The sequence below is a fragment of the Euprymna scolopes genome, chromosome 4, assembly GCF_053919585.1.
Source record: "Euprymna scolopes isolate OS-2025 chromosome 4, ASM5391958v1, whole genome shotgun sequence".
NCBI classification, from domain to species: Eukaryota; Metazoa; Mollusca; class Cephalopoda; order Sepiida; family Sepiolidae; genus Euprymna; species Euprymna scolopes.
In genome coordinates this window covers 69,797,237-69,941,415 of record NC_136485.1, presented here as the reverse complement: position 1 = coordinate 69,941,415, position 144,179 = coordinate 69,797,237, and the positions used below count along the sequence as shown (strand labels likewise).

At 35.2% G+C, this 144,179-nt stretch overlaps 1 protein-coding gene across 2 annotated transcripts; it reads left to right on the top strand.

Moving 5' to 3' along the window:
• The first annotated feature begins 63,911 nt into the window (after positions 1–63,911).
• Positions 63,912–126,157, top strand: LOC145268291 (eukaryotic translation initiation factor 5A-1-like). Of its 2 annotated transcripts, none has more exons than XM_080123702.1 (5): positions 63,912–64,050; positions 98,017–98,195; positions 120,284–120,388; positions 122,248–122,382; positions 125,041–126,157. In XM_080123702.1, exons 2-5 carry the CDS (start codon positions 98,034–98,036, stop codon positions 125,101–125,103), a joined length of 465 nt encoding a protein of 154 aa, XP_079979828.1. In that variant the 5' UTR covers positions 63,912–64,050; positions 98,017–98,033; the 3' UTR covers positions 125,104–126,157. The 2 variants fall into 2 exon arrangements, with proteins under 2 accessions (XP_079979828.1, XP_079979838.1); XM_080123712.1 differs by having other exon boundaries at positions 64,041–64,187.
• The last annotated feature ends 18,022 nt before the right edge of the window (positions 126,158–144,179 follow it).

Here is a 144,179-nt window from a genome sequence, read left to right as displayed (position 1 = left end):
TGCTTATTTTTATAAAAAAATAAAGAAAAATGCACGCATTCGGAAGCATTAGAGTTTTTGTTTCGAAAGTCTACTTGATAAATGAATAATAAAAAAGATATATAGGTTTTTCTCCATATTTACAAATTCAAAACCACGAGTAAAATTTACATATTATTTCATGTTCTTTATTAACACAAAGACATACAAAAAATGAGTTGGTGTCATCAGCTAGAATTGAAATCAAAACATCTAGCGTTCCAGCCTGATGTTGTTTTCTAAATAACTTGAAGGAATGAAGCAAATATTTTCATGCACATAAAAACAGAAATGTCGGCTAGTGGGAATGGAAATTTTGCATGTAAATTTGCCGATGTCTGTACGCGATATACATGTATGTAAACAAAGATATTACTCGCTATAAGCCATCCTTGGTGCATGAACATTATTTCCTACGAATATTATTTCCTAAAAATTTCAGAGTTATGTGATCAGTAGTTTAAGAGTTCAACTGTTATTTACACAGACATTCAATATTGGTTAGTTGTACTAGTTAACATGAATGTTAAATAATAAAGGGTAAATTCGCGAGTATTTGCCTGATGATTTGATCTCACAGGAAGTTCACATGTATACAGGAAACTGGGTCATGGAATCAGCAATTATGCACTCAAATGTCAGCTCAATCTGTTGTAGCTGGAAGCGGATGGTATGTCACATGGATCAAAAAGGGGAACAAGACAGGCAGAACAGTCATTTGGAGAGCTTTGAAATGAACAGCATGTGTAAAGAATAACTTTATTTTATTTATTGCAAAGGGTTGCAGATATCCATAGCCTAGAATGTCCTCTGCTGCTAGCAGAAAAGAAGGTGAAATGAACAGCTCAATAAATGGGCCTTTCACCAAAACTCAAAATATTCTCTTTTTGTTTTTTTGTTTTTTTTTTGGGGGGGGGGGTGAGATTAATTCCAGATGAGAATACTCCCATTCTCTGGAGATAATCATGGATGAAATGCCTCAGTCAAGGGAGGAGCAGTTCACATGAAATCGGATTCTGTTGCTATGATTTCTGATTTGTATTCAATAACAAGCTATGTTTATGAACTTCCATGTATTTCATTCAATTAACTTATACCTAACAGCAGTATTCAAAATTCATAATGATTAGGTGATTAGTTTATATTTATTATATATGTTAAGATATATTATATATTTTATATATTATATATATTAGATATTACATATATTAGAACACTTATATATAAAATAGTTATTCATGGACACATGTTAAACTGTATCTGCAGCTCATCAGTATGGTTGGCCGTACTGAGTCTCAAACCCAGTGCCATGGGGTTTATGATCATGTGCACATACTACGAGCTATTTTTATTAGCAATTTATTAGATTTATTAGAAATTCACTATATTTTATCTCCCTCTGGGAGTTAGGAAGAGTAAACTCTTAGAACTGAAAGGTCACCTCATATTTTTGGATGTGTACAAAGATATATATATTTGGACAACGGCAAAACATTGTTAATTCACTGCCCGCATAGCAGCAGCCAAATAGCGTAACGGTTAAAACCTCCGACCGTCGTATGAGCGGTTGGGTTCTGATCCTGGCTTAAAGTAGTTGCTTGTCTAGCCGCACTGATAAGCTGTGAAACAGTACTGTGTATATATATATATATATATATATATATATATATATATATATATATATATATATATATATATATATTATACAAGTGACCTTGTCCATCTATGAAGCAGTCTCTATCAAACTACTCTGCCAATTTTCGGTCAACAAAATTCAAAATTGATATATGGGACATTCGAACCTATAGAACAAAATCGATTTGGTTTTTAGCTGGAAAAATAGCAGCTAAGGGGTCAAAATTAAAACCTGGAACATGGTAGACATACTTTGGCATAATGTGTATGCTCTATATATGTGCAAATATATATTTATATGTTTAACTGGGTTAATTTGTCAAGTTTCGATATGCATCTGTTGGTAGCTAAGATGGTAGCAAATATCACTAGAGAACTAAACGTTTTGCTTTTGATTCTAGCTGATGGCAACCAAGTCTAATTTTTTAAACTTTGGAAATCACAACTGTATATTAGGTACAATATAATGATCAACAGAGAATTGGCTCTCTAATAATAAATACGAAAAAAATGCATAAATTAAAATATATTTAAGCATATTTCAAAACCGAGCAACACCATATAGACTGCTATGATATACATATATATAAATATTTAGAGTTACAAAATTTATACAAACATTTAAACATAATGAGCAGAAAGAGCAATCGGAGAATTTTTTCTTAATTTAAAGTGCCAAAAAGACCATTAAAATAAAAATTCAAGTTATACACGTATATTGAATTAAATTGTTTATTTCAATCCTCTTCTGGCACCTAAAATTTAAAAAAATTCTCCCATTGCTTTTTATTTCTGACAATAATATCATTTTTCATTGCTATCAATTTTCTTCTGATGAGATTATAGCTGAAAGAGCTCTAGAGAAGTTTCCGTTTATCATATTTAAATGCTTATATATATGTTCATATATATATGTTCATATATATATGTTCATATATATATATATATATATATATATATATATATATATATATATATATATATATCATTAGCTGCTCAAGTATGCCAGTTAAAAGACAACGAAACACCATTCAGCATCAAATGGAAGATCATAGAGAGAAGACCGGCATACTCACCAGCCTCAAAATTGTGCCCCCTTTATGATGCAGAGAAATACCACATTATAAAGACTATAAATGACCCCCAAAAGATCTGTTTAAACGTCCGCAGTGAAACCCTTAAGGCCTGCATACATAGGAAACAAGCGCTCCTAATACATTGGGAGGACCGAACAACAAAGGAAGACCCTTCCTAAAGGAAATTCTTCAAGAGTATTCTAAATGCAGTCAATTTAACACATAAAATAATTTAGAAAAAGTGAAAATAGATATTTAGGCAATTTTATGTATAAAAATATTAGGATTTTTATGCCTATATTAAAGAATACCATAAACCCAAATGTATATATATATATATATATATATATATATATATATATATATATATATATATATATATATATGATTAAATGAAAATAAAAGACCTAGATATTACAAGTCAGTAAATGAAATTAAAATAGCTTATATAAGATTACTTAGAACCTGATACCAGATACATAGTAACCAAAGATAAAATAAAATAACAGCATATGGCATACTGATTGATTAATCAAAATATAAGAGTATAACATATATATAATAAATAAAATTTTATATATATATATATATATATATATATATATATAAAGACATATAAAAAATAAATAAAAAATAAAATATAATTGAAAAGCAACGAAACACGAGTTACCCCCTTTTAACTTATATAAAGAAAGACAAAAGGTTAAAGAATTAATTAGATTGATTACCTCCCTTGGACCAACCAAGACAAACCGATTAAACCGGAAACCATGCCAATTAGAAACAGAATAGGAAAACATAAATTGACTAAAAATACATTCAATTAAAATATTAAACAATTAGAAAATTGATATTAAAATAAATTAAAATATACAGAAATAAGGATAAGTTATAGTTAAATAAAAATGAACATAAATATATGTAGTCCTGCTTTTTCCTCAATACAGAAATCAACATGGCTGACGAGAGCCTAACATTATTTACGATTTACCATTAATTGGTCCCCCTTATGTTAGGCTTGAAACCGACGGTACCAATGTTTTTCTGACCTTCTGTACAATTTTAAATAAATAAATATTAATCTCTCATATTGAAAAGGTTTTTCTTTGTAATCGAGCACTTTGTTGGAATTCTTTCCCAAAAACAGTAAACAAATATATATATAAGTAGATTGTAGTTTGCTTGAAGCATTGTTGAAGAAAATTATAAGGTAAAATTAAAAGCCAAGAACAATGCGAGATTTTTTTTTTATATAGAGTAAAATTAAATGAAAACAAAAGAAATAAATTTCTTTTTTTGTTTTTTGTTTTTTCTTTTTCACACAAATTTTAACTCTAAACAACAGTCATTTTTTTTTTTCTGTTGTATTCAATGGTGTTATAAATCTCAATATATTTCAGACCTATTAGTCCTTTTTCAAGAGAAGACAGCGGAAGAGTGTTCAAAATTGGAAAAGCAGCCGCAGAGTTTGTCATGTGATACCGCAAAATATAGAACAAAAAATGACGTTAGGAGAACGTTAAAATAAATCAGTTGGTGTTTGAAATACTTGTTGCGTTTGTGAATCAAGGGAGATGACTATTCAAGCAAGGGTTTTTTTTTGTTTGTTTTTTTTTATTATTATTTTAATTATTGTTTTTCTTATGTTTTAAACTTATATTATAAAAGCGGAGCTCAATTCCAGTCTATTGTTTAGTTTGGGAGTATTTTTTGAAATAATTAAAGATTCGAGGATACGAAGTTGACCTACGTTTCTTGAAGAAGCAAGAATGTTGATGTGAAAATCTGGTTCTGAATTAATGCAAGTGCGAATATGTTTATAGAACGACGAAGCAGTAGTGTTTAAGTGCTCTTTAATGCGGTGGTGAAGCAATCTGGTAGTGCTTCCGATGTAAGATGCACTGCATTTAGCGCATTGTAGGTCGTAAACAACGTGGTTCTTAAAGCATAAACCTGTGTGTGATATTGGGCAATTAGAGAGTGAACAAGGGGAAGGTGTATGCGATGGATGTTTTCGGTTGAGCTGTTGTCTTAAAGTAGATCCAGTGTGGATGAGTTGAATGTTGAGTCCCTCGCTGCGGATGGCTTTTCGGATTGAAGATGAGATTTTGTCACTGAGGAAGGGTAGTTTTAGAAAACAATTGTTAGAGAAGGGTCGGGTGTTGCATTTTTCTTTTTAAGTGAGGATAGGATCGTATTAGGGTAGCCGTTTAGTGAGAGGGTCTGTAGGAAATTGTTAGTGTGTGTATGTTTGTCGGAGATGTTAGTGCATTTGTCTTGTATGCATGAGATTTCGGCATGTGCGTAGTTTAGTTTGTCCTTGAGAGGTAGTGCAGATTTGAAATGTACGAAGAGGCGTTTGCTGGCGGGTTTTCTGTAGAATTCAGTGCATATGGCACCATTTTTTTTATTTGTATTTTAAAATCAAGTAGAGAAAGAGATTCAGAAGAGTCTGGGTGTTCTATAGTAAATTTTAAGTTTGGGTCGGCGTTATTGAATTTGTGGAAAATGTTAATAGCTTCTTCGCGGGAGTATGTGATAATTAAAATGTCATCGATATATCTAGTAAAAAGGAGATAAGAGTAGCAGGTACTAAGGGTGTGTCTTTCGAGTTTGTCCATATAAGCAATGGCAAGAATACCGGATAGACTGGAGCCCATGGGTAGTCCAGATACTTGTTTGAACGTGTTTTGTAAGAAAGTAAAGTAAGTGTTGTCTACTATAATACGGAGGAGTTGTAAGAGATCTCCTGGAGTAATTCCGAAGCATTGTGGGTTTTTAGATGCTATAATGTCTGCCATGAGATTGATGGCTGGATGTGCAGGAATGGAGGTGTATAAAGAAACGACGTCTAGGCTAAATGGGTATCTGTATAGTTTGAGTAGATGGTGTGGTAGATCGTTGAGTCTGTTAATTACTTGGTTGGAACTACTAACATGGGCTGGGAAGGTTTAATTAGGCAGGATATTAACCAAGAGATTTTATAAAGGGGACCGTTAACGCTTGAAACAATGGGTCTGATCTCTGTGTGTGTGCTATTTTTGTGGGTTTTAATAAGGTGATAAAAGGTAGGTAATTCGCTGTATTTAGTAATAAAATTTAGTCTGTGTTGTTTTGGGAGATTTCTTTTAAAACAAATTTGAGACCATATCTTGTTAATGTTGTTCTCAATACGAGCAGCAGTGATATTATGTGCTGGGGTGTAAAGGTCGGTATTGGAAAGATGCTCTATAGCAAGGTTGTTATAAGATTCCTGTGATATAACGCAAAATTCTCTGCCCTTATCAGAGGGTAAGTAAACTAAATCTTTGTCTTTAAGGGATTTAAGGGTGAGGTATTGGTTCCTGGTAAGATTGGGGGTAATATGGTGTTGTTCGCGTTGAAGTATTCTGAAGATTTTATGCTTTAACCTTGAAAGTTTTAGATCTAGTGGAATATTATTAGGAGGTGGGTATAAAGGGTGATCAAGCTGAAAAACAGGAAAAGAGGTGTTGTGATTACCTGAGAGGTTGAGGGGGGTGTCATTGTTATCGTGCGGGGCGAAAGCGTGCAGCCATTTAGCTTTATCCATCAGTTTCATTGAGGTGATAAACTTAGGGCCAAGTGAAAGGAGATCCGTTTCAGTTGTGGAAAGAGAGTTAGTGAGGTCAGTTACGAGAAGATGATCTTTGAGGGACTTGTCGGTGGAAGAATCCTGTGAATTATGTATGTGTCTGTTGTAGACCGGTTTATTAGTTTTCTGTTTAAGCCAAGTAAATTTGCGTATGAGACGTTTCTGTTCATTGTTGAAGCTGGAATGGTATGCGCGGTCGATCAGAGATTGGATGTTGTTTAGCGAATGACCGTTAGGGGTAGATGAAGTGAGGGAATTCCGGAGGTTCTTGACTGAATTAATATGTCCATGTAGAGTCCGGTGGTGTTGCTTAATGATTATTTTGAAGCAATAGTCATATATAAATTGTCGTGAAGTGTGTAGAAAACGGAAACATGTTGGCAGATTTATGTTCCTGATTGTGTTAGGAATAATTTTGTTTTTACGGCATTTTTTCAAAAAGTAGATTTGGCAGTTGACTCTAGCGCGTTTTTCCATAGTTTTGAAGATGCTCTTCATAAGTGCAAATTCTGTCTGGCTGAGACTGAGGGATATAAGTAGATTGTAGTTTGCTTGAAGCATTGTTGAAGAAAATTATAAAGTAAAATTAAAAGCCAAGAACAATGCAAGATTTTTTTTTATATAGAGTAAAATTAAATGAAAACAAAAGAAATAAATTTCTTTTTTTGTTGTTTGTTTTTTCTTTTTCACACAAATTTTAACTCTAAACAACAGTCATTTTTTTTTTTTTTTTCTGTTGTATTCAATGGTGTTATAAATCTCAATATATTTCAGACCTATTAGTCCTTTTTCAAGAGAAGACAGCGGAAGAGTGTTCAAAATTGGAAAAGCAGCCGCAGAGTTTGCCACCTAACGTCATTTTTTGTTCTATATTTCGCGGTATCACATGGCAAACTCTGCGGCTGCTTTTCCAATTTTGAACACTCTTCCGCTGTCTTCTCTTGAAAAAGGACTAATAGGTCTGAAATATATTGAGATTTATAACACCATTGAATACAACAGAAAAAAAAAAAAAATGACTGTTGTTTAGAGTTAAAATTTGTGTGAAAAAGAAAAAACAAACAACAAAAAAGAAATTTATTTCTTTTGTTTTCATTTAATTTTACTCTATATAAAAAAAAAATCTCGCATTGTTCTTGGCTTTTAATTTTACCTTATAAATATATATATATATATTTATATATATATATATATATATATATATATTTATATATATATATATATATATATATATATATATATATATATATATACTTATAATAGTAAGTTATAAAATATATATGGTGATTAAGCTACTATGAATATTCCGCGTTTAATCGCAATATATATTTTATAACTTACTTACTAGCTCTACCTATGTATTGAGCACTGTTGAAGTAAATACTTAAAATTTACACATAAATTTATACTTTCGTATATTAATTTATGTGAGTAAATGAAGTAGTTATATATATATATATATATATATATATATATATATATTATTATTATTATTATCATCATTATTATTATTATTATTATTATTATTATTATTATTTTATTTATACACACATATATTATAACATTATAAAATAATATATAAGTAAGAATAAAAATATATTCCATATATATTTTCAGCATTTACTTCAATGGTACGCTATATGTAAGTAAAGTTTTTAGTAAAAATTAACCTGATGATTTCCCTCAGAAATGTAACACAAACATATACTTGATTTATATATATATATACTTGATATATATATATACTTGATTTACTAGTATATATAAAATAGCTATCAATGGACACGTGTTTCACTGTACTTACAGCTCATCAACCTATCTAACAATACCAAAGCACAAATCCAGAACCATAGTCTATGATCGTATACGTATACCACTATGCTATGGAATCCCAGTTGAAATTATGTGCTATTTTATTGCTTTAAATTTATGTCTATGTTAATTGTTATTATTAACGATAATCAAATTCGGTTTTTATGTATCTACCCCTGGGAGTTAGGAAGAGTAGTCTTCCTTAAAACTGAAATGTTTCCACATAAGTAGCGATAATATACATCTAAAAACTAGATTAGCTTTAAAGTTGTCAACGGATCCGTGGTACAACGGATAGTGGTGTTGATTAACAATCTATTGGAAGTTGAAAGTACAATCGTTATTATGAACAAGTATGACCAAGAATTGCAATTAACTAACATTTCTATGCAATTTAGCTCTACAGATTAATAGAAGATTTGAAGAGCGGACAGCTTCCAGGCACCCCCAAAGAAAGACAACACTCTTCTGCTCCTGTTGGTTAGACACTGGGAAAAGCTATCTTTACTTGAAGATATACTCCTCCAAAGAAAAAACATTCAGCAGCCGACACTTATTACTGTTTCTTTTTTCACTGTTTTAACTTTAAGCAACCTGAATCCAACGGTGTAGGCCACTTAAATAAATATATATAATTGGTTATTTATAGAAGGGCCTTGTGTTCCTTTCATGTGACGAAGCTTTTGTTAGAGATTATTAAAGGAGTTGGTCCGACAATTTAGACCAAGATTAGCTCCTATATATGCTCCTGAAGTCAATATAAAGATTCCTAAGTTTAAAAAGATGCACCTGAGAAAGGTTACACCAACCGGAACATTGTGAAAATAACAATGAAGATGAGAATAGTAGTCCGAATAATCTAAATAATAAAAATTATCAATCCATATCTCAAAAATTTCAAACATGCAGGAATCAATTTCTTACGAGGAATGCATTTTGAAGCATTTTAATAGAGTTTTGTTGCGTTGGACAACTGAAAACGTTTTATGCCATCAAAGATAGTTTTTATGGCTCTTTAGGCGCCATAGTTGATTCGATTGTTAATGTTGATAAAAATTGTGTGTTTTTTTTCATCAACGTTCCATGTCTTTAAATTGATTAGTATACTTTTAATACTTTATTTAAACACCACGATAATTAAACTTTTAAAATAAAGTATGTTTTACATTTTTTTTTATTTTATAGAAACAATACAAATTAAATAATTAGATAAAAAATATAAAAGTGATTATTTTATGACTGATAAAAATAATGGTCTCTTAGAAACGACGGTGCCAGAATTAAAATTTTATATTATTTCATTCTATTGTTATAGAGTCATAAGGTGACTGGAAAATGGCTGGACCATTTTACCGCTCAAATAGTGCCTAACTTCTAATGCAATCCTTTTCCTGTACAAGAGTCAAATGCGTCCTAAGATGTACTGCTGTCACGTCTAAGGAGATGTTGCAGAGTTCAAAATAGACTCTGAAATTTTCTGTTTTTTACAGTTCCTTCTCACAGAATAGACATTGCTAGTCTCTTTATACTCTATCGTTATTTTCATGAACGGTACTCGACTGAGCTCCAATCCTCGGTTCATCATCTTTGTCAGACATTCGCAGCAAGAACTCGTCTTATTACAACAACAAAAACAACAATGAAATAGAGCTCTTCTTTCTACCGCCATGTGGCTAATGTTAGTCTGATTTTTCATGGACAAAGCTACTTTACAATTACTTCCTATTTGTGCAGCACATCATGTGATTGCTTAACTGTTGACTACAACTCGATCATTTTCAAATCCAATGTCAATGAATTCTTGGTCCCATCTATAATATAAATCTCACCTGTCTGTTTAAATGTATGTATGCATGTATGAATGTGTGTACGTATGTCTGCCTAAAACTTTCGACAGAGGCAACGGATTTTCACAAGATCGGTATTGTTTTGAAGCTCGACATCTCGGATGACAAACACCAAAAAATTGGCTAAAAACATGGATTCCTTCACCCTCAACTGGGAAGTTTTCTACAAGGAGGGGGTCGATTTTTTGCAAACTATTTTTGCAAGTCATCATATCTGTTGGATTGACTTTGCCTAATTCACGTCATAGAGTAGGGGTAAGACATCAGATTTTTTTTTTTTTCACTTTCTTTTCCGCCTTCACGTCATGGGTTCAAGCCTGCCTAGTACCATTTTTTTTTTTTTTTTTGCTCAACACAGACCTCCAAACACCCAGGCAATGCCGGGCACCGAGGCTAGTAAGTAATGAAACTCAATTCATACCATTGATCAACGTTAGTGTTCCTATAGCATTGCTCAACTTTGGCTGAAAATCATTTCAGTCTAATTGACACCAGCTGGAATTTCTATGACCGAAGCTTTTTTTGGCAATGGCATAATATCGTAATATGAAAAGAATAAACAAGTTTTGTCATCAGGAATTATTTGTTTTTCGGGTGTTTATATTAGCAGTGAAAATAACATTTTAATTATAAAAATTATTGCTATGTTTTTATAATACATATGGCGGATATATAAATAATATAATATCTAATATTCATTTTGATCATTTATTTTATCTATTTATTTAATTTATTTCATTCTTCTTTCTTACCTCAACGTATATGCTAGATGCAATCATTAAACTTTAAATACGACACATGAAATGATAGTCGTTAGCCAAAACAGAGCCACTACATTATTTTTATTGATTTGAACATTCAGATAATAGGGCCTCACATCAGTGTGAGGGGGGGAGACGATCTGCATAAAAAGCTGTCAAAAAGGTTGGCCCTGAAACGATGTTTATTCTCTCCTGATGACATGATTTATCTGGAAACCGAAGTGTAATACCTTACAATTTAAAACATCCTACAAACTAATTTACGAATTAAATAAATACAAAAAGAAAGTGACAAAACGATCCATATTTCTATCCTTATTTTCCGATACTAACTGGAAATCGAAAAGAAATACTTCACATTTAAAAACGGGTAAAAAAAAAAAAAAAACATAATTATATTCAACCGACAATTTCTTGAATAAAACCCATGAAACAGACAAATCGTTGAGCATTTTGGTTCTTCCTTTTCATTTTAAATTCATATATAATATTAAGAGTAGGAGGGCAGACCACAAAATACTTAAAAAAAGAATCAAACATATCTGTACTTGTCAAAAGCTTTGGGGAAATTACCAACGTATATGCACTGCTTAGACATATCTGGCTGGATCCTAGAGTTACAATTATTACAAAGCTGGGAAGAGTCTTTGTAGCAGAGGTACAAGCAGTAGCAACAGCAGCCACAGGAAGGTGACGATGGACCAGTGGTTAACGGCAATAAACTGACAATCTGCCAAGTTTGAATCCAAGTCATTCCGCAAAAACACTTTCACTTTAGGACATTAACAACTTTCATATGGTCCCTTTCCGCAAGTACCCAATATCCTTTTAGAAAGAATTCTTCACTGAAAGATATCAGAGAAACGAATGCCAACAAAATCACCATGAATGATACTCAACAACAACAATAGCAGGAGCAACACAAACTGCAATTATGATATGATGAAAGGTGTGGGACAATAGAGCTTGCAACACTAAAATTATGAATCTTACTAGACGTCAGTGGCCATCTTTTTTTCTTCATTCTCCTTGCCTGATGCGAACACTGCATGCTGTACAAAAAATCAAGTTTGTACTAATTTTTAATCACACACACAAATTTTAAAATCCAAGGCTTATACAGATCAGCTATCCATGAAAAACTATTTTTCATCTCCCGGACTTGCAAAGATTAACTACCCATCTGAAACTCTTCTGAAATTAAACATGACGTTCAATTCAAAGCTACAACTAGTTGCAAATATACGTGGCACAAGGTGTGGGAGATATCGAGTGTCTTCGACTGAACTATTTGCTTAGTCACGACAACGTTGCATTAAAACAAATACTTTTAAGCCATGCACCATGAAACTATGCTTTCTCGATGAATCCTGCTTCAACTCAATATGAAATATATACACAGATATGCAAGAAGTGAATATTATTATCATTAATACTGAAATAATACTAATTAATACTGATGAAACAGTGCGAGATAATATTGATTATTTAACAATTGCCAGCTTAATAGTGGAAAGTGAAATTCTGAGGTTTGAAGTGATTTGATGCGCTATGCTGATCCATGTTTATGATGGATAGAATAGCATTATTCTCTATAACACAGCAGCAGTCAATTGCAGCAGAGAGGTCACAGTGGACCAGTGGTTAACAACATGAACTGACAACCATGGTATGCTAAGTTCGAACCCAGTTCGTTCCACAGAAACATTGTCACTGAAGGACGTTAGCAACCTTCATGTGGTCCCTCCCGTAAGTTCCCGATATTCATCTAAAAAGAATTCTTAATAAAAAGATATCGGAGAAACGAATATGAACAAAAATCATTATCAAGAATGATGATAAACAACAACAACAACAATCAGCAGCAGCAACTCTGATCTTCCTTTCTACAGCAAGTTAACAATGACTGCCTTTATAATCACTATCATCACATTAATATGTGCATATCATCATCATATCATCATCAACGACAACAACAACAACATCTGCAGTCTGTTCTCTGTCCAGGATAACTATGATCATTTTATCCTACAGTAATGATCCATGTTTTCCTGTCGAATCGTTGAAGCATCAACTTTTTTCCTAACGATCGTATATTTATTTCTTTGAAATAAATGCCATTCTTATATTTTATATTAAAAACTGACCTTGTGCCTAACTCTGCCTTCATAAAGAAGCAAGTATTCATTAGTTTTCAATTAATAATGAAACTGAAATCTACAGCTACATTCCCAGATCGGGTTCGGGTTAGGGTTAGAGTTAGGATTAATAATAGAACCCCCCCACACACACACACCCAGCTCTATTACTAAATATACGGAGGCTTTAAAAGAATTGGAATCAGTAATTTAACGAGAGTAGAAAGTGGAACTTAGATTTACTTTCGACAGCTTCGTAACTCTTGATTCCCTTATTTTGTCTTTTAGTCCTCACATTCCATGAGCGATGTTTCTGGTAAAGGGGAAGAATTTCTTTTTTCCTGAGTCAAAATCTATCTCACACTTATCGTTGGTAGATTTTTTACCTTGAAGTAGTATTTTTTTTTTTTTTTAGCTCCTTGAATCAAGTGGCTTCATGCCTTGTCTGGGGCGATTTCCATTAAAAAAAAAGTAAATAGGAAATAGCCGGACCTCACGAAAATTTCACAGTTGCTTTTTTCAACTATCTGTACAATTTATTGTTAACGATAATATTCCTCTTGAAATTATGTGTGTGAAGTTTAGTAAAATGAAGAAATCATGCTCCTGTCAAAATAATTATGATAGTCGGCTGAATATGTTTCTTCTTCTTCTTCTTCATCATCATGATCATCATGCTGCTGCTGCTGCTGCTGCTGCTGCTCCTGCTTTAACGATCCCTTCTATTTTGTTGACTTACTGAATCATGAACTCTTTTCCTAATGATCACATGTTTATTTCTTTGAAATAAATGGCACCTTTATATCTTGCTACATACACAAATTTGTTTTTTTCCTCTTTACACATTGCTGTATTTTTGTCTGCGTCTCATTCTTAGTTGTGAGCTCAATCATCAGTGACTGGCCCCTGCAATAAAAGTACAAAATTCCCTTTGAGTTGTTTTTGTTTTTTTTTTTTCCTTCTGTTGACAATAGTGAAGCAATGTCTTAGTTGATATCCTGTTTGTAAATAAATCGTGTGGATGCTTGAAACAAAGCAACAGCACAAAGACAGTATTTTTTAAATAACATTTATTTACCACGAAACAAAAATCGATTTATATAGAAAGCACTTTAGAATGTCCATCGAGTCTCCACTTGGCCATTATAATTCTAGGATATATTTTTGGGCGATATAAATTACAATTGATATAATAGACGTTGCTTCTTTTTCTTTTTTTATTTTTTATGAAAATCGCTCGGGACAAGGCATCTGAAGCCACTTAACAAGAGTGAAAGCTAATTATTGCAAAAACAAGAGATGCCTATTGACCTTAGTCTTGAAAAGACCGAGGCCGTAGATAAAAGGAAAACAATGAGCAGGAAGAAGGTTCCACAACTTTGCAATTCTTGCAAAAAAGCTACTGGAATAGGAAGCTGTATTACAATTAAAACTGCAAATTGGTTTCAAACGAGCTGGAACAAAGGAAGCAGGAAATAGATCAGACAATTCTGACAAACACATGCCATGGTAGTATTTTTAGAAAAGAGTGAGTCTAGCAACATCACGTCTGTGAGAGAGAGGTTGCAGTGAAGAAAAAAGTGTGGGACCAATCAAATTACAAACACGTTTCTGCAATTTATCAAGAATGTTCAAACCTTCTTTTCTTTCTCATTTAATGCATCATAACATTGGCTGGTGAATATTAAAAAAAAAAAAAAAAATGAATAACTGCTATAGACGCTGATTAAGTTCACCTTTAATAAATATTAATATGTAATATGAATCCTCTGAAACTCTGGCAATTCTAATGCTTCTTTGACCGGTGTCATACTTAAATGGTGATACATGATAAGTATATTGATATCCGAAACACAAAAAAAAAAAAAAAAATGGCACTGTCGGTGGGGCATTAGAATATGCCGATTGCCCCCCCCCCCTGCAGAGGGTAAAAGTCCCTCAATGGGGGTCCTGGATATGACCTTAAACTATATCCAGTGGTGAGGCCCCAGCTTGTGGGCTTTGGAGAGTGTGGAGCCACCCTTTAATTACCATTGCTCCCAGGTCCACTCTGACCCGGAGTGGTAGTACCTGTTAGGGTCCTAACTATGGGTTAAATAGAAACCGACGTGAAAACAACAAATATATTCCATTAAAAAAATTTTTCTTCAAAATCTTTGGATTCGCCATTAAATAATCCGAAAAGGGTTGATATGCCGTAAAACAAAAACAACCAACCAACCAACAAAAAAAAAATATGTTAATTTATTATAAAATGTTGATGTTTCAAATTTTTACTGCTGCTTTGTATGGCTCAGAGTGCTAACTGTCGGTGAACGAAGCAGAAACTTTAAAAATATGTACGAATTTGAAGGATATCTATTTTCAGAAATAAATAGACATCCCACAAAAAATAATTGATGCATATCAATGACATTAATGTCTGTGTAATAAAGAATAGCAAATTAAATCCATCATAAATGTTATCAGTTGAGTTACCTGAAGGATATTTTTGAACAGATCAATTCAAAAGAATATGTTTTAAATAAAAATAAATGGACTTTGAATCGTTGAAGTTCCCAATATTTCCTCCTGTATCAGAAAACACGCTATGTGATATACATACATCTGTACGTGATGTTGCCAAGCTAATCAAAAACCTTGATTTCAGTAAAGCAACCGGCCCTGACGGTATTCCAATTATAGTACTCAAAAAACTTCAACCAGAACTAGCGCCCATACTTACAAAACTGTTTAAACGTTGTCTTAAGGAGAATAGCTTCCCATCACCCTGGAAAATCTCATCAGTATGCCCTGTATTTAAGAATTCAGGTGATCGCTCATCCCCCTCTCAGTACAGGCCAATAAGTCTCCTGTGCGTCATGAGTAAGTTGCTGGAATCTGTATTAAATACAGAAGTAATCAACCATCTCAACAAAAATAACTTTCTTAGTGACTCTCAATATAGTTTCCGTTCTGTTAGATCTACAGCAGATGTGCTTACAGTTATATCTCATAGGATTAGCAAATCTCTCGATGGAGGCTACCTTTCTAGGGCAATTGCTCTTGATATATATAAGGCCTTTTATAGGGTATGGCATAAAGGTTTATTTCACAAGATCTCTAGTTATGGTATAGCTGGAAATGTCTTCTCAATTATTAAATCATTTCTTTCTGATAGGTTCATAAGAGTAGTAGTTGAGGGGCAAAAATCAGAAGCTCACAGTATTAATGCTGGAGTCCCTCAGGGGGTCCATCCTGGGCCTAACTCTTTTCCTGATCTACATTAATGATCTTACAAATCACATCCTTGCATCATTTGTAGACATTTATGGTAGTACATCTAAGACAGTAAACGACCAAGTTCTTTCCGATTCTCTCTCCTCTGATCTTGAGCACGTGGTACAATAGGGAAAGGAGTGGCTGGTTACTTTTAATGCATCTAAAACCAAGCTTCTCTCTTTACATCATCAACATTCTGATCCACATCTGGCATCAATTGAAATGAATGGCTTTCGTCTTCAGGCCTCAAGTTTTGACAAGCTTCTGGGCTTGACCGTTACTCCTGATCTTAAATGGAACACGTGCATCAAATCTGTTGCCAAGGCCACTGGAAAAATGGTGGGATTTTTCTATCGAACCAGTAGATATCTCACTGCTGATGCAATTCTCTATATAAGAGCAGGAGCTGCTAGAAAGGACTTATCCTGCCTTGATAGAGTTCAAAATAGACTTTGTAGCCTCGTAGATGTCCTTTTCTCTTCGCTGCAACCTCTATCTCACAGAAGAGATGTTGTGAGTTTGTCTCTGATGTATCATTATTTGCATGGAAAGTGTTCGACTGAGCTTCAGTCTATGGTCCCCCCTCGCCAAACTTTCACAAGAAACGCTCTAACTGAAAACACTATCAATAATTCCCCCCACTCTTTATCTGTGCCTAAACCTAAACGTAGATTCCATGAACAAAGCTTCTTTCTTAGAACTGCACGCCTGTGGAATTGTCTTCCGTTTTCCTGCTTTCCGGTTGACTACAATATGGTTGTCTTCAAGTCTAACGTAAGCAAGTTCTTCATGAGCCGTTCCATATAAGTTAACAAATTTACCGAATTTCCATTACTAATGATTACTATATTGTCTAATTTCTACTGTACACTCTTTAACCCTTATCCTTGAGTGGCCTCTTGGCCTTGATAATGTGGTGATGCCTGTGTAAAAAAAAAAAAAAAAAATCTTTTTAATTAAAATGGGCTTCCAATCCTTGGAGTTAAGACATCATATGAGCAGTGACATTACAGAAATAAACAGACATCCTGTAAAAAATAATACATATATATGACATTAATGTCTGTGTAATAAAGTATACCAAATGGAATCCGTCATAAACTTTATCAGTTGAGTTACCTGAATGATATTTTGAACAGATCAATTCAAAAGAATGTTTTTTAAGTTAAAATAAATGGGCTTTGAATCGTTGGAGTTAAGATATCATATAAGCAGTGACATATTATGTACTATTTTTTTTTTGCTGTAAATATACAGCTTTACCGGTGAGTGATTGGCCCGCCAGCCAATAATAAGTTTTGGCATCAGAATACAGGAATTTGTTGGACTACTTACTGTACCCATACATTCTAGTTTTTCCTGTCTAACCAGTTTATATGGAGACGTCACGTGAGCAACACATACGTCGTTAGCTTTCTCAAAATATGAACGACAGGATAAATCTATCAAGGTGCGTGATGCCCTTTGTAAAGATTGACTCTTTGATGTACTCAAAATAAAAGGTATTTCTGTGTAACTTTGAATGTCGTCAATTTATTTATCTATGAATTTTCTATCATAGCTAACCTTAATTGTAGTAGAAAACAGATACTATTCACTCGTCCATTACCCACGGACATATAATAGCTTGTATGCAGCGACTATTTCTCTTTCTTGCACACACGGACGTTTTATCATGAGAAAGGGATTGTCACAAAAATTGTTGAGATGATCAGATTTCCTCTAATAAACGGATTTTTTTTGTACTGATCTGGATAGAGAACTCACTGACCTTATGTAGCCTCATATGCACTCTGAGAGAACTAATCCAATGGTGAAGAGGTGACTGACCATACAGTACACAGACAATGGTCAACCAACTAACACATCTTCATTAAACAATGTACTTTACACACACGCGCGCGCGCGCGCGCGCAAACACACACTTATCGAGGACATGCATCTGAAAACACTGTACTTTTGTGTAAAATTTCATAAAAATCGGCCAAGCTGTTTTCGAGTCCATAGTAAACGAACTTATACACACAAAGTTCCTTTTACTTGAAAGTATATATATATATATATATATATATATATATATATATATATATATATTACAATAGAAAAATGCGAGCATGAAAGTAATATGGTTCAGCTCAAACATGGTAAAGGACTAGTTGTTAAAACTGGAAAAGAAAAGGAAAAGATATTTTAGTAAAAAATATAATAAATATATAACTTAAAATATTGCAGCATTAAGAATTGATTATATAATGTTATAAATTGAATTTAAAGAAAAAATTCTTAATGCTGCAATATTTAAAGTTATAAATTTATTATATTTTTTACTAGAATATCTTGTCTTTTTCTTTTCCAGTTTTAACAACTAGTCTTTTACTTTTCCATGTTTAAGCTTAGCCATATTAGTTTTCGTGCTCGCATTTTGCTATTGTAATCCATGATTTTTCCAGGTTTCCAGTAAATTCACTTCTTCTTTGTTTAATTTCAGTGTTATTTTTTGCCCCCATAAATATAACATACACATATATAATAACAATGTACAGCACTCGTCTGCTTTCAATAAAATTCCCGAATTATCTCCATTTCATTCTTTCATTCTCTCTGTTTCAATTGTTACTTCTTTTTTCGCAAGAGCGGTGAATTGGTAGCAACAGTAGTCACTAAAGCGACATGGTTGCTATGAAAACCAGTCATAAAAAACGCCACTCACCTCCTTACGTTTTTTTTACAATTTTGAACACCAGTAAATTCATTATAACTTTTGTTTTACTGAAAAACTGAAAAATGTTTTCATAATATAGCTGAGAAGGTGATCTATAAACTGTAATAATTGTTTGAAATTTGGTTGAAAAATGAGTGTGCGGTGAAGCTTTAAAGCAGTTCTTAATGACTAAAACTGAATATCAACCCTTTTCAGATTACTTGATGCCGTATCTGGTCATTTTAGTAAAAAACATTTATGCTTCAAGTTCTTTATATCTTCAAATATTTATTGATGGTGTTTGGTTTGGTTGTTTTATAATGAAAAAATTGTTTTTCATATTTTTGGCTTTGCATAACATGATTGAGTTTTGCAAAGTGAAAGAAAAAAAACACTAACATCAATGTTTGATGCATTTCGGTCAGGAAGCCAGTATCTTCGGACAACCTGATCTGGTAGCACCAAACATTTAAACTTCAGCCTATCAGTTGAGAGTCTAATACTAAGCAGCGATGTTGACAGAAAATTTTTCAGTTCTTTCATCATGGATTCGAAGAAAATTTTGAAAAGGGCAATAGATATAATAGAACCTTAACATAACCTATCATTTGCTTCAAACCAACTTTGAATATATCCATTAATAAAATTTGAAAACGATGAATGAGATGGATAAATGTGATTACTTAAAGCTTGACAAGTATTTGTTGACATTGGATTTTGAAGACGACCATGTTGCAGTCAGCAGGTAAACATTCCCATAACAATGGGAAGTTTAAACCAATTATGTCTGTTGATAACCATTGTGACATTTACACACTAATACTGTTTATCATCATTGGATGAATCCAAAGATTCTATTGTTGGCATTGGTTTCCCGGATATTTTTCTAGTCAGAACTCTTTCTAGAAAGACATCAGAGATTATCAAACCACAAGAAGGTTGTCAACATCCTAAATGAAAGTGATTTTCTGGAATGAACTGAATACAAACTTGGGACACTCAGGTCGTCAGTCCTTATCAGTAACCACTAGACCACTGTCACCTCTTACTAATACTCTTGAGAAAGATAAACTCTTTATTCGCTCCAATGAAGTGTTTGTAATAAGTATTATGTTTCGGCATTAAATGATCCCCAATATGACTGACAAAGAAGGAGAAAAGCTTATCAAGAAACATGAAGAACTAAAGCAGAAAACACTGTGTGGTAAAATAAAATTACTGCATTTTAAATTTGCATCCAATAATTGAATATTTACGTTTTGTAATATCAGCATGGTATTTGAACATTTTAAATATTCAAATCGACAAGCAATTATTTAAAATTTAATTTTAATCATTTTGTAAGGATGGTTTGAAATGACAGCTTCTTATGCGAAGATCATCCATTTTGAAATGGTAAAGAAATTTGATATGTATTACAATACATGGTGAGAGCTGCCGACTGTCAATGTGACGGTTGTAGGTTCAATCCACGGTTGGGGAAAGGTGTATGTCTAGCCGCACTGATGAGTTGTGATACATCGAAACAGTACTGTATGTGGATGACAAATATATATAGAAGACCTTGAGTGCCTACAATACACTATCCTCGAGCGTCTAAGGTCTCTCTGTACAGGAGTTTGTCAGAACAACCTGGCATGAGGATACTTTTTCCATAGAAGTAAACCCTGACCAAATATTCAAAATCACATTTTGTATTCGCTGCCCAAATAAGATCTCCTCACTATGGCTAACTTACATTAGATTTTACGAGGAATGATGCACCTTCTCCAAGTGATGTTACTTCAAGTAATAGCACAAAGCTGGATATTCCACCAGACTAGATAAATTCTTGTCCTGGATCCCGGTGAGACCAAGAGACCAAAACAAAAGATATACTACAACATATGAAAATGGTTAATTGGGGCGAGGAAAATTATGTTCTCAACTTTTTTACTAACTCATTGTTTGAGAGATAAAGAACTTTAATGGAATATTCGAATATCTATGTATCTCATATAGAGTTCAAGTGTTAGCCCCAGGTTGTGGGCCCCTTGATTTCTGAGAACTTTGACTGAAGTAAAATAAAAAAAAACTATATATATATATATATATATATATATATATATATATATATATATATATATATATATATTCATTTATTCATTTATTGTTTAATTTTTTATTTTTCTTTTATAAATATTTTTTCATAATATTTTGTATTCTTGCATGTCACCAATAGAAAACAAATAAAGAAAAGTTATAAACTTTTATACTTTTCGTATTATTTTTTTATACATTTTTACAGATGTATATATGTTCCAAACTTTATCAAGTCATGGCTGACGGAACAAGAACATGCTACCCCCGTGAAGTAAATAAAGGATTCCGCTTGAAATTCAATTCAAATTCCTGAGTTCGACAGAAACATTCCCAAGTTCGACAAGATACACCTGAAGAAGGTCGGAGGTTACATCCGAAAGATTTCCAGCAAATTGAAGGCTGGTCAGAAATCAAAATGAAGGAAGAAACACGAGCAGCAATCATATACAAGGAAGCATTATATTTTTGGCATTAGATGACCCTCAGTCAGATCGAACTGCTTTACCAGAAGAGAAACAAATGTTGTAAATATATATATTTCTTTTAATATTAATAATGACTCGCAGTGGGTGTGAAGGAAAGGAACATATTGTTAACTGTTAAAAGCGTCTCTCTATATATATTTTCGCAACAGCATTTTTAATGGGAACAAAAAATAACACCAAAAATTTCCAGAGCACTACTGCTGAAACAATTCGTACGAGGCCTTCCAGCAAGATTGGGTCACCTCTTGTCAGGATAAGGGGGATGTAGGGGGTGTTTATGTATTCATAGTAAAATGGGGACAAGTTAATACATGTCTTGTATACCAGCAGTATTCCACTGACGATTTAAGTCGTTTATGGAACGAAAAGAGAAGAAGAAAAAGAGAAGAAGAAAAGAGAAGAAAAGGAGCCCCAGTTGTCCATTGAAGCATGTTAGTAAAATTTAGAACTTGATTCAATTATGAATGAATAAGACAAGATTACAACCATAGAAACACACGGGAATAGAAATTATTTCTTAAATGGCATTGAAACAAACAGTTATTTCAACGAATTCAGCAACAAATGTATTTGATATTAGTTCTACGTGACTAGCAGCGTGCAAATACTTTCAATATAATATCATATCCCTCTTCTTTTTTCATATTAATAAATCTTTTACTAAACACCAAATCCAATCGAAGATAAGGGCTTACGAAATTGTCCATTGAATGATGGCCAATACTATGAGAGGACAAACCAATAAATTGAAGGGACAAAATTTTTGGATTTTGAAGACGTCAATGTTGTAGCCATCAGGGAAGCAGTTTCATGACAACGCGTTCCAATTATGGGAAGTTCTTCGAAATAAACACTGTTCTTGAAAATTCTGTTTGCTTTTACAAAAATACAGAGGAAAAAAAGGAAAGTTCTTTGCATTGGTGGTAGGAAGACGAGTAATTACTGTGTTTGCTTTACAGGGAGGAACCAGAGATTGAAGTTGAGTTGAGAACCTTTCACGGAAGTAATGATAGAGTAAAGAAAGACTAAAAAACCTCTTTTCTGTGATAAAGTCACTCTAGAGAAGAGACTAGATCATCCGCCATTCGATTGCAAAGCTAATTTGGTACTTTGTCAAGATCAAAAAGAGTGGTTTAAGCAGCACCTCCCCAGATATGGCAGCAGTACTCCTGTAACAGAGCCGGTGACGTGTATGTAGGAGCAGTAGCATGGCACATATGCAAATAACCAAGCCTGTGTATGACGTGACGTCACAGTGGAGGAAAAGAAAATAAAGAAAATCAAAGAGGAAAAAAAGGAACCATGCGGGCTGCGAGAGCAACTTGGAAGTATATGTGAGCGTGAGAGGAAATTTTAAAACAAGATGCAACTTTGAACAAACAATAAAAATGGACAGACGACCATGTGCCGAGCTGCAGACATAGCATTGGAAAGAAAAGTAGAGATTTAAAAAAAAAAACACTTGGTGGCAACATGTCGATGCCGGAAGGGAAAAGTATGTGTTCAACACGACAGAGTTTTGTTAACCACCTGGCGAAACAAGAGACTTGTAAAACCAAAATGAATGTGTAGTTGGAAAAGTACCATGAGTAAATGCCTTTTGTTAAAACTTTCTATAGTGGTAGAAAGATCCAACCTATTTACAAAATTATCTATCATGTATATGTGTGTGCAAAAACGAATAAGTGTCATTTGTAAAATTAAAAGAAAACATTAAAAATCAATGAATAATTTATTTATTCAAAATAATTAATGCGAAAATGGAATGAATTTAAGTTTCAAAATACTATTAAAAATATATATTACATAGAAAAATACGAGCATGAAAAGAAATATAGTTAAGATTAAGCTTTGAAAAGTAAAAGGACTAGTTGTTAAAATTAGAAAAGAAAAAGGCAAGATATTCTAATAAAAAATATAATAAATTTATAATTTAAAATATTGCAGCATTAAGAATTTTTTTTTTAAATTCAATTGAACATTATATATAAATTCTTAATGCTGTAATATTTTAAGTTATAAATTTATTATATTTTTTACTAGAATATCTTGTCTTTTTCTTTTCTAATTTTAACAACTTTTTTTTTATTGTAATCCATGATTTTTCTAGGCTTTGCTTTGAAATAATATTTTCTTTTTGTGTTCAATATCATACACACCAGTCCATAGAAAAAATTATTACCAACTTCTTAAATTGACTAAATAAAAATATCAAATAAAAGATGTAATTCAGTAAATAAACAGAAAGAAGAGACAAAAAGAGAGAGAAACAGAATTAACGGGCGATGTCGTAAGCGAAATATTATCAGGCCTAGCACATCACTTTTGTTAACTCTCTCTATATAACCCAAATAAGATGGAATGCAAGCAACATTCCCACTATGATTTATAAAGGTGATGACGACGAAAAAGTTGCTATAGTAACCAACAACCAATCAGAAGAAACCGTCTCTCATGTTCCTTTCAAATTCTGGGGACTTTTGAACACCAGTGATTTTATTATAACTTTTGTTTTAATGAACGAAAATTGAAAATTTTTATTTCACAATATAGCTGAGAAGATGACCTATGAACTGTGAAAATTGTTTGAAATTTGGTTGCAAAATCAGTGATAACACATGATTTATTAAAATGATCTTTTTAAACTATTATGCAAATGAAAATTCTATTTACGCTGTCAAGTGCCATTTCTTTGTGTATACAATAGACATTGCGAGTTTTAATATGAATGCAAGAACAAATATTGTTAACTTAAAAATTCAACTCAGCTTGAAAAAAAACATATATATATATATATATCATATTTCTCTTAATCTGTCTGCCTGCCTGCCTGCCTGCTCATTCCACTTTTTCTCAAAACCTACTAGACCTGTCTGTCAGAAATTTTTGTGAACTTTTGTTATGAATAGGTGTAACATACTAAGTATTATGGTATCCGTTCGATGCACAGTTAAAAATTAATAAGGCTTAATATGGATTAGGATTTAATGCATAAATGAGCACAAATTTAACCATATTCAACCATCAATTTGGCATAAATCATTCAAATTCAGCGGACTATAATTTTTTGTCCGTTTGTAACACGCTATAAAGTCTAGTAGGTAATTATAGTAATGTTAGCAGCAGCAGCAACAGGAAGGTGACGGTGACTAAGTGGTTAATGGCACAGACTAAGAATTTGGGTGTGCCGAGTTCAAATCCAATTCATTCCATATATATACTTTCACTTAGGGATATTGGCAACCGTCACGCGATCCATCCCGTAAATACCAAATGTCTTTCTAGAAAGAATTCTGAGTAGAAAGATATGAGGGAATCGTCAGCTCACAATTCGCTTTTAATTTTGCAGGTGCCACTATCCTCCCACATACAGCATCAGGAAGTGGGGGTGGCTATGTAGTTAACTACATGGACTACCAACCTGAATGCATCAGGTTCAGATCCAGTTTATACAACAGAAATATTTTCACTTAGGGATCTTGATAACTTCATGTGGTCACTTGTAAGTACTTGATGTCTTTCTAATAAAGAACTCACACTAGAAAGATATTGGAGCAACGAATGCCAACAATAATTATCTGATTCATACAAAACGAATGAATCATGTTCAACAACAACAATCATCATCAGCAACAACAACAACAACAACAACAACAACAATAGCAGCAACAAATGTCGTTTTTAAGTATCTACTTTTGATTGAACAAAATCTCCACTCAGCAATTTTTCAACTAATTACAATACAAGAAATATTTTCTTCCAAATATTTGCACATAATATAAAAACCCAAACACAGCATTTGTCTTCCTGTTTTCTGTTTTCCTTCCTGATTCGACACCTATGCACACGTCACATGCAGCCTAGACTTTTTGAGGTCAAATTCCCTTAACAGATGCAACAATAACTACTAAGCAAGCAAAAAGAGGAAGGAAGAAAGTCTAACTTTTGGGTCTCACGATGAGGAGAGACACGGTCACGTTCTCATGAGATTTAAGATGTCTCGGATCTCTTTCTCCCAAAAGCACAACTCTGAGCTCTGAGCTCAAAAGCATTTTCTCAAAAGAAAACTTTGTCGTCCCTACAGTACTATTCCAATAAGGAAATAATTATCAATCGTTATGATTAAAAATGTGATATAATATTTTTAATAGAATCGTGATGTAGATTCGATTATAGATGTCTACATTGTAATAAGATTTCTTGAATATATAGAAATTATTAAATTTTAATCCTAGTTCTTCCACTCACAGATCACACTCCCAGCGCTACTGTGCTAGAAGCGGTTAAATCTGAGGGAGATAACTCCTATTGACTAAAAACAAAAAGGGTATTTTGCAATAAATAATTTGTGGCGCTAAAGTAATTGCCGAAACAGTTTACGAAAATGAAACACGTTAATTCACGAACTTCAACAAAAATGAATACAAGAATTTCCTTAATAATAATAACAAAAATGAATACAAAGGAAAATATTAATACACGAATACTATACCTGAATAATTATAATTAGTTAATTAATCGAAAAATGAAACAAGTTGCAAACAAGTTAATTAACAAACTAAAAATAATATAATGTTAAGTAATAAAATAATAATAAAAAAAATTATATCACATATTGATCCCTTATCGCAAGAATTATACAAGGGAATACTTCTCCCTTTTTCCTTTTCCACCAAAGGAACTTCATGAGATGAAGGTGGAACATCTTAGTATTGGTCCCCAACAATTTCCGGACATGTCTTTTGGCATGAGACCAAAACCTTTATTTTAAAATAAGAAAATTTGTTTTAACATTTCTGAATTTTTGAGATGAGGATTGGTTATTCGTATCATTTGGATTAATGGACTACTGTTTTTGTCTTGAGTGTGATTTTCACAACACTTCTGTCGATGTAACCTCCGACCTTCTTCAGGTATAACTCTGGAATGTTTCTGTCGAACTCGGGAATTTGGACGGAATTTCGAGCAGAACCCTTTCTTTACTTCACGGGGGTAGCATGCTTTTGTTATGTCAGCCATAACTGGATAAAGGTCCTAAGTAATTCTCGATTGTATTTTTTCGGTCGCCCACACCCACGCCCACGCTGAGAATTGAACCTTGAATCTTGAGGAGAATATCACTTTTTAAAATTGATTTTTTTTCAAGTGCTCTAACCACTGCACCACTTTAACTTTTATCCAGTCATGGCTTACGGAACAAGAACATGCTTTCCCCGTAAAGTAAATAAAGGATTCCGCTCAAAATTCTGTCCAAATTCCCAAATTTGACAGAAACATTCCCGAGTTCGACCAGATACACCTGAAGAAGGTCGGAGGTTACATCAACCGAAATGGTGTGAAAATCACACTCAAGATGAGAGCAGTAGTCCGATGAATCCAAATAATACGAAATTTTTTATTTTTTTTATTTTAGTTAATCATAATTATTAATCAAAATATTGTGAGAAATTCCATATACAACTGCCATCTTTCTTGCTTAGGCCGGCCACACAGTTCTAGTAGCCGGTCCATGATTGGTTAATTTTGAATGAGTCAAGCAAATTGCTTGGCGCCCTTTTTTGTATCATGCTTTTATTTTTCAGTCTAATAGAAACTCGGCATTGGGATAAACTCAACACAGCAGTTCTCTCTCGATGGAGCCAAGACAATTCCTTCATGAACACCAAACAGTTGGTGAACGAAGGACACATCTGCACAAGCAGAGACAACTTATATTGCTGTATTTATCCTAATCGAGGATGACATTCAAGAATTGTTTTGCATGTGTATTTTCCAAATATTGGATCTTATTTCATCTTCAGTCCCAAGGGGCTCACATTATGCCTAATTATAGGTGCCATCATTCCCACCAAGTTTACCATAAACATTCATGGATCCTTCCAAAGGATCAATGAGGGATATGCAATATAACAAATAGGAATCCGAACTAAAGGCTCCATGCATATGGAAGCAAATCGGGACACCGTTTTGCAAAAGGACTATACCAGAACCAAAGAACTTTCATTGCTGTTACTTTGTGAATAAATTTTGAATTTAAAGGTATGGCTTTTGTTTGTGGAATTCATTTGCTTCTGTAGGGAGGAAATTGATTGTGTAGGAAAGAAATTTCTCACAATATGTAAATTTCAACATTAATTCTTTTGTAACGGATCTTATTTTTAATAATTCAAAACAGAAATTTTAATGTTGATAAATATTTTAGCATATCTTTATCTTACCTTCAATGGTTTGCATGTATATACTGTCTTCATCAAGATTGACGGAATTGGTCTCATGGATTACTGTGGCATGTTCGTATATGCCATTTTAATATTCATTTAAACTTTCATAGGTAGCTCAACCGTCTGATATTATGTGTGTCTTTAGTAAAATCTATGACCGAATTATTTGGAACAATGTTTCTCTATCCCTCCATTCTATGATAGTTAAGTTACATTTATTGGAGTGTCTCTCCTCTGCCTCGAAGACCCAGATCTAAATCTACCTCTGTTATATTTCCTCTTGAAAAAATGCGAACCATCTATTTCTACTTCCTTGGGAGTATTGTCTATATCTACAGTGTAGATATAGACAATAGATAATCTACACCACCAAGCAACATTGGCTTGTCTAAAAATATCCTGTTCACACACTTATCTAATGAACTATTTCCAATCTACGACAGCGTGCGATCCAACGCCAACTTCCTTCCTAATATCATGATGCTTCATTTCCATACTACAACAAAAAACTATCAGAATTTTCTGCCTTATTTGCAAACAACTTTTCTTTTTTTTTCTTTTTCGAAAAAGATCCTTTCCATTCGCCATTTCTTGACCAACAGCTACGACATAACCACTCCCATCTGTCTGTGCGTTTTCTTTAGCCTAAAATCTTAGGTACTTCACAGACTGGAACACATACTAGAATTCCCTATTAATCCTAGGGAAGCTGCGAAGTACAACTCATCTTCAGTAATTTTCGGCAAAGTTGAACTTAATGTCCAATTTAAATCTTTGATTTCTAGTGGAGTTAAGACATGGTCTACTCTACGCTCTTTACACAATCGAGGACATCTTTAATTTGCCATGTTAGCCATCCTTACGAAATCGTAGTAATGATTAGATATATAGCTGATAGCAACAAAATATTAAATTCAATTATCCAATCAAAAAGTTGTTAATCTTTTGAATAATCAACAACGAACGGGTTGCTTTCGATAGCCAATGAAAAATGTTTACCTTCTTAAAAAACAAAATTTTTGCGTACAGATTTTTTTAAAATCTAATAATAAAAAAAAGATTTTATTTACAAGAAAATATGGAAATGTATTTTAGTAAAATAAAAAATTCAATTAGCCAAAAGTTGTTGATCTTTCGAATAACCCACAATGAACAAGTTGTTTTCAATTAGCCAATGAAAGAAAATATATAAAATTAAAAATCAATAGTTTTTATTATCATTTTTACACGGAAATTTACTTAATTAGAATTGTTTTAATTTTACTAAATAATTTATTTATAAAGAAACTTGTTAATTGACGTACACAAAACTGATAAGTAAATAAACTTGTTCAGCAATTCCTAGGACTAATTTCATTCAGCACTTTTTTATTTTAATTAAGTACATTTTCATATAAAAATGATAATAAAAACTATTGTTTTTACATATCTGGAAATTGCATAATTCTTGCGATAAAGGATCAATATGTGATTTTTAAAAATTATTTTATTACTTAACATTGCTTCATTTTTAGTTTATTAATCAACTTGTTTCCCCAACTTCTTTCTTTTTTCGATTGATTAACGGATTATAATTGTTCAGGTATAGTATTCGTGTATTAATATTTTTCATTTGTATTCATTTTTGTTATTATTAAAAAAAAATTCGTGTGTTCATTTTTGTTAAAGTTTGTTAATTAACGTGTTTCATTTCCGTAAACTGTTTCGACAATTACTAACGGTTTAGCGTCCCAAATTATTTATTGCAAAATACTCTTTTTTTTTTAGTCAATAGGAGTTATCTCCCTCAGATTTATCCGCCTCTAGCACAGTAGCATCATGCTTCCTACCTATAAACATAAGCAAAAAGCAACCTACAATAAAGTAGACAAATTAGAAATACCAAGCATTCAAACTAAACCACACACTATCAAATATATCATCAACAACACAAAATATACAACATGCAACTTACATATAATACTGATATATTTTTAATTTTTTACAAATATTTCGGGCAAACCTAAATTGATGAAACATAACAAAATTATATAATAGAATGTACGAGCACAATAAGCCGTGCAGCAAGGACTAAAACCGCTTTTCCCCTACATGTTAAAACAGAACAATATATTTAATTTCATTGAATTTAGACAAATAAAACCTATCCATGATAAATGACTATCAGCTGAAACCGTTATAATTATCCAATTTGAATACACAAACAAACAGTAAACAGGTCTTTTACCTTATCGCATCTATTTCAATAAAAAATTAAGAAATAACATAAATATAAGCACTGATTAAAAATAGTCTCATAGTCTCTGCCTACACATCTAAAAAAATGATTTGACATACCTGGTCGACAGGAAAGTTCTTGCGGTTGTAAACTTTTAAATTCAGATGAAAATATCTCGACTTAAACAAAAAATTTGTTGATCGAAATAAGCACCATCAGAATCCACATACTTCTGCCAATGCAAAATAAGTGTATTTATGCTAGTAACATAAAAATCTTGCGTTCTGGTGATGCTGAAGTCGCTGAAGGCGTTTTTGATATTGCTAAGGTTTTTTAAGCATTTTTGGTGCAGGAAGTTGTTGAGATACTTGAAAAAGTCGTAGTCGGTAGGTGAGAGGTCTGAAGAGAATGGCAGATGAGGCAGAGTTTCGTAGCCCCATTTGTTCAACTTCTGCAGGGTCGGTTTAGTAATGTGTGTTTGGGCATTGTCATGGAGGAGAATTGGGCCTTTTCTGTTATCTAATGCTGAATGTTGTTGTCGAAGTTTCTAGAGCATTTCATCCATTTGTTGACAGTACTTTTCTGCTGAAATGGTTTCGCCTGCATTCAAAAAACTGTAATGGATGAGATCGGTCGCAGACCACTAAACATGATCTTCTTTTGGTGCAACTCTGGCTTCGTGAAGTGTGGTGGAGCTTCATCAGCATCTAATCACTGAGCTGAACATCACCAGTTGTTATAAAGAACCCACTTTTTATCACAAGTCACAACCCGGTATAGAAACAGGTCGTTCTTGTTGCGTAAAAGAAGGGAAGATGACACTTCATAACAGCGTTTCATTTTGGTTGTCGTTCAATTTGTCATACACCCATTTATGAAGTATTTTTGTCGTTCCAATATCTCTCAAGCAGTTGGAAATCTTCATATGCATTACGTCTAATTCAAAAGCAAGTTCTTGAACAGTTGTGCGTGGATTGGCTTCGACTATGGGATTCTTGACAGTACAATGAAGAGAAGCTTGTTCACCAGGGTAGACAAAAGAAAGCTGAAGAGAATTATTAGTCAGGGTGTGGCGAACAAAAAACTGGTAGATATATTTAGAGTTAGTTATGGGCAGTTTTAGGTGTGACCGTGAATTTTGTGACGGTCTTTACAACAGTTAGGATCAGTTGGGAACAGTCTTGGAGCTATAACGGTTTACAACAGTCCAGTTGAGGACAGTTGCTAGTTGGACAGATTTAAAGAGAGTTTTGACTCTGTAGAATGCAGGTTGTAACTCAGAGGCAATGGAGAAATATGATTTGATCAACTGACTAACGAATACAGCCTTGACAGTAGATGTAGACCTTATCATGTTGAGAGTCGATGGTGTCATGCATACACCCGGAGTGCAGTTGATGTTTACAGAAGGTGTTGTTGGAGTCTGTGTTTTCTTTTGTTTATTTTGTTTTATTTTACTTTTTTATACTGGTCAGCCAGCACACCCCCTCAGCAGTCACCAATGTGGGAGAGATGACTATGCAGCCAGAATAAGAAGAGAATAAATCCTTGACACACTGGGTTGAAGTCAACAGGAATGTTGCTGAGCAAGAACCACATGATTTTGTCACACACTGATTGGTCAGCTAAATGAGTTATTTGCATAACTGGACATGGCTTACTTCATTATCCAAAATGTCTATCTACCACTGCCTGTGCAAAGTTAATCATTTGATGAAGATGTGCGTCTCTTCATTATCCCAGATGTCCATTTATACAAGTCACATAATTGTAAAGCCATGAGTTCAATCACTGTACAGGCATTGCACGTTTATTATTTCACTAGCATGGAGACTTGATTTTGCCATAATTTTTTATTGCCATCAAAATTGGTGAAATCGACCATTGTTTTAATCAATCAATTAATTGCCTTCTCTAGTTGGGGACCCATCGCGGTGCACCAAGAGGAAGTTTCATATGCCTTCCCACAGTGACTTAGTCCACAATACATTGTAATCTAGAGAACCTACTGTTGATTTTATAAAATTATTTTTATATATAGTGGCTTGAAATAAAGTTTAAAATGCAAAAGTCAAGTATCATGCCTCCATTGTCTTCTAAACAGAAATATTCACTTCGAACGCAAGCCTGTCATATCCAAGAACCTACTATTGAGTTTATATGCCTCGCCTTACTGCTTATGCAGTGATAATGGCTTGAATTTAAGTTTTAAATGAAAAATCAAGTATCATGCTTCAATTGTGCTTTAAACAGAAACATTCATTTCGAACGGGCACCTGTCAAAAAAATCTACTGTTGATTTAATATGTGGGGCCTTTTGAGTTGTGTAATAATTAAACTTCTCAAATGCACTTGTGATGTTAGGCTGTGTAAGGTGTTAACTTTGGCCAAAACCGTCTGTTCCTTCTTTCATCGGATTATTTCGACTTTCAATTATCAATACTTATTGAAGACATTCTAATATAAACCTATCTAAGAACACTGCCAGACACATAAAGTGCTGTTGCATGACATTTCAGGAAAATCGGCCCAGCCGTTTTCGAGTCTATAGGGAACGAGCGCACACACCCACACACACCCACACACACACACACACACAAAATTCCTTTTATATAATAATAGAAATAGAGATATCAGCTCCACTGCATAATTAAAAGAAAGCATTTTTTTTTCTACTTCTTCTGGCTTGCTTTTATGCTGCAGTCATAAATAAAGACTTTTTTTTTTATCTCACAGAGAAATGCTTCTGCTAGGCATTTTGGTCACACACTGACCAATCATCTTATATGGATTATGATTTAGTAATGCTAGGCGATGTATGTAAAATGCAGTCCTAATGGCTTCAAAAGCAAAGAGCTGGTACGAATCGGAAAATACAACAAACATATCAGCTGCTAGTTGTGATCTGCGCCCACCAGATACTGATCAGTGATGACATATCGAATTCAGAATTCTCTGACATGACCCTCTTTCACTCTGGACTTCTTCATCTTTTCCACCATGTGTGCCATTCACTTCATTTTTGTCATGTGTAACATCTGGAGTAGGAAAATAAATATAAAGTTTAAATCAAAACGATAATTTATGGATACAATAAAACGGTTTGATTCGATTATTTTAAACACTTATTCTGTCAACCAAGATAAGTGGTGGAGAGTGCCGTGTACGAGTTGATGAAAATTATTTGAGAAAGTATTTACAAATATGCTGATGGCAGAAATCATTTCGAAATGTAAAGTATACTGTATGTCATCTTAGTCAAGATGACATTTAACAGATGCAACAGATTTTCTACCACAACCTCACTTATCAAAACAAAACTTACAATTCACACTGACTGTTGAAACTAAAGGACGCTTACACAACAAAGTCAACATAGAAAAATTCCAATTTTCAAAGATTTAATTTTATTTCATCCTTTCATACTATACACACACACACACACACACATATATATAGTAAATTATAAAAATATATATGGCAATTAAACGACTCAGAATATTGTGCGTTTCATCCACACTAGGATTCGTCAGTCATTCAACTTCAAAAGATCATAATTCCTTTCAGAATAAACTTTATTAATCGAAATATTCGTCAGGCGCCTGACGAATCCACACTAGGATTCGTCAGGCTTATGCCTGACGAATCCTAGTGTGGATGAAATGCGGAATATTCTGTGTAGCTTAATTGCCATATATATTTTTATAACTTACTACCGAGCTCTACCTATGCATTGAGCACTGTTAAAGTAAATACTTAGTTTACGCATAAAATTATACTTTCGTATATTAATTTATGTAATTAAATGAAGTAGTCATATATGTGTGTGTGTGTGTGTGTGCGTGCGTGCGTGCGTGTGTGTGTGTGTGTGTGTGTGTGTGTGTGTGTGTGTGTGTGTGTGTGTGTGTGTGTGTGTGTGTGATAATCATAATGGCTGTGACTAAAATTGAGTATATGGGTTTTAAGAGGCTTCATTCATATGAGAAGACAGTTCAATTGGAGATCCACACATTGGGCATACATTATCGTTTGGCAATTGTGTGCGTGACCAATTTTCACTGTGCACTAATGTTACTGCTCTCAGTGCTTCAGCGTGGTGACACCATTCACTTTCAAATCTTATTCTATTCCGCCACTCCGCTACCCCGAGTGCACTCGTCTGTGATCCATTCTGCGCCTTTTTATATCCTCCTACAAACAATTCTTATATCGCTTCTTGTGTCTTCCAAACTTCTTTAATTCAACATTTAGTTCAGAATAAAATATTTTCTTAGAATAGTACTGGTCGCTCATCCTTACAACGTATTAACTAAATGTTATAATGGAACAAGAATTTGCTTTCAAAGTTTTATGACTTATAAATCTCTTCTGGGTTATCCGATACCGAATTCTACAACAAAACGAATGTAGAATAAGCAACCTTGTCGACGAAATAATCATAATCTTGTGTAACTAATGACTAAATAATTATGGAGAAAATTATTTAATTGCATAATTAGCTTTGCCTAATCAGGGAGAGCCAAGCTGCCCGAAAAAAATGTGTAATAATGCTTTATTTCTTCAGTAACTTATTGCAGATGCAATTAAGCAGAAACAATTGACATAAGCTGGCAATAAAAAAAAAAAAATGATACTTATGCACTTATGTTACCGTGATGATATAATAACGTTATTAATTAGAAAGCCATTCTTAACATGGGGAGGGGGTGTTTTATAAATATTCTGTACTTTCACCTAACAATTTAATAAAAAAAAAAAGATATCGTAAAACTTTAATTTAACTTGAAAATACTATTAAAAACATAGCACAGTAAGATAAGTGCATAAGCACCAAAAGAATTAATCAACCATAGTTAACCGCGACCAAAAAGTTCCTTTTTCATTGGCTATTACACCAAAATCTATGGGAGGGCGCCATTCTTTTCTCTGGATTGCTCCACTTACACTTGATCCTCATCTTATAATACTAGGTGTTTAGCAATGAGAGATCAAGTGTCATTTTTTTTTTTTTTTGAGGCTTAAGTATTACTCCAACAAAAATTGAACCCGGATCTCCTAGCCCATTAGTTAGCATTAAAACCATTATGCCACTTGGACTGGTTATAAAAATTTACCAAAGACAAAATATTGCAAATAGAAAGGAACATTTGATGGGCGTTATCGAGTAGAGTAAGGTAAGACCTTCTCCCAGGTAAGCCAAAGTTGACAAGCCCCAATTGCCCAAAGTGGCTAGTTTTAAGGTGCCTGTGGACCCCCTTTACTTCTCCCAGTTAGTAGAAACAGTTTTGCCGGGCTTAGTAGTGAAGCCACACGAAAAGGCTGGGAGCTGAACTGGGTTGTTAGAGTCTATTTGAAATGCACACCATGAGCGCAATTTTAGAGAAAGGGAGCTTATTCCCGCTACCATCCCCAACTGTGACAGTCATTGAAAGGTCAAATTTGGATTATTCAGACAACAGTTCTGAACTTGGGTATTATTCTCATAACCTTTCTGCCGATTTAACCTCTAGCCTTCTTCAGGTGAGTCTTGTGAAACCTGGAAATCTTGAAAATGAACTCGAGAATTTGAATGGAATCCTTGAGTGGCCTATCGGCCTTGATAAGTGGTGACGTTTATGTAAAAAAAAAAAAAAAAAATAGAATTCATGTTGATATCTTGTTTTCGTCCTGTCAGCCACGACTGGGTCTTAAGTAATTAGTTATTATATTTTAAGGTTGAGTTATCATCTGTTTCCCTACAGCTTTATATATATATATATATATATATATATATATATATATATATATATATATATATATATATATATATATATATATTAGATTGGTGCAAAAATAATGTCGTTTTTTTTTTACATTCAACTTCAAAAGATCATAATTCCTTTCAGAATAAACTTTATTAATCGAAATTAGAACCATTAGAATCGATATATTTTTGGCGAGAAACAAGTTTATTTATTCCATTAGCATAGAAATCCGGACTTCTGGAAGCAATGAAGTCATTTAAGGCCGATTCAGCATCATCTCGGCTTTTAAGCATTTTGCAGTCAGAAAATTGTCAAGACGCTTGAAAAAGTGATAATCGATGGGTAAAAAGTCTAGTGAATATGGTGGATGAGGCAGAGTCTCATAGCCCAATTCGTTCAGCTTCTGCAGTGTCAATTGAGCAACAAGCGGGCGAGCATTGTCATTGAAGAGAATTGGTCCCTTAATATTAACCAATTTTGGACACACACATTGGAGCTTCAGGTGCATTTTGTCAATTTGTCGGCAGTACTTCTCTACCATAATCGTTTCGCTGGGGTTCAAGAAGCTGTGGCGGATGAGACCGGCCACAGACCACCAAACACTCAGCATAACATTTTTTGGTGCAATTTTAGCTTTGGGAAGTGTTGTAGAGCTTCTCCAGCATCCAACCACTGTGCCGAACATCGCCGGTTGTCAATCTGTTTGAGAAATGGTTCGTTTTTGTTGCATAGAAGGAGCGTAGAAGACATCTTAAAATGACGACTTTTTTGATTATCGTTCAGTTCATGCATGCGGCACCCATTTATCCAACTTTTTTGACTTCCCTATTTGCTTTAAATGGCAAAAGACTGTTGAGTGATTGATCTCGAGTTCAACAGCAACTTCTCATGTAGTTTTACGAGGATCAGCTTCAATTAAGTCTTTCAAATACCCGTTATCAACTGTAGACGGCCGACCACAGCCGTCTTCATCTTTAAGGCTCTCGTCACCATTGCAAAATTTCTTGAACCATTGTTGTGCCACACATTCGTTAGTGGTTCCTGGGCCAAATGCATTATTGTCTCAGTAGCTTTTCAGCCAAGTTTGAACTGGAACAAGAAAGTCATGCAGATTTGAATGCAGATTTGAATTTTGTCCATGCTGTCGAAAAGCCTGCAAAAAAAATGAATGAAGAGATTGAGAACGGTAACCAATAACATGATTCAATAGAGCGAAAAACGCACTTTAAAATGATATATAGCATGGCTATATATATCAATGAATTAATTCAGAAATCATATATAAAAGTAATCTGGTTCGAGGTAGTTGCCTGTCTAGCCGCACTGATGAGCTATGAAACAGCAAAACAGTACTGTATGTGGATGACTACAATGCTCCTCATCTTGAGCTAAGCATATTGAGAAGTGATACACAAATTACCATTAGCGTATAAGGCGATGTTCTTTGTGTAAACAAATTGAGCTTAGGTATTTTGGACGATGTCAAAACATCATTAATTCACGACTCACACAGCGGGCGCCGATTAGCGTAATGGTTAGGAGCCTTGACTATCGTACAGGCGGTCAAGTTTCAATCCTGGCTTGAGGTAGTTGCCTGTCTAGCTGCACTGATGAGCTGTGAAACAGCGAAACAGTACTTTATGTGGATGATTATATGTATAGTTTTTGTTGTTGATTTTTTAAACGATATTAAGGTTAATGTCTCCACCTTGGAGATCCGTTGTTTTCTTAGAAAGTCACCCGTTTTTTATTTGGGCATATTTTTTATTTATTTGTTTATTATTTTTTAAAAACAGTAATCTACGTACATACGTGTTTCGGCGTGTTTTTAAAAAATAATGAATAAATAAATAAAAAATATGTCCAAATAAAAAATGGACGACTTTCTAAGAAAACAACGGATCTCCAAGGTGGAGACATTAACCTTAATGTCATTTAAAAAATCAACAACGAAAACTACGTAAATAGATAAACGATAAAAACTAAACAGTAAATTGTCTATGGCAGCATAGCAGCATAGCGTAATGGATTAAGATGCTGGACTGAAATACATAAGGTCTGGGGTTCGAATCCTAACAACAGTCAAGCTACACTGAAGAGAGGTAGGGCCCCGAAACGTGTGTATGTAGATTACTGTTTTAAATAAATATATATATATCAATTTAAATGTTTATATATATATATCAATTTAAATGTTTATATAATGAATATTTACAATACTTTTTCTAGTATTGAGCACTTTTTGAAATATATTGGTTTTAAATCCATTTTATCCATAATATATATATATATATATATATATATATATATATATAGGGTGAACAGAAAGTCCTTGGACCATTTTTAGTTTTAAAATTAAATATTGTTAAAATCACTTTTTCTCTTTTCGAATGAAGTAAGTATTTAGTCTAACTATTGATCTAATTATTTTCAACAAAAATATTAAAATAATTTTGTTTAAACTTTCAGAAAAATGAGCAAACGAGAGGCCATAATTCAGCTTCATTGCGCGGGAAGGACAAACTCAGAGATTATTAAGCTCTTGAAAGTGGCTAAATCCACCGTCTACCATGTTGTGAACAGATTTAAGGAACTTGGTACATCTGAAGACCGTCCTAGGAGTGGAAGACCTCGCACTGCTCGAACAAAGAAGGTGATTAAAGTCCGAGAGAGGGTAAGGAGGAACCCGAAGAGATCTGCAAAACAAATGGCTAAAGACATGAATGTGAGCGTGACCTCGATGAGAACCATCGTAAAAAACGATCTCCAGTTGTCCCCCTACAAGATGAGAAAGAGACAGTACCTCACACCTGCCTAAAAGCACAAGAAACTTGAAAGAGCAAAGCTTTTTCTTGGAGAACTGAAGGCTGGCACGGCAGAGCGAGAGATCGTTTTTTCTGATGAAAAACTCTTCACAATTGAAGCAACTGTTAACAATCAGAACGACAGAGTTTACGCAAAATCTTCAGCAGACATTGATGACTCCGTGAGAATAGTTTTCCGCCAACAAAAGCCGTCTTCCCTCATGGTGTGGGCTGCAGTCTCCAAATCTTGGAAGTCGCCTCTGATTTTCGTGGAGCAGGGGGTTAAGATCAACACAGATCGCTATATTAACGATATTTTGGTTCCAGCATTTGAAGAGATGAAGAAACACTTCAAAGATCAGCCTTTCACCTTCCAACAAGATGGAGCACCATCCCACACCTCCAGAAAAACTCAGGACTGGTGCCAACGTCATTTTCCATGATTTTGGAGTAAGGAGATGTGGCCTCCTGCATCGCCTGATTTGAATCCCATGGATTTTTCGGTGTGGTCTTTGTTGGAGGCAAAGGTCTGTTCTGTTGCTCATCCAAGTGTTGATGCTTTGAAGACATTTCTTCTGAGTGAATGGGCTCAAATACCTCAGGAAACGCTGCGTGCCTCGGTTGGTAACTTCAGACAGAGAATTGAACGTCTAATCGAAAGGAAGGGAAATCACATTGAAAATAAATAATTTGAATTTATTCTTGGTTTCCTAACTTATAATTTTCATTCATGTTTAATTCATATTTTTCTAATTTTCTATTAATAAACCACTTTTGAATTGGTCCAAGGACTTTCTGTTCACCTTGTATATATATATATATTATGGATAAAATGAATTTAAAACCAATATATTTCAAAAAGTGCTCAATACTAGGAAAAGTATTGTAAATATTCATTATATAAACATTTAAATTGATCTACGCAAATGCTATTATATTTCTGCACCCTTTGTATTCAGTCAAGGCTGAAAACTGATTATGAAAAAGAAATTTTTTTCAGAGCATGTAGAAAAAAATCAGTAAGGTGTTCGATAGTAAGATTTGTGAGAAAAAATATTTATTTAAAAAAACTATATATCACAGTTGATACTAACGAGTTGAGGGATAAATGAGGGCATTTTCAGAACAGTAGTGGCCTGTCCACATCAATAAAACACTGTTTAACAAGTTGTAACGTATACTTCGAAAATATAACTCTCACCTGTCTGTTTAAATGTATGTTTGTATGTCTGCCTAAAACTTTTGACAGTGGCGACAGATTTTTACGAGATCAGTATCGTTTTGAAGCTCGACCCTTCAGACAACAAATATAAAAAAATTGGCTAAAAGCATTAATTCCTTCACACTCAACTGGCTACTTTTCTACAGGGAGCAGTCGCTTTTTTTGCCGATATTTTCGAAAGTCATCGCCTCTTTTCGATTGACTAGCCTTAATTTAAACCTTTGTCACTTCTGGTTTGATGATGGATGCAACAGCAAAGATGTCAGGGTTTTTTTTTTTTCTTTTTTCACGTTCTTTTCCTCCTTCGCAGTATGGATTTGAGCCTGCCTGCCTGCCTGCCTGCCTGCCTGCCTGCTACCACTTTTTTTTTTTTTTTGCTCAACACACACCGCCAAACACCCGGGCAACACCGAGCTCCCAGGCTAGTTTAAAATAAATAATTCGTGCATGCACACACACACACACACACACACACACACACACACACACACACACACACACACAGATAAAAGGTAAGGAATGAGAGAGAAATTTTTAGATAACAATTTAACATACTCATTTGAATTAATTATAAAGCAATCAATAACAATTACTAAATTTATCTTCTAAAACTTAAAAAATATTTCTCTTTATAAATCGTTAAAAAAAAAAAAATACATGAAGTATAAATATTATTGTCATTAATGGGTGGAAACTGTAAACATTATAAGAACCTAATTAGGAAGAAAACATTACTGCGGAACAATTAAACAATGCAAGGGAGAGAACTCTTATCGTCCCTGTCAATTATTGCTTGACTCATGGTGAAACAGGAAAAAATACTCATTTTTTTTTTTTCAGACAAGAATGTTAAATTTTACTTTTTTTTGCGAGCAAATATTTTATGCAATTCAGTGTCTATATTATTTAATATTGGAATTCTTTTCGAGATGAGTAATTTGTATATTTTATTTATTTATTTGCGGACTATTATCCTCATTTTTTATAGTTGTTGTTTTAACAATGTTTTAGCCAACAATTCTTCTGGCCTTCGTTAGGTTGTTAACCCCGATGGGATAGGAATGCTGACTCTTTGGAGCCCCTAACGCAGTGGATGGAGACGTTGAATCTCTATGTTTCCAGGTGAGCCTTGTCTGAAGATAGCGGTTTCAATCCTACCCAGAGCCAGTCAGAGGATTAGTTGGCCAAAACGTGGTGAGATGACAAATATTATGGAAGGGAGTAATCACTGAAGATACAGTTGAAGGTTCAGTATTCCTGTCCCGTCGTGGTTAACAACCTGACAAAGGCTAGAGTAATAGTTGGCCAAAACGTTGTTAAAACAACTATAAAAGATGAGGATAAGAGTCCGGAATAAATAAATAAAATTCAGTCTGTGTGTGTGATTGAAATAGTATCACATTCTCAATGATTTTGTTTATTTTGAAATGGTGAGAATTATTATTAGATATTTCATTTAAAACGGATCCTGTTTGCAATATCCATCATTAACATGTAATCTTGCATCTCTCGCTCTCTCTCTCTCTCTCTTTCTTTCTTTCTTTCTCTCTCTTTCAATATATACTCATATAATATACCACGTCACCAGGAACAGACATAGATTTTAATGTTTTTTTTTTTTTTTTTACACAGTGATCACCACTTATCAAGGCCCGGAAGCCACTCAGGGATAAAGGTTATTGCAAGTACATTACGTTAGTGTGGAGATTTGATGAAGTGTTTACTTAAGGGGGCAGTTCATTAGGAATTTGTTAATATTGGACTTGAAGACATCCAAGTTGTAGTCCGGTGGGAAGCAGGCAGACGGAACAGAGTTCCACAGGCGTGCAGTTCTAAGAAAGAAGCTTTGTTAATGGAATCCGCGTTTTGATTTAGGCACAGATATAGAGTGGGGGAAATTTTTCACAGTGGATTCAGCTAGACGGGTGTTTTTCGTAAATGATTGGTGAGGGGGGACCAGAGATTGGAGTTCAGATGAGCACTTGCTATGGAAATAACGATAAAACAAGGATAGGCTCGCAATGTCTCTTCTGTGGGAGAGAGGTTGCAGGGTAGAGAAAAGGGCATCCCCCACTAAGCCACAAAGTCTATTTTGTACTCTGTCAAGGCAGGATAGGCTGTTTTTACCAGCTCCTGCCCAGATATGGCAACAGTATTCCATCCTTGGATGTACTTGACTTTTATATAGACAGAGAATTGCATCAGTAGTGAGATATCTTCTGGAGCGGTAGAAGGATCCCACCATCTTTCCAGCGACCTTGGCAACAGACTTGATGTACGTGTTCCATTTCAGATCAGGAGTAAAGTTCAAACCCAGAAGCTTGTCAAAACACGGGGCCTCACCCAGACGAGAGCCATCCATCACAATTGATGTCAGATGGAGATCAGAGGGTTGATGATGTAAGGATAGGAGTTTGGTTTTGGATGCATTAAAGGTAACCAGCCACATCTTCCCCCACTGAACCACGCGCTCGAGATCAGAGGAGAGAGAATCAGAGAGAACTTTGTCATTTACAGCCTTTGATGTGTTGCCGTAGATGGTCGTGTGATCAGCATAGATGTCAACGAATGATTTAAGTATGTGTTTAGGGAGGTCATTGATGTAGATCAGGAAGAGAGTTGGGCCTAGGATTGACCCCTGAGGGACTCCAGCATTTATACTGCAGGCCTCCGATTTTTGTCCATCTACCACTACTCTTATGAGCCGATCGGAGAGAAATGATTTAATGATTAAGAAAACATTTCCAGTTATACCGTAGCTGGAAATCTTGTGAAGTAGACCTTTATGCCATACCTTTTCGAAGGCCTTTGATATGTCAAGAGCAATTGCCCTAGAAAGGAAGCCTTTGTCAAGAGATTCACTAATCCTGTGGGATATAACATCTGCGGTAGATCTTGCAGAGCGGAAACCATATTGTGTGTCACTAAGAAGGTTATTCCTGCTGAGGTGGTTTACTATTTCTCTATTTAATATGGATTCCAGCAACTTACTCATAACACACAGGAGACTTATTGGCCTGTACTGAGAGGGAGATGACTTATCACCTGAATTCTTAAATACAGGGCAAACTGATGAGGTCTTCCAGAGAGTCGGAAAGCACTTCTCCTTAAGGCAGCGCTTAAACAGTTTCGTAAGTATGGGAGCAAGTTCTGGTTGAAGCTTTTTTAACACTATAATTGGGATGCCATCAGGGCCAGTTGCTTTACTGGAATCTAGGTTCTTGATTAGCTTGGCGACCTCATGCACGGATATTTGTATGTTACCTAGCTTGTTCTGTGTTATAGGAGGAAATACGGGGAGTTGATGGCCTTCGTCGCATAGGGTAGAATTAGCTGCAAAGTTCTTTGCAAATAGTTTGGCCTTGTCTGACGCTGACGAGATGACCTTTGGTCCATTGATAATGGTTGGGATAGAACGCACACTTCTGTTCAGGATCCTATTTGTTATTTGCCAAAACTGGTGGGAACCAAGCCGCTGATCAGCTACCTTGGATTTAACAGACTGGGCATATAGCTCTCTTGCGTTCTTTATTACTTTTTACAGTGGTTGCTGGCAGTCCTGAAAGCAGCTTTAGTCTCAGTGCAACTATTACGTTGGTAGCTATGGAAAAAGTGATTTCTGTGCGCGATAGCAACAGCACATTCTGGGGAGAACCATGGCTGGCTGTTAGGTTTTTGTTGGAATTTTTTTAGATGGTATGAATTGGTCTATGCCTACAATTAACCATTCGGTCAGATCTGATACTATAGAGGACACTTCCTTTTTAAACATGGAGTGCAGAGGTAAATCAGATATGAATGTACGGAAGCTATCCCAGTCAGCCATAGAATATCGGTATACAGTACGGTGGAGGGGTACGTCTGGGGGCTTCTTACATTTCGTTTTTATCTTAACTGATACGACGGAGTGGTCGGAGGATCCTAGAGGAGAATGAACGGAACATGAACATAGCTCAGGGGAAGTTGAGAGAAAAAGGTCTAGGAGGCTTGCATATTGACCAGGTGTATCGGGCACACGGGTGGGTTCACGAACAATCTGAGTGAGGTCATAAGCAATGGCAAAATCATGACAAAACCTCCCCTCATCATCTGTCTTATTTGAATGGGTCAGCCATTTCACGTTATGGACGTTGAAGTCACCACAGATGTGGATGTTAGCCGAGGGATGTGAAGACAGTATGTGGTCTATTTTCTCAGATATGCTCTTAAAGATAGTAACTCCGCTGTTGTGGGGCCTATAGAGGGCAAATATAAATGCAGTGGTGTTAGCAAGTGCAACCCTGAAGCACATATAGGGTAAATTAGGATCTTCTCTAGAGATATCCCTGCCACACGGGAAGCCATCCTTAATGTAGGCACATATTCCATACCCTTGGGTGTCAGATTTAGCTGTTAAATTAGAGTATCCGTTAATTATGAACTCATCTAGGGAAGTGGTCGGCCCTATTCCAGTTTCACTTAGAAAGAATATGTCCGGTTTCGTCTCCTGTAATTGGGTTTCAACCTCTAGAAGGTTGGAACGTAGACCCCTGATGTTGGAGAAGGAGACCTGGTAGTAGGGGTCTACATTGGAGGATGGGGTTCTAGGTTTAATCGAATTTTTATTCTGGAGATATTTCATGTTGAGGTTTTGTTTATTAAAATGAACATAAAAAAGTTTAGGCTTTATTAACTATACATGCATACAATTTTTTTGACAAATTACTGACATTTTTATACATAGTAGTTCTCAGGATCTATGTTTTTTTTATTATCCATATTCCAGTATAGGCATTCCTGAGCACAAAATATGCATAAAAAAAAAAAAAATAACAAGAGTCATATTGACCCATAGATAGTCCTTCTAACCAACCGTTTGACACATTCATAATTTTGGAGTTTTCTTTTTTACTACTACTAAAAACATCAGTAATGGGTTGAAACAATTGTATGTATGTACAGTTAATAAAGCTGAAACTTTTCTTTAAATAATTTAAGAGCATATCTGAAAAAATTGACCACATACTGTCTGCTCATCCTTCGACTAACATTCAGGTCTGTGGAGATTTCAATGTTTACAATGTGGAATGGTTAACCCATTCAAAGAAGACAGATGATGAGGGGAGGTTCTGTCACGATTTCTCTATTGCTTCTTCACAAACCCACCCATGTACCCAACATTGACGGTCAGTATGCAAGTCTTCTAGGCCTTTTTCTCACACTTGTCCTGAGCTATGTTCATCTTCCATTGTGTCTCCACTGGGATCTTCTGACCACTTGGTTGTATCAGTTAAGATAAAAACGAAATGTAATAAGTCCTCAGATGTACCTCTCCATCGTGCAGTATATTAATACTCTATTGCTGACTGGGACAGCTTCTGTACATTTATATCAGATCTTCCTCTGCGTTCCATCTTTAAAAAGAATGTATCCTCTATAGAATCAGACCTGATGGAATGGTTAAGTGTAGGCATAGACTACTTCATACCCTCCAAAAAATTCCAGCAAAAACCTAAGAGTCAGCTGTGGTTCTCTCCAGAATGTGTTGCTACCATTGCGCACAGAAATCATTTTTTTCCATAGCTTCCAATGTAATAGATGTACTGAGACTGAAGCTGCTTTTAGGACTGCCAGCAACTACTGTAAAAGATTAATAAAGAATGTGAAAAAGTTGTAGGCTGAGTCTGTTAAGTCCAAAGTAGCTAAGCAGCAGCTTGGTTCCCACCAGTTTTGGCAAATAGCAAAGAGGGTCCTGAACAGAAGCGTGTGCTCTATCCCAACTATCATCAATGAACCCGAGGTAATCTCATCAGCATCGGACAAAGCCAAACTCTTTGCCGAGAACTTTGCAGCTAATTCTACCCTATGCGACCAAGGCCATCAACCCCCTGTATTTTCTCCTATATCAGAAAACATGCTATGTGATATACAAATATCTATGCATGATGTTGCCAAGCTAATCAAAAACCTTTATTTCAATAAAGCAACTGACCCTGATGACATTCCAATTATAGTGCTAAAAAAGCTTAAACCAGAAGTATCTCCCATACTTAAAAAGGTGTTTAAGTGTTGTCTTAAGGAGAATTGCTTCCCAACACCCTGGAAAACCTCATCAGTATGCTCTGTATTTAAGAATTCAAGTGATCGGTCATCTTCCTCTCAGTACAAACCAATAAGTCTCCAGTGCATCATGAGTAAGTTGCTGGAATCTGTGTTAAATAGAGAAGTAGTCAACCACCTCAGCAAAAATAACCTTCTTAGTTACATGCAATATGGTTTCCATTCTGTTAGATCTACAGCAGATGTGCTAACAGTTATATCTCATAGGATTAACGAATCTCTTGACGGAGGCTTCCTTTCTAGGACAATTACTCTTGACATATTAAAGGCCTTTGATAGAGTATAGCATAAAGTCTTATTTCGCAAGATCTCCAGTTTCAGTATAGCTGGAAATATCTTCTCAATTATTAAATCATTTCTCTCTGATAGGTTCATAAGAGTAGTGGTCGATGAGCAGAAATCAGAAACTCAGAGTATTAATGCTGGAGTCCCTCAGGGGTCCATTCTGGGCCCAACTCTCTTCCTGTGATCTTCCAAATCAAATCCTTAGATCATTCGTAGATATTTATGCTGATGACACTACCATCTATGGTAACACTTCAAACGCCGTTAACAACCAAGTTCTCTCTGACTCTCTCTCCTCTGATGTTGAGCTTGTGGTAGAATGAGTAAAGAAGTGGCTGGTTACTTTTAATGCATCTAAAACCAAGCTTCTATCTTTACATCATCAACACTCTGATCTCCATCTGGCATCAATTGAAATAAATGGCTCTCATCTTGGGGAGGCCCTATGTTTTGACAAGCTTCTGTATCTGACCTTTACTCCTGATCTGAAATGGAACATGTATATCAAATCTCCAAAGTCGCTGGAAAAATGCTGGGATCCTTCTACCGCTCCAGCATATATCTCACTGATGATGCAATTTTCTAGCTATCTAAAAGCCAGGTATGTCTATAGATGGAGTACTGTTGCCACATCTGGGCAGGAGCTGCTAGAAAGACCTTATCCTGCCTTAACAGAGTTCAAAATAGACTTCGTAGCCTAGTGGGGGATGCCCTTTTCTCTTCCATGCAACCTCTTTCCCACAGAAGAGATGTTGTGAGCCTGTCTGTTTTGTTATTTTCATCGCAAGTACTCGTCTGAGCTCCAATCTATGATCCTCCTCGCCAAACTTTCATGAAAAACATAGTCTAGTTGAAACCAATAGTTTCCTTACCTGTTTACTTGTGCCTTAACCTAAACATAGATTCCATGAACAAAATATTTTCTTAAAACTGCATGCCTGTGGAAGTCTCTTCCATTTGCCTGCTTTCCAGCTGACTACAATTTAGTAGTCTTTAAGTTCAATGTAAATAAATTCTTGATGAACCATTCATTTAAGTAATCCAATTTACTAAATTTCCTCTACTATCGATTACTACGATATTGTCCCATGTACACTGATTAACCCTTATCCTCGAGTGGCCGCCAGACCTTGATAAGTGGTAACTCCTATGTAAAAAATAAAAAATAAAAAAATGAGCATAAGAATGTGTGTCTATTCTTGATAAAAATATTTGTATCTCTAATATTGCACTATCAAGCTTTCTTAAAGTACTTTGTGCTATTAATATCTATATTTGAATACAAATTTGGAAAAAATTTTATTTCAATGATGAAAAGCTCTTGCCTAAATGGGAGGGTAGACTAAAACTTGCTATGGTTTCAAATGATCTGAAATGACAGCTAGGGGTGATTTGATTCCAAATATTTCTTAAGCAGCAAGTTTTAGTCTCCCCTCCATTAAGGCCAGAGGTTTTGAGGAAATATCAAATATTTTGTAATTCATATGCAAAACTAAGAAAACAAATGACCATGATTGAAACATTGGTAAATGTGCCGTATCTTTCCACCCTCAATAAAATCCTTTAAAATTATTACTAATGTGGGTTTTCGAGGGTGCTGAAAATGAAAATAAAAGTTAAAAGTTCAAGGAAACTAGTAGTTTTCAAGATATAAAGAAATTATAGTTTTAAAAAGTGGGGGATGACTTTCCATATTAATTTAACGTAAAATGATAACCCACTTTATAGCCACCTTTTTAGAAGTGTGTGTAGGGGGGTGCGTCTATTATTTTTTTTTTAGGGATGGTGTTTATTTGATAATTGTGGCCTGGTAGACCAACACAAAACCTACCTTAAAAAAACTTATTTTCTATACGTTTTTGGGTGTGTGGAAAAAGAATATCACATTTAAATTTTCTGCATATAAGTATTTTTCAAGATAATAAGCAATGTAATTCTTTATGTTATAAGTGATGGCCATTGTTGTACATGCAAGCACACACACACACACATGCACACACACACATATATATATATATAAATACACGCATATGAACATATATATGTATATATATATATTTATATATATATAAGCATATACATATATATGCACATATATATATATGCATATATATATGTATATATATATTTATATATTTACATATTCATATATATGCATATATATATATATACATACATACATATATATATATACATACACATATATATGCGCATATATATGCACACACACATGCACATATATATGTGTATGCAAAACTATATTAGCAATGTATAAAATGTATTTATAATTACATATAATAAATTTATATATATAAAAAAAAAAATGTATATATATAAAAATAAAATATTTTTAACCTTTATATATCTAATTTTAAATAAATAAGAATGTAAATATAAAAACTACTAATTATAGTGGGGGTGATAAGTAGTTAAATGGATTAATCCAAATCTTATAAATACAAGACTGATAAATTAAAAAATGTATCCATTTCAAATGGATAGTACCAGTCAAGGATCCGTCACTTGACACTCAGCTCAACAGGTGAGGGGCCGGAGACCGGCCCAGCACCTGTTGGACTGAGGTACACCGCCTGGGTAATACCTAGGAGGTCCACCCTCCCAGGCCTTGCCACCGGGCTTTCCGGTGGGGCAAGTTTATTGCTTGTTGCCTGAGGCGCCCCGACCGGGGAATGCCGACGGGGTTACTCAGGCAATTTTTAAAATTGCAGGAGTGCCCCTACTTTAGGGGAGCCTGCTAGGTTACCACTTTCCGGCCTTGTGCCACATTTTGCTGAGTGGACAGCAAATAAATATAATCCATTTCAAATGGATAGTACCAGTCAAGGATCCGTCACTTGACACTCAGCCCAACAGGTGAGGGGCCGGAGACCGGCCCAGCACCTGTTTGACTGAGGTACACCGCCTGGGTAATACCTAGGAGGTCCACCCTCCCAGGCCTTGCCACTGGGCTTTCCGGTGGGGCAAGTTTATTGCTTGCTGCCTGAGGCGCCCCGACCGGGGAATGCCGACGGGGTTACTCAGGCAATTTTTAAAATTGCAGGAGTGCCCCTCCTTTAGGGGAGCCTGCTGGGTTACCACTTTCCGGCCTTGTGCCACATTTTGCTGAGTGGACAGCAAATAAATATAATCCATTTCAAATGGATAGTACCAGTCAAGGATCCGTCACTTGACACTCAGCCCAACAGGTGAGGGGCCGGAGACCGATCCAGCACCTGTTGGACTGAGGTACACCGCCTGGGTAATACCTAGGAGGTCCACCTTCCCAGGCCTTGCCACTGGGCTTTCCGGTGGGGCAAGTTTATTGCTTGCTGCCTGAGGCGCCCCGACCGGGGAATGCCGACGGGGTTACTCAGGCAATTTTTAAAATTGCAGGAGTGCCCCTCCTTTAGGGGAGCCTGCTGGGTTACCACTTTCCGGCCTTGTGCCACATTTTGCTGAGTGGACAGCAAATAAATATAATCCATTTCAAATGGATAGTACCAGTCAAGGATCCGTCACTTGACACTCAGCCCAACAGGTGAGGGGCCGGAGACCGGCCCAGCACCTGTTTGACTGAGGTACACCGCCTGGGTAATACCTAGGAGGTCCACCCTCCCAGGCCTTGCCACTGGGCTTTCCGGTGGGGCAAGTTTATTGCTTGCTGCCTGAGGCGCCCCGACCGGGGAATGCCGACGGGGTTACTCAGGCAATTTTTAAAATTGCAGGAGTGCCCCTCCTTTAGGGGAGCCTGCTGGGTTACCACTTTCTGGCCTTGTGCCACATTTTGCTGAGTGGACAGCAAATAAATATAATCCATTTCAAATGGATAGTACCAGTCAAGGATCCGTCACTTGACACTCAGCCCAGCAGGTGAGGGGCCGGAGACCGGCCCAGCACCTGTTGGACTGAGGTACACCGCCTGGGTAATACCTAGGAGGTCCACCCTCCCAGGCCTTGCCACCGGGCTTTCCGGTGGGGCAAGTTTATTGCTTGCTGCCTTAGGCGCCCCGACCGGGGAATGCCGACAGGGTTACTCAGGCAATTTTTAAAATTGCAGGAGTGCCCCTCCTTTAGGGGAGCCTGCTGGGTTACCACTTTCCGGCCTTGTGCCACATTTTGCTGAGTGGACAGCAAATAAATATAATCCATTTTAAATGTGGAAATTGATGAATCGCACAGGTAATAAATTCATTTTTATACTATGAAAAAGTTAGTAATTGCAATCTATCTATTTCAACGCACTTTATCGTAATGAACTTACTTCTTCATTATTACCATAAAATATTTTACTGAACTCCTTTCTCTTCACACAAAGTCAGTTGAGTTCAGTTTCGACAATATGATGTACAAACACATTGATGGGGTTTTCATGGGTAGCTCCTTGGGCCCTAATCTTGCCGACATTTTTGTTGGATTTTATGAAGTAAAACTTTTTAAATCACTACATAGCACTCCTTATTTATATTTCCGCTATTATTACATGATAAGGGCTGTCCCCTTTTCATGTAAGTATAAAAATGGAGAGATTTAGTTAAAATGAAAATGAAATAGAATAGACGAAATTTCAACCTCGTAATTTAGGTTTAGAAATAGATTACGAGAGAGAATTAGCAAATGGAATGTGAAAACAAACCATTGTTTAGCTTAGAGATAAAATAGTTTTAAGAAAAGAATGTGCATTGTCAATTCTGTTATGAAAATTCAATTGAAGGAATGCAACTATAGGATAATTTAATAAACATGTTTTTAACATATTGGAAGTATAGGTTACTGGGAATATAGGTTAAAATTTATTTTGTAAACAAAGGAAAAAGTTTTGGACACGCATTTCCAGAACACGTGAAAGAAGACACATGTTTTAACATGTGTATGACGTCATGGAAAATGGGAAGTTCTCGATATAGTTAGAAACTTTAGAGTTAAGCGAAGAGAGTCTGAGAGAGAGTCAGAGAGAGTCTGAGGACGACAGACGACAGTCCAGACATGCGATTCGAACGTCTAGAAGCGAGACGGTCACCTTTGAAAATTAGAATGTGAAGCTTTGAATTCTTGATGATGAAAACCACGACCGGTCGTAGAGGAAATAAACCCATCATGTGTTTTTATAAACGTCGTCTTTGTGTTGCAATTCTACCAAAAGGTAAAGTGAAAATTGTCATTATATGTCTTGTATATCATGTGTTTTAAAATGTCTTTACATACACAATGTCTCAACACTCAAAGAGCTTCTACACTTCTAAGTATGAACATTTAATATATATGAATCTCATCATAACACGAACACACAACAACATCACTTGTAATAAGACTCTCTCTTAATAAGACTCACACTTTTAAAAAGTCCTAACAACAAGAATAATAATAAGATCTCTATATAACACTATGTTGATGATAGCTTGGTGAGTTTCCTTTCTGGGGACCTCGTTTTGGAATTTTTTGATCATCTGAATTCCTTACATCACACTTTGTCTTTCACTATGGAGGTTGAAATGGATGATTTCCTCCCGTTCTTCGATGCTTTGGTCGAAAGGTCTAGAGGTGATTTTCTTACTTCTATATATAGAAAACTAACCTTCACAGGTTTATATACTAGATGGTGTTCATTTACACCCAAAACTACCAAGTTGACGCTGATCCAAACATTAGTACATAGGGCTTTGGTTATCTGTTCAACTAGATGCTGAAATTACAAAAATTAAAGAAATTCTTGTTGATAACGACTACCCTGAATTTATTATTGACAAATGTATTAAATTTAAAATTAACCAATTTAACACGGATATAACCCTGTATGTCTCAAGTTGCCGTGAGTTGAAGAAAAATGTGTCCCTCGTATTAATCAACTTAAACGGACTATTAATAATTACTTTCTATCTGTTCTACCCGTATCATTTTTAATACGAAACCTGAATTTTCTTCTTTTAAAAAGAACAGTTTGCCTCGCACAAAACTTAATAATATACAAATTCCAATGTGTGATGCTGACTATGTGGGGCGAACCAGTGTCCACTTTGAAACAAGCATCGGGCAATATGTACCCTCAGGTTTTCATAATACAAACAAATATAAAAATAAAAATAAAATCAAAAAATAAAATTCTCCTCAACACTAACCACAATAATCTATATTCTGGGATTGGCAAACATTTATGCGATTATCCAGAATGTGGTTCGGCATATAAGGACGATTTTATTTTTCAATTTTGTTCCGAGGTCGATTAAGTTATCATTTGAAAATTCTAGAGTCTGTCTCTATCGCACGTCTCAGGCCCTCTTTCTGCCGGCAGAAGATGGTCATTAATATATTGGAGTTTTTAGGTGACTTATGAGAAGAGACCATAATTATATATGTATATATGTATGCTTTTATAAATAATTAAATATATATATATATATATATATATATATATATATATATATATATATATATATATATATATAAAATTTTAGTCATTTAATAAATTTAAAAATTTATGACGTGAAATGGTCAAATTTCAAATCAAAAGATTTTTATTATTCTATGTAAGACAAAGAATACATTTGAAATAGTATAACTCCTTATCCTATAGGATTTCGGTGTCTACCATCTCTTCAGGAGAAAATATTTCCCTTGCTCTATAATATTTAAATACTTAAAAAAAACTTGTGATTTTCCATGTCTCACTAACTTTAGCAAATAAGGTGTAAAATATTTGCTAATATTTTCTCCTCTGAAGAGATGGTAGACATCGAAATCCTATAGGATAAGGAGTTATAATATTTCAAATGTATTCTTTTAAATTCATTGAATGACTGAAATTTATATATATATATATATATATATATATATATATATATATATATATATATATATATATATATGTTAGTGACCTGACAAGTTCATATGGGAGACAATTGAAGCAGTAAAACTGTAGTTGACCTTAAGGACACTATATATATATATATATATATATATATATATATATATATATATATATATATATATATATATATATATATATATATATAGGCAAATTTGGGCATATTTTATTGGTTTATTGGTTTGAAAAATATAGGTTCTTCTTTACTAATTGTCATAAAATTTTAAGCATAGAATAGTATTATAATCATCTAAAGATTTTCATGTAATTTTGTCCTGTTCGAAACCATACCAGCAAGTTTTAGTTTCCCTTCCATCAAGGTCAGAAGTTTAGAAGTATATATATATATATATATATATATATATATATATATATATATATATATATATATAGAGAGAGAGAGAGAGAGAGAGAGAGAGAGAGAGAGAGAGAGTGATAGAAGCCGGTTAAACCTGCACGAGGGTTAGTGCTGCATTTTTTTTTTTTCTAATGACTATGGCTCAAATTTAATTGAAATCTGAAATATTAGAATTTTCAAAATGGGAGGTTGTTCCCAGATTATGCTCCCTAAAATTATTTTAAAGTACTCAAAAAAAAAAAAAAAAAAATAACCACAAATTTGGGTTAGATTTTTTTAATTCATGTCTAATATCCACTGTTAAAATTTCACAAATTCGGAGGGATCTGAATTTTCACAGAGGACTTCCTGCATTTCTTTGTCCTCTTTACATGAAACTAAATTAAATTAAATATAGCCCACATTATCCAACCTTATACCCAGCAGCGCTGTTCCAAATTTCATAATTATCGGTTAATTAGTTTGGGAGTAAATCTTGTACAAACAAACATACAGACATATGATCATACCTAACTTTATATATAAATGAAGACATCTGTTTTTCCAAAGGAAGTTTTTGGTATTCATTCTTGATAAGGTGCATATATTTCTGGTATTTTTCTGTCCACAACATATTTGCTAATACTATCATTAAACAGGATTCAAGCACACAGGAAAATACCAATCAAGTTTAGTTTGGGAGTGTAAATCTTTTTTTTTATTATTATGTGATTATTGCATTTGAAATGAAAATATGCTTGCATTAATTTGATTTTTTTCCAACTTTAGGAAAGTAAATATTTAAGAACATAATACAATTTGGGTTTAGAATGAATATAAAATTTAGTTGATCCACGTTTGTTTCCTTAAGTTTTTTTGCTCACATTAAAAGCCGACTTATGTCTCACTCTGCTCTTGGGGAGAGGCAATTAAGTAGAAATACAGAGTAAGAGCAGACGAGAAAAAAATGTAGATTGTTAAGAGTGTAAATGGGTAACTTGTTCAGTTAATTAAAAATTACAGCAAATTAAAAGAACATAGACTGTTCTTCAAATATAAATCAATCTGAGAATTGAGGAATATGTTAGCATGCATTTTGTGCGCATAAAATATTTTTTGACATAACACTCGTTAAATACACTAAATAAAATTCTAATTTTAGAAATGTCACTCTCAAACGCTATTTTTGCTACTGAACTTTCTTCTATCGTCTCAAAATAATTCAATTTCTATCAAAATTAGGTTTCCCTTCTTGTTGGAAGGAGTCTTCAGTCGCTCCTAGCATTAAAAATTCTGATAATCGGTCTGACTCAACTAAATATCTTACTTATTATTAGCAAAGCTTTTGAAAGGTTGGTCCATGGCAAGCTGGTTCATTTTCTGGAATGTCTGGGACTCTTCAGCAATATTCAGTATGTCTTTTGTGGTTTTCATTTAACTGCTGATCTTTTAACAGTTGTAAATGAGCAAATCTGTCGGTTTATGGATAATTCAGGAGAAGGTAAGGCCATTGTGTTAAACATTCCAAAGGAATTTGACAGAGTTTGGCATACTATTCTTCTACATAAACTTCAGGGTTATGGTATTGGTGGTGGCATTATTAGATTTTTTTCTTTTTTTATCAAAGACTAGCAGTTCAGCCCGGCTTTGCTAGTACTGTTAATAATTTATATGCATATTAAAAAAGTGTGCATATGTATGGTAATGCCTTTCTATATAATAGGCTTTTTACAATTGATTTTTCCAAGTACTCTAACCACTGCGCCACGGGTTGTTTTTAGATATACAATTTTACTACAGGGTGGAACGATAAAATTGTCGCCCTAAAGAAAACAACATTACAGCTTTATTTTAAAACTTTTATTGAAAAAATCAATTCAGGTAACTTGATTATGTCATAGAGCTGACACCTATTCATCGTAGCCACCTTCAGCCTCAATTACCGCTTTGATACGGGTCTGGAACTGGGAGCATGCCTTTTTCACAAGTGCTGGCAGGAACTCAGCAAATACTCGGTGGATAGCGGCGATCAATATGGCTTTGGTTTTGTGAGAGGTCATGTTGGTGATGTTCTCAACGTATGACCAAACGAAGTAGTCCAGTGGGTTCAGATCTGAGGCAGTGGGAGGAAGGTATAAAGTAACACTCCTTCTAAAGCCAAACCTGAGTCTCTTTGAACTTGTGGGCTGGCACTGAGTCCTGCTGCCATACTCAGGGTTTGCTAGCGACCACTTGATTGCACTAGGGGATCACCACACTCTTCAACCTATCGAGGTACACTTTGGTATTAACTTTCAAGCCAACTTTGAAAATGTGAGGTGGCATTTTGTTGTCCTCACTTGAAACCACATCAAAGACCATAACTGTGGCCAGACACTTTGTTGAGCTGTGCCCTCAAGTGTTAAACTGTCCTGACTTCCACTTTGAGGGTGCTAGCAATGGTCCTGTTGTCATAACTTGGATCAGTAGAGAACATGAGTTGTAAAGTGGCGCATCTCCGCTCTCGCTTGTTGAACATTGTGCCACTTTCAGAAAGAGACTTGATAGAAGGCTCCTATCGTTCTTTGAATTTGTACACAACTGGCCAACTAGTAGATGGTCTGCAACAACAAAAAAAGACAAAATAAACATCACCGCTGCTGAATTAATGTTTCTTAATCACATAAATAAATGTTATTTCATTCCAATACAGCGATCTCGAGTTCTTTTTCAAGTGCCGTTATTTTTCTAAAATTATTCACGTCTTTTTATTTTATATGAGTGACTTGGTGAAAGCCTTTTGCAAATCGGAAATCGCATTAAATTTACCTTTAACGGTCCCGGTGATACTCTACTACTTTTGACTTCTAGAGATTCTTGCACCTGCAACCTCAGTCTTAAAAATCGATAGATCCCGATTGCAATTCAGTTATCCTGCCTAGTCACATTTCTTAACTATGTAACGATGTTGCCTACCCGGGTAACACCGGTTCACCTTACTTACAGGCTAAGAGTTGGGTGGGGTTTTTGACATGAGGTTTAAGAAACTTATCTTTTCTCCAAAGTTTAGAATATGTCTTTATTGTCGATATGATAAACAGAAAAGAACAGTAAAGTTGACATGGCGACAAAAAGTCTACTTTGGTATCTAAGAAATATTGTCATTTGGTTCACCTGTTATATTTAAGTGCCAGACCACCAAGTAAGTGATGAGAATTGAACCCTGAAAGATAATACAGTTTCTTTGAGAAAAAAATAATTTGAGTTGAAGAGAAAAGGAGAAAAAGGAAAAAAGAGAATTAAAGAGAGATATGGTGTTGAAATTTTTAATTGAGAAATAATTTTTATTTATTTTTTTATTTACACACGTTCAACATCTCGTCATTTGGGGAAAGGAACGCACTCATTGACCGGCCGTTTGCAGGTCACTTTATCATCATCATCGTTAAAATTGTCTTCCAGCAGTCCGCTACTCTCTCCTACCCTCTGGAGGGGGGAGGGAGAAGGAGGAAGAGGAAAGGGCTTTTGCCCATTTTCACCAGTTCGAACCTAGCCGGCCAAGAAGAAGGACGCTATATTCGGCTCCATCAAAAAAGGATTTTTGATGTTAAATTCTTACGTTTTTTTCCTCTCCTCCTTTGGAGAAAGACGTTTGTTTAGAACTCCATTGGAAAGTACTAAACTGTTAACGTTATTTTATTTGCAGTCATTAAAAGACAACAAGGTCTTACGGCTGGAAAATTAATACCAGTTATTAAAAGGCAAACAAGAGTCTGCACGAGCCTTTTCTAGTCTCACACAAAAACATGCGTTCACATCTCAAGCTATACTACTTGTCATATACATACGCGCACATAAACATACGCACGCACGTCCACACACGTACATATATTCACGTTCATGTATTCACATTCACTCACATTCACGTGTATACTCACACGCTAACGTACACACATGTACGCGCACACATACACACACATGGACAACGTCACTTCCCCTTTCAAAGGAAATCCACACATACCCAAAAGACCACCGGAAACACCTATAAAAGCAAGAGCAATAAGCAGCTTCTTTCTTTTCAGACCAGCTTGCGAGCTAGGCGGTCTACGGACCGACAGCGTACCTTTTCGGCAGGCGCGCGCACGTGCGTGCCTCATACCACTTGCTACTATGTGGGACAAAAAGCTAACAGACCGTACGTACACTTTATACGCTTTCTCTCTTCATGAACTGGATTGACATTCTCACTCTTTCTCTTTCTATATATACAACTTGTCCCTGAGAATACCTTCACTTAGCTGACTGCTAACATGGCGCGCAGTTTAACTGATGTCAACCCTCTATCCTTTTCTTTGTCTACACGCTCGACTATCATTCCCATTTTACACTACATTACTCACTGCTCTTCCCACGCGCGAACAAACGATAGTGACCCGAACGTGAGATGAACACACATTTCCTTTTCTTTCTATACTACCAGTCCCGCAACAAACGATAGTTACACCCACGCGGACATGAACACGTGTTATACCTAAAACATTCATTCTTCAACAGTAAATAAATGACACATTTATCTCTTCCAGCAATTGAGTTTTTGTTTCCTTCATTCCATTCGTTTCATTATTTTCTTTTGTAACGGGATTAGGATATATATATCCTAGTCCTCTACAAGTCTTACAACTGGTAAATTATTATTCTCAAAGGATTAACGAAGGAAACCGACGTGTGTTGAGGAGTTCTTTCTGTAAAGAACAAAAGTTAATTTTGTCGACGAGACGAGCAGAATATTGGCCCTAGAAAGAAAATTCTCTCTTTGTTCTAGGAACTTGAAAGATTATTCAACCGAAGTTTCCTTCAGAAAGGAAATCTTCCATAATACAAGAATTTACCCCATATTTGTACACATAAAGCCTACCAAAGCGGCTTTATGGTCTTCTGTTTCCCCCTTTGAATTAAAACGTACCTGAGCCTTCACAAAGGGAAAATATTTTACTTCTTTCTCCCATTTTAGGTCAAAGAAACTTTTTGTTTGTGATTCCTTTCGGAAAAGAAAAAAAACATTTTGTCAAAGAAAGACTGAACATTTTGTTAAAAGGACTGAGTTCAAAACAAGAACTGTTTTCCATTTTTTTATATGTTCTTTTCTTTCAGCCTTTCTTGCAAGTAAGGATTGACGTCTTTTTTATTATTTTTATATGTATTTTAAATGTTTCTTAAGGGTTTTTTAAACCCCAGCCTTGGGAAATAAAGGCAATTGATAACTTTTTGTTTAATAAACTTGGATCATTTTAAACATATTCGGGTCTGTATTTCTTTTGTTCATTTGTATTAGTTCCCCATTTCCGATAAATTTGCTTTATATGCTTTTTTTTCCTTTTTTTCTTTCATTTTTGTTACCATGAAAAACGGATTTTGGTGATGAACTCAAAATTCCGTTAATGGTTATGAAAGAGAAAGGAGGGATTCACAAGAAAAGAGAAAAGAAAAAGATTACAAAATAATGGGATGGAGACAAGAAAGAGTAATCTCTAGAGAGGAAAACAAAATGATAGTAAAAGGTAGGTGGCTGGAAATTACGTTTGATAAAAACCATTGTGTTTTTAGAAATAAAGGGGATTTGGCTGACTGGTGTTGAAGAGAACGCATCGCCCTGGGCTCTGGTCCAAGGGCCAAAAACCCCCAGAAAAGCTAAGTTGAAAAGCCCTTCTTCCTGGCTGGGAGATTGTCTAAACGAACCTAATTGTAACAACCTGCATCAGAAAACTGTTAAGAACCTTAAGAACTCAACTTTACACAAGTATACCCTGTATATATTAAGAATATTTTATGAATAATTATTTTATTTGTTTATAAGAAAATGAACCCGAGTTTTTTTTACTTATCAAATGCCAGCCTAAATGAAGATGCAGTTCATTTCAGATATACCTTGCTGCTAGATGATGAAAGACACAGACCAGATTCAGCACAAAGTCAAAGCAATGGCCGAAGTAAACAGTGTTGCCATACAGACTTAGGGTCATGCACGTTTTGCATGCCCTGAGCATTAGAACGGTATTTTCCAGTGACCAGTGAGAGTCTGGTCACCCTTGGAGGGTCCACCACTAGACAGTTAAGAGTGTAGTCCTGCTGGGTTGCATCTATGGATCTGTGAGCCGGGATCAACGAATACGGCCTGTGAACCAGGATTGTGACAAATGCAGCTCAGAGGACATAGGATTATACCTACAGTGTCTTCACTGTATTTCTTGGAAGTAGGAAAATTATTCCAGTTGCCATCAAAATCTTCTTTTAAAAATCATTTTCGGTGTTTATTTAGAACTAGCCTGGGTGCCCAGCACTGCCCTGGTGTTTGGAGGTGTGTGTTGAGTTAAAAAAATAAGTGCTAGTAGGCAGGCAGGCTCGAGCCCGTACCGGAAAGGAGGAAAAGAATGTGAAAAAGAAATGACGTCTCTGCTGTTGCGCCCATTGCCAAACCGGAAGTGTTAAAGGTTAAGGCTAGTCAATCAAAAAGAGGGGATGACTTTCGAAAATATCAGCAAAAAAAGTGACCCCTCCCTCTAGAAAAGTGCCCAGTTGAGGGTGAAGGAATTAATGTTTTTAGCCAAATTTTTCGATATTTGTTGTCCGAAGGGGCAAGCTTTAAAACGATACTAATCTCATGAAAATCCGTCGCCTCTGTCGAAAGTTTTTGTGAGACATACAAATAGTAGTCACCTTTGCTTGCCCTGTCAGGAGCGAGGGGAGGTGAGGGAGGATGGCTGTTGCCTGTTTTCCTCAGTTTGTGAAGGTCATGCTGACCGTAACTCCGCCAAGAAAAAAGTTTTTGACGTTAAATATTATATTCTGGATTCTTCTCCTTTAGGGTAAAACGTTTACAATTTCATTCTCAATTAATTAGTGCAACAATGTTTATTAACTGAGAAATTATTAGTCTCAAAAGACTAACAGAGGAACCGTTTGGTTTTTGAGATATTTTTCTGTAAGAAACAGAAATTTAAATTGTTGGCCAGTGAGACAGGCAGTTTATCGGCACACATGTTCTTAAAGAAAGAGACCGTTTTGAAAGATATTTCTACCAAAATTCCCTTCTCATCATGACATTTTTATTTTAAAAGAAAAAGAAAAGAAAAACATTAGAAACAGAAGGTTCTAGAAGATTGTGAGAGTGTATATATTATTTAATTAATTGGAAATCATTATTGAGATGAGTATTATTTATTAATTTATTTATTGCGGACTGTTATCTTTTTTAGTTGTTGTTTCACAACATTTTGGCCAACTACTCATCTGGCCTTCATCAGGTGGTAACCGCAACGGGATAGAAACTCCGAATCTCCTAACTGCATCCTCAACAATTACTACTTTCCATAGTTGTTGTTGTTCCTATTTACAATGCCTCCCCAGAGTTAGACACCAGGGTCGTTTTTTAACATGGAGAAAAGGTACAAAAATAAAAATTGTCTCAGTCGTGAAGGATTTCTCCTCCACTGAAAGAGAATGAGAAATGGAAGTGCCGCATCTGAAGATCAGATACTACACTTTGATCTTGGCCAAAAGTCCAATAGTCCATAGTTGTTGTTGTCTCACCACATTTTGGCCAAGTAAGCCTCTGGCTGGCTTTGGATAGGATTGCGACCGCTATCTTCAGAAACTGCTCACCTGGAACCGCAGAGATTGAATGTTTTTATCCACTGTGCCACAGGCCCCGAAGGGCGATCAAGGTTGGATTTTTATATTATTTTATTAATTAGTATTCATTATTGAGATGAGTATTATTTCTTAATTAATTTATTGCAGACTATTATCCTCATCTTTTTTAGTTGTTGTTTCATACGTTTCAGCCAAATATTCCTTTGGTGGTAACCGCGAAGGAACAGGAACTCTGAATCTCCTTGCAATTAATGCCTTCCAGACAGATGAGGATAACGTTTGTTGGTATATAACAAATTTAATTTGAAAACGAAATGTATTATTTTATTTTATTTATACTCAGTATATAGAAATTACCTTTTTACCCTGTGAGTTATAAGAGAATTTAATAAGATATATGCTTCCCGATAGTTTAGTCCTAAACTGTAGGTTTATTGAGAGATATTTTGCTCTCCTACAATTTTTTTTCATTTATGATAAATTTATTTATCAACGATTAATTTATTAGTGGGCTTATAATTTGAAAGAATAGGTCTAAAAAACAAAAATAGGTTTCCTGAGAGATATAAATATTTTTAAATAAAAATGAACGATAAATATTTTTTAATGGGTCTATCCTTTTCAATACTATTTTTGGTATTTGTACAATTTAGTCAAGACATTCAAAAATGAAAATATTGAAAAAAGGTTATATTGCATGTGTCCGTTATGGAACGAAGCTCTCCGAAAAAAAATTTCACTTAATTTCATCTAGTAGTTTTGTTTTTCTTTTACAGCAAAAAAAAAAACAATTTGTAATGATACCGAGCAAAAGGTTCGATTTTTAGAAAGAAAAGCTAGAATTAAAGATGGGGAGGGGGTATCGGCGCTTTACATGGAGTTATCTCCCCGTGGCGTGTTCAGCAAATTTCAAAATGGCTGACTTCAACGCGCTCTCATAAGAACATCTTTTTCCGCTGTAAAAAAAAAAACTACTCGATCAAATTAAATTAAATTTTTTGGGGGAGATGATCAGTCCAAAACAGATATGTACAATATAACCTTCTTTTTTTTTTTTTCGATATTTTCATTTTTGAATGTCTTGACTAAATTGTACAAATACCCTATTTTTAAGTAAATAATAAACAAAATTTTAGTTTTTTACATCCATGAAACAACAAAATGCTTATTTACATTTAACACAGAAACACCACACTTTTCCTTTTGCATTATTCTTGTTTATATTTTTTAATTTTTTATTTCAATTTTAGTATAAATTGTGTTCCTTATTTTCTCTTTTACAATAAAAAAATTAATTGATAAAAAAAGTTTACGTATTTTTATATATTTTTATTATAAATGGTAAAAAAAAACTAACATAAAATATATTTGAAAATTGTACCCATTTTGTGCTTCCATATCTCAATTGACAAATGCGAACACACCACCTGCTGGCGTGTTTGAAAGTTAGAGTCTGGTTTTATGCACAATTTTTTTTTTTTTTTTGCGTAATACATTTCAACGGGCTATAAAGATAATATGCAAGAAGGAATTTTTAAAAAAATAATAAAAATGTAACATTTTACAGTGGGGGATCACTTTCCTATATAAATTTACCATAAAATGAGCACTGACTTCTTGGCCACGTAGTGGTCAACAAGACATGTAACCGTAAGCATTTTATCAAGTTTGGTGACATGGGGAGAAGAGGGAACGAAGGGGGGGGGGGTCATAAGTTCCAAACATTTTAAAAACATGTAGGAATAATTAAAACAGTTGAGAGAGTGAGGCTTAAAATTTTTAACTCCACAATTTCAACTTTTTTAATAAGATTTGCCTTGAACTAGATTCCTTATTATTTCCATTAGTCGCCATGTTTGTTTTCGTGCGTGCATGCATTCAATTTTTGCATCGCGAAAAACAAATATGGTGATCAGTGAAAACAATACCTAATACATTGGACGATATCATTGCCCTTATATTAATAAATGACAATTCCTTTATATAAGAGAGGTGTGCGTGTTCTTGTCGATAGTTCTATCATGGGGGAAACTGAGCACCCCTTATAAATGTTGAGTTTATTTTTTTTATAATATGGTAGATTAGTGTCCAATCGATAATCCTTTGAAAAAAAGACAAAAAAAAAACAGGGAGATGCAATGCATGTCCACCATAGGTTTTTGTGTATGTGTGTGTTAACAGCATTTAAAATATCAAGAAATAATATTAAATGTGGCAAATCTTATATATATAAAAAAAAAAGTTACCAAAAGTGGACATTGTGGAATTATAAATTTTAAGCCCCCACCTTCCCCCAAATATTTTAAGTGTTTCTACGTGTTTTTGAAATGTTTGGAACTTATGTACAACCTAGTTCTCTCTTCCCCCACCACCACTAAACTTGATAAAAATGGTAACGATTACATGTCTCGTTGACCACTATATGGCCAAAAAATCGGCCCTCATTTCACGTTAAATTTATATACGAAAGCGATCCCCTACTTTAAATATTAAATCTATTATTTTTTCTTAAAATTCCTTCTTTCATATTATTTTTAAAAGTCGTTAAAACGTATTAACCAAAAAAAAAAAAAAAAAAAGGAAGAAAGTAGATTTTGATTTTTTTTGAGGAGGTAAAACTACGCAGGGTAACTTCACAATTTTTCCTAACTTCCCAATTGTATTTTCTTTCAAATAATTAATAGAAAGATTTCCATCTAAATATATTTTGGCAAATCAGAAGAACAGGCGACTCGAAGCCCGCAGCAAACAGTGTCAGATAAAAAAAACAAAACAAAAAAAAACACAAAAAACGCATAATTAATTTTTTTTTTTGTATAAAATAAAAATAAAATATTGTTTTACTGTTTTGGATTTGTTTTTAATATTACAAAAAATTACTTTATGAAATATTTATTGATTTGTTTTTAGAAAAATAGATTTTTTTTAATTTGACACTGTTTGCTGCGGACTTCGAGTCGTCTGTTCTTCTGATTTACCCACTTTTTAATTTTTACATTAAAATATATTTATACTAATCCGATTAGATGACAGTAGTGTAACCTTTTTTTTTTTTTTTTTTTCCGTAGGTTATTTGTTGGGCATTGTTCAGTGTTTACTTTTGCGTTTTATAAGCAGCGTTGTTGAACCTCGATTTGATGCCTTGCGCATGCGCTGCTCATTCGCATCAGTGGATCGCGGCTACAGAAGACCTGAGCCGTTTCGTAAGTTCGCAAACACTGTTTTTTTTTATTTATTTTTTTATTTTTTCCTTTTTCTCCCGTGTAAACATTTCTAATATAGCTGCCCTTATCAGGATACCTGCCTACGTTTGCTTCATACTAGATCTTAAGCTTGACAAGTATACCTTTGTTCTCTCTTTTTTTTTTAACCACCGCATTGCTGTTATTCAATTTTAAATGCGTTCATATATATCGCCATTTTTTTTTTCTTTTTCTTTTCATATCAATTTTCTTACATTTTTCTTGGGGTCGGAACGCTTATCTTTCTTTTGCTTACTTTAGTTTAGACATTAAAAATATCACTGGGCATGAAACAAACAACAAAGACTGCTTCGATTTTTGTCTCTTCTTTCTAATGACAGTTTTTTAAGCTACGGTGCTACTATAATATATGATATACGTCATACGATTGTAAAATACATCGTAATCAATATACTTATTAATAGTATATGATACGATAAACCCGATCACAACGTTATTTTTGTTTAATCTGTCCTTTAGCCCCCCCCCCCAAATCTATGAATCGGAAGAGTAGAATAATACTTGGTTTTCTTTCTAAAACCATTGTCATATCTAAATCATTTCGAACGATTCATCTCGGACTCCTCGTTTTTTTTTGTTTTTTTTTTAACACTATCACTGCATTAATTTGCTTATTTTTCTTTGGCCACTTTTACAGTTTACACACCGTGATATTTTTTGCGTGGGATTTTTTTTTTTTAAGTTAATTCAAGTTTTACTGTATCTTTGAAACTGTTAAGTGAAAGTACGGAATGGTTTTCTTTTTGTTTTGTTTTTTTCAGTGCAGTCAGTCCATAAACTGCACAAGTACTAAAATTTAAGCTATAAAATGTCTTATTTTACCAGAAGTCCTGTGTCATATATGTTCAATTTAACGTATGTTAAAATGCCAGCTTAAACTATTTATTTGCTCAGTAACTCTTAAACCATTTGTGTGTACTTTATTTAACTATTTTTAATTAAATTTTAAAGTTACAGTTTACGAATGACGCGTTTCGTAGGAAAGATATTTGTTTGTTTATTAGTTGCCTGGTTGTGAGATTTGAAGGTATCTCTACACAACTTGAACCGAACTTTTTTGTAGACACTAATTAAAACCTAAATTTTAGTTTAAGTTCGGTTCAAATTCTGTACATGATGCACCATCACCAATGTTAACTATTTTCGGTTATCCTGACGCTCCGCACTTCTTTATTTACATTGGAAGTGACGTCACAAATCTTATACGGATGACTACAATTGTAAAAATAATTTGCTTTATTTTTCTTTCATTTTGAGCTCCTTTTTTCTCCCGTTTTTTTTTTTTTCTACAATTAATAAACCAGTTTACAAGTAAAAAATAATTTGTTTTAGCGAATTTAATTTTTTCTCTCTCCCATTTGTTATATTGGTATTTGAGCGGAGAATCTAACATTTCTTTTCATTTTGAGAATTTGTTTTAGTTTTTAATTACTAACACGGACACAGCGGAGAATTTAACTTCTCCCATTTCTTATTTTGAGCGGAGAATTTATTTTTTCATTTTGAGCTTTTTCCGATCTGGCGTTACCTTTCCTGCTGTCCTGCACTTTACGCCCCCGAGCTATTTTTTTTACGCTTATTTAGAAACCTATTATTTAACATGGGGAAGGGAGGGTGTGTTGTAACTATTCTGTACTTTCACCTAACAGTTCAATTTAAAAAAAGGTAAATATGAAGAATTAATACTCCACCCTCAAATTCCTTTAAAATTACCACTCTTAAAGGTTTTCGGGGTCGCTGAAAATGAAAATAACGTTTAAAATTACGGCAAACGAGTAGTTTCCAAGATTGAATTTACTTATAAACTGGTTTATTAATTGTAGAAAACAAAAACAAACGGGAGAAAAAAAGGAGCTCAAAATGAAAGAAAAATAAAACAAATTATTTTTACAATTGTAGCCATCCGTATTATAAGATTTGTGTGACGTCACTTCCAATGTAAATAAAGAAGTGCGGAGCGTCAGGATAACCCTATTTTCTCTTCGCAGTTTATGAGAGCGACATGACTCCACACCGAGAAGATTTTAATATTTGACAGAATCCGGAGTCAATCCAGTTTAAATATTTTGCGATTTAAAAGCGTTCGGAGACGAAGCATGCGAATGGTTAAGTTCGGGTTAAAAAAAAAAAATCAACTCTTACAATAAAGATGAACAATACGTTAAAGAAACGTGCTTTGTTGAATTTCCCCGGACTGACGAGATTATTCTCCGTCAAATACAAATCCTCTACGTGACCATTCACTAAAAGTATCAACTGGTTTATCGATAACAGACGCCGTAAAACTTAAATTTGAGATTTAGTTCGAAAATCCGTTTGGTTCAATATTTGTATTTAAATTGTCTAAAAAGTATTTCCATTCATATTTGTGAAAACTGCATTTTATATGTAATTTCGGTATATTTTTTTTTTTTTTTTTTTTTTTAGATTAGATCCACCTCCACAATTTTCTTTTAAATGACAACTTTTATAGGTTTTCGACTATGCTGAATACGAAAATTGCATTGAAAGTTTGCAAAAATAATTAGTTATCGAGATATAAAAGTTGTATTATGAATTGTATTTTTGGCGGCCATCTTTTTTTACGGCGTCCGCGTGCAGTGTCAAAGATGAGTAGATTTGTTTATGGCACGCGCGTAAAAAATGGCCGCCAAAGAATACATTGCATAATACAACTTTTATATCTCGATAACTAATTATTTCTGCAAAATTTCAATGCGATTTTCGGGGTTTGTAGTGTACACATAGATACGAAAAAGTTGTCAAAAAAACAAATATATAACAAATGTTATCAAAGGCAAGGTAAGTTACTTTTCTACCAAACTGGATACATTTTTTTTTTGTTTTTATTCAATGAAACATGTTTATTCAGCTCGAAAAACATGCAGTGTTTACCGATGTATTGTAAAATTCAAAATGCGCCCCGACACTCTCTTTAACATGGTAAGTTTGGGAAAAGGTGTTATAAATAATAAACTAGATAAAATACTATTTAAAAAAACACCGACTATGTCAACTTATGTCACGGTAACATATAATGAGCGAATTTCTAACAGTATTTTGTCTAGTTTATTATTTATAACATCTTTTCCTGAACTTACCGTGTTAAAGAGTGTCGGGCGCCATTTTGAATTTTCCAATACATCGGTAAACACTGTATGCTTTTCGAGCTGAATAAACATGTTACATTGAATAAAAACACGAAAAATATATCCAGTTTGGTAGAAAAGTAACTTATCTTGCCTCTGATAACACGGGTATGTTTTCACGTTTGGAATGCCTAAGTCTCATCCCTTTACAGTAGATCCCTAGGTGCAAGAAAGCCTTTTACTCCAATAGTTTCTTCCCCAGAACTGCGGGTCTTTGGAACTCCCTTCTGGGATTCTGCTTTCCCAACTGCAATGACATGCAGAAGTTCAAGTGTAATGTTAACAAACATCTTTCTACTCATCTCCCTTCATAATGACCCCACTAAGTCCCTGATAGTAGCCCCCTGCTTCAAAGTGGCACTGTGCCTTGTTTGGGGTGAAAATTGAATAAAAAAAAAAATAAAAAAAAAACATGGGAATGTTATTTTAAAGCGGCAATTATGTAAACGTGATTTTCGTCTCAACTTCATTTTCGTACGATTAAAAAAAAAATTTTTTTAATTATTACTAGTTTATTTTGCACTTCTTTTAAATGGTACAAACGTTATATTGATAATAACTTGGACTAAAGTTACATCGTGTTACATATAGGTGGTTAATTCTATGGTGAATTTTGGAGGTGCCTATAGAACCTTATTCTGGATAACTACTGGAATTCCATGTGCGGTACATTTGTAAATTAACACACATCCTTCCTAACACAAATCAGTTTGAAAAACGAGTAATGTTGAACACTGCCGGAGGACAAGAAAAAATGGCCGATGTCTTTGAAGACTCGATAATCACTTCAAAATAAGAAATAAAACAATGATGGTAGAATCACACAATAAATGTTACCGTAACCTTTATTGGGTGGATTTCTACCACCATTTTGTTTTACTTCTTATTTTGAAGTGATTATGGAGTCTTCAAAGACATTGCGGCCATCTTTTGTTCTCTGGCAGCATTCAACATTACTCTCTTTTTGAACCAAATAAATATTTTACATTAAATAAAAATACTAAAACCTTATCCAGTTAGGTAGAAAGGTAATTTATCTTTACCTTTAACATGTTATATATTTGACAACCTCTGTATAGTAATATAAACTTCGTAATTAAATCAAAATATTGAATGTTAATTAAAAAATAGTACTTAATTGTCATGTCGAAATTAATAACATATCCAAAAATTACTAAAAACAACGTAGAAAATTATTTTTTGAAGTAAATTGCACATACTGAAATAGCATGAAATCAGGGGAAGTAACTGCAGTTTATCTTGTTACAACTAATGGCGAATATTTACGAATTATGGAATTATGAAAACACATGTTTTGGGTAATAATGCAGCAATATTGACTTGTGATTAAGTAAATAATATTAGGTGAAATCGACATTAAAAAAAATATACTGTTTTTAGGGAAAGTTTTTTAATTTTGCTCTAATAACAAAGGAGCACCAATAATTGTTCCTTAATTTCTTCAAGTATTAATTGGTTATGAAAAAATATGAATAAAAAAACTGCTTATTGCAAGTGAATTTTTCGTTGAAAAACGGTTATAATGGCTAACACTAGCTTGACGAGCGTTCTTTGATATCTATATAAGGAAGATGAAGTTTGGTTTTTGTTAGGTACTTAAAGCAAATTTTTCGCAGGACGTTAAATTAATAAAAAGCTTTAAAATTTTCATGTTAAGACCTGCATTAGTTTATTCTTAGTAAGTTAGGTACTTACTAGCCATAGTCTGTACTTAGATTTAAAGCGATCTACATTACATAGCAATCCTTTCTGTCTCTTCCTTAGTTTTGCAATGATTAATACAAAAACTGAACCGATACTCTTTTATGCAAAATACAACTTCCTGATTTTTTAAATGAAAGGCAAAGTTATCTTCATTAGAAGTGAAAACCTACTTAATACCTACAACTTAATATATTTGCATCTCCTGCAAATTTGCCCATGTATCTAGTTAATTATACATATAGAATATGCCATAGCTTATAATTTACTTCCAGTCATACCTGTACTGTATTATACTTCAAATAAAAAATGGCGTTACTTGTATCTATATTGAATATACATCTTAACCCTCCGGTCACCTTAAATATTCAGTTTGGGCACCAAATTTTTAGTTTAATTCTTAATATCAAGCCATACTGTAACACATTATCCTATTCCTAAGCTAACATAAATAAAAAAATTAAAGGAAAAAAATCTTAAACCATATTAACTTTTTTTTTTATTAAATTTTCACCCCAAACAAGGCACATTGCCACTTTGTTGTAGGGGGCTACTATCAGGGACATAAGCATCAGGGGTACTGTGTAGAAAGTTGGGCAGCAAGATGTCGGTTCACGTTGCACTTGAACTTCTGCGTGTCAGTACAGTCGGAAGCAGGGACCCGGAAGGGAATTCCAAAGTCTAGCTCTTCTGAGGAAGAAACTACTGGAGTAGAAGACTCTTGTATCTAGGGATCTCTACTGTGAAGGGGTGGGATTTAGCTGCTTGCTGGGGGTACTTATGTCGAGAGGGCACAAGTGCTTGCAGTTCGTCAGAGCATTCACAGTTAAAGTACTTGTAGAACAGGCAGAGGGATGCAACATTTTGTCGGTGTGACAGAGGCTGAAGTTTAGCTGACAGTTCAGGACCTATCAAATTGGCGACTCTTTTGAACCTTGTCTAGGAGCAAGACTAGTGGCAGATGCACCAGCCCAAATATGACAACAATACTCCATACATGGGCAAATGGTTTTCTTTATAGAGGTATAGGATACTTTCAGGCGTTAATAGCTTTCTAGCATGGTAGAGAGAACCCACCTTCTTCACAGCGGTCCTGGCAATGTTCTCTATGTAATTCTTCCAACTCCTGTTTCCTGTGAACGTTAGGCCGAGGAGTTTAAAAGATGTACTTTCAGATAGTCTTTGGCCATTGCTATTGGTGGTAGGGAAGATTTCTTGTAATTATTGAAGGAAACAAGTTTAGTCTTAGCCGCATTGAATGTGACCATCCATTTTTGTCCCCATTCCTCTACAGATCGGAGGTCTTCCTCTAGTGTTTCTGCCATTTCTTTAGATATGTGTTCATTTGTATTCCTGTTGTGTCTGTTATAGAGCATGGTGTCGTCAGCATACATACCCATCTCAGGCAATTTTGTCAGGGAGGTCATTTATGAATATTAGGAATAACAGAGGTTCAAGGATAGCCCCCTGAGGCACTCCCGCATTTATATCATATTGTTTAGATGTATCACCGTCGAGGACAACCTGGATTTTTCTCTTTAAGAAGGATCTAATTATGTTATGTATTCTTCCAGTGATGCCGTATGATCTGATTTTCTTGAAGACTCTTATGCCATACCCTGTCAAAAGCCTTAGATATTTCTAGAGCTACCGCTTTACCCTCCCCCGCTTTGTCCAGTGACTGGTATATACGTTCTGAGATTAGTTAGGATGTTTGCTGTGTAACAGGCTTGCCTAAATCCATATTGTTGGTCGGTCAGAAGTTTAGCATCTATAAGGTGATGGACTAGAGCTTGGTTAATTATTGTCATATTTTGGCGAAAAGTGGGAGGAGGCTAATGGAGCGATCATCTACTGGGTCGGTTCTTTCGCCAGAATTCTTGAAAACTGGCACTACAGAAGCAGTTTTTCAGCAGGCAGGAAAGAAAGATTCATTAAGGCATTTGTTGTAAAGTTTGGAGAGAACTGGAGCTACTTCGGCGGTGCACTTTTTTAATAGCACAGCCGGGATGAGATCAGGTCCACATACTTTTGCAGTGGCAAGCTTTCTTATGATAGCATGCACCTGAGCAGGGGTGATTTTCAGATCGTCTAGTGTCTGTCTGCAAAGGAAAGTTAGGGTGAAGGTGGTTAGCAGAGTCCACTGGAGTTGGAGGCAAACCGTCTGGCAAGCATGTTAGCCTTCTCAGTTGCTGAGCAAACAACCTCATGATTGTTGGATAGTGGGAGAATAGTTGATTGCCCATTATTTACTACACTGTTATAGATTTTCCAGAAGTCTCGGATTCCTAATTTCTGTGCTTCTATGCGTTTCTAACAAACCTGTTGCAAATATAGTTGCTTCCACTGCATGAACTTTTCCTCCTCCAGTAACAATGAAATAACAATGCCCCATAATCGCTTTGAGAGGTAAGTTTTCAGTAGATATAAATCTTTCACAAACTAACCCAATAACATTAACTACCCACGCGAGGTCGCAAAAATACCTGGATTAGGACCCATGTGCGGGGCAAACCCATACTCCTTTGCCTATTAGTCAGGTGCAGAGGTACTATCACAGGGATTCGACAAACTCGGTCGATCTTGTTTCCTGACTAGGACAATGAACGCCATTTTCCCCGCTCTCGACACATCCCATCCCTCTAAACTGGGCACGTGGGAATGCTTGAGTGCCATATATGCCAGTACAATTAGATTGGGTTGACCTTCGTCTGATGGGTTGAGGGTACCAGATTGACAGTTCCTGGCTGCTGTTTCCAACTGCTAGTACAGGCTACCTAACTCTTTGGTAGCACTTAGAGTGGCTGCTCCATCAATAGTTTTATAATATCGGGATGTTTGTAGTGCCATGTCACGCATGGAAAGGGGCCCTGCACTCCTCCCTGGTGGGCTTTCCTGAGGACAAATCCTAGTAGATGGACTACTTGTGTTGCATGTCTGGTATTCTGCATAACCACTTGTTAGCACCCCTTACCTGAACTGAAACTCTTAAAAAAAATTAAAAGAAATTTTTTTAAAGTACAAATTACACTTAAACCAGGCTTAAACTCAACAAAACCAACTTGCCTCCTCACTTGAGGCTTGCATTTACGAACATCCGTGGGCTTAGAACTAATTTAGATGTTAAAGCATTTCTCTTAGCAAACACCCCGGATCACTTAGCACTAAGTGAAACCAACCTACACTCTTCCATCCTCTCTAACTACTTTAACATGCCTGGATATCTCCCACTTTGCCTTAAGGATTCTGACAGACATATGCACAGACTTAGTCTGTTTGAAACCTCCTCCCCTTGACTAGAGAAACAAACCTAGAATCTTATGATCAAGCCTTTGTGCTTTAGACTTAACATGCAACATAACATTAGCTACTTCTATTTTCTCTACCGCTCTCCTTCCTAATAAAGTCCCTGACAGCATAGATACAGCACTCTCTCTCTATATACTAGCGCATAAATGCATGTATTTAGTGACTTCAATGTCCACCACAGTAACTGATTTGGATTCTCTACTTACAGATGTAGCTGGTAGCACAACACATAGCTTCTCTATCTCATTTCCTATCACAGACGCTTAGGTTTCCAACCTACTTCCCAGATCAGCAAGAACACGCATCACTTCTAGATTTGTTTCTGACCACAGTTCCCGATGATTGTATAATGAATGCCCACAGCCCACTTGGGAACACTGATTATGCAGTGATAATAGTTGAAATCGCCCTAAACTCTAGAGCCAAAACTGGAGTTATTGCTCAAAATGACGAAATATTACGAAAAGGCTGATTGGGAAGCCATCAGGGTTCTCATCAGAGATGCCCATGGGGAAATATCTTCTCTTCCTGCTGAACAGTGTGCAATTGAGACCACTGAATGGTTCAAAACTGCACTTGAAGCACATGTTCCCACACGGAAACTTTATAGCAAGCCCCACTCTCTCCAATGGTTTACTTCTACTTGTGCAGCTGCCATTGCGCAAAGGCAGCATGCATACTGCAGATTTAACTGATATAAGTCCAGTTCAAACAGACAGATGTATATAGAAGCTAGAAGTAACTGTAAGAAAGAAATAGCGACAGCTAAGAGAATTTACTGAAACCACCAAAAACAGCATCGAAGCACAGAAATTAAGAACCTGTGATTTCTGGAAAATCTACAACAGTGTAGTAAATAATGGGCAATCAACAATTTCCCTCACTATCCAACAATCATAAAGTTGTTTGCACAGCAACCGAGAAGGCTAACATGCTTGCCTGCCAGTTGGTTTGCCTCCAACTCCAGACTGATCCTGGATATGACCTTAAACTATATCCAGTGGTGAGGCCCCAGCTTGCGGGATTTGGGAGTGTAGAGCCACCCTTTAATTGCCATTGTTCCCAGGTCCACTCTGACCCAGAGTGGTAGTACCTGTTAGGGTCCTAACTATGGGTTAAATAGAAACTGACTTGAAAACAAATATATTCTACTAAAAGTTTTCTTCCGAATCTTTGGATTCGGAATTAAATAACCTGAAAAGGGTTGATATGCCATAAAACCAACCAACTCCACACTGGACCCTGCTAACCACCCTCTCCCTGGCTTTCCTTTGCAGACGTCGCACTAGATCTTAAAATCACCTTCTCAGGTGCATGCTATCATAAAAAAACTTTCCTCTTCAAAAGCATGTGGACCTGATCCTCTCCCGGCTGTGCTATTAAAAAAAATGCTCCGCCGAAGTAGCTCCAGTTCTCTCCAAACTTTACAACAAATGCCTTAATGAATCTTGCTTTCTGGACTGCTGGTAAAAACTGCTTCTATGGTACAAGTTTTCAAGAATTCTGGCAAAAGAACTGACGCATTAAATTATCGCTCTATTAGCCTCCTCCCACTTTACGCCAAAATATTTGAGTTCATAATTAACCAAGTCCTAGTCCATCACCTTACAGATGCAAAACTTCTGACCGACCAACAATATGGATTTTAAGCCCCTTCCACAGCAGATATCCTAACTGTAATCTCTGAACTATATACCATTCACTGGACAAAGCAGGGGAGGGTAGAGTAGTAGCTCTAGATATATCTAAGGCTTTTGACAGGGTATGGCATGAAAGTCTTCTTGGGAAAATCAGATCATACGGTATCACTGGACGAATGCTCAACATAATTAAATCCTTCCTAGATGAGAAAAATTCAGGTTGTTCTCTACGGTTGTGCATCTAAACAATGATATAAATGTGGGAGTGCCTCAGGGGTCTATTTTTGGACCTCTATTATTCCTAATATTCATAAATGACCTTGACAAAATTGTCTGAGATGGGTATATATGCTGATGACATCACGCTCTATAACGGGCACGACAGGAAAATAAATGGAACACATATCTAAGGAAATGGCAGAAACAGATGGCTTCCAATCTGTAGTAGAATGGGGACAAAAATGGATGGTCACATTCAATGCTTGTTTCTTTCAGTAATTACAAGAAACCTTCTCTACCACCAATAGCAATGGCCAAAGACTCATTATCTGAAAGTACTTTTAAACTCCTCGGCCTAACGTTCACAGGAAACTTGTATTGGAACAATTACATCGAGAACGTTGCCAGGACCGCTGTTAAGAAGGTAGGCTCTTTCTACCATGCTAGAAAGCTACTAATGCTCGAAAGTATCCTGTAACTCTATAAGGCCACCATTGGCCCATGTATGGAGTATTGTTATATTTGGGCTGGTGCATCTGCTACTAGTCTCTCACTCCTGGGTAAGGTCCAAGAGTCGCCAATCTGATAGGTCCTGAACTGTCATCTAAGCTTCAGCCTCTGTCCCATCGAAATGTTGCACCCCTCTGCCTGTTCTACAAGTATTTTAATGGTGAATACTCCGAACTGCAAGCACTTGTACTCCCTCGACGTAAATACCCCTGACAAGCAGCTAAATCCTATCTCTACACAGTAGAGCTCTCTATATGTAAGCTTTCTACTCCAGTAGTTTTTTTCCCTGAGAACTGGTAGACTTTGGAATTCCCTTCCGGGTCCCTGCTTTCCCAACTGTTCTGACATGCAGGAGTTCAAATGTAACGTGAACCGACATTTTGCTGCCCTACATAGCTTCCCCTGCAGCTTAGGTCCCTGATAGTATCTCCTTACATTAAAGTGGCAATGTGCCTTGTTTGAGGTGAAAATGTAATTAAAAAAAGTTAAAATCCTCGTGAAAGTCTGGTATATGTAGTTTATTTGAAATCTCGGCTTAACCATTACCATTTTAATTTTACTTGAAAACAAAATTTATAGGTGTTTTTTGTTAGCTTAAGCATAACCACTTGTTTCTAGTTTATCATAGGCGACTTCCTGCTTTTTACAGATTTTAATTTCTTCGACATTTTTCTGTACAAGGGAGGGAACTCCTGAATACTTTGTATTATCTCGCGGATTTAAACAAATCATTTCATTATCAAATGTTCTAATGAAATAATTATGTACAGTGCTCAGGTGCACTATATATTAAATACATGCAAAGTGAATGTCCCATCCCCCTAATGTATAAACATTTTGGGCCCGTCTCTTCACTTTAAAATTTGCCAAAATTAAGGATGTTAACAAATTTTAATAAAATTTTCAGTATTTAACGATGAGACTAATGAATCCATTTTTTTTTTTTTTTTTTTTCTATTTATGAAAATATTTTATGTAAGCAAAACGCCTTTACTGAAGTTAGTTTTAGGGCATTTCTACATATTAATAACATGAAGCGAATGTGTGCTATTTAGTTTCAGGAACGGCTGGTAGAGAGTTTGTCTGTCTAGAACAGTCGATCACTCACTTTTATTTTGATACATGTTTATACAATCTTAGTGTGAAAAATTTTCTGTACAAAAAAAAATATTAAACCTGTCTAAATGTTTCATCTTTTTAAAATTATATTTTGCTAAGTATTTTATACTGTAAAAAATTAAAATTCTAAAAACAATCTAAATTTTCTTTTTTTTTTTTTTTTTTTTTTTTTTTTTTTTTTTCAACGTATTCATTTCAGTTATAAATCACTAATGAAAAATACTATTAACTTTAAAATTATATTTTGATACATTTTTTTTAGGCTGACATACACCAGTGCTACCCCTCTAGCGAAATGCAGTTCGATTTGGGAGCAATTATTTTTACAAGGAAAGAATTTTTGCGTGTGTGGCCTAGTTTTATTTATTTTGGGTTGAACTTTGTGCTTTGCGAACTATTTTATTTTTTTCCGGAGATTAGTTATAGGTAATTAACAGAAAAATTGCAAGTCCAAATTAGCACTTGTGGCGATAAACGAAAAGCTTGACGATTGAAATACAGTGAAATGTTATTTGGTGCTAGTGCACTTATTGATCCGCTATTTTTAAATAGTATTTTCAAGTTTAAAGTTTTACGATACCTGTTATATTGTTAGGTGAAAGTACAGAATAGGTATACAACACCCTCCTGTGCCATGTTAAGAATGGCTGTCTAAATGTCATTATTTCAGCACGGCTCAATAAGTGCATGAGTACCTTTTTTTAAGTTGAATTTAATTTGAAAATACTAAAATGTATTTTAAAATTCTTTTAACCATTTTCTATTCTGACACTGACAGCATTATTTTTACTATAAAAGGAGGTGAAAACTTCATGAAAATATTTCTGCCGTTTAAAATGTCTACCAGGTATACCTGCACCTTGTGAAACGTCATGTGACTATGTGCATGTGCGAACGTACATTTTAATAAGAAACTGCTATCTCGCGTGTATTGTAAACGGTGGTGAAATGGCACAAATTAGTCCCAGAGTATAAGGGTTAATACCATGTAAACAAGTAAATTTGCAAAAGGTTTAAATGCCAAATCTGTTTTCAGTGACCTTGATAGTCCTAAAACCAAACTAGAATGATTGGCATTGTTACAGTTAAAATAACTATTTACCGAAAATAGTAATGCATCCTTGATGAATTTTTGTAATTTTTGAATGTTACTATTTTCAACATGACAATTAAGTACGTAATATTGGTTTTGCATGAAATGACATTTAAAAAAAAATTGGTTTGTTGATTCTCTTAACAAGTACCAAAAATTCTTTAAAAGCCCAAAAGTCAGTGTTAATGAAATTGATATAACTTGAAAAAAATTCTCAAACTCAATTATCATTTTATTGTTCAATATTCCCACTAAAAACTATAATTGCAAAAAAATTTTTTACACATAGGCATCACCACTTATCAAGGCCAAAAGGCCACTCGAGAATAAGGGTTAAAGAGTGTACAGTAGAAATTGGACAATATATTAATCGTAATGGAAATTCGGTAATTTTGTAAACTTGTATGGAACGACTCATCAAAAACTTGTTTACGTTAGACTTGAAGACAACACTATTGTAGTCGGCAGGAAAATGGAAGACAATTCCATAGGTGTGCAGTTCTAAGAAGTTTGTTCACTTTTTTTTTTTTTTTTTTTTTTTTTTTTTTTTTACAATAAGGAAGTCACTTAATAAGGCCCAGAGGCCACTCGGGGATAAGGGTTATTGCGTGTACAGTAACGAATGGGATAATATTGTGATAATAATAGATTAGAGCTCAGTTGAGCACCTGCCATGAAAATAACGATAAAACAAACTAGCAACATCTCTTCTGTGAGAAAGCGGTTGCAGGGAAGAGAAAAGGACATCCCCTATGAGGCTACAAAGTCTATTTTGAACTTTATCAAGGTAGGATAAGTCCTTTCTAGCAGCTGCCCAGATGTGGCAACAGTACTATATCCTTGGACGTACCTGGCTCTTATATAGAGAATTGCATCAATGATCAATCTACTGGATTGATAGAAGGATCCCACCATTTTTCCAGCAGCCTTGGCAACGGATTTGTTTCCTTTCAGATCAGGAGTAAAGGTCAAGCCCAGAAGCTTGTCAAAACAGGCCTCCCCCAAGACTGGCACCATTCATTTCAATTGATGCCAAATGGGGATCAGAGCATTGATGTAAAGATCAAAGCTTGGTTTTAGATGCATTAAAAGTAACAAGCTACCTCTTTCCCCATTGTACCACTTAAGATCAGAGGAGAGTCGGAGAGAACTTGGTCATTTACGGTCTTAGATGTGCTACCATAGATGGTAGTGTCATCGGCATAAATATCTACAAATGATTTAAGGATGTGATTTGGAAGGTCATTAATGTAGATCAGGAAGAGAGTTGGGCCCAGGATGGACCCCTGAGGGACTCCAGCATTAATACTCTGAGCTTCTGATTTCTGCTCATCAACTACTACTCTTATGAACATGTCAGAAAGAAATGATTTAATAATTAAGACATTTCCAGCTATACCATAGCTGGAAATCTTGTAAAGTAAACCTTTATGCCATACCCTATCAAAGGCCTTAGATATGTCAAGAGCAATTGCCCTAGAAATGTAGCCTCCGTTGAGATTCGCTAATCCTGAGATATAACTGTAAGCAGATCTAGCAGAACTGAAACCATATTGCGTGTCACTAAGGTTATTTTTGCTGAGATGGTTGATTACTTCTCTATTCCAGATTCCAGCAACTTACTCATGATGCAGACTTATTGGCCTGTACTGAGGGAGATGAGCGATCACCTGAATTCTTAAATAAACGGCATACTGATGATTTTCCAGGGTGATGGGAAGCAATTCTCCTTAAGACAACGTTTAAACAATTAAGTATGGGTACTAGTTCTGGTTGAAGTCTTTTGAGTACTATAATTGGAATACTCTCAGGGTTGGTTGCTTTACTGGAATCAAGGTTTTTGATTAGCTTGGCAACATCACGTACAGATATTTGTATATTACATAGCATGTTTTTGTATACAAGAGGAAATATTGGGGATTGGCAGCCTTGGTCGCAAAGGGTAGAATTAGCTGCAAAGTTCTTGGCAAAGAGTTTGGCTTTGTCTGATGCTGACGAGATTAACTCAGGTCCGTTTATGATAGTTGGGATAGAACACGTTTCTGTTTAGGACTCTGTTTGCTATTTGCCAAAACTGGTGGGTACCAAGCTGCTGCTCAGCTACTTTGGACTTGACGGAATGAGAATACAACTCTCTTGCATTCTTTATTACTTTTTACAGTGGTTGCTGGCAATCCTGAAAGCGGTTTTAGTCTCGGTACGTCTATTTACGTTGGAAGCAATGGAAAAAATTATTTCTGTGCAGTGGCAGCAGCACATTCTGGAGAGAACCACGGCTGGCTGTTAGGTTTTTGATGAGGGTATGAAACCATCTATATCTACAATTAACCATTCCGTCAGGTCTGATACTATAGAGTATTTCATGTGATTTTAAATTTCCGGGAAATTTTAAATGCAATGTTACATTTGCCTTGAACGTATGAATCTGTAAGAATCTTTGTATAATCTTTGAAGAAAAAAAAAAAAAAAATCTCCCCAGATTACTAATTAAAACATGATTTAAAATATGGTTTAATTTCTACTAATGGTTAATTTGAAGTATGGGTGAAAAAAAAAAAAAAATTCATTAGTAAATAATTTTCAAGTTTGAATTTTAACTATATATATATATATATATATATATATGGCAAAATGTTTTAATTTAAAAAATCTAAGGAAAAACAAACACTATCAATACTTTAAGTTAATACTTAAAGTATTGATAGTGTTTGTTTGAATAAAAACTTATACCAAAGTGAAATGACTTTTTCTTCAAAAAAAAAAATGAAGGAATTCTTGTAGATTCAGAATTATTCTAATTTGATAAGCATTTCCTATTTTATTACAAAAAAATTACTTTCTGTGATCCGTATCCTTGAAAATAGCATTTGAATGAGTTTCTTTATATGCAATTTTTAGTATTAAAAATGTACATTTTTAATTTAGTATTTTAATTTACTAATTATCGTTTTAAGTTGCTTTATCTGACTTTAAATCAAAACCATTATTTTTTTATTTTTTTTTTGCGTAAATATACCTTTCATTTTAGAGATTGTGCTTGAAAGATTTAGAGACCAATCTAAAATTTTGACATGAACTACAAAAATTATAAGCCTCTTTAAAAAGCATTTCCCCATCCCCCCATACCTACTATGTATAATCAGATATGCATGTACATGTGTGTATGAAGAGATCATCGGGTGTAGTTTCTGTTGACTTCAAGAAGCATAAGGGATTTTAAATGTTTTGGTAGCTAACAGCTGATGTAGGTGATTTGTTACATGCTTCAGCATAAAAATGTTTCCAAAAATCATGACTGTTCTCTCGTTTTATAAGCATGTCCATGAATGTTAATTACCTGGATATCAAAATGGTGCTTGAGGTTGTTGGGAGATGGTTTTATAATTTTGTGAATGTTTGAGTTGGTTATTAGATGTCTAGGCTTTGGTAAATCCAATCCCAGGTAAGCAAGGTGTTCAAAGTAGAAAGTCTGACAGAAAGTATTCACTTGGTTGCATATCCTCGAATGCGTTTTTTTTTTTTTTTTTTTTTCTTTTTTTTTTTTTTTTCCAGACGGTCTGTGTTTTAAGCAAGACTAGTTCCAAATTGATGCAAATTCATAGTGGGGTTGCACCATAGCTGTATATTTTCTCCATATCCTGCACAATATGATCATGTATTATCTTTGAAGGGGATAATATGAACTTCTAATCTGTGTGTGCCAAGCTAGAATCTAGTTACTTTTATAACGATCACTTTGACTATTTATAGGTATTAGTAACCTTTTGGTTCTTCCTGTAAGAATCTGATTCTAGAAAGAATTGGAAAAGCAATGCCAACAACAGAATCAAACTTTAAAAAATGTATACTGATTTATACAAACTTTCCAGTGAAGACCTGTAGGCTTAACTTTTAAGCTGATTGGTTGATCTGAAAGTCCAGGAATGTATATTGTACCATCTTCTCAGTCTACATTGTTTTGTGCAGCCTTCCACCATTTCTTCCGTATAGATAACAAGATCAATGTATTTAAAAAAAAAAAAAAAAAAAAAACTCTGGTCGAAAGATCCTAAAATTTCCTTTTCACTAACTACTTACTACATTGAAATGTGGGGAGGGTGTCATTTCTTTCCTAGCATTATTCCACTTACACTTAATCATTATCTTGTAATGCTGAATGTTTAGCAAGGGAGCATGAAGTACTGTTTTTTTTAGTCTAGATTGAATATAAACTAGGGGTATACCGATTAATCGGCAGGTAATCGTTAATCGTCCGATTACTCTTCTCTATTGTATTAAATTTAAATCCTTTCTTCACTGACAAGTGACTCATCAGATAGCTTTGACACATTAACCTAGTAACTGTTAATTTAACTTGACATTTAAGTGTCTGGTCACTTATGGCCTTTCGTCTTAACTAAAATTACAAAGTACAATTTCCCAATAAAATAGATATTAAACAATTAAAGATTACAAATTGTAATTCAACTGAATAACTAAACTGAAGTTCTACACTTGCTGCTACTCTACTTCCTCTCATATTCTTGCTGGCTGCCTCTTCTACTGTCTCCTCAGTATTTAAAGTTGTAATGTAGAAACAGTTTCTGTTCTCGGGACACAGCCTGTTCCTCGTAGGTCCATACACTTTACCACCTGTACTAAAGAGCCTCTCCCTCTCCACAGATGAAAGTGGTGCACTTAAATATTTTGAAGTCTGTCTACTGAGGTTTCCTGTGTCTTCATCCACTACTGAAATGGATCATCACCTCTTGCGAATAGTTGTAAAGCTACATAATAATAAAGTTCTTTTAACCATAGGGGATTTACTCCTTTTGAGTTTAGATTGTGATTCTTGTATTTGTTTTAGTTGCAGTCTCCAGGTTTCACTCGGCTTCTACCTGCTGTTTTGATTTGTTACTGTAGGCTTATTCGAAGCTAATTTATCGAACTGGTTTGAGAGATAGTTTTACTTTTACTTTGATCTTTTTGACCCTCAACAGAGCTTGAAATGTATCCTGCTGGTTCTGCTTCATTATCAGATGTAGAATCCAATTCTTAGCATATCATTATTTGAAAATTTAAATTTGGATCTAGGAAAGTAGACAAGTTTTTATCACTTAGGATGAAAATCTTGTTTTCATGAAATTATTTAAGTCATAAGGATGCCACTAAAGTCAGAAATATCAGAATTAGATTGAACAGCTTTTGAAAGAAATAACCGCGAAGCTAAAATTGTAGGTATTATCATTGATATGGTTGAAGTTCTGTGACTTTCTTCTTTGATTTCTTCAAATGGACAATTTTCAAGTCCTCAATGGTAAGTTTAGGTAACAATTTTATAGCATTGCAAATTCTTGTATGAAAAAATTAAATCTCCAAAAATTTGAGTTGGTGCGAATCCTGCTTCACATATATGCCGTGAAAAAGTCCTTTCTGATAATATTTACCAGATAAAAATATTTTATTCTGAAAAACAGTTAAGTTCGTTTGCTTATTTTAAAACTGGTAAACATTAATCAGAAGGAACTTCTTCTGGGCATTCAACATAAAGCAGGACAGTCTGCCCAAACCGGAAATAAATCACTTGTAAACAATCACAGCGTTAACTTGAACAAAGCAGATACAAAAATCAAGATCTTGAAACAATAGAACTTATGCAAAGAACTTTTATGGAAACCAATTTCTTAACGTTCGGGAGTGTTTTTCTGACTAGTCTGTACTTTCATCTAACAAACAATACAAAACAAGTGATTTGTGCCACAAGCATTGACGGACAACTGAAGTTTTTAACTGAAGGGGTTGAGGGAACCACCTTAAATGTATCAATGTGATCAGTGCCAAGCAAAGAATTCAATAGAATCGCAAAGAAATACCAATTGTATAAATATACCAACTCTATCATTGCTAACATGCAGCTCCATCTTTATTAAAATTAAATTGATGTTGAACATGTACTTTTACTTAATTTTATTGCCATGATAAACACTGAAAAACCTTGCATAAAATTACATTTTCTTGAGGATACTATTTAAGTACATGGTGCAAAGAGCTGTCCTTTGAATATAGCATTTTATATGTATTGACTAGGTATGCATTATTCCAGATCTCTTTAATAGATTTTGATGTGATTTTGACATTAGTATGTGTTTGACATTTGGTACTTGATATCCGTCACTAAAATTGAACATAGTATGTTTAGCGACTTATAATAAAGTAAGTTGCAGCTGGAATTGTTTTTTAAAAGCATAATCATTTGTATAGAATTATATTGAATGTTTATATTTACTGTCATTTAATTCAGTTTTATTTAATGATACTTTTAAAAAAAAAATTGTCAATCAGTGCAATTTTGCTATTATAAATGATGCGATGTTTACTTTTCACACCTCAAAAATCAAGACTGAAATTGAATTAGAAATAATTGTACTTTTATTTCCTGTTTTCTCATACTAGGAGTGATGAAAGCAGCTTTTGTGACATTTTTACTGGTTACTTTTTGTGAGTTTGTTTCAAAGTTGCCATGTAATTAGGTTTGCTTTTTCATCCTCAGCAGGGGAGAGTATACTGCTGATCATTCAAAAGTAGATGTAAAATCCAATTCTAAATGTTTTCTATTCAAATCTTTAAAATATATTTGAATCATGGGTCTAATAATGTACACATACACAAGTTTTTATCATTTAGATAGTTTGTTTTTCCAAATTAAGCTGATCCTGTATTTCAGTTAATTTACCAATAGAAAACGATTAAAGTGAGAAACTCTATTTCTGTTAGTCTGTAAAAACAACCATTACATCTAAGTTACAATGTATAATAGTTATTCTAAATCACATTTCCTAACACTAGCAACTATATTTGTTTCTGAATTCTGCAAGACTAAAACTTTATTCTGGATTTTATACTCATCCAGAACATTGCAATTCTTCACTCATTCGTACACCAGGGAATGGAACAACTCTAAACACAGCCATGCACTGTTCAATCCTTTGAAAACCAATAACCTGTCAAACTCGGAAAGGAGCATTATCTGTTGTAGCTGTCAAAATGTCTGTAGTTCATGAAATGTTGCTAATTTTAGCAAGACTTAAATTTTTGTATTACTTTTGTAAATATATCTAAAATTATTTCAGTGAAAAACTTTTATGAAATGCTGTAATTTGAACAGTTTTGCAATAAGCCTATTAAATCCAATGTCAGATGTTACAAAATATGGTTGAATATCAATCATTTCTCTTCTCAGATAATGGATTTCTTTTTACATGTGATCAATGTCAAATTCTTTTTTGCCAATATTGATTCTATAGTAGTTTGGTATTTCACTCGTAGTTCTTGTTCCTAGAATGTCCTTGAATATTCATTGTGCTTCCCTTATTTGCAACATTTTGATTCTTTTGGATCATCTTTTCTAAGATGGTTTAACATTAATCGTAAAAGTTTTTGCTCACTTGCTACCCTTTTATGTGATGGCTTAACATAACTTGCAAGTAGCTGTATTCTTGGGATTGACATCAAAATACTTCCAGCAGAAACTGGCTGCCATAATTAATGGTTGAAGGTTAATATTTAGTAATACGTAAAAATCTGAGAAATTATCAGACATAAATATACATTATCTATACCAGAAAAATAAGTGTGATGGTAGCAATAGTCCAAAAATGAGGAACAAGAGTATCACTGAAGAATGCTTTATTTTTTATTCAGTGTCACAATTTACTGTACAATTTCTAAACATGAAAACTGAAAGATAAAGTAAAGTCAATAGGAAAAGAAAAAACTGAAATTTTCCATATGCTTATATCCATTGTCCTCAAATTCAGTGCAGTTGTAAAAGTCTACATGTTAACAGCACATCATGCCTGTTATTTGATAATATAGTGTAGATCATGCATATCTTTGATAAATTTTTAATGGCAAATAAAAGTCTGAGTTAACTTGTCTTCGTTTACAATATAATTATTAGTATCATGACAAGATTTGCTGATAAATCTGCATTAGAAAACCTGTTAATTGGCCGATTATCAAAGGCCGATTAACCAATCGGCCAATTCAATAATCGGTACATCCCTAATACAAACGGTGCAAATAAGTTATTGTTCTAGGGTTGCATATACATGTTTTTAGGTTTGTTATCCTCTTTTCTCTATATCATCCAATTTGAGGAGGCAGAAATTCCCTCTTGTATCTTCACACTGTTTCAAGAGCATCTGTATGCCCCTTCCTCCCAGCTTAAATTGCCAATTTTGGTTTTTAAATTTTTCTATCTTAACAAAAAAAAAAGTAAATTTATTCTTTTTAAATATTTTCATATTTCATAGGGATTGTAAAACGAACCCATTAAAAGTTATTCTTTTACTTAACTGGATAAGTGGTTTGTGTGTTTTAACTCCTAAAAGTGTGATCATTGTTAGTCATTCTTTTTCAAATTTATTTATTTAATATTTTTCTATAATTAACTGTTTTCTAAATAACAAAATGAACACTTTGTAAGTTAGTTGTTGAACATTTAGTTTACAGATTTTCGTGTGCGTCTTGGCACAAATTCTCATGTTTATATGCATTCATCACTACTTATCGATTCGTGCATAGTTTTTATCCAACTCTTTTCAAATTTTAGGACAAGCTTTCTATCTTTACTTATTTTTGTACTACAAAGCATCAACTTTGAGATATTCTAACTTCTCAGTAGCTAGCTGGTGTAGGGGGTTTGCATATGTGACAAAATAGAAATAAAACCTGGTTGATGATACTTGGCTAAGTAGTAATTTCTCAACATAATTTTTAGTTGAGATTAAAGTTAGATGAATCTAATGTGGAGTCCTAGCATTGATTTCCTGGTTGTACTCTAGTTAATGATTAGATCGACATATTAAACACAGAAGAAACTCTTTCAGAAGGTCTCGTTTTTTTTATAGATGTTCATATTTAATATCCTGGAAGTTTTTCAAACGGCTTTCAATGAAATAGATGCTCCAAAATTACCGCAAAAGTTTTATAAACTGCAAAAGAGTCCTATGTTGAATCTGTTAAATTCAGGTTTGCTGAGCAGTGGTATAGTCTTCTGAGTTTTGGCGAATAACAAACAGATGTATGACAGCTCTTCAAACCATCATTAATGGACCATCAGTAACCTCCATATGATATAATCACATTAACACCAGTTCTTTGTTAGATCACCAAATGTTGAGCCTGGTCAGTACCAAATGTATGACTATTTGGGAATGGCAGGTGCTGTAAATTGAATATTGACACTTTCCAAGAACTACAAAAATGGCATCTCTCCTGACTGATATATACATGCGACTGGAGACTGCTTTTGAATTGGTATTCTCTTGACACTGCCTCCTTTGGAAGCGGTTTCAAGTTGTCCAATTACTGATTAAACGGTCTTTGATAATCGCCTCATTAATAGGGGTTGTAATGCCGATTTATCAGCAAATTGTCATAAATGATACTAATATTAATTATATTGTAAACAGACAAGTTTTGCTTGCCAGTGAAAGTTTATCAAAGATACATGCACCATATTATCAAATAACAGGCATGATGCTCTGTTGAAATGTAGATTTTTAAAACTGCACTGAATTTGAGGACAATAGATGTAAGAATATGGAAAATTCAGTCCTTTCTTTTTGCTATCGAATTTACTTTTTACTTCAAATCACTGTCAAAGAAAGTTATTGCTTCATCTTTCAGTTTTCATGTTGAGGGATTGTGCAGTAAACGGAGATGATGTGCGGACCGAGAATAAAGCATTCTTCAAACTCTTGGTCCTCATTTTTTTGGACTCTTGCTACCATTACATTTTTATTTTTCTGGTTTAGATAATGTATATTATCAAAATTACTAATTAGAGATTAGATGTAATTTCAATATGTAAAAATTAACTAATTAACTACCTTCAACCATTATGGCAACCAGTTTCTGCTGGAAGTATTTTAATATCAATCCCAAGGTCAATTTGTTATATCAAAGGGTGGTAAATCAGTAAACTTTTGACAACAAATGTTAAACCATCTAGCAATACACATGGCCGTTAAAACGCTTTGGATAATCAGATTTCAAGGGGTTTCTGCTAAAATAGTCATATTTTAAAAACCAAAGCACTTTAAGTCTTCAAAATCCCAGTTTTGTTCAGAAATGAATATACTTTCAAATGAATTAGTAGATAACATATTTTTAGAGTTTTAAGCAAATAAAGTGATAAAATTGTGAACATCATAAAATGGCATTTTTGGTAAGATTTTTGTAACGACTCCCCCCCCCCCCTAATTTCTAAACATTCGTACCGTGTTAAGAATTTTTTAATGAAATTTGAAAATTAGCCAAGAGATGTCATTTTTAATTTCGAGTGCCCGAAATTCATTTGACCACTCGTTTTTGTTAAAAAATATTTCAAAATGGTGAGTATTGAAAATTTTAATTTTCTTCGGACACTCACTATTAAATAAACAATCTCTTACTAGATTGGTTAAAAAGATGATTGGACAGTGTTTTCTCTAGTGGTACGTAGCAATTTAAAAACATAATATCCGAAAAAAAAATCATGAATTTGAATCAAGACTTCTGTAGTATTAGTGATAGTAGCAGATTCATCAGCATCAGCGATAACCTGGCGTAAACAGACCTTTGTTTTTATTCCAAATCGATTTTTTTTTTTTTTTTTTTTTAATTGAAAATCTGGTTATAAAAAATTCTTACATGTTTAGTTAGAGCTATTTTGTTATCAACCATACAAATATTTTTAAAAATTGGATAATAGTAAATTTTTAAATATTTTAACAAGTGAAAATATGAAATGTTTTGGTTCACGTGTACTATGAACGGTACACACACTTCTAATTTTTGTCCCTTAAATGTTTCCAGTGAATTATCGAATGGAAACTAATCTATTATTAAAAAAAAAAAAATTATCAATATTTAAATATTTGTAGGAGGTGCTCAGTTAAAAAATAACGGTAGGAAAAGAACATGAAATGTAATTAAAAATCAAAATAACATTAATTCAAAATTTTTAACAATTTGCCAGCTTTAGCAAAAACTTGTTTCTTTTTATATTTAAATAGAATTTAAATACTTGATATTTTTCCAAGCATGTTTTCTGTTAGGACGTCACTTTTTTAAATAACATTTATTTTTGTTTGTCATAATTGTAAAGTTTCACAATGGGTATCAAACACCCTCTTAAAAAAAACTCACTGTCTAATCCTAGGTACGAGTGGCAAGCCTCCTCCTAAAACCTTTAGCCTTAACAATAATGCTAAGTACAAGTGGCAGAGCTCTCCACTAAAACTTCCTCTGAGCTCATAAACGTAAAAAGAAAAAAGCATAAAAAACGTTTGAAGAAAAGTGAACATGATTAATCCCCCCCCCTCCAATAAATTGATCAACTGTCCTAAAATGCTAGGATTGTCTTGAAATGGTGAATTATTTTACATTTATGTGAAACCAACCCCCACTCTAAATTCTAAAATTGCTTTGTTTCTATCAAGTCTTCAGGATGTTCAAACATAATTTTCCTTAGCCCTATCATTAACCCAAAGTCAGTGCAACCTCCCTACCTTCTCATAATTGCACAAAGACCCTCTTAAAACCACGCATAATCACAGAAAAAAAAAAAAACCCAGAATTTATCTCCTAGGAAAAAGTGGGGGGAGGGTAACTGCCCTAAAACGCTCGAATGATTCAAAATGGGAAATCCTTTTACATTAAATTCTAAAATAATTATCTTTTTAAAGTTTTTCAAGTTGTTCACATGCAATTGTCTATAAAGGTAGAATCACATATTTTGGAGAGGTGGTCAGATGGGGATGGGTAGCAGTAGGTATTAATCTACAATAATACCAAAGAAATATTTTAATATATTCATTTTTAACCAATCCTAGATTTCGATTTCAGTTTTTGGCACATAAAATGAATTACAACTAAACTTTGAGTTCTAACTTTTCTTTTAATGAATACATGGCATTTTTAAGCAATTGCAGCATATTTATGTGCATTTACTGCAGATTATTTGGAAACCATTCATTTCTGGAGATTTTCAATAGCATATTCAGATTCCTTGCACAAAAATACACTTATATGGCAAATTTCATTGCTTAAACTTGTGTTTTAACAAAGATATAGCATTTTTACTGAAAAAGTAGTGAACAAATGTGACAAAACGCATATGGTCTTAAAGAGGGGAAAATATTCAAACACGCAGGGCATAAAAATAGTCATAACTTCCTTGATTTTAATTGGATTTTAAAAATTGAAAGATTCTTTCTTAGCTTATCAAGCTTTTTCTATATATTGAAATATTTTAAGCCATTTAAATTTTTTCATGCGTATTGCTAAACCATCTTAGAAAGCTTCATTGAAAAGAAGCACAATGAATATTCAGGGACAGACATTCCAGGAGAAAGTGGCAGCAACTACGTGCCTCTAGCAAACACTAAACTACAACAGGATCAACGTTGGTCAAAAAAGTTTGGAATACAGATCACGAGCTCCATTATCTGAAATGATTGCTGTTGATATTCAGCCATATTCTGTAACCTGTGACATTGGATTTATAGACTTATTGCAAAACTTTGTACAAAAAAAATTACAGCATTCCATCAAAAGTACTTCACTGTAAAATATTTTGATATATTTATAAAAGTAAAACAAAAATTCATCTCTTGCTAAAATTAACATTTCATGAACTGCAAACATCTGGACAGCTACAAATTGGAACTCCCTTCTGGGATACTGCTTTTCCAACTGTACTGATATGCAGATGTTCAAGTGTAATGTGAACAAACCTCTTTCTACTCATCTCCCTTCATAATGCCCCCACAAATTGTCCCCGATAGTAGCCCCTTACTTCAAAGTGGCACTTGCCTTGTTTGGGGTGAAGATTGAATAAAAAAAATAATGCATTCTTTTCTGAATTTGACAGGTCATTGGTTTTCAAGTGACTTTAAACAGTGTAGAGTTGTGCTTAGTTATTCTATTCCCTGGTACATAAACAGGTGCAAGAATAAGTGATCAATTGCAATGTTCTGAATGAGTATAAAATCTTCAACTAAGTTTTCTTAGTCTTGCAGGATTCAGTCAAATATGGTTGCTGGTGTCAGGGAATGTGATTTAGAATAACTACATACTGGATAGTTTTTAGCATTATTCGTATCTTACTTTGTATCCCGAGTTTGCTAGTACATTGTTCTAAAAGATGGAGCTTTCATTGAATATTTTATGGTTTGCAGAAAGATTAGAAATTCTTTTGGACCCTTTGGTAGGGCTTGCCTTAATGACGGATCGATATATATATATATATATATATATATCTCATGATTCTTTGGTGGGGTACAAAATTTAAATATTGCAATCGCGCGCGCGTGTGTGTGTGTCTCTCTCTCTCTCTCTCTCTCTCTCTCTCTCACCTGTGACGCGTTTGCTGTTGTGCTCATTGCCAAACCAGAAGTGCCTTAGGTTTAAATTAAGGCTAGACCATCGAAAAGAGGTGATGACTTGAAAGTATTGGCAAAAAAGCGACCCCCCCTCCCTCCCTGTAGAAAAGTACCCAGTTGAGGGTAAAGGAATTAATTTTGGGGGCAAATTTTTTTTCATATTGTCTGAAAGGTCGAGCTTTAGGCAAACATACATGCATTTAAACACAGCTGAGATTTGTTATAGATTAAAAGTAGTATATATATATATATATATATATATATATATAATTATTCCTTAATTGGAACTTTTTTTTTATTTTGAGATGAGCATTTTTATGTTATTTTTATTTCGGACTATTAGTCTCATCTTTATTAGTTGTTGTTTGAGAATGCAGTTAGGAGATTCGAAGTTCCTATCCGTCGCGGTTACCACCTGACGAAGGCCAGAGGAAGTTGGCCGAAACGTTGTGAACCAATAAAAACAAACAAACAACAACTAATAAAGATGAGACTAATAGTCCGAAATAAAATTAACATAAAAGTAGTATGTGTAAAACTTTTTTTTTTTTTTTTTTTTTTTTTTTTTTTTTTTTTTTTAACCTTTATTTATCAAAATAAATTCAGTATTTTGAATTCTAACAAATTCTTCATCAGGAAAATACAGGTTTTATCTTTACATTGCTTGCCATACGACGTAAAAAATTTAAAACCTGGATTTTCCTGACTTCGAATTTGTTAGAATTCGAAATATTGAATTTGTTTTAATAAATATTTATAAAAGGTCTGCACTAATTTTGGCCTTAAGATGGTTTGAATTTTGTATTCCAGTCAGTCATCTAGCCTTGCATGATGGATTTTTTTTTTTTTTTTTTTTTTTTTTTGTAAACAATCCAGATACTATATAATTTGTAGTCTTGTTAATACAGTAGATAAGAGGGTTTTTTTTTCCTTTCAAAAATAAAGATATGTTCATTATGACAAAATGTTTATTAAAAGAAATTGATGACGATAACTAACCAGGTCATTTGTCTCATGGAATTATAAAATAATTAAATGATTTTATATATTAAGGAATGGTTTATTTGTGAATTTTGAATCGTAGAAATCTACAAAAAATGTGTCCTGTCATTTGATGTTAATAGTAAGAAAAACCCTCAAACCTCGAATCTTCGTAGAATTCCGTAAATACATTTGTAATTTTAAGATTCTGTATGTAACATTTTTGCTGCATCCTTTCACAGCTAGTGTTCGTGTATAAATGCCTTTTGACTGGGTGTGTACTGGTTAAGCGTGTTTTTTTTTTTTTTTTTTTTTTTTTTTTTTTTTAAGGTCATCTCATTTGAGCATAAATTCCAGGCGTCTTGGTTTGGTTGCAAATTTTTCTATTACCTTATTGTGCAATTCATTTGTTTGCTCTAAGTCTTTAAGCATTTGCTTTTCAATTGAAATTTGGGCTAAAAATGAAAATCGATCCTCAGCCATAGTGCATCTCAAAAATGATCGTATTCTGTCCAAGGTTGAAACTTTCATTTGAAACTGAAGTAGCAGGAGTGGTAAAGGAAAGTTGTCTCCGTTTCAGACATTGCAGACTAAAAACAGTTCATGAAGCATCTTTGAAATAGTTTTACTTGAAGTACATTTTTTGAAATCATTGTCAGAATACAAATACCCGAACTCACTTGTCAAGGATTTTAGGAAAAAAATACCAGGGTATTTTTTTCTGCAATGCATCTGTTTAAGGAATGTACAGGAAAAAACTTCAAACTTCACATCAAGCAATTCAAAATATGAAATCTCCTATGTTGGCGACTCGTTCCTTTAGTGATGAAATGATGTTTTGAATTATTTCAAAATATACTTTTGTAGTTGATTTGATTTCTCCTAGTTCTTTTTGTGGGTGGAGCGTGTGATTTGTCATCTCCATGTCTGTCATCATTTGTTGGATCATATTTTCATAATGTTCATTGTCACACTTGTTTGATATTGATTGAATGAAATCATGTATTTTATCTTGAGCATATTTCACGTAGAGTTTTCTGCACTGTAAAATGTCAAATAGTTTCTCTGCTTGAGAAAGAATGACATGAAAACAGTTAAAATATGAAAGTTAAATCATTCAATTTTGACAATAAATTGTCGGTTTCACTTAGTGTTGCTTCATCCCATATTTCGCCATGATCAAAAATCTTAGTGTTCATTATTTTTCTTGACGATCATCTTTTATAGCAGATATAGTTCTTGATTTATAAAACCATTTGGTAGCACATAAAGATGGGATGCTGATTTCAAATTTTCGGAACACCCTCTTCCGTTTCATACTAGATGTGAATTTACTGAAGCTGTGTAAATGTGAAAAATATTTTAATGCCATAAATTTTTTCCATACTTTTACTCAAGTTTATGGGCATAACAATGGATGAAATCGGCGTATTTAAATCCCCTCTCTCTCAATTTGATTTGCAATCCGTTCCGTTCATCTGCCATCACGGCTGCTCCATAAGTTTGGCAAACCAATTTTGATTTTGCATCATCGAAGGAATTTAAAGAATTCTCAATTACATCAGCTAATCTTGTGGCACTTTTGTCAGCGCTCACGTCATGAAATCCAAGGAATAGTTCAATAATTTTGCATCCATTCACATACCTAACAATGATCGAAAGCTGTGCATGCATTGCAGTCAGTTGTTTCATCAGCCTGCACTGAAATAAATGGGGCACTTTGAATTTCAGCGTAAATAGCATCAGCAATCATGTTATCAATTGCAGATATAATTTCATTCTGTATTGTTCTGGAAACACCTGAAAATTGACTAGAGCCTTCTTTGGCAGAAAGTTTTGATACAAACACTCAATTTTAGAGAAACACTGCAATAATTCTTGATAATTACCTTTAAGACAATCTTCCCCTGCATCGTCCGCAATTGTAGTTCTTGTTTGCAAAGATATACTATTGCGTTTATCAGGGGTTTCCGATATTGCCTATTTTCTTCGACCAATTTATTATGCCTTTCTCTTTCAAGTTTGGACGATTCACTAATAGCAGTGACTGTAATACATGGAAAATGTTTTTAAACACTTATAATTGTTCAAAATTTGCAGTCGGCCAAAATATGCCTATAATCAGTATAGCTAGTATCAGTCCATGATTGTTCTGAGTTAGGCGTGAAAAGCAAGCAAGGCCAACAATAGTTTTTCTTCAGATTTACTCTCACATAACCAGTCAATATCATTAAGCCATTTGGATTGGAACGAACGAGTTCTAACCTTATTAACCAATAAAGGAGTTGGGCACCCAACTTTGATAATTTCTCACTTCTTGGCTACATTTCTCTGGCTAAACAATCTATTTTTCAGGTCTAACACAATATTCATTTCCAGAATAATCTACTTACCTGTGAAACACAGGGAAATTAACCCAAGTGACGTTATACGCAAAATACAGGGAACTTCCAAAATGTAAATTCCCTATGATGAATCTTGAAACATATCTTGACAAGTTGAAGTTATCTGTGGAAACACCGAGAACATTGAAATCTTAATTTTATCCAAAAATTCTAAGATATAAAGAATTTGTAAATAAAGTCCGTGGTAAAATTGAATGTAGTGAAGCGACTGAAATATTTTCGGCAATCCAATTGGCCAAAAAAAAAAAAAAAAGAAAAAGGTAGCATCTGAAATGAAAATATTTATTTTATGCTAGTATTTAATTTGTTTGTCTTTTGTTTTGTTTATGCAAAAGATTTATCCACATACAGTAATTTTGTCTGCAAAAATAGATTATTTAACCATATAAATGTTAGGTGTAAGTACACCTTTTTTTTTTTTTTTTTTTTTATTTGTTAAACGTGTATGCATCGCTGTCATAGTGGCTTTCTTACAAATCTAATGTTGTCTGCCTCAATTTACATAGCGTTTTTTTAATTGGGCTAATTAAACTTCGAGAAATCAATGTGTAAAAATAAATAACTAATTGGAAAAGTCCCCTTTTTCCTGTAGTATCACCTTAAAAAGTACAGTAAACATAACATAAAAAAAAAAACACAAAAGGAATAAATCGGTGAGTAATCGGTTGAAAAAGAATGGTCGCAGCTTACACCGATGATTGCCGGTGTCGCGTGATCCAAGCTTGAATGGAAATTACGGTAAATCGGGAAGAAAAAAGCAAAGGAAGATATCCATATACTTGGAAATCAACTGCATATAAAACTGTTTACCTGAATGTTGGCTGGGAATTGTTAATCGATGAGGCTAGGTCGATAAAGGAATGAACGTGACATACAGTTGGATACAATAGTTGCAGACGGATAGTTAGATGTAAAATCTGGAATCGAATGTTAATTTGTTTGGTTCGTGTTTTTGTGTATTTAATAAACGCGATTGTTTCTGTGTAAACTGTAGAATGTGGCGGAGAACGGATTTCTGTAAGAACTGAACTGTATTCACCTGAATGTTGGCTGGATAGTGTTAATTGATGAGGCTATGTCAAAAGAAAGGAACGTGGCATAAATACAGTTGGGAATCCAATGGTAGTTGGTTTCATTTGTTTGTTTATTTATGTAATAAATGTGATTTTCTCTGTAAACTGTATTTTTAATGCAGAGGAGAATGGATTTCAGTAAGATAGCATTGTGATAGACTGCTATTAAACTAAGCAAGGTAAAATTGAATGTGAGCTAAGAATGTCTGATAAAAAAAAAAAAAAAAAAAAAGACGGCATCAGTAACCCTTCGGTACGTTACCCCCCACTCCCAATGTAAATAAAATGAACAAAAATAAAGTAAACTAAAGAAAAAAAAAAATGGCATCAGTAACCCTTTCTGTTCGTTAACTCCCCCCCCCCCCCCCAATATAAATCAAATAAAAAATAAAAAAAAATGGCATCAGTAACCCTTCGGTTTAGCTTCCCCCTCCTCCCCCAATATAAATAAAAATTTTAAAAGAAAAGAAATGGCATAAGTAAACATTGGATTTGATGTAATCGAAAGTTGCGTTTCAACCGACGAAAAAATGCCAATTTTTTGTTTTAGCAACTACGAACTCAAACCGGTGCTTCCTCGTAGTGTCCCTTGTGGACGTATCCCCACCGGTGATAAGTGGGCGCGGGAGGAGTATGAATGTAATAGAGGGAAAAGATTTTACCACATCCATTGATTGTAACCGAATTTGGCCGTGGACTCTCAGCAGAAAAAATATAGGGATCTAAGTTTATCGAGTAAGTGGATAGGTGATAGGCCTATAACACACACCAAAGGTAATGTGCTGCAGTGTGTGCACATTACATTTGCATGAAATGTCTTCATTTTTAATCCTATTAAGGTTAAAATCGCAGGGGGGGGGGGAAATTTCTTTTAGATAGAAGATATAGATAGAAGAATAAAAATGAGTTCTTTTATTTATATATATATATAGAAGATAGATAGATAGAAAAAAAAATGAAGCAATAACTTCATCAAATATATGCATCAGAACTATGGTCTTTTTCTTTCTTTCTCCATAAGTGAAAGAATTTACTTATTTTTAGCAAGGCTACACTGTATTGGCAAAAATCATGGCTAAGTATTTTTAAGGTCTTTCATTTAAAAAAATTTATGATGGAAAAAGTAGTAAGTGATCTAAACTGAGTGACTAGTTTCTGAATGTAGTACCCCCCTCCACTTTAACTTGTAACTTGGCTCAAATGCTCCTTGGATTAGCATTTTCAATCTTTTAATAAAATAAATTAAAAACCATTTGTCTTGAAAATGATAAACACATTCTCAGTTCCTATCACCACTTACTTAGTACGAGTAAATATATCGACCAACATTTGGATCATGTAGATTTCAAGCACCACAAAAGAAGTAACACTGGATTTTTAAATTTCTACTTTCAAATCATAATACAGGGCGACCCCAAAAAAAAGCAGGATATTCAATTGTTTTTCTGAGCATTTTAGTCAACGGAGAAAAGGCCAAAGAACCTAGTGTTTTTGATGTGATGTTTTGAATATAATAAACTAGTTATGACCAGTTTCATTTCATTCGAGCAAAACACTAAGAAACGGGGCCTAATTAGTTAGGGCCCTTTTTTGTCACCCTGTATAAAGACCTTTTTAAAGTTGCTCTTATATAGATTTTTTTTCCATTGCAAATCTGAAGTTTTACTATGTAAATGGACGGAGTGTATTTACATATAAAAACTAAATAAAACTATTTCAATTTGCTCGCTTGTAACATTGTTAGATGGATGATATGCAAAACTCTTAAACATAATTAAGGAATTTTTTTTTTTTTTCTTTTTTTTCTTATGTGGATGTTACATCGGCATATTTCAGCTGTTTCTGTAAACTGACAGGATATGGGGAAATGGTCAACCAATGTAGCAGGCGACATAATAAATTGGAGTAAATATTAGTTTTAATCATGCAAAAATTTAAGAAATAACAGCTTTTCGTAAATCTGCCATAATGAATTTAACAGGTTGCTAGTCTGTACCAGGAGGGAGATGCTGCTTAAGTGAAGAATCTGCAGAGAAGAGGTACGATGCAATTCAGCAAGGGTACAGTAACAAATCTCTATAGTCAACACTCCATTTCAGTCAAGATGTGCGTCCATCTGTGATATTATCTCCCAAGGATCTAGAGCAGGAAGAATTCAATGATGCGACAGACAAGTGCCATTGAGGAAGTTCCTGAACCAGTACCAGGATAAAAACGTCCTGCGCAACATTGTCATTTGTGTGATCTTGACCAGAAGAGTGACTAGTATGTGCGGAACTGCTCAAGAGCAGTCTGAATGTACCCTTGCTGAATTGCATCGTACCTCTTCTCTGCAGATTCTTCACTTAAGCAGCATCTCCCTCCTGGTACAGACTAGCAACCTGTTAAATTCATTATGGCAGATTTACGAAAATCAGTCAGACCTACCTATGGCGAAAATGAGTTTGTCCGAGGGCTATAAAAAATTATGCCAGTTCAGCGAGTAACTGCCGAGGTTTCTCTGGTACATGTCGTTTTGACAATGCAGGATTGTCGGGTCATGTAAATGGAGGCGCTGGTTTTACGTTTCAAGTCCAATTGACTTGACGGGTATTGTCATACTGCTGTGTGTGATAACATTTTTGTCTCTCCTCCCTTGTGAAGCCTCATGGTTGGATTTTAATCTACTCCCCCCCCCTAAAAAAAAGGCATGGGCACTAGATTGGGAAAAAAAAATTTCTTGGTTTAGGGTTTCTTAGTTTTAATTTTAAAGCTTTGCACATTATCCATCAGTCTAAGGAAGTTACAAATGGGTAAATTTAGAAAATGGGTTTTAGAGGCACACTTGTTATATGCTTTTTTTTTTTCTTTATTTAAAAAATTCTTTAAAAACTAAAACTTTAATAAAAATCTAACAGTAATAAAATTGCATAGTATTCTGTTTGATTCAATCAAATTTAAAGTTATTGAAGTAGGTGTTAGTGTGCTTTTAGTCTGTGCTCATTTTAGGTTATTTAAATTCGTATGGTCCCAACTTTTCTATAATTGCATTTAAACTTTGAATAAGTTTAAACCAATTCTACAAAATCATTGTTTTATAATTTGATGTTTCAGAATCAAGAATTTTCATAAGTGGAACAAGGTTTCATCACACCAAGTGTTACAAAAAGTTTTAACATTACTTTGCATGTTTTTTCACTCTTCAATAAATTTGTATTTTTTTTTTTTTATTAAATGGAAATTCATAAAACTTGAAAATTTTATCCTTGATCTTTTAATACTTTTAAATTTCCAGTATACTAAACCTTTTGTATGGCTGAAGAGAATTTTGAGACTGGAGATGCTGGAGCTTCTCAGACGTTCCCGCAACAATGCTCAAGTTTGCGCAAAAATGGTTATGTGTGTATGAAAAACAGAGCTTGTAAGATCGTGGAGATGTCCACCTCAAAAACTGGGAAGCATGGACATGCTAAGGTCAGTATATGTAAGAACTAACATCATTTAAGGAGCAATTTATGACCACTACATACTTTGATGTTGATTTTGCTATTATATAATTAGGATTAGCAAGAAGACCTAGCATTTAATAAAGAATCTTGTTTTTCTGTCGCTATAACAAATCTATACAATGTTTATTTTAAATGTTGTATCCCATTTTGGGAGTTGAATCCAAAGATGTACTTATCATTCATTCGGTGTAAGTACAGTGACATTAGAATAAATTTTCCATAAATTCTTAGTTTTTAACTTGTTGCTGGGAATAAATGAGGATATTATTTATGCCTGCCCCATGTCCTGAACTTTATACAGGGTGTCCAAAAAGTCACTGAAGGCTTTGGAACTTCGATTTTTGATAGATTGTTAGAATTACAGAAAGATAAGACATTGAGAAACTAAATAAAAACATGCAAAATGCAAACAATCTTTATGAAGAATCTTTCAAATGTTGCCCATTTTCAGCTATGCATAATTGTGCTCTTTCCAAAACATGAGAAATTGCAGAATCTCTGGATTGAGATTAAGGAAAAGTCAGGGCTAGTCAAGTTTGGGAACGTGGTGGCCATTTGACATTGCCATAGCGAGAGATAATGTTGTAGCCAAAGCATTGCCTGAGAAGCTCCAAAGTGTCTCTCGCCGTATGTGCTATTGCCCCATCTTGTTGAAACTATAATCCGAACCTATTTTGAATTTGTGGGTGCAGGATCTCTCTCCAGATACAGCATTTTTGTCTTGATCTTCCAAAAAAAAAATGTCAAATAATCTTCACTTACTGCACACCATACAGTGCCCTTTATGGGATGCAACTGCTTCTGATGAATTGCCCTTGGATTTTCAGAGTCCCAAAATTTATTTTTAACAAATCCATTCAAATGAAAATGGGCTTCATCTGACATAATCAACTTTTGCACAAAATTTATCATTTCGGACTGCATTTGAACTGCATATTGAACCCTCGTTTGAAAATTTTCAGGCTTCAAGTGTTGAACAAGCTACATGAAAGTTTTAAACTGTAGAATGTTGTGTAGTGAGCTTAGACGTATCCAAAGTTATGTAGAATGAGCAGTTTCAGAATACTGCTCCTCACTCTCTTGCACTCTTTCCCTATTTTCATTTGTGATGTTTAGAGATGTCAGCTCGTTGAAGATTATGTACAGCTTCTTGGTTTTCAAATCGGTGCACAATGTTTCGAATTGTGACTTGGGATATCTCTTACATGAAAATGCCGTCAATAAGCTCCTCGAGTCAAAATAATTGACCTCTGATTTTGTTAAACCAATTTCAATTTGCGTATGTTCAATGCTATACTTATCTATAATTAATTTCCAAAATATTATTTATAAAATATCTGAAATAGAGAAATAATCATTAACGGTAAAATGACATTTTCAACATTTTAGTGACTTTTGGACACCAGTATTACCATTTCTATTTTTCAGTTTCTATAATTTTTAAGTCATAAAATAAAACTTATGAATGCCCAGCATGAAGACCTCACAATATTATATTAGCAATACACATGAAAAAATTTAAATGGCTTAAAATATTTCAATATTGGTAGATATAGAAAGAGCTTGATAAGCTAAGAAAGAATCTTTTTAAATTTTTAAAATCCAATTAAAATCAAGGAAGTTATGACTATTTTTATGCCCTGCGTGTTTGAATATTTTCCCCTCTTTAAGACCATATGCGTTTTGTCACATTTTTTCACTTTTTCAGTAAAAATGCTATATCTTTGTTAAAACACAAGTTTAAGCAATGAAATTTGCCATATAAGTGTATTTTTGTGCAAGGAATCTGAATATGCTATTGAAAATCTCCAGAAATGAATGGTTTCCAAATCTGCAGTAAATGCACATAAATATGCTGCAATTGCTTAAAAATGCCATGTATTCATTAAAAGAAAAGTTAGAGAACTAAAAGTTTAGTTGTAATGCATTTTATGTGCCAAAAACTGAAATCGAAATCTAGGATTGGTTAAAAATGAATATATTGCAATATTTCTTTGGTATTATTGTAGATTAATACCTTCTGCTACCCATCCCCATCTGACCACCTCTCCAAAATATGTGACTCTACCTTTATAGACAATTGCATGTGAACAACTTGAAAAACTTTAAAAAGATAAAAATTATTTTAGAATTTAATGTAAAATGATTTCCCATTTTGAATCCTTCAAGCGTTTTAGGGCAGTTACCCCCCTTTTCCTATGATAGATAAATCCTGGGTGTTTTTTTTTTTTTTGTTTTTTTTTTCTAAAAGGCGATCATGCATAGTTTTAAGAGGGTCTTTGTGCAATTATGAGAAGGTAGGGAGGTTGCCACTCTGACTTTGGGTTAAGGAAAATTGAACATCCTGAAGTCTTGATAGAAACAAAACAAAAACAACTTTAGAATTTAGAGTGGGGGTTGGTTTCACATAAATGTAAAATAATTCACCATTTCAAGACTATCCTAGCATTTTAGGACAGTTGATCAATTTATTTTTTTATGGGAGATTAATCATGTGCACTTTCTTTAAACGTTTTTATGCTTTTTTTTTTTTTTTTTTTTTTTTTTTTTTTTTTTTTAACGCTTATATGAACTCAGGAAGTTTGTTTAGTGGGGAGCTCTGCCACTTGTACTTAGCGTTATTGTTAAGGCTAAAGGTTTTAGGAGCAGACTTGCCACTCATACCTAGGATTAGACATAGAATTAAGCGAGTTTTTTTAAGAGGGTGTTTGATACCCATTGTGAAACTTTACAAGAATTATGACAAACAAAAATAAATGTTATTTAAAAAAGTGACGTCCCTCTAACAAAACATGATGCTTGGAAAAATATCAAGTATTTAAATTCTATTTAAATATAAGAAACAGCTTTTTGCTAAAGCTGACAAATTGTTAAAAATTTTGAATTAATATTGTTTTGATTTCATGTCTTTTCCTACTGTTTTTATTTTTTAACTGAACACTTACAAATATTTAAATATTGATTTTTATTTTTTTTTAATTTATTAATAATAGGGTAGATTAATTTCCATTCGATAATAATTCACTGAAAACAGACGAAAATTAGAAGTGTGTGTACCGTTCGTACACGTGAACCAAAACAATGATAGTTCACATTTTAACTTGTTAAAATATTTTAACATTTACTACCCAATTTTTAAAAATATTTGTATGGTTGATAACAAAATAGCTCTAACTAAACATGTAACAATTTTTTTTATAACCACTTTCAATTAAAAAAAAAAAAAAAAAAAAAAAAAATCGATTTGAGATAAAAATAAACAACAAAAACAAAAGGTCTGTTTACACCATGTTATCGCTGCTGCTACTATCACTACTACTACAGAAGTCTTGATTCAAATTCATAACTATTTTTTTTTCGGATATTATGTTTTTCAATTGCTACGTACCACTAGAGAAAACACTGTCCAATCATCTTTTTAACCAATAAACAGTAAAAAGATTGTTTTATTTAATAGTGAGTGTCTGAAGAAAATTTTTTCAATTTTCAATACTCATCATTTTGAAAACTTAACACAACAAAAAAACGAGTGGTCAAATGAATTTCGGATACTCGAAATTATTAAAAATGACATCTCTTTTGGCTAATTTCCAAATTTCATTAAAAAAATTCTTCACAGAAACATGGTACGAATGTTTAGAAATTGGGTGGGGGGGTCGTTACAAAATCTTACCAAAAATGCCGTTTTATGATCACATTTTTATCACTTTATTTGCTTAAAACTCTAAAAATATATAATGTATGTTATTTACTAATTCATTTGAAAGTAAATTCATTTCTGAACAAAACTGGGATTTTGAAGATTTAAAGTGCTTTTGTTTTTAAAATATGACTATTTTAGCAGAAACCCCTTGAAATCTGTGATTATCCAAAGCGTTTTAATGGCCGTGTGTATTGCTAATATTATACTCGCTTTTATCAAAATAAAATATACTTAAATACTGTGGCTAATGTAATTTATATAATGGTCTCTCCAAAACACTAGGAAGATTTGTAAATAGATACAACTTTGTATAACTAATATAAATGTTCTTTAAGTAGTTTAAAAAATAGCTTAACAATCATGTTTTATGGTAAGAATATGGATATTATCTTAAATTTAGAATGCGAGCATTATAGACTTTTTTTTTTTTTTTGTCAATAAGTGTTTTAATGTGATTAAGACTTCATGCATGCATATAGCAATATTATTTTGACAATCTGTAAGCTTTATCGCCTCTGAAAGCAGGAGTCGATAATTCTATATTGAACAGAATAGATTCATTGAGTAGTGGAGTATACCACATTCTACCATGCTCCTATGACCATTGTGATGGATTGCTAAGAGCATTTAGAAATTATTTCTTTGTTTCACTTGAGCTTGATTTGGTCAGACAGCATTTGTTTATAAAATTACTTGTCCCATATTTGAAGAATATGGGACCTAAGGTTTCTTTATGACTGGATCCTCATTAGATTGAGTTGAACTGCTATTCAGTTTTGCAGAATATTTTTAGTAAAAATGTGATGCATAAATATGGTCTTTTCTTTATAATCTTTATTAGTTGGATGCCTGGTGTGGCTCGGTCGTACAATATGCTTAAACATATTTCAATTTATGCAGATTGTGTATGTATTATAGAATCCATCCTTTATTGATTATATTACGAAGAATAATTATCCCAGTGGACTAATTTGCAAAAAATTCAAATGTTCATCACATTCTGTTTGTTTCTAATACCACATCACCTGATATTTGGGCTTGACGACGGCATTACGAATATGCATGTGTAACATAATGGCTATTTGTTAATGTTTTAATTTTTAGTTTTGTAGCAAACATGTTTTCATAGCTCAGGCATTAACGTTAAAGGAAAAAGTAAATCGTAAACTAAACATTTTGGTTTCGATTCTCGCTGGTGGTACAAGTTTTTATTTTTATTTTATTTTTTTTTAAAAATCATTACTATATATTGGGTCCAAAATATAAATGAAATCTGCATTAATCAAAATATCATATTTAAGTGTTTTACGACTGGCCAATTCCAGGCAACCTGCTAGTGTTTTATTCCCCCCACCCTCTTCTTGAACCTATTTATTAATGAGGCATGCATCTAGAGCCAAATTTGTAAAAATAGTTTTTCTCCCAAGCTTTGCTTTACCATTTTACTTATGTAACCATATCTCCTTGCTGCATTAAACGAAATACAATGTTTTAAATATTGGAAATTTTTTACTGTATGCAGTATTAAGATTTTTGTTGTTGTTTGTACAGATATTAAGCATGTGGGTGATTCAGAAGTAGAGGCAACTCAAACCAGTATCAGTTGAAAATCTTACTAATGTACAAATGTTCCGTTTACCAAACCAAACAGACTTCCTGTTTAGTTAAAATTCACTGGTAGCCATGGTAAAGTGATTTTTATTACACCAAAAGTATTTTTGCTTAAAAAATACTTTGGTATGAGTACAGTTTAATCAAGACATTAAAAAATGAAAATATCAAAAGTTTAAATTGTACATATTTGTTATGGAACGAGATTCTCCCAAAAAAAAAAATAAAAATAAAAAAAATAAATTCACTTAATTTCATCAAGTATTAACAATTTGATAACGAGCTCTTTTTTTTTTTTTTTTTTTTTTTTTTTTTTTTAAATATATGTAAAAAAAAATGTACAAAAGTTTTACATATTTTTTTTGTTTTTTTGCATGCCAATTTTATTTTACGATAAAACAGGAAGTTTGGTTTGATAACCAGACCATTTTACTTCAAATCAAGGTTTTCTTTTCACCTGACACCGATATGGCTGAACTATTATTAACGATTATGTTGCTTTAAAAAGTACTTTGGAGGCCGCCAGGGATTAACAAACCTTTTTTTTTTTTTTTTTATGTGAGGTTGGGGTGTGATGAATTAGTGCCTGTTCATTCTCCACAACATTACCACCACTTTTCTGTTTATGCAGAGGGGGCCAGTAGATGATTTTGCTGAAATACTGCATCAGAACAGATACTACACTTTGATCTTATTTATATAGTTTATTGTCGTTATATTTTACATTATTTGCAATAGAAAATTATAAAAACATGAAAAAATACAATACAACAAACTTAGGCACAAGGCCCTATAAGAAATTGGGGAGGGGAAAAGTTCAGGGTCTTTGACTATCTAACAAAAGTAAATCAAGAAGACTTTGTAGTCTACTCTTGACTGGCAACATTTACCAAAATACCTCATTCACTCTATGGATCTTAATCTAACTAATATATCCCCAGCGTAAGATTCAAAAATATATATATACAAATTAATCATTTGTCTGTGTTTGTATATGCATTTTTTTTTTTTTTTTTTTTTTTTTTTTTTTTTTTTTTGTGTATGTGCATTTGTGTTAATTTTTTCCCAATGAAATTGAACTTTAAGTTCTTAAATTAAATGTGAAAATTCGTGGAGTGGGGAAACTACTTGAAAAAAGTTCTTTGCAAAAATGAAAAAACAAAAAAGATCTACTGGGTTGTTAGTATTGACCCCCCCCCCCCCCCCCCCGTGTTACTCTATGTGACTAGACCCCTCCACTGTTTTCCGGGGAACCGAAAACAAGCAGGGAGATCCCTATTGGGGAAAGAGCCTTAGTGTGGGTGGGCGAAAATAAAGCAGCGGGAGGAGGGGGTCGGAAGGTGACCTGAGTAGGGGAGTGGCCGAGGGTGTTCAAAAAAACAAACGAGTGGTGTGGTAGGGGGCGGCTCAGAGGTTCTCTAGTACCAGAAAAAATAAAAGCGGGAACAGGATCTCATTTGTACCACCAGTCAAGAGTCTTAAGTTTTTCTTAGCTAGAACCTAAGCGGGGTGGGTTCCGAAGGACCCAGCACTGCCCGTGCCATGTCTAAGGAGGGAACACGTATTCAAACTTGGCTCCTCGACGGATGCACAAACTAGTGCTGAGCACCTACCTCTTGTTAAATTCCGCTTTGGGCAACCTCCTCCAATCGCATCTGATCTTTACTTTAAGCAAATGTTTAAAGTAAACGATCAGATCCCGATCTGAAACAGATGTCCCTTCGCGGACCAACTTAAGGCGCGTGATCCAGATCACCATACGCGCTACTGCTAGGATCGCCAGGAAAACTATACTTTCCTCCCTGGGGAACAGCGGCTCCATGTTGTACACAAAACAACCTATGTCGAGATCGAGCGGCTGCTCGCCATCGATGCGAGCCGTTACCTCTGCAACGTACTTCAATAGGGCCTGGATCCGGCTGCAACTGAAAAACGCATGCTCGACCGATTCGAGCTTGTATTCGTCACAGCGCAAACACCAGGCCATCGTTTATTCTTTGTACATGCTGAATTCGTCGCAGAGGGGCAGTGCTTTTCGGACCAGTCGCCAGGTGAGGGAGAATTCCGAGTTTGTCAGAAAATCCGCCCCGGCGCCCAACTCCAATGAGAACGGACGACCTCCATCGACCAACCTAACCGCCTACAAAGAGGATCCTTCGCGGTGCCCACCACTAGCTCCCGATAAAGTTTCTTTCTAGGCTGTTCGAGGACACTGGTCCCCGGCAAAGCTCTAAGTGCAGTCCGGCATTCGGCAAAGAACTTGGACTGCCCCCTCGGTCTACGACGACCTTCTACCGAGGGGTCGGGTTTGAGGTTGGGAAACGAGTTCTCAACCGCAGGGACCCAAAGAGCGTTCTCCTCTAGCGAACGACCCAGGGAAGCCAATCTCTCAGCGTTTTTATGACACAAGAGACTGGGCTGACCCAGGCCTCCCTCGCTCGGACGTTGGACACGGACCTCTCTGCACACATAATGCTTACCCTCGTCCCACAGGAGTGAGTCGAGGCGCTTTTGTAAGCGGGTTAGGCGTTGTGCAGGGAGAGGAAGTACAGACAATCGGTAAAGGATGAGCGGAAAGGCGTATGTAGCACACGCCTCCGCCCGACCCTTCAAGGACAATTTCCTTCGAATCAAAGTCTTGACCGACGATTTGACCTTGCCATATACTTCTGACCAGTTTTTCTCTAGCTGTAGTCCCGGTCCATACCAGACACCAAGAATGCAGACCGGCCCATCGGTCCAGCTGAAAATACCTAGAAGCGAGTTTACCCCGGTCCAGGCCCCCAACCGCAGGCCGACAGACTTGCTGCGGTTGAAGACGGCCCCTGTGACTTCTTCGTATCGAGCGAGCGCCTCGATCACCGCTTGAACGTCCGTGGGGCAAGACACGAACATGGTGACTGGCTTGTGTGCCTCCAGGTAAAGCAATTCCGCGCAGGACTGGTGTAGCCGCCTCGTCCCTTAACTTGCGAAGGAGGGGTTCCAACGCCAGGACGTACAAGAGGCGACAGCGGACAACCCTGACGCACCGACCGGGAGACGGCGAATGACCTATCATACAGGACAACGATCCACTTGTAGAAGTCCGGATTAAATCCGGCGGCCTCTAGCACAGATCCCAGGAACCGATGGTCGACCCTGTCGAACGCCTTGGACTGATCCAAACTGATCAGCGTGGCTTCCGTGTCGTCTTCTATTCCCTCTATGATCAAGCGAATCAGATGAAGATTGTCCTGAATCGATCTCCCCTTCACAGCATAACTCTGGTCGGGTTCGATCAAGTCAGTGATGACAACCTGCAAACGATTCGTCAGAATCTTTGCCAAAATCTTTAACTCTGTTTAGCAGAGTCAAGGGCCTAAAATCATCAAAAGTTTCCACCCCACCATGCTGTTGACCTTTCCTCAGCAATGTGATCACTTCCTTGGTCACCTGTCCAGGGATGGATCCCTGGGCAAACCAATGGTTGAACATATCCTTCAGAATAGGGACCAACATGGGCGACAGCCTCAAGTAAAACTCGTAGGGTAAACCATCAAGCCCCGGGGACTTGTTGTAGCCAACCTGCTTCAACGCAGTAATGACCTCATGTTCCGTAACAAGACCATCACAGCTAGCCGCCCGAGCCGCCGTGAGGCGGGGCGAGTCAGCCAAATAGCTGCCAAACTCTACCCTGAGTCCGGGTATTTGGGTGAAGCGCTCCAATAGATGCTCCCGAAACCCCCTGCATATCTCCCGAGTCGATACTTGAGCGTGTCCTGTCAGGTTATACACTTTCCGAATGTACCCGTCCGAACTGTGCCTTAGAGCAGCCTTACGCTCAACAGCGTCAACATTAACAGCTTCGTTAGACTTTCATTAACCTAGCCCTAACTACTTGGCCTTCATACCGCTCGCTAGCCAAGCGGCTGAGGTCTTGTTTAATTAGTGCTATCTCTAGGGAGTCCACCGCCCGGGTCAGTTTATCCTCTATACGCTTCTTTGCTTTAGGCTTATCTGATGCGAGGCATTGGCTGTATTGGGCAAAGAAGCGTCTAATTTTGGCCTTAAGGCTAACCCACCACTTACTCCCTGTAACTGCCCCCACTAAAGCCCGCTGAATTAATTCGGTAACCTTCAACCGGTAGTCCTCCAACTCCAACAAGGTGCTGTTGAACTTCCAGTATCCGGCTAGCTTAGGCCTAGCACTTAAGTTCAAACGGGCCATAACGAGTTTATGGTCCGAGTGTCCTAACAAGTGGAATGTGGGGCACGATAGAAAGTCTACGTCGCCTCTTCTAACTAACATCCGATCCAAGTAAGTACTCGGATGGGAAGGCACTACAGAATGCCACGTCCACATCTCCCGCCCCGGGTAATCCAGACGGAATCAGTCGACGAGATCACACAAGGCCATCAGGTCAGACACTGTTGTCATACCACACCGACCCACTAGTCCCCCCGACCTTATCAATCTTGGGATCAAGGATTGCATTCCAATCACCCATTAACACTAACCGTTCTGGATCCACTAAGTAGCCCTCCAACCGTCGAAAAAGGGACGCCCTCTTTCCGTGAGAATTGGGAGCATAAACTGCGACAATCCGAACAACACTGCAATTAACGGCAACATCAACAACAACCAGACGCCTGTCCTCGCCTGCGTGAACAACATTCACCGACGCTGACAGGGTTCGACTCACTAGCAAGGAGATTCCACGACTATAAGTATTGCCATATGCTGAGTCGACATCGTAGTCGTTCACCAGCACCTGACAATCCTCGTCACAAATAAAGTGGGTTTCCTGGATAGTGGCAATATCTACCTTAAGGGACACCAAGTCTTACAACGCGCGAGGCCTTGCTTCGACACCTGATGCCCCCTCACATTCAATGTAGCCATGTTCACTTACCTTATTCAGTGTCACAGACGGGTCTGAAATCCTTGGCAGTGAGGACATGGCAGGCCTGGCCGAGGCTGCCGGTAAGCAAGTCTGCTGAGGGTACTCCGTCCTTGGCCACACCTCCCACATCCAGGGGGAAGGTTAGTTTAAGTGCCCTGTAGAATGAGGGGTGGATATACACAGGGACTCTGCCCTCACACTTGAAGAAGAAATTGTTCAGTGACGGATGGTCCCTGTCCACCAGCTGCTGGCCCGGGATCGCATCCTTAGCTGCCTTTATCATTGCCCAGAGGGCTTGTCCTAGAGTCCTTGTTGACCCTAACAAAAGTGGTCAACATGGGAACGTCTTTAAACTTGGTGGGATCCGCAATGTTGTCACCATCGACGTACACCAGGCTCCTCAACTTGTTGTACCGGACCTTCTGTTGTCCTTTAAAGTCCGGTATTGGTTGGTGAGGGTCGGGTTCACAGATCCTACCTCCTGGCAGGAAAGGGTGTTTCTTGGTGCGTTCTTTGCGCACTGCGGTTGTTGGGGAAGGGGTCTCTTTGGGTGGGGGCGGAGAAGAGGGACGTGGGGTGGGGGTGGACTGTTCAGTTTGTTGGTTTGTTGAAGGGGGGCAGTGAAGGGTTTCTGGGGGCTTTGGGGAGGGAGGAGGATAGTTGCTTGGGATGGTGGGGTAGCGGGGGGCTCAGCTTGTGCGACTGTTGTAATGTCTTTCTTGGTAGGGGGGTCGGCGCGTGTCTTCCTGCTCTTCCTCCTTCTGGCCCTTCTGATCTCAGTTTCGCCAGAGCTGTTATTGCCTCCTCTTCCTCAGACATTACCTCCTCCTCGGACTCTTGTAATTTCCTCTTGTTTGAGGAGGGGGGTGCCTGTGTGTCCATGGCCTCTTGTTTTTCGGGTTGGTCTCTGGTCACTGTTTGTAAGGATGACTGTTGGGGTGTCTTCCCTATTTTAGTGACCGTCACCCAGCCCGTTTGTTCTTCTGGGAGGCTTGTGGTCGGAGCGGGAGCGGAGGCTTTGACTGGTGCTGCTTCTTTGCCCGTTTTGGGTGGGTTCCTGGTCTTCTTGGGGCAGTCTTTGGCCATGTGCCCCTGTTGTTGGCATTGCCAGCAGTGGGGCTTTCTACCTTCCACTATCAGTAAAAGCGTCCAGTCCCCAAACCTCAGCGTCGCCGGGATTCCATAGAAGCCGGCCTTGTCCAGGACCATCTGAATCTTGTAGTGCCCGGTCATGATGTTCCTTTGACCGCGGACTGGTGTTACCTCCTCGACGTCCCCGTACTGGCTGAGGATGGCTCCCAGCTGGTTGGCTTCCATGTAACAGCGGACGTTCAAGGCGGAAACGTTTGCCCTCCTCTTGTTCAGGTACACCGGCTGCAGCTTAATGTTCCTGCTCTGGTGGGTGGTCCTGGACAGTTTGTCGGGTCTTCGGGGGTGGGAAGCAGCACATCCCATTGCGCGTAGCTCCGCCTGCAGACGTAACTGGCTGGGATGTTCTGCTCCAACAGAAGTTTCAGCATGGTGTCCTTGTTGACACTCGTCAGACCCCTCGTCTTCGTGTCTGATGTGATGAAGGAGAGGACTCTCTTCTCCAAGCCTTCGACCTGCCCCGGGAGAGGTTGGATGGTGTTCCCCTCCGTGTATTGCTTATACTTGGAGTTGAAGAGCTCCTTGTAGTCCTCTGGCTTCATGCTGTTCTTTACGACCCCATGCTGATCCTCCCTCCGGTTGGGTGTCTGCTGGTCCAGGGACTGGAGTCGTAGGCGAGGCCGTTGGCTGCTCAGTGACCGTTGTCGGGCTCGCAGAGCTAGAGGTTTGACCTTTACCAGTCAGTTGGCCAGTCCGCATTTGCTATCGCGTGCTGGCTTTCTCTGCTTTCCAGGTCGTTCCTCTTTTTCTTTTTCTGCTGGGTGGCATTCTTTCGGGGTTGGAGGTGCCTCCCCTCCTGGGGATGTGTTCCCAGCAGCGGTTTTTGCAGTCGCAGAGGTGGGGGGTGACGCTGCTCTCAGTTTGCGTTTGTTGGAACTGGTTGATGCGTCTACCTCCACCCTGGTTTTCTTCTTCCCTTCATTACCCTCTTAGAGTGCTGAGGGGTGGGAACTTGGTCTCCTCCTCAAACAGCGCTTTTAGAGAGGCTAAGATTGCATTGACCAGCTCCTCTGTTTTTTCGGCTGCGCTGTTCTCTTCCATCTCTTCAGCTGAGGGGGAGTTGCCCTTTTGGGGAGCCGGTGACACAGGTTTCGCAGACCCGTCCGCTTGTTGGGACTTGGGATGCTGTAGGTGTAGCTTCCGTTGCATTGTCCCCTGTAGGCTTTTCGGCAGCTGCGTTTTTCGACGGGCTGCCCTCGTGGGGAGTAGCAGTTGTAGGTGGTTTTCCGGGGGTCTACCCCCCTTCATCCAGTTTCAAGGTCGCCGCGCGCTGGGGCCCTACCTTGTTTTCTGGCGCCGTCTTGCCGGGAGATGCATTAGCTCCCTCACATGGGGAGTCGTCTGCGGGAGTGATGTTGCGCATTTGGGGTGACATACCCCTCGTGCCTGGCATCGTGGTGGTAGCACTGGCCGCTGACGTGGACCAAAGTGTAGCGGGGAGAAAAGAAAACCCAGGGGGAGGAGCAGACTCAGAAGAAATTAGTGTTTTTGACCTCCCCTCACGGGGATGTCGGGTTAGCAGCTCAAATCCCCCCCCCCGCGAGGGGGGAGAGCAGAGAAGACGCAGTGGGTGCTAGCGGGTCAGTGCCGCGTCGCAATTAAGAGAGGGGATAGACATCCCTGCCCACAGGGGAGCAGAAACGAAACACCCGCCCTACCCCACGTCACCCTACCCACTAACTACCCCAACGGAAGCGAGAAAGAGAACCCTGTCTGCTCGATCCACTGGGAGAGCAGCGAAAATACTCAGTTTTGGCCTGGCAGGTCAGAGTGCTGCTCAGGCAATTAAGTGGTGAGAAAGTAGACCATCCCAGTCTCGAAATAAGACCGAAACAAAGAAAAATTACATGCAAAAACGAAAAAAAATCAAAAAAGGGATCAACTACCAGCGCTAGTGGTACTGGTCCAGAGATTCCAGTCTCCCAAAAAACGGGATCGGTTTTCGGGTCCAAGCTCCCACAAATGTGGAGTCGGTCCTCTAGGTCCTGACTCCCCAAAGGAGGGGGTCTGTCCTTGCTAACGTAAGTTAGTATGCAAAAAACACCTTAAACCTAGCCCGAGAGCCCGGTGGTGGATCCCTTCCAAGAGCAGAAGTTTTGTATGCTGGAGACAAATACTACACTTTGATCTTAGCCAAAAGACCAAGTAAGCATAATAGTTTTCTACCAGGAATTACCTAAAAAAAAAAAAAAAATACAAAATAACCGACGCAGCATATATTTTAAGAGGTGGGGAGGGGAATATGGAGTAAGTCCCGGAAATGGCTGAAGCAGTTTATGGTCTAAAAATATATCTAATTATCTGAAACAGTTTACGATTTAGACATTACATTATTTCATGTATGTTTTTAACTGTAGGGGTGGGGGATATGAAATCTGTCCAGGAAATGGCCAAAACCGTTTACAAGTTAAACATTACTATATTCCATTCATATTTTTAGCTGGGGTGGGAATAGTCAGTCCTGAAAATGGCTCTAACATTTTAGGCATTAATTTAATGTTTTTAACCATGGGGTGGGAGATAAGTAGGTGCTGGAAATGGCTGAAACTGTTTATGATTTAAACATTACTTTATTTCATGTATATTTTGAACAAACATAAGTTATTTTCGTAAGGGGGAGTGATAATGTGGGTTAAAATTATGAAAAATGATTGTCAAAATTAGTAACGTACCCATGAATTATGAAAAATGACCTGTGAGTTAATTGATTAGTGTGATTGTAATGAAATAATAAACCCAGATAATGTATTGAAGTTATGTTCGTACGGGAGGGAGGGGGTGATATGAGTTAGAATTGAAATATCATTGTCGAAATTAGTAACATATCCAAGAATTATGAAAAATGATAAAATGTTAATTTAGTGCGTTTGTAATTAATCGGCCCAGACAATATATCAAAGCTATTTTCGTAAGGGGTGGCAATAATGTGGGTTAAATGTATAAAAATGATTGTCGAAATTAGTAACTTATCCAAGAATTATAAAAAAATGATGAAAATGTGAATTAATCGATTGGTGTTTGTAATGAAATAATAAAGCCAGACAATATATCAAGTGTTACTTTTGCAAGGGGAGGTGCGATAATGTGGGTTACAATTATAAAAAATGATTTTCGAAATTAGTAAAATATCCAAGAATTATAAAAAATGAAATGAGTTGATTGGTGTGTTTAGAATAAATTGATCAGCCTAGGCAATATATAGTTATTTTTGTAAGGGAGGTGGCGACAATGTGGGTTACAATTATGAAAAATGATTATCGAAATAACATATCCAAGAATCATGAAAAATGATGAAATGTGAATAAATCAATTGATGTTTGTAATGAAATAAACAACCCATACCAAAGTTTTTATTATTGTAGGAGGGGGTGGGCGATAATGCAGGTTAAAATTATAAAAAAAAATGATTGAAATTAGTAACATATCCAGGAATTATGAAAAATGAAATGTTAATTGATTCGTGTGTTTGTAATTAATCGGCCCAGACAATATATCAGTTATTTTTTCGTAATGGGAAGGGGCGAAAATGTGGGTTACAATTATAAGCTTATTGTTGAAATTAGTAACATATCCAAGAATTATGAAAAATGATGACATGCGAGTTAATTGATTAGTGTTTGTAATGAAACAGTAAAGCCAGATAGTACATCAGTTATTATTTTTGGAGGGGGGGGGGCGATAATGTGGGTAAAAATGATAAAAAATGATAAAAAATGATTGAGATTAGTAACATATCCATGAATTATGAAAAAGGAAATGTGAGTTAACTGATTGATCTGTTTATGAAATAATCGGCCCAGACAATGTTATTTTTTTTCATAAGGGAGGTGCCATGATTTGGGTTAAAATTATGAAAAATCAGTAACATTTAAAAAAAAAAAAAAAAAAAAAAAAAAAAAAAAATTGATGTGAGTTAATTGATTGGCGTGTTTTGTAATGAAATAATCTCAGACAATTTATCAGTTTCTGTAGGTGATCAACAATATTTTTCTGAATTTCAATGTTAACTTCATGGAATGATGTCATAGTTGTACCTATTTACTATGCCTCCCCACGGGACAGAGTTAGACACCAGGGTCGTTTTTTAACGTGGAGAAAAGGTACAAAAATAAAAATTGTCTCAGTCGTGAAGGATTTCTCCTCCACCGAAAGAGAACAAGAAATAGAAGTGCAGCATCTGAAGAACAGATACTACACTTTGATCTTGTCCCGAAGGATAGTTGTAGTGGTGAGTCGAAAGACACATTATGTTGCTTTTTAACGTGCTCTGGAGTTCTCTATGAATTAACAAACCTTTACTTTAGGGTGGGTTGGAGTTTAATGCTCATTTTTTGGGTCACTATGCAATCTCCCACAATGTCATATTCCAAAAATATGGAATAACTATGGAATCATATTCCGGAAATGACATTCTCTTGCTAATGTGTTGTTGGCGGTTGTGGTAGTAGGGGGGGGGGGGGCTATATTAATATTGGAAATTGTGTTAAAGTAAAAGTTGCTTAATGATCATTGGTGTCAATGCATTTATGTAATGATTTGGAAAACCCGAGTTATAGTCAAGAAATATTTTTTCATTTAAAATGATGGTATCAGTAGTAGGGAGGGACAGAACATGGAAATGTGGAATTTTCTAGTGAAACAAAGGTTGCCTAATCACAAATCTTCTCGATATATTTTGTTTGTAAAGCCTGAGTAATCTTCCAAAAATTACTCTTTTTTTTTTTTTTCTTTGAGGGGGGGGGTAGAAAAAAATTGTCGTTGGTAGTGGGGGAAAATGAAACAGTAGTGTGGAATTTGATAATGAAGCAAGGGTTGTCTAATCATTTAACTGTGTCAATCTATTTATGCATTAATTTTAAAATCCTGCTGAGACATCTTCCAAAAATGACATCATTTTTCTTACAATAATAGTGCTGATAGTGAGGGAGGAAATAAACGCAGTAATGTTGACATTTATGATGAAGCAAGGGTTGTGAACTCATTAACCAACACAATGTATTTATGTATTAATTTGGAAATCTTAATGATCCATCTTCTAAAATGATTTTAATTTTCTTAACATTATGGTAGCCTTAGTGGGAAGAGAAATTATTTCATGTTGTCAATAGTTGTCGAGAGTATGTTAAATTGTTTTATATGTATATAAATTACCCGTCCGAAGGTAGGTAAACATATTTTGTGTTGTAAATTACCTGTCCTAAAAAGGTAAATTTATTTCATATACATTCTGTAAATTACCTGTTCTACAGAAGGTACAATTATTCATACATGTGTAATAGCTGTCCTAGGGTAGGTAAAATTCTTGTTTTAAATAGCAAATGATACATTGACATTAAAAATTCCTCTCTCCAAAGAATAACAATTATATTCAAAATCCAGTTCAATTTTCTCATTGTTTATACGGTCCTGAGCAACGCCGGGTAGCCCCGCTAGTTATAAATAAATAAAACCCCCTTCAATTTTTTCCATTCTACAAATAGTTTCCCCTGCTTAAATTTTCTGTACTCTAATTTGATTCAAACTACCCTTCCCCCCCTTACTGGTAGGATTTTTATTGTAGTTTCCTATTGTATAAACATCTTTCAAACTGCTACAATCTCTATCAAGGTAATTTACAATAAATGGAAACCTATTAAAAAGCTAAGTTTATCTGAAATGCTTTACTACAATCATAAGTAGATTACAACTATTGAGCCTTGAAGCTAATGTATTAGCATTTACTACAATCGATGAACTTGTGCTGCTGCTGCTGATTGACCTTGTAAATATATTTTTGTATACAGGTTGACTCCAAAAAATACCGCTCATTGAATTGTAAATAAATTCCCAATCCTGTTTCTCATTCAATCATATTTGGTACAAATAATCTTCAGTCTGTGCCCGACTTGTCCACCAAGTTTCAGTCAAGAATATCCAGTCTGTAATCACTGCCCAATTATGTCCGGAGACATTTTGGTGATCTTATCTATATGATCTTAAATGTAACTAACGCTCACAAATTATAATCCAGATATTTATTTGAGGTGATCTCAAAAAAAATCTTTATTGAAACAGTACCAAAACTATCCCTGAACTGAAGAGGGCCATGATAGGCCAAATTAAAGTAGTGCAATGCCAGTCATTGAGTTTTTCTACATCAGGTGTTCTTATCATCGAATCTAGGTTATAAAAAAAAGCTGTTGGATATTTGAATGTAACTTGGTGGACAAGTAAGGCATAGACTTTATTTTAAAACATCTGTTGAAAAAATCAATTCAAGTAACTTCATTATGTAGTAGAGCTGACATCTATAAAATGTAGCCGCCTTCAACCTTAATTACTGCCTCGATAAGGGGCCTGAGTCACTTTATACTTGTGGGCCAGTGCAAAGTCCTGCTGCCATACCCAGGGTCTGCCATCAGATTGCACCAGCGGATCATCACACTGTCCAGCAAATACAGGCACACTCTGATAACTTTCAAGCTGACTTCGAAGATGTGAGGTGACATATGGCTCACTTGAAATCATACTATACTGTAATTGTAGTTGGAAACTTCATTGAGCTGTGCCCTCGGGCGTTAAATCATCCAGATTTACATTTTGAAGGTGCTGGCAATGGTCCTGTTGTCATAACTTAGCTTGGTAGAAAGCAGGAGTTACACTGGCACATCTCCAATCTTGTTTGTTGAACATTGTCACTTTCAGACTAATAGACTCCTATTGCTCTTGGAATTTGTACACAACTGTCCAACTAGTAGATGGTTTGCAACAAAAAGGTTTTCATCAAACAAATGGAATCCTGTCTTTTCTATGGCAACAAGTTTGTTCCACCCTGTATTTCACTTAGAGTATTTAAGTAAAAAATGAAAGCTTCCTAATTGTAGCATTAGCAGTCTAACTATTTATAATTTCAAAAATATTGATATGAATTTGCTACTTGTTTTGCAAAACAAATGAACATGTAAAAATAAGTTTTGAAAAATCGTATTTCACATTTTTAATTGTTCGAAGCGAACCCATTTTAATTCGCCATTAAAAACTAAACCTTACCGAAAACGCCATTTTATGATCATTTATCAGATTTGCTTAAAACTCTTAAAATATATAATGTACAATATCAATTCATTTAAAAGTATATTTCCAAACCAAATGGTGGTATTTTGAGAACTCTGTACTTTGGTTTTTAAAATGACTTTTAGCAGAACCTCTTGAAATCTTATCCAAAGCATTTTGTTTAACTTCAGTAAATTAAATCAAGGGGCTCTCTCTTAGAGGTAACACTTGATTCCGTTACAACTTATATTCAAGGGCTCTTTTAAGAATAGACACTGTTCCCTTTATGCCTGCTATCTGTATCTCGTTACAGCTTGGTTTTCCAGGGATTGAACCAATGTTTATTTCTTTCAGAGACCATGTCGTTTTTAAGTCTTCATATTTTATCTTTTTCCATTCAGCTCTATTAAGGTCAAAATCATTTGGAACTATATCGGTAACGAGTTCTTTCGGGCTTGTTCTGCTACATAAAACTTTAAAATAAGTATATCCACTTTCAATGAAATTTTAAGCTAATTTGGTTTCTTATGACGATATTAGTGGGCAAAATTGTAAGGTGAAGTGGATAAAAAAGTTTTAAAAAAAAAAAAAAAGTGACATAAGTATAGTAAAAAGGGACAGTGTTCTTTATTCAATCGCAAACATCAGGTCTTGTTTTAATAAAATGTATTATTGGAAAAGAATGTATACTATGGTATTTTCAACTTGTTTTGAATTGTTGTTCATATAATCTCAAGACAACCCAAAGCAATAACATGCTTAGATCTATTTAAAATAGGTGGGATCTATTCTTGATTGAGACTTCCTTTAAATTTTCTTTGTAAATGTTCATAATTTCAGAATGACAAAGGTTTTCAAATTTTTAATTTGAGATTTACTTAATTACTCATGCCTCCCCCCCCCACTCTGGAGTTCTATTGTCATTCTAATTTACAAGCCACTGGCAAGGCTAGTTGACATTGCTCAAAATCTTGGTTAAAAACTTTGGCACATTATGCTCAACTACCTTTTCCTTTAACTCTTCTATATCTTCAATCATTAACTTAACATATCTCTACCACTGATGGCCTTTCCTGATCAAACTATAATAGAAAGTTATCAGCAGCTGACTGACCTTGTTTCAGTACTTTTTTTTATCCAAACAAGTATCATTAAAATGAATTGTTTATCTAATGCAAATTGCTGACAACAATGGCTAGGGTGCTGAATTTGAGCACCAAACGTTTATTCACATATTTAAATATCTGCATGTTGGTATGGTCAAAATGGCGAGTATAGAGTAAGTTCTAAAGGTGAGTGTTTTGAATCTAGAAATTATGAGAATAGAAAATCTTTCAGCATCAATGACCTCTAGAGAGAAGGGATAATTTGCTAGTCAGGTGAATTGGGTTATTTATGTTGCGGGTGAGCACATGCATGTGCAAAATGAGCACAAGAATAAAATACTATGCTGATGTGACGGGATCTAATGCTTGACAGACAGTATGAAACCTATTAGGTTATAAGTTCTTTTTGCATCCTGTCTCAGAGGGAGAGGATAATGGTTAGTGCATCAGATGTAGTAACAATATTCTATGGAATCTTTATCGAATTCAGAAGCATGGAGTTTCACACAAAATTCTTTATCCACATTAATATATAGCCTAATGGTTCTAAGTGATGTTCTTGAGGTTAACGGTTCAATCCTTGCTACAGTTAACATAAAACTTCTACTGATCATTGCTGACAAAATAACAATTTACTCCCATTGGTAAAGTATTTTAAAAATTTTATACACGTTCCAAATGTAACATGGGGGGGGGGGGTCTTTTGTAATTATTAATAGTTCTCTTATTACCTGTCTAGTGTGTGTCCGTCCCTCCCCCATACCTTTTGTTTCCTGGTCTTTGCTAGGACCAGTTTTCCAGTCACTGGTTGATACTGTAATGAACATCTCATGAAAATATAGTGCCCATTTTCTGGCAATGCAATGATTCCAATTCCTTATTTTGTCTGAGTGAATGGGAGGGGGCTATAACATTGACTCTAGCTTTCTTGTTTCTTCAACCTATTCTAGAGTTCAACCCTCGACATGTTTGTTTCGCCCAAAATCAGAAGCCAAACTCACTTGCATGTGAACAAAAATATCTTTTTCTTTCATGCTCTTTCTTCCCATATCTTTCACACAAACTGACATTTCAGGACTACTGCTGACCCTAGTTAGTGTTTGACATTAGTCACAACTTGAACTCTCTTTGAACTAACCAACTTGCACAGCAAACTCAATTTTCAACATGTTGGCATAACCTGGGATGGATTATATATCACAGTTTGATAAAGATTTCCTAGTTTATCTAGAAAATTCTGAAGTTCAGAAAGGGTGCCTCGGAAAGGTTATTGATTTTAAACATAACATCTGAAATGAGAATACCTGTCAGTTATACAAATACTACATATTTGATTGTAAAATTTTTGTGGTTTCACAAATGAGTCCAATGTTGAACTTGGTCTAATATCCATAGGCAATGACTTGCATTAAATACTGACAAGTCTGCAAAGAATGTAGGCTTCTTCTATTGGGCTAACAAGCTGCTTGCACCTACCAGTATCCTATACTTTTGAAATGCCACTATTTTCTAATGCATGCAGTATTGTTACTACATCTGGACAGGGTGTAAAAAAGAATACTTAAATACCTTGCTCCAACCCTTGTCTTATCGCAACAATGCTGCATTCCTGTGCATGTTTTACAAATATCTCTTCACTGTAGAGGCCTCTAGATACCAGAAAGTTTCTATTCTAATAGCTTCTTTCCTTGGACTGCTAGAATTTGGAATTACACTAACATGCAAACATTTAAATGTAATGTGAACAGGCATCTGTCATCTCCTTACATAGTCTCTAGTAAACATGGTTTTTGTGTGGTCCTTTCTCTTTGCTATATATTTTCCATTTGTAGGTTTAATTAAGCCAAGATTACAGAAAGGTGAAGTTACATCTTTGGGAATCACTTTGGTTCTGTTCATCAAAAATTTACTTGGCTAATAATGTAGTCGATGGAGTCCAGCATATTATGACTTTGACCTTGGAATGGTTAGTCAAGATTGAAATTTTGTAATTTCAACTTCGGATTTTTCCAAATTTTTTTTTTTCTTTTTTTTTTTTTTTTCAAGTTACCATTATGCAAACTTTATTTGGCGTTATTAATGTTTCCATAGAATAACTTCAGGAATACTTCACTTCATATAAAATGAAAACGACCCAAATAAAACTTCAGCAATTCTATGTTGTCAGGTGAAGGTATGAAGTCTTAAGCGGCTTATTTCTACTTTACATTTAAATTAGATAACGCTGTTAAGAGTTGTTTCTTTAAATGCTTAAACATTAAGAAATATTCATGGTTGAATCCATATAGTGAATGAAACAAAGTTAAGATGAGTGACTTAATTATAAATTACGATTAAAACTTATTTTTGTTCAAATGTAACTATCCCAGAACTAAAACATTTTAACATGTATTGTTACAATAAATACTACAATAAGTATATATGGAAAACTGTTTGTGAACAGTAAGTATAATGGATTTGTAATTTTGTAATATTTTATTTAATACAAATGTAACCATTAAAAACCATATGAATTTGGATTTGTTAGTTCCAATCAATATTTTCAAATGTGATTTAACATTTTTTACAGGTTCACCTAGTCGGGATTGATCTCTTTAGTGGTAAAAAACATGAAGATATTTGTCCTTCAACCCATAATATGTTGGTTCCACATGTTAAACGAAAGGATTACTTGGTAAGTTATTGCCTTGATTCCCTTGATTCGATTTTTTTTTTTTTTTTCCTTTTTATTTGGTCATAATTACAGGGTGTTTGAGATGAATTTGACTTCCGGTGAAAAAAAATTGCATATCTTTGCAAATAATTGTATTCTCAATTCAAAGTATTCTCTAGGATTTTTTACGTATTACAGCTTATTCGAACAAGTTGCTGGATCTCCACCACAACCTCCAGGCATGATTTGAACCTGAAGCCTGCAGTTTTCAGTATCCACTTGAAAACCAGTTTCACCTTGGCAATTGGCTCGCATTTGGTGTTGCAAGCAACACCTCCACTGCGCTCCACACAATAGTTCATGGGGTTGTATGTTTGGGAGCCAGACATTGGGACTAGAAAAAGTAAAGTTCCTGGTCAGTTTTTGTCCTATATATACGATCTTTCCACAGCCACCCTCTTTCCCTATCTCTTGATGACTGTGAACAGCAACTCGATATAGTTGTCCGTTTTATTAAATCCCAGATGACTAAAAGTAATGAGGTTTCCTTTTTGGAGAGATTAAAAAAAAAATGGATCTCGAATAAAGAGAAGCCATGTGTTGGATGTATATAAAGACATTTAGATAAAAGAATTTTGTTGCCAGAAAGTCTATTAAAAATACAAACTGAAGGAAAGTTACCTGGTTTGTCTTGCATATGTGGATGCCTGAGATTGGATGACAATTGAAGTGATTGATGCAGCCATCAAAAGTTTATTTTGAATAACCATAACAGATTAGCTGGCAGTCTTAGAAACAAGTTGACATAGGAATTCAAGTGGCCATTGAGTTCATTCCCCCCAATTTATTTATTTTTTACTTGTACGAAATAGTATTTTGGAAAAGCCCTTGGTTATACAAATGAAGCAAGAGGGACCCTCATTTGAGTAATGGTAAACGGTAAACCTAATGGAGGGTGAAGACCATGGTAGCCTCCTGTTGAGAATGGCAGTCAGATACAGATTTGAGAGGAAAAAGAATTAGAGATATGATTTAAGATAGAAAGAAGAGTCATAAGAAAGAAGAGTAGAGAAAGACAAATGAGAAAGTGTAATCTCCAAATGATAGAAAAGCAAATGATGGTAGGATTAGGGTTCCATAAAAAATTGTTTGGAAAAAAAGAACTTTTGCTGATCATCAAAGAACATTAACCTTGGCTTTGGGCTCCTTCCCAAGGCCAGATAACCTCCTCAGAACTTTCTCCTCAGACAGGGTAGCTGTTTGAATGAACCTAAGTTGAAAACATCCTCCATCCTGAAGAATTAACTTTCCTTTGCACAAAATGTATTCTGAAATATTTTATGAATAATTATTCTCGTTTATAAAATATGATCCGAGCTATTGAATTGCTCAGATTTAAAAACGTAGTTAATTAATGCTGACACCACAGCCAGCTATTCATCTACTAAAGCACTTACAAGAATTCAACCACAGCATCTGACAATAAGTGATCAAAATTAAAGGTATTGCCATGCGGAATGAGGATCACGTGCGCTCTGAACATCAGAGCAGTAGTTCCAGTGAGAAATGTCTGGTTACATTTTAAGAGACGAAACAAGGTTGTGTTGCCACAGAAACCTAGGATTAGTGCAGTTTCTTGGCCTAGTGGTTTATGTTCCTGGTCCCATGAACCAGAATTGTGATAATGACACCTGCTTGTGTTACATTGCTACCACATCTCCATTGCAATTCTTCAGCTTTGTCCCACGATATCTTCAAGGAGACCAAGTTGCTAAGATTTCTAAAAATAAATTTTGTTTTGGTGTTTTTGTGTGTTTTGGTGTTTGTTATAATTGATACTGTTAACTGCATTGTAAGATGTGAAACTTTGAAAATTCCAGCTTGTTGAGATAGAGAATGACGGTTCACTTTCTCTCATGGAAGATGATGGGCACTTAAAAACTGACCTGAACTGTCCAAACAATGAACTTGGTAAAGAGATTAAAGATCGATATGAAAATGGAGAAGTCCTTACTGTAAGTTGACCATAAATTGCTTCATTTTTTTTATTTTTCTAGGAAAAAAAAAAAACTGCAGGATTAAAGTTATTTAATGACTTATTATAAACTTTACCTTTTTATACAGTTTCTGCAATTACAATTGAATCTATATTTTTACTGTAATGTTTCTGGTTTCATACCAGCAGTTCAGCCTAGCTTTGCTTGACCCTATATGTAATGTTCATAACTTTGTGTGTATAAATATATGGACTTGTGTCCAGGTAACCTGCATCAAAAATTTCAAGTGTTTATACCCAAAATTGATGGGGTTTACTAGAGACCGCAAAAGTCAAATCTTTAACTTTAACCTCTTGCTAGCCAAATTTTCACCCAAAAACTGATTTAAAAAAAAAAAAAAAAAAAAAAAAGCTTGCCATATGTCTGAATACACTTTATGTAAAATTTCAAATGTTTAGACCCAAAATTGGTTGAGAGGTCAAATATTTTAACTTTACCCCCATTTTGACTCCTTAACATTTGTTTTGGGCTCGAATCAAAGTTTGATCTGTCCAAGAAACCTACATTTAAAATTTCAAGTGTATAGATCCAAAATTGGCAGGAGTTTGGTAGTTTTCTAAGGTCAAATTGAACTTTGACCTTGGCAGCCAAATTTCTGGTTGAAAACCAATTAAAACCAATTTCACTTTTATACATATAGATTTGTCCATATCAAGTATGAAATTTAAAAAAGCAACTTTGTCCTTAAATCTCAGTAATTCCTATTAAATTCTAAAGTGGACTGCTAACTGTATGCAGATGATACAGGTGTTGGTTCTTCCATTCATTTCTATTTCATTCTAATAAAAAGTAAATACAATCAATTAGTTTTTATTGATTGATTAGGTAGTTTTAGTTTCTATGGCATAGTTTTGGGAACTTCATGCAATCTGTAGAAATTAGACCATGTAAGACTTTGGCTCATTCTTACATTATCAGGTGGGGTTGTGTAATCTTGCCAACTTGAACTCTATCCATTCTAGTTCATTAAAGAATAGCTAACTCAAGTAAAAGTTTTAGCAGAATTTTGCACTGTAACAAGACTGAACAATGGCTGAACATGTCTAATCAAAGAAAGTTTGGCAAGCCAAAAAGAACATCTTTAATTTCTCTATCTCTCTCTTGTTAGAAAATAATACTTAATTTTTTTAAAAATATTAAATGTTAGTATCTAGTTTTTAACTGGTTATGCATGAAGTCAAATGTAGGCATGCCATGGTAAGTGTTAATGTATTCTTAAACTGTTTTATTAGTGATAAGCAATGGAAATGAAGCAGTGTTATCTTATAATCATAGATAGAAGTGTGATTTGAAATGATACTATATTGTGAATGATTAAATACCTGGAAAAGTGTAATGTCAATATTTCAAGATGGCATCTGTGAAGCATTCATAATGAAGAAAAAATAAATGAATTATATTTGTGCAATATTTCCTAGTGGAGAAAATTCTAGCATTTCCCCCAAGGATTTTATGTATTGTGGGTGCTTCACTAGCCCCACCAGTGGAAACAAGTGCATAGGTCATCTTTTTGATTTGGTAATTGTGTTCTGGCTTTTCTGTCACTGATAGAATTTCTCAAAACTGCTTATTTTCATACAGTTTTCTCCACCAAGTTTTCAGCTCCTGTCATGTATTCCAAAAGAACATTCCAGATCACATTTCCATCTTGTATATTATTAATCTTATAAGATTGATAATATAAGATTAATAATATATTATCAATCTTATATTATCAATCTTATATTATCAATCTTATATTATCAATCTTATATTATCAATCTTATATTATCAATCTTATATTATCAATCTTATATTATCAATCTTATATTATCAATCTTATATTATCAATCTTATATTATCAATCTTATATTATCAATCTTATATTATCAATCTTATATTATCAATCTTATATTATCAATCTTATATTATCAATCTTATATTATCAATCTTATATTATCAATCTTATATTATCAATCTTATATTATCAATCTTATATTATCAATCTTATATTATCAATCTTATATTATCAATCTTATATTATCAATCTTATATTATCAATCTTATATTATCAATCTTATATTATCAATCTTATATTATCAATCTTATATTATCAATCTTATATTATCAATCTTATATTATCAATCTTATATTATCAATCTTATATTATCAATCTTATATTATCAATCTTATATTATAAGATTGATAATATGAGATTGATAATATGAGATTGATAATATGAGATTGATAATATGAGATTGATAATATGAGATTGATAATATGAGATTGATAATATGAGATTGATAATATGAGATTGATAATATGAGATTGATAATATGAGATTGATAATATGAGATTGATAATATGAGATTGATAATATGAGATTGATAATATGAGATTGATAATATGAGATTGATAATATGAGATTGATAATATGAGATTGATAATATGAGATTGATAATATGAGATTGATAATATAAGATTGATATTATCAATCTTATATTATCAATCCACTGTTGTAATAAAAAATCCTTAGGTTTTGGTATCAACCAAGAACAATTATCACTTTTTGCCTTCAAAAATTTCATTACATATTTGAGGTGTTTATCAATTAACAAAGGTAATACTATTTTTCAGCTTACGGTAATGACTGCAATGGACGAAGAACAAGTGGTTGGATACAAACTGGATAACAAATAAATCTTCATTCTTGAAGTCCTGTCAGCCTGCCACCCGATTGGTGTCTATTAAGGTGAATCGTTTATTTTCCATATCCCTGTAGCATAAAACTGGCCAACAATTGGTGACTGAGTTCTTTGCTTGCAGGCTTCTGCTTACTAACTAGCTATTTCCAAGCTGTTAATCACCTCTAACAAAAATGGACATCATCTCGGGTAAAGGTTAGACTCCACTCCAGAGTGGCCATGATGGAAATAGCAGATGTGAAATGGCCACCAATGTATTGTTTGAAGCAGTTAGGCTTCATATTGTCAGACTTTTGAAAAATAAAAAAAGTAAAAAAAATAAAATAAAATAAACTGCACCTCCCCTTCTCATTTTTGAGAAAGATAGAAATTCCAAACACATCAGACAAGATGTTTACATCTTGAATAAAAAGTTGCATGCTCTGATTTTATTTGTGGTTCATGGTAGGAAGATTTTTTTTTTTTTTGCCCCGCCCCAATGCAAAATATATGGGAGAAATATACACCCAAATATACCTACATTTGTAAGTTGGATTGGTCATAGAAAATAAGCCCTTCTTACATTCCATAAGTACCAAGATACAATTTTAATGAGACAGCTTAGGTAACATTCAGTCAGAATAGGTTTTAAATGTGATAATACAGAAGCACTTTAAGTAACTACGTTTCTTCACTCGGAGAAATTGGATTAGATGATCTGCAACACTTGATTACTTGTTCGTCCTAAAATGCATTCAAAGAAAACCACCGTTCAATTAGTTTGAAGTTCTTGCAATTTTGCATATTTTTTTTTCAGCAGTCTTCCCTTTTTTTTTTTTTTTTTCCTCCACCTCTACAATCCGGTGCCAAGAACCAAATATGTCTATTGCATATCATGCACACACACACGCAAACATTACAAAGAGGAAAACAAACCAAAAAGACATACTTACAGGAGTGACAAGGAAACCTAGTTTATCTACTTTGTGCTCAAAAATATTGAAGCCTATTTTGCCAACTTTATTGAACCTGTACAACCACTGAGGATTAATAAAATCAGTAAAATGTTACATTTTGTTTATTTGAAATTTTTTTCACTTTTTTTTTTTTTTTGTTCTAAGAATTATTAGATAATGTTAAAGATGACTATTTAGATATTGAAAAGCATATACTTTATATATATATATATATATATATAATGAATAGTAAGATTTTTTTCTTAATTTTCTACTTGCAGATCAGTTATTCTTAGCGAACATTTGAAAAGCAGCTAAAGTTGTTTCTAACATCAGTGTTGCTGCTTTTACGGTTTTCAGTAAATTATACAGTAGCGTCCAAAACTAAGGGACACTTTAAAACCTAATATTTGTTAGAAATAACTGAAAAGCTGAAATTTTTACAACTGGTAGTCGTTATCATCCATAACATACTAAAATTTAAATCATTTGCAAAGGATAGAAAAAGAATTTATTTTCAAAATAGGAACATCCAAAAGTAAGGGACAAAACTGAGAAAATGTAAACGGCCAAAAAAACAATACATGTACAATCAATATTTAGTAAATGAGCCCTTGCTCTCAATGGCAGCTGCACGTCTTCGACTTCAAGAACGAATCAGTTCTTGACAATCCTCTAATTTTAGACCATTCTTCTTGAAGTTTCACCCACAAATCCTCAGTGTTAGTGGGATTTCTTTCCATAACTTTCACTCCTAAGATGTTCTATCGTCAGGACTTTGCAGTGGCCAATCCATAATTTCGAAATTTTGCTAAGATAACTCATTACCACTTTTGCCTTGTGACATGAGGCGTTATATTACATAAAGATAACCCTATCGAAACCTGAATTCTGTATGATTGACACATGATCTTGAACAATGTTTTTATAGACTTGCGCATTTACACGAGTTTGTAACCAGACAAGAGGCATACCTTGGCTAGAAAACATTCCAAATACCATGACACTTCTGCTCCCAAACTTGACAGTTTTAGTATACTTTGCACTTAATCTTTCACCAATACATCTTTACATTTTTTTTTTTTTTTTCTTCATAATTTCCAAACAAATTAAACTTGCTTTCATCACTGAAAAATACTTTTGCCCAATTTTCATGTCCAAATTACATATGTTTGCAAACTCTAATCTCTTATTCTTCGAACTAACAAGTGGTTTCTTCCCAGGGTTTCGATTAAGCAGCCCTATTTCTTGCAGTCATGTAGAAACGCTCTCTTGACACATCAGATACTATTCATAACCCTTTTAATTGCTGTGCAAGACTTGAAATGGTACTTTAATGACATATGCTGCATCATTCGATCTTCTCTTGCCAAAGTTTTGCGGGGTTGCCGGTTTTAAAAGCACTATTTTGCCAGTATCATTGTAGGAACAACCTTGACTAGAACACTCTTGGAACGTTTCACTTTCTGTGAAATCTGTCTATTGTGAAGCTACACAAGGAAAAGCACACCATTAGCTTGTCTCCCAGAGTAATCAAGTTTTTGGCATTTCGCCATGGTGCCAGCTGATGCAACATTTACAAATGACTAAGACTGATTTCTTTAGAGGAAATCAAAATTTGAATACAGCATACGGTTTACATTGTTTTTTCTCAATTTTGTCCCTTACTTTTGGACATTCCTATTTTGAAAATAATTATAATTCTTTTTCTATCATTTGCAAATGATTCAAATTTTAGTATGTTATGGATTATAACTACCAGTTGTCAAAATTTCAGCTTTTCAGTTATTTCTAACAAATGTCTTTGAAATTTTGTCCCTTAGTTTTGGACGCTACTGTAGGTTCCAGTTGTTTCAACTAATAATCTTGAGATTATTAGTGACCTGCAGATTTTTCTTTGTGGATATCTGATTGCATTTTCAACTGCTAATTTTTTTTTTTTTTTTTTTTTTTTTACATTATCCTTGTCAGCTTTGTCTTCATGAAAACTATATTTTTACTCCATTTTGCAAAATTTTAAACCTTTATATCTATGGAAGAAATGGTTCTCATGCTGAAAGGACAAATAAAATTTTGCATACCAAAAAAAACTAGAAAGTTTTTGAAATTTGACTACAAAATGGCTTTAAAAAAAAAAAAAGTATGATCAACAATTTGACGCCATTTGAAGTCTCACCAGCAGTGTAGATGTTATGCTATTTACCTTTTCTCCTGAAAGTTTTACTGAACATTAATGGCTACATCTGTATTTTGAGCAAGATAGTGGAACATAGGATTAACCAGGTAGCTGTATGGATGATAACAAGACTCAACACTATGTAATCCACTCTTTGCCCTCAGAGTTTACACTCCAGGCAATCTCCTCAACTTATAATTGAAAGATGATTGGCAGTGTCATTCACAGAATCTTTGTTCTGTAGATGTGGTATTGTTTAATTACCTTCCTTAGAAATGTTTGACTTTTGATTTCAGCAACATTATAGCAATATGTTTGGAAATGTAAGCAGCTAAAATGCCTTAATGCAGATAGAACAAATACGTACGTCTAAGGTATGGTTCAAAAATTTTTTTTTTTTTTTGTCCAGCAGATGTGTCGGAATCTGTTATGTCTTTTACCTCCTTCAACAACACTGATTGCAATTTATGCCATCATATGCAGAAACCATGACAATAGTATAATTAGGCATTTTGAAGCAAAGACCTAATTTACCTGAACTGCTAAAACAAGATATGTATAATAAACGCCATGATCCTTATCTTATGACCCCCCCCTCTTTTTTTTATGTGAAGAACTAAAAAGAAAGATGATTATTTCCCTTAATCCTGAATAGACCATAGAAGGGAAACTTTCAGCAGATAATTACCTGCAGTTGTTAGAATAGGAAGATGAGATATTCGAACAGTGACTTGATAAAGACCACTAAACCAACAGGTTGGAAGAGGAAGGTGGGGGGGGGGGAATAAATCGGACGATTCTCAAATATGCATGTCATAATAGTACTAATAGAAGATAACATATCTGTGAGGGAGAGGATGCAGATAAGATCGCAAATAACCTGCTGCTCTTCATCAAGAAACCGTAAATGAGACGGATTCATCAGGCCAAAGATAACAGTAATTTTAACCTTTCATGAAAATTTCCAATTTGAACCTTTCACATATTTGCATCCTAATATTGCTTCCTATTTATTCATGATTCTGCTCTTAATAGTCTACATTTCAGCAGCTTGCATGTGTAGACACTGTTGCTCCCAATTCAATGCATACTCTGCAGCCTATTGCCAGCTATTCAGAGCAAGTTGAATCTTTAATTTCTTCTATGAGACTTGCCTGTGTTGATTGCTTTACAACTTTTTGACAGCTTTCATTAATTTAACATTTTATTGCAGTTAATTTTCTTTTACAAAGGAGCTATCACTTATCAAGACTTGGAGGCTATTCAAGGATGAGGGTTAGCATAGCTATTATACCAAATTTTCCATTAGCGTTGCGATAATTTGATCATTTAAGGGGACAGTTGTTTACACTGAATTTGAAGACACATTGTAGTCAGCTGGAAAGCAGGCCAGCTGAAGAGTTCCACAGGTGAACAGTACTAAGCTTTATTCATGGAATCCATGTTAAGGTCATGGCACCCATAATGGGGAAATTGAGTTTTTTTTTTTTTAGATAAACATTTATTTTTTATTTTATTTATTTTTTTTAACACAAAGGAGTCGTCACTTATCAAAGGCCACTCAAGGATAAGGGTTAATAAGTGTACAGTGGTCAATTGGAAATTGGATTACTGAAAGGGAATGGCTCAAGTTGTTTATGTTGGACTTGAAGATAACCATATTATAGTCAGCCAGAAAGCAGGCAAATGGAACAGTTCCACGGGGGTGTGGTGCTAAGAAAAAAGCTCTGTTCATGGAATCTTTAGGTTTAGGCACAGATAAAGACTGGGGGAAATTATTGATCTTTTCAGCTAGACAAGTGTTTCTCCTGAAAGTTTGGCATGGGGGGGGATCATAGATTGGAGCTCAGATGAACACTAACCATGAAAATAACAAAGCAGACAGGTTCGCAACATCTCCTGTGAGAAAGGGAAGAAAAAAGGGCATCCCCACTAGGCTACAAAGTCTATTTTTGAACTCTGTCAAGGCAGGATAAGATCTTTCTAGCAGCTCCTGCCCAGATGTGGCAACAGTACTCCATCCTTTGGGCGTACCTACAGGCTTTGTTTGGGTGAAGGTGTTTTTTTATATATATATCGTTCTGTAGGATGTCAGCCCATCTCATCAGCTGACTCTTCAGTTACTTTGAATTGACTTCTAGTGCAAAAGCGAGTTTCACGACAATGTCAGTGTTGACCTGTACATATCTAAACCATTTGAGCTGCAATTCTTTCATCTTACCCTCAATCAAGGCAATGCTTTCAGATATTGCTGCAGTGCAGATGTTGTTGAGCAGTATAATTCCAAATTTTCAGCAGAATATTTTGGTTTTCATAATGGTGAATCTTTGCTGTTTGTAGATCTTCAACTTTAAATGGTCACTGATCTTGTGGGCACAGAATGCCAGTGGTTTGAGCCACATTACATTGATTCATACAGCAACTTTGCTGAAGATGTTATTGCTGGGTAGCAAATAAGATATTTGAAAGCATGCATTTATAGATCTTATTTGTCAACTTGGATATGGCTTTTTTTTTTTTTTTTTTTTTTTTTTTTAATAGACATTCTGCCTTTTCTGATATTTCAACTGCTAGCCAAACTGTGCAACTATCTTCCATCCACCGGGTTCTTAGATGGCTGATAGGGGAACAGCCTTCAGATATGGAGATTAGCTGCAAATACATAAGCAGTCCCTGATCAACTGACAGTCTACTCAGATATGTTCTACAGGGTGGAACGATAAAATTGTCATCCTAGAAAAGACGCGATTCCATTTTTGTTTGATGGAAACAGGTTTTCTTTTATTGCAGACCATCTACTAGGTGATCAGTTGTGTACGAATCCTAAGAGCGATAGAAGCCTTTTATCATGTCTGAGAATGTTCAAAGAGCAAGATCAGATGTGCCGCTGTACAACTCATGCTTTTTACCGATCCAAGTTATAACAGGACCATTGCCAACATCTTCAAAATGTATTGGTGGATTACCAAGAATAACAGGGATGTGCTCAGTGATAAAAACCGTTTCCAGCCACGGTTATGATCTTTGGTATGATTTCAAGTGAGGGCTACATCGTGCCACCTCACATCTTGAAAGTCAACACCAAAGTGTACCTGGATGTGCTGAAGAGTGATCTTCTGGTGTAATCAGGTGGCCGCTGACAAACCTTGGGTGTGGCAGCAAGACTTGGCGCCGGCCCACAAGCTCAAAAAGACTTAGCTTCAGAAGACATGCTATGTACCTTTCTCTCACTGGTCCCCTCTTTCCTGACCTGAACTTGCTGGACTACTTCATTTGGTCATACATTGAGAACATCATCAATATGACCTACCACAACACCAGCCTGATTGCCGCCAAGTATTTGCTGAGCTCCCACCAGTTCCCAGTTTTGGATCCGTATCGAGGCGGTGATTGAGGCTGAAGGCGGTGACATTGAATACATGTCAACTCTACTACATAATCAAGTTACCTGAATTGAGTTTCTTTTCTTTTTTTTCCCCAATAAGTTTTAAAGTAAAGCTGTAGTGTTTTCTTTAGGGCTACAACTTATATCTTACAAAGTGTAACGATAATCTCTATAGCAAACATACCGATACCCGATCTAAAGTTTACACTTGGCAGGTATCATCCGCCATAAAAGCTGACTTTCTTGTGAGAGATGTCTGTGATGCATTAAGTGTCGATCAAGGAAGAGCATTATCTGTAAAACTTGTTTCAGATAAATCTTTATGGATTTTTATTTTTATTATATAAAAATCGCTCCAGAGAAAACATGATGCCATTTGATGTAAGGAACTAAAAAAAAAAAAAATATGACCTCCAAGATAAAAGATAAAAAAAAAAAAAAAAAAAAAAAAAAAAAAAAAAACGGCCAACGATGTGTTAGATGAATCGATTCTGACCCAGAAAACAGCAATTTTTCCATTGTCAGATAGCTAATCTCATGGAATATGAGGCCTGAAGGACAAGATCAGAAAAGTGAGTTACAATGGTGTTGAAATTAAACCCAAGGTTTACTTTCTACTCTCTATGCTTGCCAGTTATCGAGATGATACATGGTCATCTTCAAATCCAATATCAACAAATACTTGTCATAAACCGTCCTCATAAGCAGTAATCAAATGTTGTTCATTCCATTTATTTTCAATCCTTTCATAATTGAATTGAAAATTCATTAATCTTATTAACCTTTATCTTTTAAATGGCTTTTAGCTTTGATAAGTGGAGATAAATTAATAAATGTGATATGAATGCTCAAAATCAGTTAATGAAAATTGTTTCAGGAATCGCGTCGTATTTAAAGCCTTCATCGCCCATACATACGAGACTTATACGTCTCTCAGACATTAATTAATCCATTGCACCTTGCAAATTGTGTGTATTTAACTTTTAAGGGTACATCAGTACCAATGGGTTTGTCATTACAGGCATCTAGCTCTGTATATCTATCTATTATATAAAAAAGGAACATTTTCTGTGTGTGAGTTCGTTCCCTATGGACTCCAAAACAGCTGTTTTTTTAATGAAATTTCACACAAATGTACTTAATGTATCTGATAGTATGAGATAAGTTTTGTCTTGGAATATCTTTGATTCATAATCAACAAGTGAAAAAATTCAATGAAAGAAGGAATAGGTGATGTGGACCAAAGATAACACCTTATACAGCCTAACATCACAAGCGCATTTGAGAAGTTTTATTACCACACAAGCCGAAAGGCCCAACATATAAAATCAATAGGAGGTTCTTTGATATGACAGGGGCACATTAGAAATGACTTTCTGTGTAATGCACAATTGAAGTATGATACTTGACTTTTGCATTTTAAAGTTTAATTCAAGCCATTATACATGAAAATATTTTTATAAAATCAATAGGTTCTCTACTGTGCAATGTAGACTACAATGTATTATGGAGAAAGTCAGAGGCACATAAAGCTCCCTCCAGGTGCACCGCGATAAGCCCCCAAGTAGAGCAGGCAATCAATCGATTTGATTTAAAAATGGGCAATTTCATCAATTTCGATGACAATAAAATTTGGGAGGGTGAAACATTTGATCATTCAATCCCAAGTAACGTCTGGTTTCCCTGCTAGTGTCTGAGATAAACAGGCCACTTAAAGATGCTTATGAGGACTGTTTAGTGATGATGGGCTGTGACAACATATTCTTTTCATTGCTTTGACTCTCGAGTATATATCTGACAGACACAGTTAATCAACCAAGAACTACATCACTCTATATAAAAGCATACAAGATAACGGATACACACGAGTCAAAACAATGAAAAGAATATGCTGTTGTCCTAGCCCTAGTAATGACATAGGTTTGGAATTTAGCATGGTGGCCGGAAATTGAAACGGGGGGAGGGATTTGTTGAAAGTGAAGGAATAAGAGGTTGGAGAAGAAGGATACACCTAATAAGGAATTGTGAAATTAGATAGAATAAGAGAAGATTATGGTTAGTTCTTAGGTCAAGATTGAATGAAAGAAATAATAAATAATAGACACATGAGCAGTAGCTATATTTTGATATGGGGTGTGTATTCAGTGGAAAGAAAATGAGACAGTGACAATGAATGAAGCTCTTCACGCAAAAAGTGATGTCGATATGTTATATGTGAAAAGAAAAGAGGGAGGATGAGGACTAATAGGTATAGAATGATGCGTTTAAAAGTCTGAAAGTTTACATCTTTTATTGTAAGGAAAAGCTTATAAAGGGTGTATCAAAATTTGGAAAATTGCAAACTAGCAAGGAATTTAAGGCAATAAATGAACAAAAAGCAAGACAAGTGGATTAGAGAAGAAAATGCATGTTCAGTTCAAAGGAGAGGACAACAGATGACATCACACTATTGTGAGAAAGCTCTATTGAGATATATCCAAGAAAAAAAAGTTGGAATATAGTGAAAATTCTATGAGCATGCTGCAGAAGGGTAGGTGGAGAGTGATATGAAATTGTGGTATATAAATAGCTAATGTGATTGAAGAATGGAGATCAGATTTAGTCCAGTTTGATTTTTAAAAAAAAAGGGGGGGGGGGCAATAATCATTGATGTAGCAGTGCCAGCTGATGTGAATGTGGAGGAAAACGTAATAAGGTCAAAAAGTACCAAGACTTGAAAAGGGAGGTAAAAAGATGTTGAAAGTAGTTGTACCTTTTATGATGCGAGTCATTTGACAAGTGGATTGAGAAAAATTAAGATCCATTGCAATGTTGAGTACTTCAGAAGACTGCCTTTTTGGCAACTGCCAGAATCTTTCGGAAAGTACTGGAATACTGAGAAAAGATACTGATAGTCTATAGTCATTTTTTTTTTTTTTTTTTTTTTTTTTTTATGATCAGTCTACCAGCAATAAGAACAGCCAGGTAGAAAATATAATATGACAACAGAAATAACAAAAAGAATGAAACCCTGCAATCCAAACAGGTATAATGTAACCACTAAAACCATCTATAAATATAAAAGCGAAAATGTTTGTGTGTGCGTTTTTGTGTATGTCCAAGAAAGGCTTTTTTTCCGAAAACCAATCGATCACCTCACAACTTCCTAAAACTTTTTATATTGTGCCTAAATGATATCTACAAGTTAACAACGGGGGTTGCCTGTCTATTTAATTTGATCGACTTTCAAAAGATAAATATTTAACAATTTTCAATCGCCGCATGTGCATTAAGCTTTTTTTGTATAAAAAAAAAAAAAAAAAAAAGCATACAGACTCACAGTAAATAAAACACTGTGCCGCACTCAAAATTGACGTCATTAACTCGTAAAAAAGGGGCACCTGCCAAGGCGCACATTTTTTTTGTTGTTTTTTTTTTTTTTTTCACACTTTATTATTTTTCAACTGCACGTCAAGACTTCATTTTTTTTTTTTTTTTTTTTTAAAACAACCAACGATTTTTTTTCATTTACCCAAAAATACAAACACCTGGGCAACGCAGGGTACCCCCTGTTAGTCTTCTGTATATATAAAAGCGAAAATGTATGTATGTTTGTGTGTCTGCTAAAATCTTTCAACAGACACAACAAAAATTCACAAACTGACAAGTGACATTTTAACGTAAAACATTACGCAATTCTTATCATTTTTAAATCGATTCTAATGATATTTATAAGTATTTAAAAAAAAACGCTGAGTCATATCACGTGACGTGACGTCACGTCAGCAAGCTGTAATGGCGGCTGTTAATACACACAATAATTGCCTTTGAAAGGTAACTTGATATTATAACCCAGAGTTAAATATTAATTTTCTAGTCGAAAAATTAGTACTAATGTAATTATCGCATTTCAAAATGTAGAATCCCAAATTTACACAAAAATTGAAGGTGGGGAAATAAAATTATGAGTGATGGAACTTTTTTTACCAACGAGAATCGATTTACTATGTTTTAAAATGTAAACAATGCATTTCTAAATCTAAAACATTACACATAGGCGAGTATGAAGGAAAAGGTGGGAGGCATAATATGAGTTAATCAGCGTTTGTTTCACTACTAGCTTATACTTACACATTTTAATATTATACGAAATGTGAGTGAATGGATTTGATGACATCCCAGGCATAAATCCTCCTTATATTCGAGTAACGTTTGTTTCTCTAAGGCTTGAGATACCATGTATAACCTCCCCCTTGTTATCTTAGTGGGAGGGGGCCGAAAGATGAGACCGCTTGAATTCTAAGAACACTTTGATCTTTTTTTTTTTTTTTTTTTTTTTTTTTTTTTTTACACAGTGATCACCACTTATCAAGGCCCGGAAGCCACTCAGGGATAAGGGTTATTGCAAGTACATTAAGTTAGTGAGGAGATTTGCTGAGGTGTTTACTTAAGGGGGCGGTTCATTAGGAATTTGTTAACATTGGACTTGAAGACATTCAAGTTGTAGTCCGGAGGGAAGCAGGCAGACGGAACAGAGTTCCACAGGCGTGCAGTTCTAAGAAAGAAGCTTTGTTCATGGAATCCGCGTTTTGATTTAGGCACAGATATAGTGGGGGAAATTTTTCACAGTGGATTCAGCTAGACGGGTGTTTTTCGTGAAAGATTGGCGAGGGGGGACCAGAGATTGGAGTTCAGACGAGCATCTGCCATGGAAATAACGATAAAACAAGGACAGGCTCGCAACGTCTCTTCTGTGGGAGAGAGGTTGCAGGGTAGAGAAAAGGGCATCCCCCACTAAGCCACGAAGTCTATTTTGTACTCTGTCAAGGCAGGATAGGCTGTTTTTAGCAGCTCCTGCCCAGATATGGCAACAGTATTCCATCCTTGGACGTACTTGGCTTTTATATAGATAGAGAATTGCATCAGTAGTGAGATATCTTCTGGAGCAGTAGAAGGATCCCACCATCTTTCCAGCGACCTTGACAACAGACTTGATGTACGTGTTCCATTTCAGATCAGGAGTAAAGGTCAAGCCCAGAAGCTTGTCAAAACACGGAGCCTCACCCAGACGAGAGCCATCCATCACAATTGATGCCAGCTGGGGATCAGAGCGTTGATGATGTAAGGATAGGAGTTTGGTTTTAGATGCATTAAAGGTAACCAGCCACATCTTCCCCCACTGAACCATGCGCTCGAGATCAGAGGAGAGAGAATCAGAGAGAACTTTGTCATTTACAGCCTTTGATGTGTTGCCGTAGATGGTTGTGTCATCAGCATAGATGTCAACGAATGATTTAAGTATGTGTTTAGGGAGGTCATTGATGTAGATCAGGAAGAGAGTTGGGCCCAGGATTGACCCCTGGGGGACTCCAGCATTTATATTGCAGGCCTCAGATTTTTGTCCATCGACCACTACTCTTATGAGCCTATCGGAGAGAAATGATTTAATGATTGAGAAAACATTTCCCGTTATACCGTAGCTGGAAATCTTGTGAAGTAGACCCTTATGCCATACCTTGTCAAAGGCCTTTGATATGTCAAGAGCAATTGCCCTAGAAAGAAAGCCTTTGTCAAGAGATTCACTTATCCTGTGGTATATAACCGTCAGCACATCTGCGGTAGATCTTGCAGAGCGGAAACCATATTGTATGTCACTAAGAAGGTTATTCCTGCTGAGGTGGTTGACTATTTCTCTATTTAATATGGATTCCAGCAACTTACTCATAACACACAGGAGACTTATAGGTCTGTATTGAGAGGGAGATGACTTATCACCTGAATTCTTAAATATAGGGCAAACTGAAGAGGTCTTCCAGGGAGTCGGAAAGCACTTCTCCTTAAGGCAGCGCTTAAATAGTTTCGTAAGTATGGGAGCAAGTTCTGGTTGAAGCTTTTTTAACACTATAATTGGGATGCCATCAGGGCCAGTTGCTTTACTGGAATCTAGGTTCTTTATTAGCTTGGCGACCTCATGCACGGATATTTGTATGTTACCTAGCTTGTTCTGTGTTATAGGAGGAAATATGGGGAGTTGATGGCCTTCGTCGCATAGGGTAGAATTAGCTGCAAAGTTCTTTGCAAATAGTTTGGCCTTGTCTGACGCTGACGAGATGACCTCTGGTCCATTGATAATGGTTGGTATAGAACGCACACTTCTGTTCAGGATCTTATTTGTTATTTGCCAAAACTGGTGGGATCCAAGCCGCTGATCAGCTATCTTGGATTTAACAGACTGGGCATATAGCTCTCTTGCATTTTTTATTACTCTTTTACAGTGGTTGCTGGCAGACCTGAAAGCAGCTTTAGTTTCAGTGCATCTATTACGTTGGTAGCTATGGAAAAAGTAATTTCTGTGCGCGATAGCAGCAGCACATTCTGGGGAGAACCATGGCGTGCTGTTAGGTTTTTGTTGAAATTTTTTAGATGGTATGAATTGGTCTATGCCTACAATTAATCATTCAGTCAGATCTGATACTATAGAGGACACATCCTTTTTAAACACGGAGTGCAGAGGTAAATCAGATATGAATGTACGGAAGCTATCCCAGTCAGCCATAGAGTATCGGTATACAGTACGGTGGAGGGGTACGTCTGGGGGCTTCTTACATTTCGTTTTTATCTTAACTGATACGACGGAGTGGTCGGAGGATCCTAGAGGAGAATGAACGGAACATGAACATAGCTCAGGGGAAGTTGAGAGAAAAAGGTCTAAGAGGCTTGCATATTGACCGGGTGTATCAGGCACACGGGTGGGTTTGCGAACAATCTGAGTGAGGTCATAAGCAATGGCAAAATCATGACAAAACCTTCCCTTTAGCCAAAAGACCAAGTAACCGTCTTATACAGCTTAATTTCCGACCGGCCATTATCTTCTATTAAAAAAAGATGCATACTTTATATTTATCGAATACTAAATTGAGACAAGATGTCATATTCCAAAAATCACATCTGAACTAAATACATTATTATTTAGAAGCCCATCCTTATTTTCGAGTGACGTTTGTTTCTCTAAAGCTTGACATGCAAAGTATGACGTCCTCCTTATTTTCTTAGTGGAAGGGGAGGGGCAAAAGATGAAACCGCTTGAATTCTAAAAACAGATACTACACTTTGATCTTAACCGAAAGACCAAGTAAAGAAAGATGCATAGTATATATTTTTCGTATACTAAATTGAGACAAGATGTCATATTCCAAACATCACACATTGCTAAACTGCTGATTCCAAATTCTGAAATAAAAACATTATTCAGAAAGCCATTCTTAGTATTGGGAGGTTATGTTTTGTATATAATTTTCAGTTAAGGAAGAAGGGATTTAAGGAATTCATAGAAAAGTATTATGTACGAGCAGATTACCCGACGTAGATGAAAATACATTGAATGTTTCCCAGCAGAATACCCAGCGTCGCCTGGGATCGGATAAGATTGGTTGAAATATGTACTAGCCTAATACCAGGCATCGCCGGGGATTGGATTACATAGCTGGATATATCTATTAGCAGAATACCCAGCGTAACCCGTGATTGGATAAAATAGGTATATATGTACTAGCAGAATACCCAGCGTCGCCCGGGATTGTATGACATAGCACTAGCATAGCATATGTACTAGCAGATTACCCGGCATGGCTTGGGATTGGATAAAATTCATGTAATGTTTCCTAGCAGAACACTCAGCGTCGCCTGGGATCGGGAAAAATTGGTTGATTATATGTACTAGCCAAATACCCGGCGTCAACTGGGATTGAATTACATAGGTGGATATATGTACTAGCAGAATAGCCGGCGTCGACCAAGATTGGATGATATAGGTGGATATGTACTAGCAAAATATCCAGCGTCGCCCGGCATTGTATGACATAGACAGATATATGTACAAGCAGATTACCCGGGATTGGAAAAAATTCATGGAATGTTTCCTAGCAGAACATTCGGTGACGCCTGGGTCCTGCAAAAAATGGTTGATATATATACTAGGAAAATACCCAGCCTCGCCCGGGGATTGGATTAAATAGGTGGATATATGTACTAGCCAAATACCCGGGATTGGATGAAATAGGTGTATACGTACTAGCAGAATACCCGGCGTCGCCAGGGATTGTATGACATAGGTTGGTATATGTACTAGCAAATTTCCCAGCATGGCCCAGGATTGAAAATTCATGAAATGTTTCCTAGCAGAACACTCGCCATCACCTGGGATCAGAAAAAATGCGTCGATATATGTACTAGCTAAATAACCAGCATCGCCCGGGATTGGATTACATAGGTGGATATATGTACAAGCAGAATACCCAGCGTCACCCGGGATTTTATGACATAGGTGGATATATGTACTAGCAGATTACCGGGCATGAGCCTAGATTGGATAAAATTCATGGAATGTTTCCTAGCAAAACACTCAGCATCACCAGGGATCAGAAAATATGCGTTGATATATGTACTACCCAAATACCTGGCATCGCCCGGGATTGGATTACATAGGTGGATATATGTACTAGCAGAAAACCAGCATAGCCTGGGATTGGATAAAATAGGTGTATATGTACTAGCAGAATACCCAGTGTCACCTGGGATTGGATTACATAGGTGGATATATGTACTAGCAGATTACCCGGCATAGACCTGGATTGGATGAAATAGTTGGAGTGCTTTCTAGCAGAATACCAGGCATTGCCTGGAATCAGATAAGATTGGTTGTTATATGTACTAGCAGAATACTCGGCATAGCCTGGGATCAGATAAGATTGGTTGATATATGTACTAGAAAAATACCCAGTGTTGCCTGGGAGTGGACTGCATAGGTAGATATATGTGATAGCAAATTACCCGGCATGGCCTGGGATTGGAGGAAATGGGTTGAATGTTTTCTAGCGGAATACCTGGCGTCGCCTGGGATCAGATAAGATTGGTTGATATATGTACTAGCAAAATACCTGGCATCGTCCAAGATTGGATGGCATAAGTGGATATATGTACTAGCAGAATACCCGGCATGGCCTAGGATTGGATGACATAGGTGGAATGTTTCCTAGCAGAATACCCAGCATCGCCTGGTATTGGATAATATCGGTTGATATATATAGTAGCAAAATCTCCTGGGATTGGATGACATGGGTGGAAATATGTACTAGAGAATACCCAGAATAGCCCGGTATCAGATGGAATAGGTGTATATGTACGAGCAAAATACTCTGCATCACCTGGGATTGGGTGACATAGGTGGATATATGTACTAGCCGATTACCCATCATGGCCCGGGATTGAATGATATAGGGGGAATCTTTCCTAGCCGAATACCTGGGATCGGGTAAGATTAGTTGATATGTGTACTAGCAAAATACCCGGCATAGTCTAGGATTGGATGAAATAGGTGTATATGTACTAGCAGAATACCTGTCGTCACCTGGGATTGGATCACAGATGGATATATGTACTAGCAAATTACCCGACATGGCCTGGCATTGAATGAAATGAAGGAATCTTTCCTAGCCGAATACCCGATGTCGCATTGGATCGGGTAAGATTAGTTGATATATGTACTAGCAAAATACCCAGCATCGCCCGGGATTTAATAACAAAGGTGGATATATGTACTAGCAGAATACAAAGCAAAGCCCGGCATTGTATGAAATAGGTGTATATGTACTAGCAGAATTAAGTTACAAACTTTCAACAGACACCACCAGAATTTACAAATTTTGTATCATATTAAAGCTCGAACCTTCAGTCGAGAAATATTGAATTTTTAGCCCAAACGATCAACTCTAAGTTGGTCAGCTGGCCGTTTTTCTGCAGGGGCCTCCCCCCCAAAAAGTGACATTTTAATGTTAAGTACTATGTAATTCTTATAATGTAAAATTTATTATAATGATATTTATGCATATTTTAAAAAACACTTAGTCATGTCACGTGACGTGACGTCAGTTCGGTGTAATGGCGGCTGCTAATACATACATTACCTGCCTTCCTAGGGTAACTTGATATTATAAACAGAGTTAAATATTACTTTTTGAGTCGAAAAATTATTGCCAACATAATTATCGCATTTCAAACGTAGAATCCCAAAACAAAACATACGGTCATTTTCTTTTTGTATTAGTAACAATATGATATTCTAACTATTTACTGGGAGGGGGGAGGGAAAGATAGAACCGCTTGATTTCTAAGAATAGATACTACACTTGGATCTAAGCCAAAAGACCAAGTAAATGTATTATATAGTGTAATTTCCTACCGGACATTATCTTCTATTAAAAAAAGATGCATATTATATATATAATTCTTAGTATAAGAAGGGGATAGTACTTTACTATTATAGAATACGGACCATGCTGAAATAAAAATATTATTTAGAAAGCCATTTTTAGTATTGGGAGGGGATGTTTGATATATGGCCTGTACTTAAACCTAACAATTCTTAATATAAGGCAATTTCATAATTCTTAATATTAAACAGGGCAATAGTATTTTGCTATTATGGAACACGGACCGTGCTGAAATAAAACCATTATTATTTAGAAAGCCATTCTTAGTATTGGGAGGGGCTGTTTTTTATATCTTCTGTATTTGTACCTACCAATTTCTAAATTCTTAATATAAGGCAATTTAATAATTCTTAATATAAAATGGCGATAGTATTTTACTATTATAGAATACGGACCGTTATCAATACCATTATAATAATATACAATCATTGTTATAATATGCAAGTGACCTCCCTGTGATGTAACTTCATTGTCGAATACCATTAGATTAATATACAATCATTGTTATAATATGCGAGTGACCTCCCTTTATGTAGATGACCAAAGTTAAGCAATAATGAGCTCAGTAATTATTAGATGGATGGCTACCTGGGAACACCAAAGGCTTTATGTAGATCATCAAAGTTAAGCAACATGCAGCCTGGTCATTATCAGTTGGGTGACTACTTGGGAACACCAAATGCTTTATATAGATCACCAAAGTTAAGCAACAATAAGCTTAGTCATTTTAAGATGGGTAACTTCTTGGGAATACAGAATGCTTTATGTAGATCACCAAAGTTAAGCAACAATGAGCAATATCCCCGGCGTCGCCCGGGATTGAAGGATATTGATGGAAATATCTAATAGCAGAATTCCTGGCGTTGCCCCGTATTGAATGAGATAGGGGAAAATTTATACTAGCAGAATAATCAGCGTCACTCTGGATTAAATGAGGGTAGTAGAATATAAAGTTTGTACCAGAAATGGCTTAAACAATTTTCTATCTAAAAATTAGTTTATTTGTGAAGTCGATTCTGGATATGGCTTAAGCAGTTAACGATCTCAAAATTAGATTAATACATATATATTGTTGGTTTACTATGAAAGTTTACTAGGCCAGTTTCTATAGGGGGTGATCTATATTTTTTTGAATTTTTTATGTTATCATCCGGGCATGATGTGATGGTTGGGGAGGTGGGTAGAAAGAAGCATGATTATGCTAATTTTAAGTTCTCTTTTGAGGGTTGAGTTGGAAAAAGTAATGTCCATTTTAGGGTAAAAAATTATGTGAAATTGTTTCGTATATGTATTTAAATTACCCGTCTGTAGGCAAAGTTATTTTAAATATGTGTTGTATATTCAACGTCCTTGCAAAGGTAAAATTATTTCATATACATGTTGTAAATTATCTACCCTAGGTAAGATACAATTATTTCATACGTCTAATACTCGTCCTAGGTAGGTAAAATATTCTTTTGCTCGAAATAGCAAATGATACATAGACATTAAAAATTCCTCTCTCCTAAGAATAACAAATATATTCCAAATCAAATTCAATTTTCTCATTGTTTATACGGTCCCGAGCAACGCTGGGTAGCCCCGCTAGTCTATAATATAAATCTCACTTGTCTGTTTAAATGTATGTATGTCTGCCTAAAACTTTCGACAGAGGCAACGGATTTTCAAGAGATCGGTATCATTTTGAAGCTCGACCTTTTGGACGACAAATATCCAAAAATTGGCTAAAACATTAATTCCTTCACCCACAACTGGGCACTTTTGTACAGGGAGGGGTCGCTTTTTTCGCCGATATTTTCGAAAATCATCTCCTTTTTTCGATTGACAAGCCTTCCGGTTTGGCGATGGGCGCAATAGCAAAGACATCACTTTTTTTTTTTTTTTTTTTTTTTTTTTCCTCAACACATACCTCCAAACACCCGGGCAACACTGGGCACCCAGGTTAGTCATTTATAAATGACCAGATGACCAAGGACGAGCAATCGAAATGCTCATTATTATTGATTGATTATTGACTTTATAGGAAGAACATATCAAAGAAAATCTGTAAAACTTTATTGATCAGGGCAGGAAATGAACGCATGCATCCATTTCTTTTAGAAGTTTCAATGGTTATACTTCATCTAGTGATGAACCCTTAATAATGTAACCAAATACTCTCTTGTCACTGGAATCTACTGCTCTAGTGTCTTGAGCACACCAAATATGCACGATCCTAAGTCTTTAACATGTTGGTTGGCTGTGTAACACTAAAGAGAGGCCACATCAGACCTGTAGGGTTGATGTGACGTTTCTTTTAGTTGAAAGTAATTTTTTGTTCCCGGACGA

Coding starts and splice junctions, on each gene's coding strand:
- LOC145268291 (XM_080123702.1), top strand. CDS start 98,034: ATGGCTGAAGAGAATTTTGAGACTGGAGATGCTGGAGCTTCTCAGACG. Junction 98,196..120,283: donor GGAAGCATGGACATGCTAAG/GTCAGTATATGT, acceptor CATTTTTTACAG/GTTCACCTAGTCGGGATTGA. Junction 122,383..125,040: donor AAAATGGAGAAGTCCTTACT/GTAAGTTGACCA, acceptor ACTATTTTTCAG/CTTACGGTAATGACTGCAAT.